Genomic DNA, 111,380 nt, shown 5'->3' with positions numbered 1-111,380 from the left:
TAGCCTCTTTTAGCCTATTCCCTTTAGTAGATCTAATTATTAATCTTAATTACCTAATCTATTAGTTCCCTTAGGGTGTCCGCATCTTCTATTAGGATAATTACGTCCTAGACTTTAGCCTTAAGTCCCTATTTATACTGTGCTATAAGCGCCCTATTATTCCACTCTACTTATATTATTAGTGTCTAGAACTATATTATATACTTAATTACTAAAGTTTATTACATAAGGTTCTAAAGTTTTCTTTCCGCTGTAGTTTTTTCTTCCGGGTCTCTAAATATCTATATAAGTCGTTCTATAAATTCTTTCTAACTTAAGAATATAAATCGCACGTCTTAATTAGTGGTCGTTATTTTATTTACCTATATCTCTATAAGGTAAAATTTAAACCACTTAAGTACTTTTCTTAATAAGAATAGTCCTATATAGGCTATCTGATCTACAGGTATAGATAACTTTACTCCCTCTTATAAGACCTTAAAGTATATCTATATAAGGAATCCTTTAAGCTTTAACCTCTCTCCTATAAATCTCTTAATTAATAGTAGCTTAATCTTTACTACTCCTATTCTATTAAGTCTTTCTTCCAATACTATATTATTAGCTATTAGCTAGTTAACTATTTCCTATAGCTGTTTAACCGTTATAGGTTGCTATAAGTTAGTATCTGCCATACTAGTATCACCTCCTATCCTTAAAGTAGTTATTACTGTTAATGGCGTTATAGTGGCTGCTTTTGGTGGTATATTATTTAACTTCTTATATTAATACTATAATTAGGTAGTAATTATATAACGGAACCTTGTAGTAAGAACTACAATAGGCTCGTTATTAGGCTAGGTATATAGGAAATGTAAGTATAAAAGTTAATAACGTAATAATAACTGGTGGAGTGGTTGCCTAATAGATTAACTTTAATTATATTCTGAGAATTACTATAAGGAAGGAACTATTTAGGTAGGGACTAAGGGTCCTTAAATATATAACTATACTTCTATAAAATCCTTCTTATACGTAATATATATCTTATTTATATTAAACGTGGCGTCCCTTACGTTTAATATAGCTAATACGTTCAATTATTATATAACTCGCTTACCATTCCTTATTACATAGTTCCACGGGTTTTATCTTAGACTGTGCTTATATTAACTAACTAGCTTCTTTTAACTCCTCTCTAAGTAGTCATAATATTGTACTTAAAGCGTCTATAATAAGGCGGCTTAATAATAGGTTGCCTTATTAATTATATATAGTACTAGGCTGCCGTTAATGTATATAATATCTATATATACTAAGTAGTTAAAGTTAAGATCCTTATAAAGGGTGAACTTAAATTGGCCTAGGGAACGTCCGTATTTCTAGTAAAAGGAGCAGTATTTAGTTAGGTAGTTAATTACCTTTCTATTAACGTTGTCGTATCTAGAGCGTTTAAGGACTCTATATAGCTTTTCGGCTAACAGGTGGCCGAAATAGCGGTATAGGCGGTAGATCTTAGTACTAGTAAGGTAGTACGGGTTATAGTTAAAAGATTCCTAAATATAGGTCTATAAAGTTTCTCCCTATATAAGGAATGGGTGTCTAAATTATTGTGTAATTGGTAGGGTAATATGCTTGCTTTCTAGGGCAGTTATAGGGCCAATTAGGGTGTCCGTAACATTGTTATAGTAGACCTATAGTCTATCTATATCCGTAAGGCAGAGTAGGAAAGAGGTATCCGCTTTTACTATATAGAAGTTAACTAGGCCAATTAGAGTCTTGACTTTAACTAATCTAATTAATGCGGTTAAGTTAATGCTAAATTGGACGTTTACGGCCCCAGTTTGTATAGTATTAATGTCCGTATTATTATTTACGGTGGTCTTATATATAAGGTATTATCTATAACCTATAGTAGATTTCTTAAAGGCACCTATATTAATTATAACGCCGTAAAATTCTTTAGGGGTATAGCGTTCTGTAGTAATATATGCAAATAGGTCCTATTCGCGGTCTGTAACGTCTATAATAGGTCTAATAAGTATACTTATAGGCTGGTTTTTGGGTATAATTAAGTGTATAAAGGAACGGTTGGCTAATACGGTCGTAATATTAAAGGCTTAGTTGTCCGTAAAAGGTCTATAAGTAGTTAGGAACGTCTTTAAGATCTCCTATTCCTAAGTATCTAAGTTAAAGTTAATTATAAGGGCTTCTATTAACTCGTTAAGAGACTCCTCCGCTTCCTCTCTTTTATAGTCTAAGATAAACTAGTTAATCCGATTGTTAAATCTCTTCTTAGACTTATTATATTCTTCCTAGGTATACCTTATAGACTAATATCCTTCCTTACTGTATATAAAGCACTTCTAGCTAGTTTGTCTATAGGGGTATACTTTTATACGGGAGTTATTATAGGGGTTGCGGGTAGGGCCTAGTTGATACGGGTACTACTAGCGGTAGCGGCGGTCTATAAAGTAGACGTCTAAGTCTATTTATAGATATTAAATATCCGTAATAAAGGCTTAAGTGCTGCCTGGTAGGTTTAAGACTTTATATATTGTAATAAAGGAGCGTAGATCATTAATAAGGCTAGCTAAAGTGTCTATAGGCTTATAATAGGCGTATTTATAGGGCTCTACTTCCTAATAGGCTGTAATAAGTTTATTATGCAGGAAGTCATCTATTTAAAGCTTAGCGTTAAGGCCGTGCTATAGGTGCCGGAGATCTTTAATAAGAATTTATAGGCACTCTATAGTTGATTTTTTAGTGTTCTTATTAATTATGGTCCATAGCTTAGTCGTATTCTATTAGGTAAGGATATTACGCCTATATTCCGTATTACGGACGCTTTAAGTATAATATTACAACTACTTAGAGAGGAGTCGGAAGAAGCTAGTTAGTTAATACAAGTACGGTCTAGGATGGAACCTATAAAACTATATAACGAGGAATAGTAAGCGAGTTATATAATAATTGAACATATTGGCTGCGTTAAACGTAAGGGACGCCACGTTTAATATAGATAAGACGTATATTACGTATAAGAAGGATTTTATAGGAGTACGGTTGTATATTTAAGGACCCTTAATCCCTACCTAGATAGTTCCTTTCTTATAGTAATTCTTAGAATATAATTAGAGTTAATTTATTAGGCAACTACTCCACTAGTTATTATTACGTTATTAACTTTTATACTTATATTTCCTATATACCTAGCCTAATAATAAGCCTATTATAGTTTTTGCTATAAAGTTCCGTTATATAATTATTACCTAGTTATAATATTAATATAAGAAGTTAAATAATATACCACTAAAAGCAGCTACCACGACGCCATTAACGGTAGCAACTACTTTAAGGATAGGAGGTAATACTAGTATAGTAGATACTAACTTATAGCAACCTATGACGGTTGGACAGCTATAGGAAATAGTTAATTAGCTAATAGCTAATAATATAGTGTTGGAAGAAAGACTTAACGGAATAGGAGCAGCAAAGATTAAGCTATTATTAATTAAGAGATTTATAGGAGAGAGGTTAAAGCTTAAAGAATTCCTTATATAGATGCACTTTAAGGTCTTATAAGAGGGAGTAAAGTTACTTATACCTATGGATTGGATAGCCTACGTAGGACTATTCTTATTAGAAAAAGCACTTAAGTAGTTTAAACCTTACCTTATAAAGATATAGGCAAACGAAATAACAACTACTAATTAAGACGTGTGATTTATATTCTTAAGTTAGGAAGGATTTATAAAATGACTTACGCAGATATTTAGAGACCTAGAAAAAAAAACTATAGTAAAAAGAAAACTCTAGAACCTTATATAACGAACTTTAGTAATTAAGTATATAATATAGTTCTAGATACTAGTAATATAAGTAGAGTGGAATAATAGGGCGCTTATAGCATAGTATAAATAGGGACTTAAGGCTAAAGTCTAGGACGTAATTATCCTAATGGAAGATGCGGATACCCTAAGGGAACTAATAGATTAGGTAATTAAGATTAACAATTAGATCTACTAAAGGGAATAGGCTAAGAAAGGCTAGGATAGAGTTCTATAGTTATATAAGGCGCAGAGTACGCAATAATAAAAGCTAAGTTAAAAACTATAGTATGGCGTAAAGCTAATGGACCTAAGTAGTACTAAAGAAGCCTATAAGAGATAGAGCAAATTATAGAAACCTAGAGGATAAGGATTAAGTAATTAAAGAACTAAGGAGCAAAGGCTAAATTAGGGATCTTAATAGTAAAAGATATTTAGGCGGACTCTATAATAAGAGAAATAGTTTAAAAAAGGAGCTTATATAAATTACGGAAAATAGGGTTATTATATTAGAGACTATAGAAGTAGGTAGAGTTACTATATAGTAAAGGGCATAAGACTAGCAGACGATATATATATATAAAGGGACGACAATATACTGCAAGGAACAAAAGAATGTTTAATTAGAAGTTTTGCGTTTTATTATAATAACGTATACTAAATTTATAAGGACGCTAAGTATGGCGCAAGCTATTAGTTATAAGAGCCAGCACCTATAGGATATAAAGGAACTAATAAACTAGTTTATAGATTGGACATTAAGGACAATAAATTTAACATAGGTAAAATATTTCGTGATAATAAGGTAATAAGGGCCGCTTACTAGGAGTAAGTAGACCTTAAAGATATTATACTAGAGGTAGAGGATAATTCCACTATAGAATAGGGAATATTAGTAGGGATTAAAACCCTACTAGATATAATGTCTATCGCTTTATAAGATATAAGAGAAGTAGAATAGTAAACCACTTCGGCACTTAATAAAGGCAAAAGGCTAAAGGCTTAAGATTCTTAAGACGAGATAAGAGATAACTAAGATTTTTAAGACGAGATAAGGTATACCTAAGGACCTATAACAGACAAAAACCAATAAAGTAGGGCAGCAGCTTAGTTTAAAGACATATAAATAAGCTTAGGATAAGAATTCCTAACAGTATAAGACTCTTAAGATAAGATAAGTAAGATTTAAAACTCTTAAGACGAGATAAGAATACTATGGATACCTAATTGGACTAAGGCGGGAGCTAAGCTTAAGTTAAAAGTAAGCTTAGGATTAAAGAATCTAAGGGACCAAGATTTCGGAGTATAAATAAGGACACCTATAGGTAAGAGGCAAGGAGCTTTTTTATAGATTAGAGAATCTATAATATAAATAGTAGTTAAATTAGGAGACAGATATATAGACCTAGAAGACTTACTAGGGGAATGCAGTATTTAGCCTAAAGATCGAAAGTTTAATACTAGGATTAAGAAGTAAGACGACTTTAAGGATTAGAGCGTAAGGTATAAACTAAAAGAAACTATAGAAGAGTTTAGGTAAAAAATTATTGTATAGCAAGAACAAAAACTAAATAAAAGATTTAGTATATTAAGACATATAAAGGACAGGGCACTAGTATAAAAAATTACTAATAGGCCAAGAATAGGCACACTAAGAGCTAAGTGGCTTACTAAATTGGAAGATAAAGAGGATTTAGGGATTTTAACTAGGTTTAAAGAACAATATATAAAGGGCTGTCACGACATAGTAATAAGAAGATACTTCCTTATAGATAGACTATATATACTCCAGCAGCTATACTAAAAGTGGTATAGGCAAAGGCATAATAATAAGTAGGAAGATTTTTATATATAGTTAGATAAAAAAGTTATCTAGGACCATTTAATTATAAAAAAGGCTATAACGTATATTAAAGGAGCCTTAATTATAATATTAAAGGATCTAGAGGAACGTTTAAAGGACTAGAGAAGTAAGAGACGTATCTTAGTACCTATAAATAAAGTTATAACGTTTAAATTAATATAATAAAGGTTTAAACTTAGGGATAAAGACGAGCTAAGAGTTAACCTAAAGCACCTAGCATACTATATAATATTATGGATTACGTGCGTAGATAATATATACGAAATATATAAGAATCTAAAGGAAAAGAATTAGAAATACCCTATAAGGATATACTAGATAATAGATAAGTAATAGTATAGAAATGCTAAATATATATATAGATGGCATCCAGTAGAGATCTAAGAGGAAAGAAGTTTAGTACTTTAACTAGGAAGATTCCTTACAAAAGAATGCTTAAATAGACGATAGTAGTAGGAATGCCTAGAAAATATGTGTCTATAGTATATTAAAGATAAAAAGCAAACTAGGTATTAGCTAAAAAGCGAGCTAAGCGCACTAGGATTAAGCAGCTAATAGTTAGAAAAAGTAGAGGCCTACGGGACTAAAGGGAGCTAGTAGTAGAGCCTTAGACCCTTAAAGGAATTTAAGGATAATACCTAAATTTATAAGTTAATTAGTAAGATTAGCAGTTTAAAGCGCTAATAGATAGTAAAGCAACACGAAACTATATCTTACTAGCAGTAGTTAAGAGAATAGGACTACCTTACAGATAAAGGGAATAACCTTACCTATTAGTTACGATTTTAGGAGATCTAATAACCTATAGAGGAGGGATTATTAATTTTAAAACAGGACCTATTTAGATAACTATTAAAGGAAGACAAATTAAGATATCTTTTAATATCCTACTATTAGGACAAGATAAGGCAGTATTAGGCATACCTTAGTTATAGGAATATAATCTAAGAATCGATTAGATTATAGGTTAGGTTAATATTAGAGATACTTAACGCCATAAGATGTAATAATAAGCTAAGTTAGTATAGTACTAAGTAGGAGCAACCTATAAAGAAATAGGAAAAGGACCAAGTTATATACTAAAAAGATACTATAAGTATAGTAAGAAACTATAGTCACTAGAAAGTAAAAAGTTATTAAAGTATATAGTATAGGACTATAAAATAGAGTTAGAACTAGAAATAAGTCTAAAGTTCTTTCTAATCTATAAGCTTACTAAAGAAGAAGGTAAAGCGTTAAAAGAGTTTATTTAGGAAAATCTATAAAAGGGATATATTAGACCATCGTAATTATCAGCGGGTTATCCAGTACTATTTATACTAAAGAAAAATAGCAAACTAAGGCTATATATTAACTATAGATAGTTAAATAGCATTACTAAAAAGAATAGGTATTCTTTACCCTTAATTAGCGAAATCCAAGATAGGATAGGTAATGCGTAAATCTTTATAAAGATAGATCTAAGATAGGCATACTATTAGATTAGAATTAAGGAAGGTAATAAATAGAAAGCAGCCTTTAGGTTAAAGGAAGGACTATATAAACTATTAGTTATATAATTTAGGCTTATAAACGTACTAGTAACGTTTTAAAAGCGTATTAACAATATATTAGGAGAATACTTAGATAAATTTATTATAGTATATCTTAATAATATTATTATCTACTTAATAACTAAGGAAGAATACGGGGAATACGTTAAATAGGTCTTAAAGAGACTATAAGAGGAATAGATACTAGTAGCAATTAAGAAATATAAGTTCTTTACTAGGAAGACTAATTTTATTAGATTTATTATTAAACTAGGCTAACTTAGTATAGATCTAAAGAAGATTAAGGCTATAGTAAATTAGTAGGAACTAGAGAACGTTATATAGTTAAAATCATTTTTAGGGTTTTATAATTACTGCAAAAGGTTTATAGTATAGTAGTTAAAGAATACTAAACCATTTATAAAGTTAATAAAGAAAGAAGAACTATGGGTATAGGGAGAGGAGTAAAGAGAACTCTTTAAGAAAGTTAAAAAGTTATTTACCTAGGAGCCAGTTCTTAAGATCTATTAACTAGGACTAGAGATAGTTATAGAGATAGATATATTAGACTATATACTAGGGGCGTGCTTTATATAAAGGTATTAAAATAGATAGCATCTAGTAGTATACTATAGTCGGAAGATAATACTACTAGAGTTAAACTATAATATCTATAATAAGGAGTTATTAAGTATAGTTATAGCATTAAAGAAATAGAGAGCATTCTTATAAGGTATAGAAAAACTATTTATAGTTAAGATAAATTATAAAAACCTAATAGGATTCCTAATAATAAAGGAACTTAACTAAAAATAGGTTAGATAGGCAAAGATACTTACGGAATACTATTTTAAGATTTAGTATACTAAAGGTATAGACAATACGCAGGTAGATGCTCTAAGCCGTAAAGCTAAACTATAAAATAAGGAGAAGCCATTAGGGGCTTTATTGCGAAAAAATATAAACGGATTAATTAGGTATAATTATCTAAAAATTATAGTAACTTAAGAAGATAATAAACTAGAGAAAGTTTATAAGATACTAGAAAGCTTTTAGGTATAAAAAATTCTAAAAGTATAGCTAGAAGATCTATAGTCGGATATATATAAAAACTAAAAAGCGAAGTATATCCTAAAAAGCATAGTAGAGCAATTTATAGAGGACTTTTATAAGGGACTAACTTAAGGATATAATAGAGTAACAAGCTTAGTATTAAGACTCTAGGAGGAATATATTATTAACGGAATTTAAAAGATAGCTAGAAGGGTTACTAAAGAGTATCTAGATTACTAAAGGAATAAACTAATAAGGTATAAGCTATATAGAGGGCTATAACCTATTAAAATACTAGAGAGACCATAGGAGGTTATATTATAGGACTTTATTATTAAGTTACTAAAGTTAAGAGATCTTATTACTAGATAAGATTATAACGTAATCTTAGTAATAGTAGATAAGCTTATAAAGTGGGGATACTTTATAGCATATATAGAAGAAATCTTAACAGAAGATATCGCTAGAATCTATATTAAAAAAGTGTTTATAAGATATAGAGTACTAAGTAAAATTATATTGGATAGAGATCTAAGATTTATAGTAGTATTCTAGGAAGTGTTCTTAGCGGAGTAAGGAGTTTAAGTAGCAACTTCTACTATATATTATCTATAGATAGATAGTTAAACGGAAAGATTAAATTAGACGCTAGAGCAGTATTTAAGGCATTATATCAATTATATACAGAATAATTAGGTATTACTGTTACTAGTTATATAGTTTGCATATAATATAACACCTTAAGAAGGAATAGGTATATTACCATTTAAGGCAAATTACGGATATAAGCTAAGAATATCGTTATCACTATAGTAAGTAAAGAAAATAAGTAGTACAGCTAAAGAAAGAATAAAGACGTTAATAAATCTTTATATAGACCTTATAGAATTAATAAAGAAAGTATAAGAGAGAATAAAAAAGTACTATAATGCTAAGAGATCTAAGGGACTAGATCTTAAGGAGGGAGATAAAGTATAGCTACTATATAAAAATTTTAAGAGTTAATAACCAAGCAAGAAGTTAGACTACGTTAGACTAGGACCTTTTAAAATTATATAAAGGATTTCACCGGTTATATTTAAGTTAAACCTACTAGGAAAATAAAGATCTACCCTATATAGTACATCGCAATGCTAGAGCTAGTATATAGGAATATTAAGCCACCAGTCTATAAAGCAAACACGTATAGAGGGTAAGAGAAAGATAAATAGTAAGTTTTAAAGATCGTTAGTTATAAGGACATAGATAATAAAATATAGTATAAAGTAAAGTAAATAGGCTATAATAAGACTACTTAGGAGCTACTAGAAAATCTAAAGAATGCTATAGGAAAGGTATAGAAGTATTAGAAGAGAAAAGGTTAGGCAGTATTAATAAAGAAGGATCACTAAAGAATAAGTTACCTAAGGGGGACCTAAGAAGAGTAGTTGCCGAACTACTTAGATCTATTTCCTTCTCTATTAGAAGAGAATCCGTTCTTTTATTACCTAGTTCCTAGAGGCCTTATTAAATAAGTTTCTACTCCTTTAAATAAACTTTCTTATAGACATGTTTTAAACGCTAAAGACGAGTATAAGCTAGACGTTAAGCTTTAAGGACACGCATAGACTCTTCTAAGGTACGCTAAACCTTAAGCAGTATAGAGGCTAGCTTACTATTAAGTTTTATAGCAGTAGATTAAATATAAAATCCTAAAACAAATTAATTAGGGAACTAGACGACTATTAAGAGTAATAGGTTACGTATATTTAGTATTAGATATAGAACAAACGTTATATAATAAACGTATATTAGTATAAATACATTTAGAATAAGAGGAAGGTTAGCGACTAGAAGGACTCGCGATTATAATATAACTTAACCCCTTTTTCGTATAATAAGAGTAAGGGATTGCTATTACTTTACCTAGTAATAGTATTAAGGAGACGGTATAAAGGCAACGCTTAACCTAAAAGAGAGAAGAAATTACTTTAAGTATAATAAGTAATAATATTAACTAAGTTAATTAGATAGATATTATACCTCTAGTAAACAACTTAGAGATGCTAGGTATCTTTAAGGATAAAGATAAAGAGGAGGGGGATGGTATTACGGACGCTTTAAGTATAATGTTATAACTACTTAGAGAGGAATTAAAAGAAGCTAGTTAGTTAATATAAGTATAGTCTAAGATAGAACCTGTAAAACTATATAATAAGGAATAGTAAGCGAGTTATATAATAATTAAATGTATTAGCTGCGTTAAATATAAGGGACGCCACGTTTAATATAAATAAGACGTATATTATATATAAGAAGGATTTTATAGGAGTACGGTTGTGTATTTAAGGACCCTTAGTCCCTACCTAGATAGTTCCTTCCTTATAGTAATTCTTAGAATATAATTAGAGTTAATCTATTAGGCAACCACTCCACCAGTTATTATTACGTTATTGACTTTTATACTTGCATTTCCTACACACCTAGCCCAATAACGAGCCTATCGTAGTTCTTGCTATAAGGTTCCATTACATTCCAGTCCTTTAAAGTAGTTATAGGTAGCTTTATATAGCTTATTAAAGGGAATACCAAGGGGTTTACTCTTAAGGTTAGTGTAGTAGTAGTTAAGTACTAGGCCGCGCAGCATAGTAGAGTAGGCTTGGCTAAACTCTTATTTAGGAATATTAGCCTTTTAGCAAAGGTCCGTAAAGATAATTAGTTTAAAGTTAAAATTGTTGTTTTTACCGCTATACTTAGATTCGTTAGTATAGAGCTTAGCTAGGTTTACTAGCTCCTTACTATAAAACTTTACTTAGGTGGGTTATAGATTTATAACTTACGGATATATAGCTTATAGATATATAGTTTACGGATATATAGCTTACGGATCTATAACTTAAATAATAAAAGGGGTTTGGTCCGTATTTTGGGTTATAGGGGTATTACAGTCCGTAACTTAAGTACTAGGTATACTTTAGCCAGTAAGATTAATTCTAAGACTGCTTAGGTTTATAGGACGAATTTGGTTAAGTAGGTTAGGTATCCCTTGCATAGATAAGTGACGTGCAAATGTGGCCCGTGCGCATTAAACAAGAACATCAACTTCCTTAACACCAGTAGCAACTATATAGCTTTATTAATTAAATAAACCACCAATATAGTCAGAAATCGTGCAACTAACGATGAGGACTTTATTCTGCCCACTCAATACCTTAAACTGTCGCGTTGGATAAAGAAAAATCCACTACGTACGCCTAAACCACCGCCTTACTTCGAACCTCTGCCTATCCACAATAAACACCTATAGCACCCCAAAGCTTCCACACTACATTAATTATGGCGATCCCGATCAAATATTTAAGCTGTTTTAGACTGACGAGCTGCTAGATAAGCTTATAAAGTATATAAATAGAAACGCAGAGCTGTACCCGCCTCTTAAAGAGAAGGCGCCGGAGAACTAGCCACGCCTATAGAGCCGACATCTAGGCTAGAGCTTTATGCGTACTTGGTAGTGCTTACATATATATGCTTATATATTGAACCTACTATTAAGGATTACTGGCATAAAGACTTTAGCCATAGTATAATGCATATTATTGGACAATACATAGGATGCGACCGGTGGCAGCAAATTAATTGCTACTTTTACTGCACCTCAGAGGACTGCTAGGACTAAATTTAGGTATAAACTCTATCGAATACCGCTCTGTAAATTAGGGTCTTGCTAGCAGGAATATATTAATCAAATTAATATCAAAGATCGACTGTAGATAGATAATATTTATATATATTTTGAAGTTCCATGCGAACCTTAGGTGCACGGCAGAATGCCTTACCGCCAACGAACGCAGCTGTTTAATTGGTTAAGCTCGGGCCACCGTTTTACGGACGAATCTATCTATGCAAGGGATAAGGCTAGCGATTACATTAAGTTTAGAAGAAGTAAAAAGTTCCTTAGTTTCTTAAAACTGGTCTAGGATTTCCTCTTTAGTCTATTCCGTTTGGTTCTTCTTATATATTATATTATATAAGGACTATATAATAGTAACTCGTTTATTCCTTTTAACCTATACACCTTAGTTACGTAAGAGGGTCCGTAGGTTATAAATGGTAGTAGGGTTATATACTTTAAAGATAGTTTCCATAAAGTCCGTAAAGTCTTCTTAGTATTGCTCCTATAGGTTAACGTTTATAAGCTTAAAATATTTATATTTAAGAACTTTAAATTTAATATAGTTATTAACGTTAGGTATAGACGTAAAGTTAGCTCCCTATCTCTACTTTTCCTAGCCTTTATTAACTTACTTCCTTAGGTCTGCCATAGTATAGTATAGTACGCAGTAGGTGGAAGAGGTCTTATAGTGGTCCGTAAAGGCGGTTAATATCTATAGCGGTTTATAGAAGGGTAAGGGTATCCGTAAGGGGTCTTAGCAGGTCTATAGTAGTTTACAGAGGGGTAGATCTCTATAACGGTCCGTAAGGGTAATTAATGAGTCCGTAACGGTTCGTAGAAGGGTAGGGGGTCTCTGTAAGGGGTCTAAAAAGACGTTGGAGGTATTAAAAGAGGGTATAGTAGGGATAGGGGTTTAAGGTTTAAGGGTAGGGGGTTCCGTATAGGTCTATATTTGCGTCTATTATACTTCCGGTAAACTGTACTAAGACTTAAATAAGTATATAGAGTTGGTAATGGTCCGTAATCCCTAACTTCCGACCTTCTAGTAGGTCGTACTAGGAGTCTAAACGGGTAGTCGCTGTTGAGTATTACTCGGGGGAGGTATTGAGTAATTACTGATCTGTGCGCGCTTACTAATCAGTGTTCGTACCAATTTAATAGCACGAGTGAGTTAGATCCAGGGGCATGAAATACGTATAGTATTATATACTCTTTTAGATAATGGTGACTGTTGATTGTATAAAGCAGACTACGTGGTCTATATACTGATGCACCTCCCCCCTGATTAGTTAGTGCTTCATAAGTGCACCAGACGCGTAAGCGGGTGGTTGGTGCACCGAACGCGTAATCGCGTACTTGGTGCACTGAACGCATAGGCACGCGGTTGGTGCAACAGGTGCTGTAATTATACAGGTATAAAATCTACGCATTTTGATTAGCGTGATCAACACGCGCTTTCAACCGGATGCGCCAGGGTGGTGTACACTCGTGTATCGCTTTGATCGGCTTGATTGCGGATTCCGGATTGCTTGCCTCATTCCGGAAAAGATCTTATATAAAGACACTAGAATAAAGCATAAGAAGGCTCTATTATATATAATAACCAAGATCTCTACCTACGTTAAAATTAAGACTTGATTTTACGATTATTGTGGCCAGATTTTGATTAATTGCGCGAAGCCCCTGAGCTATGCTAAATTAGGGTAATTATAGGGGGCCAGGCCGCCTCATGAGTCAAGATCTGTACCACGAGTTCCCATGCGCCATTAAGGTAGTAAAGTTGCCAACCTTTTAGCGTGTCTTTTGGGAGGTAAAAGGAACATTAAAAAATTCTATGGCTAAGTTGTGATTCGGAAGAGTTTAACCGAACAATCGCCTCATAATCATATTTGAGCTCCATATAGGTTAAATATGGAGCCTCCATATTGAATATGAAGTTGCAACCGAACAACCCCTGAGTTATCCAGCAGTTTGAAATATGGAGCTCTTCTGCCTTTCAGGACTAGTCAGGTCCGATGGTTACCAAAGTGCCGCAAAGACAGCATTTAGCGTGAAAATATAAAACGGCTATCCAAGGAAAGAGCGGAAGTTCACATCTCCGCACGCCTTAGCCGTCGATCAGCGGGGAAGGGCATAACGGAATTGGTCCGCTACGAAGCATTGGCAACCAGTTAAGGCAGTAAGGCATAAATTGCCAATCAGGCCTGTACCATTAAAACACAAACAAAATTAATTAGGAAAAGTCGTGAATATAATAGGCAGAGACCTTACTTTAGCCTTCTATAATATATAACAATAAAAGGTCTTTATTGTGGATATATGGATGGCAATTCAGATTTAATGGGTGCGGCGAGGCGGAGGGTGTGTGCGAATTTCTCCACCACCACGGAACCACCCCGGTTACCCCCCTGCTCCTGCCTTAAAGCTACCACCTCCGCGGGAGAAATTTCTCCATGGGACTCGGAAACTCGGGCTGGTCACAGCACGCACTCGGCGCCCAAGGAAGACGGCAATGGACATGTTTCGGGGGGAAGCACGCTACGTTACAAATATAATAAGTTCCTTACATGCCATCACCGTGATTCCTCTGTCAATTAATTCAAGCGCTTTTGCTGAAGCTCCTTCAAATACCCCGGCGAACTCCAGCTTCTCTCTCCTTAGCCTTAACAGAGAGCTTCATCATGACCGTCCAAGTAATCGCTTTGGCCGTTATCTCGGTCGTTTACTTCGTGATTCGATACTTGAACCGCACCGACGTCCCAAAGATCAAAAATCTACCAGAGATACCTGGAGTACCTATATTCGGCAACCTATTGCAGCTGGGAAGCCACCATGCAAAAGTAGCTCAGAAGTGGGCGAAGCAGTACGGGCCCGTCTTCCAAGTTCGAATGGGTAACAGGGTAAGAGCTCGAACGTGTTCAATTCGCCGTTTCAGAAAACTCTGAAAGAAGCTGACATGATATCAGAGGATTGTCTTCGCCAACTCATTCGACTCTGTGAAGCAGCTGTGGATCACCAACCAATCCGCGCTGATCTCACGGCCCACTCTGCACACATTCCACACGGTCGTCTCCAGCTCTCAGGGCTACACCATTGGCACATCGCCGTGGGATGAGTCTTGCAAGCAGCGTCGGAAAGCTGCCGCGACGGCGCTGAACAGGCCAGCCACGCAGTCTTACATGCCCATAATCGACCTCGAATCCAACGTCAGCATCAAAGAATTGCTGCAAGATAGCAAGTACGGCCAAGTCGACATTGACCCGAATCCATACTTCCAGCGATTCGCCCTAAATACCTCACTGACCTTGAACTATGGCATCCGCATCGATGGCGACAAGGACGACGAGCTGTTGAGGGAAATCGTCCATGTAGAACGCGAGGTATCGAACTTTAGGAGCACGAGCAACAATTGGCAAGACTACATTCCTCTTCTCAGGCTTTGGCCTAGCCGCAATAGTGTGGCCGCCGAGTACCGAGCGCGGCGGGATGTCTACCTTACTAAACTTCTTAACATGCTCAAGGAACAGATTGCTGAAGGCACTGACAAGCCTTGCATTGCTGGAAACGTTCTCAAAGACCCCGAGGCCAAGTTGAACGAAGGTGAGTCCATGCCCACCGCCTACTTTCCAATCCACCTAGCCCCTTATTAATCTACTTCCCAGCCGAAATCAAGTCAATCTGCCTGACCATGGTCTCCGCCGGCCTCGACACAGTCCCAGGCACCCTCATCATGGGCATCGGCTACCTCTCATCCCCCCACGGCCAAGAGATCCAAAAGCGCGCCTATGCTGAAATCCTCTCCGTTTACCCCAACAACGATGCGTGGGAGAAGTGCCTGCATGAGGAAAAAATACCCTACATCACCGCGCTCGTCAAGGAGACCCTGCGCTTCTCTACCGTCATCCCCATCTGCCTGCCGCGCGTGTCCGTCAAGCCCATCACCTGGAACGGCGCCACCTTCCCCGCGGGCACGACCTTCTACATGAACACCTACGCCGCCAACTACGACGACGCCCACTTCAAAGACCCTTGCTCCTTCGTCCCCGAGCGCTATCTCGACGTCGCCGACGGCGCCGGCACCCCGCACTACTCGTACGGCGCCGGCAGCCGCATGTGCGTCGGCAGCCACCTCGCGAACCGCGAGCTCTACACCGCGTTTGTGCGCCTCATCAGCGCGTTTGAGATCGTGTCGCCGGAGCGCGACGAGGATCGCCCCACCCTGGATTGCTTGGAGGCGAATGCGATTCCGACATCGCTGACGATGGAGCCGAAGAAGTTCAAGTGCGGCTTCAAGGTCAGGGACCGTGCGGCGTTGGAGAAGTGGATTGCGGAGAGTGATGGGCGGACGAAGGATTTGTCAGAGCGTACGTGATGGGAAAAGTGGACGTGGGTTGCTCGATTCGGCGGAAAGAGGTGGATGCAAAAGAGAATTGCGGTTTTGGTGAACTTACATACTTGTATATACTTTGAGTGCGTCTTATCATATTCAAGCATTGTGGAAGGGTGCCCAGAAGAGCAATAACAAACTGATATTCGTCTACAACCACATCAATCCTCTTCCTTCAAAGTGACCTGATTTCCGGGTTCGTGTATGGTACGTCCGAGAAGGCTAAAAACGCCCAAGCTTTAATGAACAGGGGTCAGATTCTCTTTTGTCTAACCGATACATTTGCTACACCTACAAGGTTCAACAATTGGTCACATAAGTCCGCTGCAATGACACAATCAATGGAGCCCGAATTCACTATTTAACGAGTATGTAACTCTTTCGGATGCGCTGAAAGCATACAAAGATACAAAGAGTTAACGCAGTGTACCGAACAAATCAGCAAATAAGTGACGACAGAAGTGAACGCAAATGACAGTAAACGCGACCCGCTGCCTTCAGCTCCATCACTATCGCATCTACGAACGCTCCCTTCTACCGTTCAACCATGAACCTATCTAACTGATAGGCTGCATCATATTCCTGAGTGATTCAATCCAAGCCGGGTTGACTATGCCCTGCTGCACTAGCCATTGAACCAAATGGATAGTCCAGCCCTGGCAATTCTCGACGACCTGGGCCTGAGAATCAGCTTGAGGAGGTGCAAGTTGGTGGGCGGCAGTCCAGATCTGATTGCGTTGTGTTTCGGTGACTATCCCAAGGTCGAATTGATCTTTAAAAGAGTCGGAGCCAAATATATTGATGTCCTGAGCGTGCAGGTGGTGCATGTGGACGACATCACCTTTAACTTGCATGACCATGCCTGTGCTAACACCTTCTTTATAGATAAAGAGCGACCAGTGCAGCGGTTCGCCGTCTGCTTGCTTTTGTCGAACCAAGCAGATCCTATACACATCTTCGGCAGCGGGCGTTGCTTCCATCGCCTCCCATGCCTCGGTCCCTTTTCTGCGTTTGTGCGTTGGTGTTTGGCCGTACATAAGATACTGCCAATTCCTGCGATCGACAATATGCTGTTGTGAAGACATCTAGAGCAAACACTAATGTTAGCACCGCTTCTCAGGGTTAAGTGATCTCACGTACCGTTGAGTAGAGTGTGCAATCGGACTTGTATATTTGGTGCTGTCTGGTATATTCTGACTGTTCATCGTTTTTGGTCGCGTTTAGGAATGTATTGCTGTGTTCAGTGTTATAAGTATTTGGAAGTTAGTGGTTGCCTACACATGTTATATCTATGGAACCTTTCAAAAAATTTAAACATAGACTTCAGGAGTTCCATGTAGTGTTATAAGCTTTGCGTTATTAGGTAGTTAACGTGATGTTAAGTTTAGCTAGCAAACTTAACCGGATTTAACTTTAATACTTTCCTATAGCTATTCAACTGAATTTTCAGCGCCAAGACCTAGAATAAGACCCGCCTTGCCGCGTTGATGCCTGAACGATCCCATTTCCGTGGGGCAGTACGATCCATCCAGGTCTGCCAGTCATCATCTATCGAGGGCTTCCAAATGTTGATATACTCCCAGTAGTCAGGATACCATCCAGCCCTTTCCCAGTCCAAGATACCCGTGATGCGATGGGTTTGGTCGACCATGATGTTTCTCGGAGCTATATCGCCATGCGTAAAAACAGAGAGATTAGAACGTGGAAGCATAGCAGGCAAATCCTCTGCATGCAGTCGGCCATTATGGTAGAGATAGCGCTGGTAGATGCGGGCTCGAACGGCAGTATCATCTTTAAGAGGTGTAGGTGTGAAAATTATTGAGCCATCGGCCGCAACGTCAAACACATGGCTCATGTCAGGGAATCGCTGACATATGCGCGCTTTCATTGTGGCGTCTTTAAGGAGGACGTCTGGAGGAGTTGAAATTTTGGAATTCCTGAGGTCATTAAGGAGGGGATCGAAGGTAGTGGACGTTCCATCGGCAGAGCATTGGAAAAGATGACTGAATTCTGGCTGTTTGGGGATTATTCGTATCTTCGCAATAAGGTTCCAGATATCGATGCACACGCGCTCTTTTATGTGTTCGTCCAGTCTATCCCAAGAAGCATTAAGCGGGGAGCCCGATATTCGCGACATTGCCAAGATGCCGACTGAAGTAAAGTACGCTGAATCTTCAGGAAAGACTTTAGGGAGCGGCAAATCAGTGTATTTGGCCACGAGTTTCATGGCAACCTCTTCGTTCTCGCGCACTCGGGTGCCATATTTGAAGACAGTGCCCCAATCATCAGCATATCTGTAGACTTCTGTGCCCTGTTGTCGCGAAATGTAGATTTTCTGAGGGACTTCTGCGCTTATCAGTGACTACTACTAAATAGATAGACCCTGTTTTTACTGACGAGCAGATGACATGGGAAGATGCTAATCGCAGAGCACACTTTCCCAGCGGACTGTAGTGATATACGACTGGCTTGTCTAGCAAAAGCACGAGGTTGAGGAGATACAGGTGCAAAGTAGTGTTCTCTAAGGGAGAATGTTTAGATGATCGCGCGAGGCTTGATCGCTACTCACGTGAGACATGTCGCTTGTAAGCGCACAACTTAAAAAGGGCTTAACGTAGCTGACCGGGAAGCGAGCCACCCCACGAAGCGAGCCACATCCCTTTGTGTGGCAAGATTTCAAGGACTTTTCGTATATGCACGCCTCACAAGCCAATCTAGGGGCTCTATACCGTATAGAGTTGGTGTTGAAGCCTCTGGTCAGTGCGGTTACTCGGCAGCAAGGGTGTTGGCGCCTCATTAACGCCGCTAATTGAACCGTTTAACTACAGGGCAAAACTGCTTAATACGATACCGGGTATATAACGATACATTTGCTGGCCATCCAGATAAACTTGCCAAGCTGTGGCATCTTCGCAAACAGATAAACCGTAAGTTACCTGTATGGGTTTGTACTTTTATTAAAGCTAATATGTGGTTTTTAGGAGATATATTGATATCTTTGCTTCAGTTTTATGAGCTCGGCTGAACAGAAGAGCGCCACTCCGCCAAAATAAGGTACTAACCGCTGTCTTCGTATAGCAGCATAAATCTCCTTCAAAACAAGCAAAAATCGTATTGACTCGTTGTCGCGTGGGGAATAGAAGACCATTTCTCTTTTAGTGAGTGGCACTGGTAAAATCTGCTCTGTAAGTAGTGTTCTATTTTCCAAGGTAAATTAGGAGAAGAGTTTGTCAGAGTATTTTCTTAAACAGAGTTTAAGTAATTTCCTAGCCTTACGGTTCGCGAAGTATCTACTCAGATGGATTATCCGCAAGCTTCTTACATGTCCACCTTTCCTGTAGGGCCTCACGCTTATCTTAAGTGGACTTATAAGTTTGGAGATAGTACAGAGTGCATCGGATAGCCGGAAGGAATATGTACATCTCGTTTGAGGAAGCGAATATCGATCTTAAAGGGCTGAGATGGAATCATTGTCCTGGCTGGATGCAAATACAGGTTGCGGATGAAATCTGGCTGAATCGAAGGTTGTAATAGCAAAGAGAACAAATCTGTCGAACGAAAAAGTCACTCATAAGAACTCTTGTAGATCACCCCTCACGCAGAGTCGGGCTTTGAACTTTGTCAGATATCCGTCGGCGTCTGTCTTGTAGGTGAACACCCAGGTGATAGACTCCATCTATCAAAACGGTGCCTATCACCTGGGTGTTCACCTACAAGACAGACACCGACGGATATCTGACAAAGTTCAAAGCCCGACTCTGCGTGAGGGGTGATCTACAAGAGTTCTTATGATTGATTTGTCCGTTCGACAGTTATGAGCCCGGGCCATCTGCTGCGTTGTCTTTGATTTGAAGTCTTGATCACCTTATCATCAACCGCATTGTAGAAGCCTCAAGTATGTCCCGAAACGCTTATTACCACCCACGCTGTAATCCTCGCAGGCCCGAAAGATTCGGATCGGTGGATTGGGGCAGTGATGGCAATAACTATATAACCATAATCAGACCCATGATTTCGATTATTATATAATCAAAGAAAGTGATTCTGATTTGGTTATGTAGTTATATTGATTACGTCTTTTAGGCACGGACCTCCATGTAATGTTATCTACACGTGATAACTCACGTGTAGATAACACACTTGCTTACCAGAGCTCCCCCTTGAAGCTCTACCTCTCCCTCTTTTTATTTCCGCTATTTCCGCAGTTGATTATATAGTTATATCTACATAACATAATCAGCAGGTGCGATTATGATTAGGTTGGTTATGTTCCTATATAATACAACATAATCGTAACTAACTAACTGATTATTGCCATCACTGGATTGGGGTCATCAAATATAGAGCCGACGGTGAGAATGTATGGGAATACATCGATCCGAGCGTCAGGAAGCAGGATCTACCGACACAGAGCCTCGTCAGAGCCATCACCATCAGTCGTTAATCCTCAAAAGACTACGTTTTCAGTACTCGATGACGGCGAAAAGGAAGAGCTTCGAGCTCTACGAAAATACTACGACCGTGTTTACAAGCAATATGAGAAAGGAGGAAGCAGCCCTCAGATTTCTACGTACCTATATCATCAGCACGACCTCTCGCGACTATATTGACTACGCCTTCGATGGTAATACTGTCTACGATATCCTTGTTTCGCTTAAGCAGGCGATTGCTCCGACCGACGACGCCCGGAAGGTTGACCTGGCTACCCAATATTCGAAGATGAGGAAGGCTCCGAAGAGTCAGAATATCGAGAAGTGGCTCCGCGAATGGGAGAAGGTGTACAAGGATTACAGGAAGGTTAATTTACCCGAGGTAGATGGCGATCGACCAGTCAAAGACTTCGTGTATGCCGTCGAATCTGTCTCATCAAGTTGGTCAGAATACTAGAGGAACGAACTACAGAGGCTTGAGTGGAAGAAGGAGCGTCTACCTACCCTTCACGACATTATCGAGGTCTACCGAAATCACCGTCGCCTAGACTCTGTTCAGAAGGTAAGGAGCCAGCACGGATCCTATGCAGCCAGCTTTAAAGGAGAGCTAATTAATAAGCCTAGGTCGGAAGATAAGTCGGAAACTAAACCGGAAGCAGATTCTTTAAGAAGAACAGATAAGGAATGGACAAAGCCGTACCTATGCGGAATGCCACACCCGTACAGGAACTGCTACTACCTCATTGAGTTAATTCGACCGTCAGGATGAAAACCAAACGATTTAAAAATGCAGTCAGTAGAGCAGAAGCTTGCTGATCCTTCACCCGAATTTAAGGCCTTGATCGACCGATTGAGGAGCCAACCCTTATCCGATAAGAAGCCAGATGATGCATAGCAGATGAGCTCACCCAGCAACCCATATGGAAGCTTCGCGGTCTATCAAACCGGAGCTTATAATGTCGCATCTGATTACGCTCTCCGCGACAGTGCAATCCTTGACTCTGCGACGACCGTACATGTCATCAACGACCGAGCAAGATTTATAGGTAATGTCGAACGGACAAGTCACTCATAAGAACTCTGTCGATTGAAGCTGGCTCTAGAAGCTCTTTATATACATAGGATAGGTGGCAAAAGACTGACGACGACCCTGACGACGATATGTAACTGTTTCAATTGCCACCAGGCCGATATTGCCACCTAGTCGGTGATAGGTAATGAATAGGTAATAGAAATGGGTAGTAAGACATACGATGGCAAGAAACAGGGTGTGAGTCATAAGGTGGTACCTAACAGTGACCTCGACGGTCGACAAAATCTGACTGGAGAATGTTAGCCGGATAGTATAGGACTGGCTTACGTATGTATGTATGTATGTATATGTGTATGTTCTATTATGGCCATGCACCATCTAGGGTATGGGCCGTTACAGAGCGCTAACTAGATATTTCCTGCCATCAACATGCATACTCCAGTTCAGAAGCCAACTATAAGAACTATATATCCATTACCTAACTCTATACTCAACCAAGGAAATAAAGGAAAGTAATGTGTTACTATTAGAAGAAAGTTAGAGTTTAGAGGCGAGCCCAAGTAAGTAGTTTTCGACGCCTCGTGTCCGTAGGGCTATTCCAGCGTTATGCGCTTCTTAATCGGCGGCGCACCAGTAGAGGCACGTATAGAGGAGGCTCGCGGTATATTCGGTTAGATGCTTAGAGGGGAATTCTTAAGAGTCTTCGCTTATTAACGTCGGCTTCTGTACTCTCTATATCTTATACACTTAAGTGCAAATGTAGGACTGGCTTACGTATATATGTATATATATATATTCTATTATAGCTATACACTATCTAGGGTATAGGCCGTTATAGAGCGCTAACTAAATACTTCCTACCATTAACATGCATGCTCTAGTTTAGAAGCCAACTATAAGAACTATATATCTATTACCTAACACTATACTTAACCAAGGAAAAAATAAAGGAAAGTAATGTATTACTATTAGAAGAAAGTCAGAGTTTAGAGGCAAGCCTAGGTAAGTAGTTTTTAACGCCTTATATTTATAGGGCTATTCTAGCGTTATACGCTTCTTAATCGGCGACGTACTAGTAGAGGTACGTATAGAGGAGGCTTATGGTATATTTAGTTAGATAATTAAAGGAGGGATTCTTAAGAGTCTTTACTTATTAATATTAGCTTCTATACTCTCTATATCTTATATACTTAAGTATAAATATCTAGTCTCTTTTATAAATTTAATTATAGCTTTAACTACGCTAATATCTAGCTTCTAGCGCTTAATTAGGCCGTTAATATTCCTGCCTCCTTTTTATTTACGTAAGTAGCCTCCTAATATATATAATAGATCCCTAAATTAATCTCTATACTACTCTCTTAGTTTAAACCTTTACTATATCCACCTCCTATAAAAGAAGAGGAAGTGCTATATTAATTCTATAAGCCTATAGTTATATAACGCCATCTCTAATATATTAATTTTATAGAGATATTTTTTTAGAAATAACTTGCCAGTCTATAGCTGCGTAAGGATAGTAGCTTCTAAGCTAATTAGCTGCTAGTATAATCCTACAGCCTTTCTAAGGTAAAGTACTGCGTTAATCTTCCTTATAAACTTACCTATATTAGATCTTCCTAATAGAAGCGGTCCTATTATTATCTTAGCTTTTTTTAAGGCTTATATTATAAGGTACTATAGGAGGCCGTCTCTCTATAGTGGCTTCTCGCTCTCTAGTCTTATTACTACTTTAGTAAGCTTATCGGCCTTCTTATTTCCTATAAACCCTAAATAGCCTAAAATCTAGTATAGCGTAATATTATTTAGCTAAAGCTTTTTTAAGATCTCTATAACTATTTCCTAGCAGGCTCTAGCCCTCTAGCTTTATATTAATAGTAACGCTAATTATAAGTTAGAGAATATTCTTATACTAAAAGTAGGTATTAGAAAACCTACTTAGTTAATAGCTATGCACGTAGGGTTTTATAGCTAGTTAGCTGCTTTACTAATTACTAGAAGCTCTATAAGGTAAGCGTTAGCCTAATTAAAGCTTACTACCATTTTTAAGAGCGTTGCTTTAAATAGCGTAGCATATATACTAACTCCTACCTTACTATTACGTACTAATATATTAACGTATATATTAACCTACCCTAGCTTATAGTCTTTAATAATAGCTTAAGTATACTTTTTATCCTTATATATTACTATATTAGGCTTAGCCACTTATAGCGGGTATATATACGGTTTAACCTCTAGTACCCTATTTACCTAGATATCCTTATACATCTCTACTATCCTCTAGAGTGGTAATTGGTGCTATTTATAAAGCCTTTATCTTCAAATTATCTAATAAGGGTGTAATTTGCCTAGTTTATAGATTAATACCTAAAACGCGATAGCCTAATTGCGTAGCCTTTATTTAAGAGGGAGCAAGCTAGTTTCTACCTCCGCTATTAATAGAGCAACGGTGCGGAACCCCCTAATAATAGCTTATACCATAATCCTTTACGCCTACTAAAGGAGCTATATTAATTTTTATATTATAAGCGGGTACTATATCGGCAATATATAGTCTACTACTAGTAGAACTAAGCTCTTAGCTAGCTACTTAACGCTCTTAAACTACAGTCCCTTTAATTTACGCAACGCTAGCGCTACCTTAGTAGCCTTACCTGCCTTATCTACTAGATATACCTTAAACTATAACTCCTTATTAAGAATTACCCTAAGGATTTTAACTTTCTGTATTAGGGGGATTCCTTTTCCTTTAAATTAGAGCGGCGTGGTAGTATCCCTACCCGCTTCTTTATATTTAGTAAGGTAGATAAATAACGTTTTCTTCGCTTTAAATTAAGCTCTACTAGTCCTTTCCTATTTCTTAAGCATTGGTATAATCTTACCCTAGATAATCTACGTGTTTTCCTCCGCCGTAGGGCCTATAACCTATACTAAGTAGTTGTTAATAAAGGCCATAGAGCTGCCATTTCTGGGTGCGCTTTATATAAGATCCATATTAAAGAATAGAAAGAGTATTAGGGCTAGTGCTAATCCCTATAGAAGACCTACCTATAGAAGCGCCTATACCTCTAATATATATCCATTAACTAGGATATAGGCTTAACGGTTTATATAGAAGTCCTATACCTATTATATAATCGTCTAAGGTATNTAACGCTNCNNTAGTCTCCTNATTTCCNGCTCTATAGCNANATTATTATANNCACCCTTAACATTAAATAATACTAGAGATAGCGTCTTCTTTTCTCTCTATGCTCTAAATACGTCCTTATAAAGATATAATAGCGTATATATTATTAACCTTTACTTCCTAGCTCTAAAGTATGTCTTAAATAGTAGGCTATATTCCTCCACTAGGTATGCTATTCTCTCTACTACTAGTAATTTAAGTGCTTTTCCTAGCGTTAGGAGGAGGAAGATCGGCCTATAGTTATTTGCTACTATATAGTCCCCCTACTTCGGCTTCTATAGCGGTATAATCTTTACTACCTTCTATTTCTATAGTACTTTCCCTATCTTAAGTAATTTAGTAAAGAGAGTAGTAATCTTACTACTTAGTACGGGCTATAACTCTCGCTATACCCTAGCTAGTAGGCCGTCCCTTCTAGAAGCCTTATCTAGGCTAGCCCTAAATACAGCTACTTTAACCTTATATTTAGCGATAGGCTCCTACAGTAATTAATTATAGCTAGCTATAGCGTCCTCCTCTTATTCGCACGGCGGCGGGACCAGAAAGAATGCCTAGAGTAGTTCTCTTACAATATTATAGTTCTCTATAATAACCTCTCCCTATCCTCTAGCCTTCTTAATTAGCGGTATTCTAGCGAACGCGGATATAGCCTACGGATTAAGGTATTTTAACGCTTTCTATATATTGTTACTATTACTAAGGAATTCGTCCTAGTAGAGCTTTCTATATCGCCGAATAGTTCTATAAAAGAGCTTCTTCGCTCTTACTGCAACATTATATAGTTTAAGGTCGTCCCTTCTTTATTTTCGCATTACACTATTCCTATTCCTCTAGTATATATATAACTTCCTCAGCGTTATAAGGTCTTTATTCCACCATCTTTTTATATATAGTAATAGCTTAGCCCACTAGCAGTATACTTTAAGGGCTTTATTAACCCACCTATTAAGGTAGTTAACTATTTTATTTATATCTTCTATAGGGAATCCCATCTCTTTCTATTACTCTATATCTTTTTAAATCTTATCTTAGTTTGTATTTTTAATAAGTAGCCTCTCCTGGCTCTTCTATATATCTATATTAACCTAAAAGCTAGTATAGATAGCTCTATAGTCTGACCCGTACTTATATTCCTAGATAGCGTACTTTACTAGTTTACTTACTAGGCCTAGGGTTGTAAGTATAAGGTCGATTATTAATATCCGCCCCGCGTTACTCTTAAATATAAGTACTCCTACTAAAAGTAGGCTCTAAAGTGACCAGTCTACTATAAAGTTAATAATTGGCGCGCTTTTTTCCTACGTTAATATAGTACTAATATAACTTCCTCCCTATAGTAGATTATGCCGATTAAAGTTGCTTATAATTACCACCTTAGTGTATAGGTTACGTAATAGTTTACCCTAAATTAAACCATTAATTATTTTTAGCCTACTAGAGAGCTTCTCTAGGTTCTCTTCCTTGGTTCTCCTTAAATATCTATCTAAAATATATACCGATATAATTATAAGTCTTCTTTAGCCAATATACACCACTACCGCCGTAATATCTGCTAAATTTATCTACAGCTATATAGCTGCTAGCTCTTTAGACGCCTAGATATATAACCTAACTAGGAAATACTACTACTACCTACCTATTAGGATAAACCTTATCTACTAGGGGTTTAAGCTAGCTAGCACTACTTCCTTATTTAAGAGAAAGTAGTAAGGCTTTTAGCCTAGAATAAAGTGGAAGTCTACTAGCGCTTTATTGTTATATAGCGCATGCTACACTTCCCTATACTTCTTTATATTTGCCTAAAAAATCTAAAGTTCTCTATTTATAACGCTATTATATAAAAATCCTATCTATTTCTTTCCTATATACTAGGCATTTATAATATAAGGCTTAGTAAGGACCCTAACAGTTTACGCAGTGTAGATTAACCGTCTTATACTAGAGATAGCCTTCCTACCTATATATTTCGCATATATTAGGTTATATATAGTCTCTAGCCCTATATCTAAACCTTCTACATTTATAGCATGCTATAGGGGTGCGTCGTTCCTTAAATAGCGATATAATAATTGCTAACACGTTGTCCGACGTAAGCAGCTTCTCTATATCCTCTTTTGTTGCCACTTTAATAATTACTAATATATACTGGCCACGCGGCCTTAGTTGTCTAAGCTATCTTATTATATATACCTCTACCCTATTCTCTACCCTAAAGCGCTCTATAGCTAACTTACTTACTTTTTTACTATTAATATTTATTACTAAAGGTACTTTAACCTAGTCCGCCTTAATTATATACTACTTAGGTCCAATAAGCCTCGCCCTAGGAATATGCGGTTTAAGCTATTAGGCAGTTATCTGCCTAAATATAGCTTCTTTATCTTTTTCCACTAAGAATCTAATAATGCTTATACTGTCTTTTGTTCGCTATACGCGGAAGTCCTTAAGTATAGCTCCCGTAAGCCTATTAATATCCTTTATACCTTATATAATAGTTTACTTTACTACTTTAGTAATAGCTACCTTCTCTATTATCTCCTTACCCGCTTAGCTAACGTCTATTACTAGCTGCTAATTAGGTTCTTTAGAGTTTTTAGCGTTTATTATTTATAGCTAAGTTACTTCTACCCCTACTATGCCTCTATTGGCCGCTACTAACGCCTATAATTATATTAAAGCTAAGGGAGTGTTTAGTTACGCTTATAAGGACTAAATAGCCTTTTAGAGTTTANNNTTTTACTTTTTAAGGCTTTACTATTCNNATTTAATNTCTANNAGGTTATTTCTAATACTCTTAATAATACTATTCTAGTTTATAATAATGTTGCTCTGCTATACTATAGTTTCTTTAAGGCTTTTAATAAGTTAATAAAATTTATTATAATTAATACCTCCTCTTTTATATTTGGGTAAGGTAGAGGCTCTTACTATAGGGAATAGGGGCAGTATATACTATATAGCTTATAGTCCAGTTTATAGTGCGGTTGTCTGCTATTTAAACTATACTAATCTTTAGGATTATGTCCTTAGCGACTACTAGGCCTCTTACACCTTTACGCTCGGTTTCTTTATACGTCTTAGTGGAACTACTGGCGGTTCCAGAGGTAGTATTGCTGATATATATTTAGGGGTTAATGCAGCCATCGGGGCTCCGGGGCTTCATTTAGTAGGCCATAGGGGCCGCCTTATAGCAGGAACTAGCTAAACAAAAGACCAGAATTCGATTAAAAGAATGTCCGAGATGAATATCCTCCTCTTTCAAAAGTTACTCTCTTGTCCGCTACGCCACCTTAATAAGGGTAGGACTAGCTTACAAGGGTATAGCTAGAGCGGGTCATCCACTCTCCCTACTAGCACAGGCAAAGTGTAGAGAGGTTCTACAATCCGTGTTCTAAAAAAGTTAAAGCGCGAATTAATCTGGCCGGTGCCTTATCACACAGGCAACTAAGCCTTTTATTAATAATCACGCCTTAGTTGCCGTCTAAGGGCCTTAGTGCAAAAACATAGGAGGGTCGACTTAAGCCCTCGGAGCCTCGCCTAGGCACGCAAAATATCACAAAACGTCGTAAAATCTACCTAAATCTTACCTAGCTAACAGCTTTATATTTTAATTAAAATCTAATCGACTATAGAAGAGACTAAAATAACTTACTTTATTAACTTATTAGATTAAATTAACGTTATTAAGTAGTTAAGAAAGGTCTCTCACCGGTATCCCAACACAGCGGATTATTGCTATTAAAATTGTACTTTTGCGAAACGCACAAGGCACCTAGACCCTCGCGTTCGTCATGATCCTTACCATCACATGCCACTCGGTAATAATGGGAGTTTTATCTCCGGTCCAATCAACCCTCTTCTGATCATTTCAGCGGTCGTGCCGTATATCTTTATAAAGTCCTCACCAATGCAACATATAACATCATCCTTCTTCCTAATCTTTCCTCTTCCTCCCAAGAAGGTACATTTGCTCCTAAGTTTTTAACAAGAATAGGGTAACCATACTAACTAACACGGCTTAAGGGCTAAGAAATGTCAATATAAATCCCTTAATGGCCAATCCGCCTATTTTTAGCGAACTCGATCCTTTATATCCTATACCAAGTCCCTACATCTTACAGCAAGACGAACTCTATAGTAGCCACTTAGCGCTCAATAGTTCGGCTTTAGAGACCCTCCACATAGATAGGCAGGTTACGACCGGACAAAGCCACGCATCGCATTTATTCGATCCATCTCCGGCACCTCACGTCAGTAGGCCCCATAACGCGGAATCTTTCAACGACACCCGGGCGATACCCGCAGTTCCTATGGGTCCGCTCACCAAGCTACAAAAGAGAAAGGCTCCAACACTGCGGGCCGATACTTAGGAGCCGTATAAAGCTCGAATCGTAGAGCTCCATATTACGCAGAGGCTACCGCTTCAAGAAGTTAAGGAAACAATTGAGAGGGACTTTAAATTTACCGCTAAGTATGTCTCTTTTAAAGAAACGTGTAACGCGGACATGCCAATATGCTTAGAAGCTCACTATTAAAAGTCTACGGCAGTACAGAACACGCATTAGTGGATGGGGTCTAGACAAGAATATTAAGCCACATAAAATAAAAGCAATTGTTAGGAAACGACAACAAAGAAAACTCGTTAAGGATGGCGAAAGCGAGCTTATTTTCACAGTTAGAGGCAACAAAGTAGAGCCGCAGAAGATCGACCGATGGGTGAAGAGGAATGGGGTTCCCGAAAGCCTCTTGTATGCCCTGAGTCCCGCTATATATAAGTCAGCGTGGCCACGGATATTGCCTACATACAAACACTGACATACCGAAGCCACTCTATCTGATGTGGGTTGTCAAACAGTCTCCGAACGCGGTTCTCCGGTTCCAAGTCCCACATACTCAATAGGAGCTCCAAACTTCTCACCAGCAGCCCAAAGTCCCCAAATTTTCTCTCCCGCCCTCTTAGTCTCGGGTATAGTTCGGCCTCAAGGCAGCACTTTTACTAGGCAAAGTCCGGCTCCTATCTATCAACCACTTCCAAATTTCATTCCGGGCTCTCCCCCCGCTCTAAATGCCTTCCAAGACCAATCGGAATTAGTATAGCCGGATCTCCCTAGATATACGCTACCGTTAGAAATAAGACATATTGTAGTAGATTCTATACAGTATCGGTATAGATAAATAGATAAAGAGTGTCTGCGGGAAAAACTATCTAAAATGGAAACTCTATACGGGATTAGCCACTCTAAGGCTTTATATATATTATTTAAATTGGGTAATATACTTATAGACCAAAGAAGATACAGGTCGGCGAAGGGAGTTATTTATAGATTAGTGGAAGGCCGCCAAATTATAAATAGTAACGACGACGTTAATACGCTTAAGGCCTTAGAACTTCTTAGACAAGTATTAGGCCTTTAAGGACTTTATCCTAAGGCTAAAAAACTATACCGAAAAATATTTAAGTCCAGAAGGGTTATACTAGAAGACAAGCATCTAAATACGCTGACTAGCATAGCTAGTCTAGCGTCAACGTTTTAGAATCAAGGGCGGTGGAAGAAAGCTGAAGAGCTAGACGTGTAAGTAATGGAGACAAGAAAAAGGGTGCTTAGGGCAGAGCATCCTTTTATACTAACCAGTATAGCTAACCTAGCGTCAACGTATAGAAATTAAGGGTAGTAGAAGGAGGCCGAAAAGCTAGAGGTACAAGTAATAGAGATAAGTTTAAGGGTATTTAGGGCGGAACATCCCTCTATACTAACCAGCATAAATAACCTAGCGTCGACGTATAGGAATTAAAGGCGGTAGAAAGAGGCTAAAGAGCTAGACGTATAAGTAATAGAGATAAGTTTAAGGGTGCTTAGGGCGGAGCATCTAAACACACTTACTAGCATAGGTAACCTGGCGTCAACGTATAGGAATTAAGGGCGGTGGAAAGAGGCCGAAGAGCTAGACGTATAAGTAATGGAAACGAGTTTAAGGGTGCTTAGGGCAGAGCATCTAGACATACTTACCAGTATAGGAAACCTAGCGTCAATATACAGGAATTAAGGGCAGTAGAAGGAGGCTAAAGAGCTAAACGTATAAGTAATAGAGATAAGTTTAAGGGTACTTAGGGCGGAGTATCCCTCTATACTAACTAGCATAGCTAACCTAGCGTTAACGTATAGGAGTTAGGGGCGGTAAAAGGAGGCTGAAGAGCTAGACGTATAAGTAATAGAGACAAGTTTAAGGGTACTTAGGGCGGAACATCTAGATATATTAACTAGCATAGCCAACCTAGCGTTAACGTTTTAAAATTAAGGGCGGTGGAAGGATACTAAAGAGCTAGACGTATAAGTAATAGAGATAAGTTTAAGGGTACTTAGGGCGAAGCATCTAGACACGTTAACTAGTATAGCCAACCTAGCGTTAACATATAGGGATTAAGGGCGGTAGAAGGAGGCTAAAAAGCTATTTATATAAGTAACGGAGATAAGTTTAAAGGTGCTTAGGGCGGAGCATCTAGATACGCTAACTAGTATAGCCAACCTAGCGTCAACGTATAGAAATTAAGGGCGGTGGAATAAGGCTAAAGAGCTAGATATGCAAGTAATGGAGATAAGAAAGAGGGTACTTAGGGTAGAGTATCCCTCTATACTAATTAGTATGGCTAATCTAGCGTTAACGTACAGGAATTAAGGGCGGTAGAAAGAGGCTAAAGAGCTAAATATATAAGTAATAGAGATAAGTTTAAAGGTACTTAGGGCGGAGTATCTAGATACGCTAACTAGTATAGCTAACCTAGCGTTAACATTTTAGAATTAAGGGCGGTAGAAAGAGGCTAAAGAGCTAGATGTATAAGTAACGGAGACAAAAAAGAGGGTACTTAGGGTAAAGCATCTAGATACACTAACTAGTATAGCTAACCTAGCGTTAATATATAGGGAACAAGGGCGGTAGAAGGAAGCCGAAGAGCTAGATATATAAGTAATAGAGACGAGTTTAAGGGTACTTAAGGCAGAACATTTAAACATACTAACTAGTATAGATAACCTAGCGTCAATGCATAGAAATTAAGGGCGGTTAAAGGAGGCTAAAGAGCTATTTATGCAAATAATAGAGATAAGAAAAAGGGTACTTAGGGCAGAGCATCCTTTTACGCTAACTAGCATAGCTAACCTAGCGTCAACGTTTTAGAATTAAGGGCGGTAGAAGGAGGCTAAAGAGCTAAACGTATAAGTAATGGAGACAAGAAAAAGGGTGCTTGGGGTGGAGCATCATTCTACACTAACCAGTATAGCTAACCTAGCGTCAATATATAGGAATTAAGGGCGGTAGAAGGAGGCCAAAGAGCTAGAGGTATAAGAGATAAAGATAAGTTCAAGGGTACTTAGGGTGGAGCATCCCTCCACACTAACCAGTATAGCCAACCTGGCGTTAACGTACAAAAATCAAAGGCGGGAGGCTAAAGAGCTAGAGGTGTAAGTAATAGAGACGAGTTTAAGGGTACTTAGGGCGGAGCATCTATCTACGTTAACTAGCATAAATAACCTTGCATTTACGTTAAAGTCCCAAAGCTATACTAAAGAGGCTATTTCACTAATAGAAAAATGCTTCCAGATATAGAAACAGATCTTTAGCCCTTAGCATCCTTATATAGAGACATCACTTAAAGCTCTAAATAAGTAGTAGATAGAGAATATAATAATAGGACTTTAAAGCGACTTTATATTATAGGTCACCGTAACTCTCCTTAATATAGCTAAGAAGAAATTATTAATAAAATAGGGTTAGTAAAGACCTAAAAAACCTATTATTCTTTATATGTTGTCTAGAGCAACAAATTTAGACTATAACACTAAAATACAAATATAAAACGATTAATCTGCGTAAGCATGCTTATAAGTAATATTTAACAGTAATTAAAGTAACTTAACACTAGATGTCGCCACTATAGGTAGGGAGGGCGGCCGACCCGCACCAGCCACACCCTTATAGGTGGATTTTATTAACGAAACTTTTGAAAAAGGAGGATATTTATCTCGGACATTCTTTTAATCAAATCCTAGTCTTTTGTTTAGCTAGTTCCCGCTATAAGGCGGCCCCTACGGCCTACTAAACAAAGCCCCGGAGCCCTAATGGCTGCTTTAACCCCTAAACGCGTATTAGCAACACCACCTCTAGACCCGCCAGCAGCTCTATTAAGACGTATAAAGAAACTAAGCGCGAAGGTGTAAGAGGCCTAGTAGTTGCTAAGGACACGAGCCTAAATATTAGTATAGTTTAAATAGTAGACAACCGCACTATAAACCGGACTATAAGCTATATAGCATATACTACCTCTATTCCCTATAGTAAGAGTCTCTACCTTACCCAAATATAAAGGAGGAGGTATTAATTATAACGAATTTTATCGACTTATTGAAAGCCTTAAAGAAACTATAGTATAGCAAAGCAATATTATTATAAACCAGAATAGCATTATTAAGAGCATTAAAAATAACCTTATAGACATTAAATTAAAATAGTAAAGCCTTAAAAAGCAAAACGCTAAACTCTAAAAGGCTATCTAGTCCTTATAAGCGCAACTAAACACTCCCTTAGCTCTAATACAATTATAGGCATTAATAGCGGCTAGTAGAGGCATAGTAGGGTTAGAGATAACCTTGCTATAAATAACAAGCGCTAGAAACCCTAAGGAACCTAATTAGTAGCTAGTAATAGACGTTAGCTAAGCGGGTTTAAAAACAATAGAGAGGGTAGCTACTACTAAAGTAGTAAAGTAAACTATTGCGTAAGGTATAAAGGATATTAAGGGGCTTACGGGAGCTATACTTAAGGACTTCCGCGTATAGCGAATAAGCGACAGCACAAGCATTATTAGATTCTTAGTAGAAAAAGATAAAGAAGCTGCATTTAGGCAGATAACTGCTTAATAGCTTAAACCGTATATCCCTAGGGCGAGGCTTATTAGACCTAAGTGGTATATAGTTAAGGCGGACTAGGTTAAAGTACCTTTAGCAATAGATATTGACAGCGGAAAAGTAAGTAAGTTAGTTATAGAGCGCTTTAGGGTAGAGAATAGGGTAGAGGTATATATAATAAGATAGCTAGGACAACTAAGGCCGCGCGGCCAGCACGCGTCGGTGATTATTAAAGTGGCAGTAAAGGAGGATATAGAGAAGCTGCTTATGTTAAACAACGTATTATTTAGGGGAGGCGCGATTATTATATCACCATTTAAGGAGCGACGCACCCCTATAGTATACTATAAATGCAAAAGGTTTAGACATAGGGCTAAAGACTATATATGACCTAATACGTGCGAAATATATAGGCGGGAAGGCTATCTCCGGTGTAAGACAGTAAATCTACACTATATAAACTACTAGGGTCCTTACTAAGCCTTATACCGTAAATGCCTAGCATATAGGAAAGAGATAGACAGGATTCTTATATAATAGCGCTATAAATAGAGAACTCTAGATCCTTTAGGCGAATATAAAAAAGTATAGGGAGGCGCAGCATACGCTATATAATGACGAAGCGCTAGCGGACTTCTACTTTATTCTAGGCCAAGAGCCTTACTACTTTCTCTTAGATAGGGAAGTAGTGCTAGCTAGCTCAAATCCCTAGTAGATAAGGTTCGTCCCAATAGGCAGGCAGCAGCGGTATCCCCTAGTTAGGTTATATATCTAGGCATCTAGAGAGCTAGCAGCTACACAGCTATAGGTAAATTTAGCAGATATTACAGCGGTAGTAGCGCACGTTGGCTAAAGGAGACTTATAATTATATTGGTATATATTTTAGATAGATATTTAAGGAGAACCAAGGAAGAGAACCTAGAGGAGCTCTTTAGTAGACTAGAGATAATTAATAGGCTAATCTAAGGTAAACTATTACGCGACCTACACACTAAGGTAGTAATTATAGGTGATTTTAATCGGCACAATCCGCTATAGGGAGGAAGTTATATTAGTACTACATTAACGTAGGAAGAAAGCGCGCCAATTATTAACTTTATAGCGGACCGGTCACTCTAGAGCCTACTTTTAGTAGGAATACCTATGTTTAAAAGCGACGCGGGGTGAATATTAACAATTAACCTTATGCTTACAACCCTGGGCCTAGTAAGTAAACTAGTAAAGTACGCTATTTAGGAGTATAAGTACGGATTAGATTATAGAGCTATTTATACTAGCTTCTGGGTTAATATAGACATATAGGAGAGCTAAGAGAGGCTGCTTATTAAGAATGTAAACTAGGATAAGATATAAGAAGATATAGAGCAACAGAAAGAGATGGGATTCCCTATAGAAGATGTAGACGAAATAGTTAACTGCCTTAATAGGTAGGTTAATAAAGCCCTTAAAGCATACTGCTAATAGGCCAGACTATTACCGTATATAAAAAGATAGTGGAACGAAAACCTTATAACGCTAAGGAAGTTATATATATACTAGAGGAACAGGAATAGCGTAATATAGAGGTAAGAAAGGGACGACCCTAAGCTATATAATATTGCAGTAAGAGTAAAGAAGCTCTTTTATAGGACTATTTAGCGACACAGAAAGCTTTATTAGGACGAATTCCTTAGTAATAATAATAATATATAGAAAGCGTCGAAATACCTTAATCTATAGGCTATATCCGCGTTCGCTAGAATACCGCTAATTAAAAAGAATGGAGGATAGGGAGAGGTTGTTATAAAGAACTATAATATTACAAGAAAACTACTCTAGGTATTCTTTCTAGTCCTACCGCTATATAAATAAGAGGAGAAAGCTATAACTAGCTATAACTAATTACTATAGGAGCCCATCGCCAAATATAAGGTTAAGGCAGCTGTATTTAGGGCTAGCCTAGATAAGGCTCCTAGAAGGGACGGCCTACTAGCTAAGGTATAGCAAGAGCTGTGGCCCATACTAAGTAGTAAGATTACTACTCTCTTTACTAAATTACTTAAGATAGGAAAGGTACCCTAGGAATAGAAGGTAGTAAAGATTATACCACTATAGAAGCCAAAGTAGGGGGATTATACGGTAGCAAATAACTATAGGCCAATCTCCCTCCTCCTAACGCTGGAAAAAGTACTTAAATTGCTAGTGGCGGAGAGGATAGTATACCTAGTAGAGGAATATAGCCTACTACCTAAGACGCACTTTAGAGCTAGGAAGTAAAGGTTAACGATATATACGCTATTATATCTCTATAAGGACGTATTTAAAGTATAAAGAGGAAAAAAGACGCTATTTCTAGTATTATTTAATATTAAGGGTGCGTATAATAATATGGCTATAGAGCCGGAAATTAGGAGATTACGGTAGCGTTAAATACCTTAGACGATTATATAATAGGTATAGGACTTTTATATAAACCGTTAAGCCTATATCCTAGTTAATAAATATATATTAGAGGTACAGGCGCTCTTATAGGCGGGTCTCCCATAGGGATTAGCACTAGCCCTAATACTCTTTCTATTCTTTAACGCGGATCTTATATAAAGCGCACCCAGAAATAGCAGCTCTATAGCCTTTATTAACAACTACTTAGTATAGATTACAGGCCCTATAGTAGAGAAAAACACGCAGATTATCTAGGGCGAGATTATACCGATACTTAAGAAATAGGAAAGGACTAGTGGAGCCTAATTTAAAGTAAAGAAAATGTTATTTATTTACCTTACTAGATATAAAGAAGTAGGTAGGGATATTACCACGCCGCTCCAATTTAAAGGAAAAGGGATCCCCCTAACTTAGAAAGTTAAAATCCTTAGGGTGATCCTTAATAAGGAGCTATAGTTTAAGGTATACCTAGTAAATAAGGCAGGCAAAGCCACTAAGGTGGTGCTAGCGTTGCGTAGATTAAAGGGACTATAGTTTAAAAGCGTTAAGCAGCTAGCTAAGAGCTCAGTCCTACTAGTAGTAGACTACGCGTCACTAATATAGTACCTGCTTGCGATATAAAAGTTAATATAGCTCCTTTAGTAGGCGTAGAGGATTATAGCACAAGCTATTATTAGGGGGTTCTACTCCGTTACCCTACTAATAACGGAAGTAGAAGCTAGCTTACTCCCTCTTAAGCAAAGGCTGCGTAACCAGGCTATTGCGTTTTAGGTGTTAATCTATAAACTAGGCAAATTATATCTTTATTAGATAATTTAAAGACAGAGGCTCTATAAATAGCACTAATCGCCGCTTTAAAGGACAGTAGAAATATATAAGGATGTCTAGGTAAATAGGGTGCTAGAGGTCAAACCATATATATGCCCGCCGTAGGTAGCTAAGCCTAATATAGTAATATATAAGGACGAAGATTATACTTAAGCTATTATTAAAGACTATAAGCTAGGGTAGGTTAATATATACGTTAATGTATTAGTACGCAATAGTAGGGCAGAAGTTGGTGTATATGCTACGCCATCTAAAGTAACGCTTTTGAAAACGGTGGCGAGCTCCAATTAGGCCGACGCCTACCTTATAAAGCTTTTAGCAATTAGCGAGGCAGCTAACTAGCTATAGGACCCTACGTGCACGGCTATTAACTAAGTAGGTTTTCCAATACCTATATCTAGTATAAGAATATTCTCTAACTTATAATTAGCGTTGCTATTAGTATAGAGCTAGAGGGCTAGAGCCTACTAGGAAATAATTACAAAGATCTTAAAAAAGCTTTAGCTAAATAATATTACGCTATACTAGATTCTAGGCTATTTAGGATTTATAGGAAATAAGAAGGCTAATAAGCTTGCTAAAGTAGTAATAAGATTAGAGAGCGAGGAGCTACTATAAAGAGACGGCCTCCTATAGTACCTTATAACGCAGGCATTAAAAAAAGCCAAGATAATAATAGAACCGCTTTTATTAGGAAGATCTAATACGGGCAAGTTTATAAGGAAGATTAACGCAGCACTTTACCTTAAAAAGGCTGTAGAATTATACCAGCAGCTAATTAGCTTAAAAGCTACTATTCTTATGCAGCTATAGACCAGCAAGTTATTTCTAAAGGAATATCTCCATAAAATTAATATATTAGAGACGGCGTTATATAATTACGGGCTTATAGAGTTAATATAGCACTTCCTCTTCTCTTATAGGAGGTAGGCGTAGTAAAGGATTAAACTAAGAGAGTAATATAAAGATTAATTTAGGGATCTATTATATACATTAGGAGGCTACTTATATAGATAAAAAAAAGGTAGGAATATTAACGGCCTAATTAAGCGCTAGAAGCCAGATATTAGCGTAGTTAAAGCTATAATTAAATTTATAAAGAAGACCGAATGTTTATACCTAAGCGTATAAGATATAAAGAGTATAAAAGCCGATATTAATAAGCAAAGACTCTTAAGAATTTCTCCTCTAATTATCTAACCGAATATACCGCGAGCCTTCTCTATATATGCCTCCACTGGTATGTCGCCAATTAAGAAGCGCATAATATTGGAATAGCCCTACGGATATAAGGCATCAAAAACTACTTACTTAGGCTTGCCTCTAAACTCTAACTTTCTTTAATAGTAATACATTACTTTCCTTTATTTATTCCTTAGTTAAGTATAGCGTTAGGTAATAGATATATAGTTCTTATAGTTGGCTTCTAAACTAGAGCAAGCATATTAATAGTAAGAAGTATTTAGTTAGCGCTCTGTAACGGCCTATACCCTAAATAGTGTATAGCTATAATAGAATATTATTAAACGGACGATTAGGAATAAGAACTCTATTTTATTAAAGAGGGCTCTAGAAGCTCTCTTATATATATTAGGTAGATCCCAAATACAATAACAATAACGTCGTTATATAGTAGGTCATAGTTAAGAGAAATAGGTAATAAGACGTTTAATAAGACATACGAGCTTAAGATACGAGACAACTAAGACATAGTTCGTATAGACGATCTAGGTTGTCAGACAGTATTACAATAGTAGTAAGGAACTTCAATTTAGGTCAACATACCCCCCTAGCTATATAGAGCCTTCTAGGCTGCTATAGAAAATACTAAAAAGTTATAATAGCAATTTAGTATTAAGTTAAAGGAAATCCTTTATATATTTATCTTACCTAAATATCATTCAAATCGAATTAAATTAGATCCTTAATATTAACGAGGTTCAATTGCTGAATGAACGTCTTGTACTTTTGACAAGGTAGAGCCTTTATTAGGCCGTCTGCTGTTATATCCGCAGTAGGCACCTATTTAATATTAATGCTTCCTTTATAAACTTCCTGGCGGAGCTAGTAGTGATAGATATTAACGTGTTAAAGCTTAGTATTAAGCTCCGCGTCGCTTTTAGTAAGTAGTTAAATTATCTATAGGTTATCGCAATATATCGTTTGCTTCTTATCGGGGTTAAATCTGATTTCTTTAAAGAATCGCTACTACTAAATTAACTTAGTAGCTGCATGCGATAGGGCTAAAAGCTCTGCTTCTATGCTCGATTTTATTACTAACTTCTGCTTTATAGATCGCCAGTTAATTAGCCCTCTAAATAAGGTAAATAGATAACCTTCTGTGCTCTTTCTGCTTACTAGGTTATCGCTAAACGATACGTCACTAGCCCTTATAAAGATCTAGTTTATTATATTCTCCTTTAAGTACTTAATCGCAAGAGTCTTGGTTTAATTAAGGTAGGTAATTACCCTTATAGTAGCTGCGTCGTGAATTGGTGACGGATTTTATAAGAATTCTAATAGCTTGCTTGCTGTTCTCGCTATATCTAGATAAGTGATATTAGCTGCATAGAGCATAGATCCGACTTTCCTCTAATAGGCGTAGGTATCCTACTTAGAGGCTTGCTCCGGATTAGGCTTAAGTTCCTTAATACCCATTAGTGTATATATCTTGCGATAATCTTTAACTTTAAAGCTTATCGTAATTTTATTAATATAGGAATCCTAGCTAAGCTAGAGCTTCCTATTCTTTCTATTACGGATAATTTAAATTCCTAAGAACCAGGTAAGGTCACCTAGGTCCTTTATCTCGTACTTTCTTATAAGGTGCTCCTTAAAGGTTTAGAGCTTAAGTAGGTCTTTCTTCCTAAATATAGCTGTGATATTGTCAACGTAGAAGAAGACTATCAGCTAATCGTTGTGATATAGGCAAGGCTCCTCCGCCACTGGCTTTAAGCCTTCCTTTTTTAGCGTTGTTATCAAGTCACCGTGCTATAGTAGAAGTAATCGCCTTAATCCATAGAGGGCTCTTTAGAGAAGTAGGTATTTACCCTTAATTAGAAATCTATCTAGACACTTAATATATATAACCTTATCAATTACGCTATTTATAAATATATTAATAGCGTCGCCTTGCTAGCAGTCCAGGTTAAATATTGCGATAATAGCTATTAAGGCTCTAAACAATCTTACTGCCAAAGTTACGGCATAGGTGTCCTCGTAAACTAACTCTTATAAATTACCTCGTGCGTAAAGACGAGCTTTAAACCTCGTTAGATATCCATTAATATTAGTTTTATATATAAATACCCAGATAATAGGCACTGTTTTAGTATAGATTATCTCGTCAACGACTTAAAACGTTCCTCGATTTTAAAGGTCCGTGTATTCCTTTCGGGCAGCAGCCGCGAACTCTTCCTTATATTAATGTCTTTAAAGCTCCTTCTAATTCCTAGGCAGCAGTAGGAGCTAATCGCGGTACAGCTTTTTATAAAATATAAGCTTTATATTAAAGGCTGATTTTTAAGCTAGAAGGCTCTAGTTAGTGATATTAGCAAAAAAGCCTACGTAGATCTTTAATCGTCCTTTAAGTCTCTTTTCTTTAACCACATTTTACTCTTCTATATTACTATTAATCTTCTTCTTTAGCTTAGCTTCATCGGTCAGAACTAGGATATAGTGCGGCTTCTTTACTAAGGTATTTAAGGATAGTAGTGGAGGCTCTAGTAAGTTAGGTTCTGGTGTCTCATTTAAAGTAGGAAGCCCTAGAGCTAAGTCGTCTTTAGAGCTTAAATCTTGTTACTTACTACTCTTAATATTAGGCTCTTCCTTATTTCCACCAGATTCCACCTATTATCTCCCTTTAGTATTAACTCAAATCTTGTCTTAAGTCTTATCGCTTTTATTAGATAATGATTCCAATTCGTCTTAAAGATCCTGTATTTAATAGACATTAATAACTTCTAACATTTGGTTAGTTCTGACTCGGAGTATATTCGCTAGATTTGGCTGTAAGTTATTATAAAGCAACCACTTATTAAACTTCACGTCTCTAGTTCTTATAACCTTCTTTTGACTAGGAATATAGATTCGGAATATATTCGTTAAATCGTATTCTACTAGATATCCTATATAGGCCCTTGGCGCGAGCTTATTCAGGCGTAGAATATTATACTTAAAAGGGTAGGCCCTACAGCCGTAGACTTATAGGTAGCCTATATTTAGTTTTAGTAGTAATATACCTATAGCTAACTAGATTCTCTTAAACGGTGTCTTTTACCTAAGTCTTCTACTAGGCGTTTAATTAAGTAGATAGGCAGCTGCTTTATAGACTTTAGGATATAGCTCCTCTAATAGATAAGCCTTAATTCTTATATACCGAGCCTTTTGTATAATTACCCCCCCAGATTATTCCGCTAGACCGTTTTGTGATTAAGTATTAGGTGCTAATCTTTTAATATTAATTTCTCGTTTAGCTGCCTATTCCTTAAATTCGCCTATAAGAGACGTCTTTTTATTTATATGGATAATGGCTACCTTAAAGCCATATCGTTGTTCGATAACATTGCAATATTTAATAACAATTTGGGTGAGGGACAACTTCTTAGCTATTGTCTCTACCTTATTTATTTGCGTCACGTTATTAAGGAAGTATACCGCGTACTTATTACTATTAAATGCGACTATTCCGGGTATTAAATTAAGGTGGATTCTATAGAAAGGAACTAGTAACTAAGTCGGAGGTCTTCTAAATACCACCTTATAAGCTTTGCTTACTCTACACGATTTATATTTTACTATCGTTAGGCCTTTTATAATCGCGCCCGTTACTAACTAAGGTAGTTACTTAATCGCGTCTTTTTCTGCATAGCCTATTCGCTGGTGCCATATATGGCCTTCTGCCTGATTTAGCAGAGGCTTTAATAAATGCTTTATTGGCTTTAATTAAGTCGCAAATGAAGCCTTAGGTAAGTTACTTTTTGGCTTATTATATTCGATGGTGTTTTAACCACAGTGGCGGCTATAGTAGGCGTACGTCTCGTCGTCGCCATAGAAGAGAGTATTCTCTTTGTTGTTCCAGTAGACTCCCTTATTATTAAGCTTGTTAAGATATACTAAGTTGGTATAAAAGCCTAATATGAAGGCTACTCCTGAGAGCTATATCTATCTCTTCCCTTTTGGGTTGTCAATTGTAACTATAGCTATACTATAGCCTACAATTTCTTCTATATGCGAGCCTGTGTAGACGCGTTCTAACGTAGGCTTGATATCGCTAATAAACCTAGCTCTATTATTAAAGACATATAGGCTGGTTCCTAAGTTAAGAATCACACTATCGCAAAGCTTGTAATTAGAAGTCGTGTTATTAGATCCTATATAATAAACTGCAAAGTTTCTAGTAGGCCCTTATGAGCTCTAATTACTGCCTTCCTTTAGCTTTTTATTAGCTCGATTGTCCTTATTAGCTTAATTATCCTTTTTAATTTGCTTAATACGAGCCTTAATTTTAGGCGTTATATTAGCAATCTTTTTATCCACCTTCTTCTAAATTTTATTACTTGGTTTAAACCACGATAGGCAAGGAATTGACTCTACGATATACTAGTACTTATTAAAGTAGTAACGTTTTCCGTATAGGCACTCTAGCAGCGGTTGCCTCTCCTTCTTCTGCTTATCTACTAATAATTAAGGCTTTAATTTAGGCTTCGAATTCGGTAAGTCGTCTTTAAAGATAACTCTAAATAATCCTCCTTATGGGGTTTTGCCCTTCTGGGCGAGGTCCGTATAATGGTGGTTTTGGTATATTTTAACCAGTTTAAAGAAGGTAGGAAGCGTCTTCTTCTCCTACTTACGCTTATTAAGCTCGTTCTTCTAATATTCTAACCAGCTTGGTATAATTAATTTAACTATATACGCGAAGTCTTTCACTAAACAATTACTATCTACCTTAGGTAGAGCTTGCTCCTTACACTTAGTGTATACCTTCTCCTACTCTTATAACTAGATCTTAAAGTTCTGGTTCTAAGGTACCTTCTTAAGCCTTATATATTAAGTGGCTATTTAAAGCTTTTGGGTGTGGTTAGTTAGAGTAATTCTCTTCTTAAGAGATACTAAAACGTTATAGGTAGTGGTGCATTTAAACATATAGATGAGGTAGGTATATGAAATGGAGCTTAGGATGTGGCTGCGCAACATATTAAGAGCTAATAACTATTTTCTATATAGCTTTATATTGTCCCTATGGTCGGCTTTAAGCGTACAAAGCTCCTCCTTCTCCTCCTCATCTAGGTCCGCGAGCTTTGTCTTCCCCCGGCTATTGGCATCCTTAGGTAAGGCACAAACAGGTTCTTTAAGCTGTGGCAGATCGGTCTTAGGTATTAATAGGTTAACATACTTCTAGAGACGATTATTATTCGCTTTTAACTTAATAACCTTAATCCATTTGTCCTAATTGTTTGGGCTTATAAGGATAACGGATAATATAATAACGGGAAAGGTTTCTTGTTAAGAAGTCATTATGGGTAGTTGTCTACGATTAAGATAATAATTAAAATTAATGGGAATAAAGGCTTTGGAATTAAAGATAATGCAGTAGACGGCCTAGGCTTATAACTATTAAACGGACGATTAGGAATAAGAACTCTGTTTTATTAAAGAGGGCTCTAGAAGCTCTCTTATATACATNAGGTAGGTCCCAAATACAATNACGACGACGTCGTCATGTAGTAGGTCATAGTTAAGAGAAACAGGTAATGAGACGTTCGATGAGACATACGAGCTCAAGATACGAGACAACTGAGACATAGTTCGTATAGACGATCTAGGTCGTCAGACAGTATTACGATGGTAGTAAGGAACTTCGATTCAGGTCGACAAATATACATACATACATACATACATACGTAGGTGGATTTTAGCGTAGGGGGTTTCAAGCCTATTAATCACTAATCAGGACTTCCATAATTAAGGTTGGAAGGTGTAGTTGAATTTGGAGTAAGAAGCTCGTATTATACATCAATAATCAGGTAGCTGGTAATAGCCACTATATTGGGCCCAGCCACCCGATTTTCAACACACCCTCCCCATTATTTCTCATCTTCCGTTAAAGAATCGAAAGTTCTACATCGGCTTCCGCATTTGCTGAGCTGAAAGGAAGAAGGAAAAAATAAACAATAGTCGAATCTGAATAATAAATCTATGCAGTTTTCTCCCCTGCTCACTCCCCCGCAGTTATCACGGATGCACAGCAAAGAAAAATGAAAAACAAGGCATACCAGCTGCGTCCGTAGACGTTAGCAGACCGCGGGCCTAAACGCCAGACCCCCTCAATGCAAAGATATTAAAGGAACATGACCGACGTGGTTGAAAAGTTACTGCAGGTACCTACAAAACCATTGCCACCAACCCGGCTAACATAGCTCCAGAGCTGACCCACAGTCCTGCGGCTGCCGCATTGGTCGTCGCCATCGGGAGGGATGGCGAGGGTGGGGTAGCTGTTGCTGAGCCGCTAGCGCCGCTGCTGGTAGGGCCAGTTGCGATACCTGAAGCCGTTGCCAGAGTGGCATTGCTGGGGGGCACGGGGACACCAGAGGGGCCTGGGTTAGGGACGGGCGTTTCATAACCGGTGGCTATGGTGGTGAAGTTGGCGCAGGTGATGCGTGTCTTGTTGGCGTAGTGGACGACAACACTACGATTGCCGAAGTAGGCACCGGTACCGATGACGAGCGAGGCGTAGAGGTCTGTGTAGCTGTTCACGAAAGCCGGGTTAGTCGGTTCGATGGTTGAGGTGGTGCTGAGGATTGAACGAGAGGATTTGGACTTACGCGGCGGAGAATGTGGTGCCGTTGATCTTGCCATATTTCCCGCTCAAATCGCCCACTTGACACGTTTGCTTTTGAGTCGGGTCGCAAGGTGGGTCTTCACCGCGCACATACGGGTCTAGGTGGGCGAGTGTGCCCGTGCAATTGCCATCAGGGGGAACTGGAGCAGTGTGAATGTGGTATACTGGGAAGAATACTGTCAGCTCAAGAGCAGAATGTGTTAAGAGGATAGGATTTGACGTACAAAAGGGACCACCTTCAGCAGGAAGTCCGCTGAGGGTAATGTCGAAGTCGACGCCTTTGCCAGTAGGTGATGAGACAACATAGACGGTACCGCGAACAGATTCGCTTTCTTTATTCGGGAGCGTCGCGTAGTAGCTGGCGCCGATGGGATTGTTTGTCACGACCGGGGCATCGCCGAGCTTGCCTGTTTGTGCGCTGACAAGTGCGAGAGTCGACAGAACAGAGAGGACTGCGGAAGAGCGCATGGTGAACGGGAGATAGTATTTACGGCTGGATGCTGGTGATGTGGGCTTGAACAAGTGGTCTGTAGGGTGAAGTGGAAAGAGAGTTGGAAGAGCAGACGAGCGAAGCTTTGTAAATCGGAATTTAGATGATGCAATGGCGAGTTGAGCAATGTGAGTAGCTCAATTTGACTCACTAAGGCTGCCGATTTTTCAAGAGCAGAGACAGGAATGAATTGGGTGTGGGCGGCAAATGAGAAAAATGAGAGCCGACGGGAATTGGGAAATGTGTCAGGTAAAAGAGAGTGTCTTGTGAGAGAGACAGCATACACGCTCACGAGGAGGCAGGAGCAATAAATGGAAGGCAGGGCATTCACTGGTGGCACAGTGGCGGTACGGACTAAGTGCAACGGCCTCATCTACACGCCATCATCCAGCAGGCCGGGTGAAAGTGGATGATTCCATAGTAAAATTCCTGGACAAAGGCGATAGCGGAGCCGGATTAAGGAGGTCGGAAAGTGCAAGATAGGTAATGGGAATGTTTCAAGGGATTGTCCCCCAGAGTGTTGTTTGTTCACATGGTGTCTCACAGCTAAGCTTCAGCATTGACATTTGTGTGCTCGTTTTGAAACCGTTTTATGCAGGGGAATCTCCAATAGCAACCCCATGTGTTCGTGTAACGGAATTCAAGCTTTGCATGGCGCTACTAGCTTGGGAATCAGTTCCATTTTTGCCCCGTTGTATTGGAAACGTCGCGCTTCCAGCAGGGCTGAGCAATCCAGAATCTCAATTCGGTCGCTTGAGTGTCCACAACATACGCGCTGGGAAATCGCAGAGAAAACGTGTCCGGAAAAGAAATGAGCAACGTGACGGCACGGGAGGTGACATGGCTGGTCACATTAAATGACGCACATCAATATCAATAGCGTATTGAAGGACATGGATACTGTTGGTAGGGGGGGGTACTTGGGCAGTCTCCTTGAGCTCGGCGGCGTGTCACGTGACACCACACGGGCCATTCTCGGGCGATCCAGCCCCTTAGATTCTTCCTCATAGAGCATCATATATATCTTTTCCATCAGACCAGTCATCAGTCTAACAGATACCAATTGTTGTAAGTAATGCATGACTTAATTCATCGGAAAGGCTAGTAGCTATATAATACAATATTGAGGAGGCTGGTACCCGGCCTCTTAACGCCACCAGAGGATCGATTCTCAACACCAATTGCACCCATTCCCAGAGAAAAGGTAAATAAAATTTGTCCAAACTTACCTGCTATGGGTGGTGTTAAAAACACCCATGGTATCAAGACAGGGTTCTATCCCTTGTTACAATCTGCATGGGAATGCAATTAATTCCCAACACCAAGCGGCGAGGGGAACATGCACCCCACAATATCCGGCAGCTCATCGTAGGTCGTTCCTAACCTCGTAGTCGACCCTCGCTCTACACCAGCCAATCACCTCAGCCACGCCTTCACGTACAAGGTCATCGCACGCTGCTTCTCATCGCATACCACCCACGTTCCACCATGAACATCCTCTCCGTTCGATCCTCCATGATATTGAGAAGCGGAGTTGGGCTGGAGCAGCACATCCGGGCTTTTGTATTTTTGACTGAGTGATGAGAGCGCCTTTGCCCGGGACATGCTCCGCCCGGCCCCATGGGCGAGTGAGGGGCATTCTTGAAACCCCAAGATGTGGCCTCGGAAAAGACTGGCCGGAGGATGATCGTGGGAGTTCCGCGCGAACCAGGAAGCGGAAGTGTTGACAGGGGAAGGCCAGTGCTGGGGTTGTAGGTTGGCGCGGCACCTTTGCGATGAACATAAGCATAATCTTGCCGTGGCGTTCCGCGATTTACGTCGAGCGAAAGTGATAATGTCTTTTCCTCTAGGCTTGATTCTGCTGTTATAGATGGAGGTGGTCCTGGAGGCCACTTTATTCGCTCTACGTTGTTATGCCAAATGTCAACGACTTACGTTCCTGTATCTTTGCCCTAACTTGGTCGATGATTTTATGGTCAAGGTCTTCCTCAATGGGCGGATTGCGGCCTATTTCCCATGCTTCTTCCCCAGGTTCGAGGCAAGAGAGAAACCGTGGTGAAATTAGATCCCGGTTGAAGTTTACCCACCGGCAAGTTTTATCATGCTCCTTCATGTAATCTTCCAGGCTCACGTGAGACTCCGAAGTGTATTTTTTGAGTACGTATCCACCATAACCTCTTGAACCGGAATGAACCAATAATACCACCTCATTATCGTGGAGACTAAGTCCGTCAACGCTCGTCACGGACGAGGATTCAACAACTTGAATTTCTGCAAAGTGGTTTCTAGCGCCAATTGTTCCTAGACTGCCATCCCACTCGTTGCCCGCCGAGGAGCATCCCTCCCCATCTGTGAGCCACTCTTCGCGGTCTGACTGTTGCCGCCATGGACCCTCTAAACCTCTGAGCTTCTCAGTAACCTTTTTGCCCTTTTCGCCATCCACTTGGTTCCTAGACAGTTTTGTCATGTATCATGCCATCCCACAACCTATATCTCCTCCTATCAACGACGGATGTATCCATCCTTTCGACACGAATACTGCACCGATAGGGAATTTTGTGCCGGGATGCAGGTCAGGCCGAACAACGGCGTGAATGAGACCCGGCAATGTATGGGCCGTCGTCTCGAGTTGGATGATGGAGAGTTGATCTATGGGCGGTTTCTCTGCGAGGACAGAGACTGTGCAATCGAGGTTAGCTTGATCTAAAAGCTTAAATTAGCCATGTTGTCGGTCAGCTGAATCACTGCAATTTTAGTGCGGATAAGAGGTTCACTATCATTACATCCTGAGAGCATAGCCTGATAGACTGCTCCATACCTCAAGACAAACTCGCCGTGGATAGCGCTCTCCTTTCTCAATCCCACATACGCCTCATTCGCAGATGCAAGTAGCGTGATATCGTCACAAGCCGCCTGCTGGCTGGCCGTTACATATTGTTTGAAGCTCGTTGTTTGATACGCCTATACCCGGAGCGTCCTTAGTATATGCCGAAGCCCCTGTACCTTGCTAAGGTTCTACGATTTCGTCCCCGGTTCCGCTATAGATGCTTGTTGCGGGCACATAAGCTGAGTCTCTGCCATCGGAGCGAAGACTGGCAATGAAGTTAGAGTTGTACTCCTGTTGAATGACGGCAGGTAGATAAGGGAGTGTTAGAATTCGGGACAGGTGATGTAGGCCAGGACCGTACCGTGTAAATCTGCGGCTATGTTGATGAAGTCGTTGAAATGACGACCAGTATTTGAGAGCCCATTGGGTGTCGAAGTTTCCTTGAGACCATGCTATTATGCTGACGTTGGCATTCTTGGAAACCGCAGAAATAAAATTGATAGCGTAGGCCACATACTCCTACGAAGTATGATTAATAAATTAATACAGGCGTAATTGGATTAAGAGAGAGCTTTAAAGAATAAATGGTACCTACTCACCGCATTGACTTGCGCATTGACAAGCAGAAACCTAGGAATTTTCAGCCACACTGGATCGGTATAGGATGTTCCCGTGAGTAATTTTATATAGTTCGCACCGTATGTTTAGCCACCCTTGGACCCAATCTTAGGTACCAAGATGGCAGGCGGCTTCTGGCCGTACGTAAATGTGGATCTAGTCGCACATTATTAGTATAACGAGATTTATATTCTAGAAGTGCAGCTGCTCACGGAATATAAATCACTTCTCTGAGTTGAGCTTCGGTTAAGGAGTATGGAGCATCACTTGGGGACTTCTTCGGGTATATTGTCTCGTCAGGAGCAGCAAGGTTGACATTAGTCTCGGAGCTATATCCTGTAGGATATACGCTGGCAATGTCTGCAAGATCACCCGGGGCAAGGCCATTCTCAATCATTTCTACTACATTGTCGAAAAGATTAGTAGGCGTAGCAGAGAATACGTTCGCAGCAACCGAATAGGAGCTAGAGACCACATCACTTAATCTTAAATTGACTCATCGTCGTCTATTTGTTACCTGATATACTAGTGGGTGTTGCAGTTGGAACGACAGCTTCAACCTCACTCAAAATGGCCGCAAAGATTGCAGCAGCATCCGTAGCGTCGGCGACGACCTCGGAGACGACCCCGGAAACGACGCCATTGGCAAGGCTTCCCACTGAATCAAGAAGGCCCCTCTCTTCTGGGCTGATTGGCGTAGGAGCGGCAAAGCTGCCAGGCAAAGAGACCTATCGCAGCAAGGATGATAGCTAGGCAATACATCTTGACAAGAATTTGCGGGGGGCACTTCCACACTGAGCAGGCCCGCTGGGGTTTTATGGTCAGGCATAGTAAGGAGTTCCTCCCCAACCCAGTGGTCAAGCTATTCTCCAATTCCACAAGATGCGCACGCAGGTGTTCTTACTGAAGTGGAGATAGCAAGGTGGAGACGGAGAGCCATGGGAATCTTGTTCACGTATGCTATTCACGATATTTAGCGTGAGTTTTAGGAGAAACTGCATGGAAGGGCTGGCAGCCATGTGAGAAGCTAGTAAGCACTGTTGGCTTGGATGGCTGAGGAGCTGTCGACGATCTGCAACACGAGTTTTGAGAGATATGCTCTAAATAACGAATGAGGTATTGAAGAAGAAAGGATCTGCCGAGGTGATCGGGGCATTGACGAGAAATTCTGACGAAAAGGGATGTGAGTAATGACCTAGCTTATGGACAGCTTCCGCAGTGCTGCCGCCGGGAACACCTTCAGCCGGGTCATCGAATAATCTCAGAGCAGCGCCGCTAAGCACAGATAGATAACGGACTGTAAAGAAAGGGGGTGCCCTCAAAATATTGATATTTGACTGCAACGTCATACACTTACTGCGTCTACGCAAAATTTTCCAATGGAGACAGCGACCTGAAGGTTTACATGTCCTAGCAGAGTGGATGGGATTCATACGTAACAGAGATGGTTGTGAATTTCATGGAGACGAATGCCACAGTGCCCTTCGGCTCGTTGACCACATCCTCGAAACACCAGATACGCCCTGCGTTTGGTGTTTTCATATTAGAATGAGCCCAGGTGCTTTTCCCCATGAGTTTCTAGCCTTGGCTTGGTTGGGAGTTTCTTATTCAAGCGATGCCCGCCTGCATAAATCAAGCTGCAAGCTGCAAGCCGTAAGCCGACGAGCTTATTCCGACTTACCTCGTCTAACGTTGAGTCACAAACGGCCATGGCAGGTAGCAATGCGAAGCTCGCTGTCTTGGACAGAAAAAGAGGGGAACCCGCTTACGAATCAATTAACTCCCAGGGGCTTGGAAATCCATGATGTCAAGCGTTACTCAAGGGCGTGGTGAGGGGTTCAAATGTCATCGGGAGCTGCAAAAGACGCATCGAAACACCTTCGTTCTCATTACGATTCGGAGTCTTCGACAATGGCTGCAACACCTTACACAGTTTCGGTGCCAGACGATGCGATTGAAAAGCTGAAAGCAAGGCTTGAGCTAACAGTCTTCCCAGATGAACTGGACGCCGAAGACCAATGGCCCTATGGCTCTCCTTTAGCCGACGTGAAAAGACTCACGGAATACTGGAAAAATGGATTTAATTGGAAAATACAAGAGGAGAAAATAAATGCATTGCCAAATTTCAGGAAGAAACTCTCAATTGATAATTTTGGTGACATTGATATTCATTTCGTCCACCAAACCAGCTCAAATAAAAACGCAATTCCGCTTCTCTTCTGCCATGGCTGTATGGAATCACCTGCTTCCTCTAACATCACGAATAGACATACTAATGCATATAGGGCCTGGCTCCTTCATTGAGGTTACCAAACTGCTCCCTCTCCTTAAAGGCTCTGACACTACCCCGGCCTTCCACGTTATTGCGCCCTCCCTCCCCAACTTCGGCTTTAGCCAGCGCATCACCCAGCCCGGCTTCGCACTCTCGCAGTACGCCGAAGTATGCCACAAACTGATGCTCGACCTCGGATACCCTCAATACGTGACCCAAGGTGGCGACTGGGGCTTCTACATCACACGTGCCATGGGGCTGCTCTACCCACAACACTGCCTAGCCTCACACATCAATTTCATCCGGGCAAAGCCGCCGACGCTGTCCAAACATCCTGCGCTAGCCATCCAGCACTCATTGACGCCGTACACGGCCGCCGAGAAGGCCGGGGTGGTGCGCAGCGACTGGTTCATGCAGGAAGGCTCTGGCTACCGGCTGCTGCAGTCGACGAAACCGCAGACGTTAGCATATGCTTTCGCTGACAGCCCCGTCGCGCTGCTCGCCTGGATCTACGAGAAGCTGCACGACTGGACCGATGCTTACCCTTGGACCGACGACGAGATCCTCACCTGGGTCAGTATCTACTGGTTCTCGACCGCGGGGCCCGCCGCGCACGTTCGCATCTACTACGAGGCCACGCATAATGCGACGCCGAAGCTACCAAGTAGGGAGAGGGTGACAGAATGGATTCCGAGCGTCAAGTTGGGAATGGCGTTTTTCCCGAGGGAGCTGTCCGTGGTGCCGAGGACGTGGGCAAGGACGTTGGGTAAGATTTTGACAAAAGCCTTGATTGTCAGTAACCATGGACTGAGAGTAATTTAGGACCCGTTGTATACGAGAGCGAAAACAAAAGTGGAGGCCACTTCGCCGCGTGGGAGAATCCGAGAGTGATTGCGTCAGATCTGCAGAATATGTTCAAGAAGAAGGGTCCTTGCTATGGTATCGTAAAAGGAAAGACTGGGTACGATGAAGCCAACTAGCTTTGCATTTTGAGGTAGTCTCATGGCAGCAGTGTACAGGTAAAGCGGATAGTTTGAGAAAATGCATTTGTTGTATGTTATGGCGCTAGAGAACTCGATTCATACCGTACATCCAACCTATAATACAACATCAATATCCTAGCAGTCATGGACCATTCCTATGCACCCAAGAACCTTTCGTTAATAGCCCAATGTGAACACCAAAAATGCCAAGAAGCCTAAGATACTCTAGTAAGTTCCGCCAGAACCATTAGTCTGAGGTCTCTCCGGGGTCATTTTCTTGCTTGGTGGACGCATGATCTGAGGATTAGCACTTGGCGACAAAGACTTGATTGGCGGTAGGACTGGAGTCTCAGAAATGCTATGGCTAGATACTGGCCTGGTACCGTCGTGTTTCTCAGGAGAAATTCCGGATGCCGCAGCGGGGAGGATCTGAGCTGGCGAGGCAGGTCCAGCGATGGGAGATATAGGGACAGGGGATCTTTGAATAGAGGGGGAGCTCTGCTTGGTCGGCGAGTACGACGGGCGTTGTGCGGAACTAGGAGGAAAAGAGGAGTTCGGACTAGCGGCGAACATGAAAGAATTTGGACGACTGTTAGTTTGAGGTGACATTGACAGGGCCCGCTTCACAGGAGATGGGACTCCAATGCTAGGACTTGCGGACGGAGGTCGTTGATGGTTGAAGGAATTGGCGAACGGATCGTGCAAGACGCCGCGCGGGGGTGGATTTGTAGCTGTGTAGGGACCTCCGTTGAATTGAGGATAGGATATGGGATTCTTATTATACCCATAAGGACTTGTACCTTGAGGGATCTGCCATTGTGGAGGAGACGAGGCGGCGACGCCATTTGCCGTAGGCGATCCGCTTGGCTGGCTCGATGAATAGGGCCGTGCTTGTAATATTGGAGGCGTCCCATTAAGTCCGTTTTGATGCAGGCCATACGCAGCTTCAGATCTTTGAATGCCCGGAGGACCTAAAGCTTGACCACGAGGCGAAAAGCTAGGACCGTTCATCAGCGGTAAGGCAGGTCGTGGGGATTGATAAGGGGCCCGGGGTGGGACAGGAATTTGAACTGAATCCAATTGTCGTGGGGCGAACTTCGGGGCTGACAGGGCACCGCCATTCGTATGGTCAACTTCCACGTGGTGGAATCTTTCTGTTTCTCCAGAGTTTGGTGAGGCAGACGAATTAAGGCGGAGCTTGAGAGGTGGAAGCTTGGGCATCTTTGATTCCTCAATGCGCTGCTTGCAGTCCTTGCATAGGAAATGGAAGTCCTCTCTCTCAGCTTCTGCGACTGTGATACCGTGGCATTTGCTGTGCTGCCACACATTGCATTTTTCACACGCAATGCTATGTGAACCGTCGTCCTACCTAACGTTAGTACTCCAAATAAAGGTCATTGGATGAGTATTACCAGATTCTCGCCATGAAGTCCACAGACCGAACAGTCGAAAACCCAGTCTTCTTCCTCTGCGAGCCTTTCAAGTTCCTGCTGGCGCCTCTGCATCTCGGCTTTCAGGTGACGTTCAGACAAGCGGGCCTCATTCTGGTCGAGCTTTTTACTGTCCTCTTCCAGCCTTTTCAGCTCCTCCTCGTGAAGTATCCGCTTCACTTCCCGCTCTTTCAAGCGTTGTTCTCTTGTCATCATGCGAGACTCACGAGCCTAGATCAGGGTGTCAATTTCGGCAAATGGAAAAAGAACTCAGGAATACTCACTTCTTGCATCTTCCGTTGCCTCTCCTGCTCCTTTTTGGCCATGGTGAGGTTAGCTTGCCTCTTTCGTTCAGCCTCGGCAGCTTCCTCAACTTCTTTCTGCTTCTCCATCTTGGCTGAGATTCTACTGGAGCGTTTGGCCGTGGCAAGTTTTTGGAGGACCTCAAGCTCCTTCTGTCTACGGGCTGCTTTGCGTAGCTGCTCTTCGACTTTGCCGGCAATGATCGGAATGACGTCCTTCTCAAGCCGCTGGAACATAGCTTTTTCATTAGGATCCTTGCTACGGCGAATGGTATCCAGAAAAGCCTGGTACTCTTCCATGGTGATACACAAGCACTCCCATTTCATACCTTCTAGGCCGTCGTCTTGGGCTTCTTCATGTTCAACAGTGATATCCTCTTCATCATCGCCGGGGCTATCGGGGGTCGGTGTCGATAACTTCCCCCACTTGTTTCTTCGTCTGGCTTTACCCTTCTTAGGCCTCGCTTTGGACTTCGCTTTTGAGGGGGATGGGAGAAGGGGAGGATCGGTTCTTCGGTACAGTCGATCGTCATCAAACACGAAATAGGTTCGATCTTGGGAGTCCCAGCCAAAAGCTTCCATGCGCTGTAGTGGCAGAATGAGCCTGAGTCTGTAAAGTAAGAATCATAGCCGTCTTACCCAATTTGTCTGTTCAGAATCAGTCTCTACCATCCTCTCCCGAATACGATCGGGATTGTGAAAGGTCCATGTGGACAGTTGCTGTAGTACGCGGATCTTGGTAAAGATGTCAAACTCATCGAACTTGTTTGGAGTTTCATCGATGCCGAAAGGGTTGTGCTGGGGTGCTTTGGCCACGTATTGCCGGCGCGTGTATTCGTCGAAGATTTCTGGACTAGCGTACATCAGTTGAAGAAGCTCATAGGAGCAGACAACATCTACTCACGTCAGGCCTTTATGTGATGATACAAACTTGAGCAGCGCCAACCCAATCTGTGATAACTTCTCCGAGGGCTGGGGCTTCAGACACTCCGACTCTAGCTCCTGTGAAATCATTAGCATTAAATCCACCGTTCGTATCGGCTATAGCGGTTGTGGACATCCAAGCAGGGCGCTGAGGTACCTCGATATCTAGATCCTCATCAATCTTGACAACCTTGCCGAACATGAATATGTACTGCATGAGACTAGCGAACTCCCACATGTTCCGGAGCTTGTCCAACGTGCTAGGCTCTTTTGCAGGTTCTTCCGCCTCCATCTCTTCTCGAGCCCGCTTTCTAGAAACCATTTTCGCGGGAGCGTGCCCTGAGGCGACGCGTGAAGGGGGAGCTTAATTAGGGCTTGAAGGAAGGGTGGAGGGGTTGAGGGAGCGATTCCAAGTGTAGGATGAAGGGACACAAAAAGAAGCCTCTAGATGAAATGGTATAATTTGGGCCTTGGATGGGTGAAGCGGAGAGATTTTTCGTCGTAGTGAATGAACATGTGAGAATCTCGCGTCTGTATTCAAAGGGACTGCCAAACCCGGATTTTCTGTTCGCCAATCGACCCAAATCTGGAGGTCGCTCTCCGGCCAGACTAGCGAAGCACTCCGGAGCTGAACACTTCACAGTATCTGCTTAGTATTCCATTGCTGAGCACTCTTTTAGGTGCTGTTTCTCTAGTGCTGGGAGATAACAGTATATATCAAAATCATCACAGCACTATTTTACGGTCACCCTGTACTCCGAGTTACTCAGGCCTCATCTACATAGTTGCATTTAGGTTCTGATAACATGTTGAAGGATCGGTAAGCTAATTATCTTAAATATTATAAAGATTCTAGATTGTGGTATGAGTCTGTTCGGTCCGAGAGATAGATGAGCGCGTTTGCTTAGCTCTCTATCATCGCAGCCTCTTCTGAGACGCTGAAAAGCACTGAGGATAGCTTGGAAAGGGTGTATTATTTGATGAAGATGAACGACAATGCGTAAGGATCTGTGTAATTCAAAAGGATGGATCATTGTACTTTGCTATAGATCCCTACGACAGCTTCGATAGTATGGCTGTGGTCGTTGTAAAAGATTTCAGGAAAGCTCCGTGCATTTACTGAACCCCACGCTTGAGACAGCCGACGTTGACACTACACGTCCTAAAGAGCGCATAATTGTGACCTGAGTATTTACGTAGTTGTGAAGAATGGCTCGTAATGATCTCCACTTGCATTGTCATCCTGGTGCTAAAAATAACGGGCGAAGCTTCTCAAGTCCCTGAAAGCCAAGACGCCAGTCCTGACGGCATAGCGTACACGACCTAGTGGGACGCGCATATCAGCTCTACAGGATTAAACAAGAAAATCACGAACAGACACCTTTTTCACGCACCTTGGACGCCCGCCGGAACCCGCACTGAGCTCTAATACACCAGCGCAGTTGAAACAGCATTTGCGCTTATGTTTGTTTGGTGTCGCAGCTGAACCCCTTCAGAATCTCCCATCGCGATCCCTGATGAGCTAAACTTTGCGCCCTGATGAAGATCTGCTCGCAGCACTGGAGCGCCGGCAGTTCCAATGGCCTCCCCTGATCGGTACGATCGAAGAAATATAACGACACCCCCGTCGATACCTCTACAAAACCTAAATCGACCGCCGGACGAAGATGATGACCAGAGACAGGGTGGCACAGCACAGCACCGCAGGACACTGAGCGATAGAGGCCGGAACCTACTCAGGAATCGAGAGTCTATACCTTTAAGAGGGCACTGGAATACACAATATGCGCCCATAGCAGAGGGGTCTCCAAGCCCAACGCGGGTTGTCTCCCGTCCACATCTGGATACCTCCCTTGCAACGGGCCGGGGAAGCACTACGCATCGTGAAGATGCAACTTATTCGCCTGTGGAGGATGCGAGTGCCTTTCAAGCCGCAATCGGTTTTGCAGGACTTAGCTTTCAAGGAGAACCATCACAATCTCCAACTGCTCAGACACCCCCATCTACAAGCAGGAATAATCCTCCACCTTTGCTGGTACACAACGACAGCGACCCTTATCTTCCAGGACAGGAATCTGAAGAGCAAGGTTACTTTTCCCCGGTTTACGAAGACACTGCGCGTTTAACGGATGAAAGACATCTTCAACCTATAAGTGGAGTGAATCCCTCTACACCAAATGCGCCACGAGATAGGTCAAGCTTTCAAAGCGTTCGGTTCCTCACGCCAGACGCGGCCTCTCCAGCATCAAGATTAGGTGATGATCTGCATAATGCTGAAGCTGGAATGCGTAGTTCTGGTGGCCTTGGAAGATCTGGATCCCGCAAAAGGTCGCTTTCCCCATCGTCCGCCGAATCTCCACTCCATAGGGCGGGAACGATTATGCGCAATATATCTCAACGTGTTGTAAATATCAGTAATGAATCTGACCCTGCAGAAAGAACGATTCGAAGAAAGTCTTGGCTGAAACAGGCAAGGCTTGAGGAACCCCCTTCATTCCCGGCGATGCCAGAATATCTCCATGATGGTACATCATCTGCTGAATCCCCCATAGAAAAACCACCGTCACCCGTCGGGAGGAGACATGCTGCTACTAATTGGCAACCACAACCAAATCCTCTGCGTGGAAACACCCTCGGAATCTTCCCTCCAGACAATAAACTGAGACTGAAATTTTGTGATTTATTGGTCCACCCTGTCACAGAACCCTTCTTGCTTGTTCTCATCGTCATTCAAACCGTTCTCTTGGCAGTGGATTCCAGTCGGGACGTGTTCATTCAGGGTAGATCAAAACGCTGGGGGACGTCTTGGATTGACTACTGTCTCCTAGGACTTTTCGTGATTTATACGGCCGAGATTGTAGTAAGGGTTATAGTTTCCGGCTTCATTATCAACCCAGTGGAATACAGCACAATTAATCGCCAGATCGGTCTAAAAGAGGCAGTTTTAAGTAAAGGTCGAGCTCTTTTTGCGCCACAGCGACAACCTTCTCTCAAGCGTACCGCTTCTACTTTCGGTCCTCAACAACCGTCCATTCTCCGTTCTTTCACGTCCGGGCCAGATGGATCCGAACAACCTGGCCACTCCCGACAACAGCAACGCATTAGACTAGCACACAGAGCATACCTGCGCCATTCGTTCAACAGGTTGGACTTCTTGGCTGTAGTATCTTTTTGGATTGCTTTCATCATTGGGGTATTTGGAGTTGAATCTAGTAACCACTTGTATGTTTTTCGAATGCTCAGCTGTCTGCGGATTCTCAGGCTCCTCGGCCTTACAAGTGGCACATCGGTAAGTACTGATTTTCAATCCCTCTATCTTACACATCGGTCGCTAATTTGATATGTATAGGTGATCTTACGAAGTCTCAAGAAGGCTACTCCACTCCTAGTGAACGTTGCCTTCTTGATCAGCTTTTTCTGGCTTCTCTTCGCTATCATTGGTGTCCAAAGCTTCAAGTCAAGTCTTAGGCGCAATTGCGTATGGATTGATCCCGCGGGGCAGCAGAACTACACCAACGATAACCAATTTTGTGGTGGTTATTTAGACAATGTCACCGGGCAGCCGATGCCATATCGTACGATCCACAATCAGAATGGGACCGCTCACAAAGGCTTCCTGTGTCCACAAGGTTCAATGTGTATTGAAGGCAAAAATCCATTCAACGGTACCCAAAGCTTCGATAACATTTTCCAGTCTCTAGAACTCGTCTTTGTAGTCATGTCATCCAATACGTACACTGATTTACTCTACAAGGTCGCGGATAGTGATTATCTTGTAGGAGCTTTATGTAAGATCTCACACTCTTTTTTCCGGCCTTCTGTTAACGTTAATAGTTTTTGCTGCTGGGATTGTTATTATGAGTTTGTGGTTAATCAACTTGGTAATACTCAAAAGGGTCTCATTTCCCAAAAAGGTTGCTAATAATTCTAGCTCATTGCCGTCATCACATCCTCTTTTCAAGTCATCAGGGAAGAGAGTAAAGCAAGTGCTTTCACTGGTGAAGATAGGTGTGTTTGAATAAATTATATTTTGGTATTTGACTTCGAGGCAACATTAACAGCGGTTTAGTGAGATGGTTGTTGAAGAAAGCTTGGATACCAAACGCAACCGTCGCAGCAGCAATCTAAAGACCCTCTATGAGGCAACATCCTGGTTCTGGATATTAGTAATTTCATATGGTTTAGTCTGTCAGTCATTGCGAAGTGCCACAATGAGCCCATCCCGGCGGACATTTATTGGTATAATCTAACCCATCCTCTCATCAGCACTGCGATTTAATGCTGACGACTGATTGTTGTTTAGATGTTTCTGAAACCGGAGTCACACTTATACTGCTCATGGAGATTATTATACGTTTTATTGTGGACTGGCGACACTTCTTCAGTGGAAAATGTAATATGGTTGACCTTGGTCTTGCTATAATCACTGCCGTCATCCAGATTCCGGAAATTAAACACTCGGGGGGTGGGCGGCCATATGCGTGGCTAACAATATTTCAAATTCTACGAATCTATCGTGTGGTTTTGGCTGTGCCATTAACCCGCGAACTTATCGTATGTCTCCAACTTTCATATTTAGATTAACATAACTAACGTTATATAGATGATAGTGTTGGGTAACGTCAGCGGTCTACTTAACCTGATCCTCTTTGTGTTTCTCCTCACATTCCTAGCAGCTATTTTTGCTGCTCAGATATTCCGAGGAGAAATCCCCGCTGAGGATTCCAATCAAAACCCCATTCAGGTCACATTTTTCACCATTTATAACTCTTTTCTTGGAATGTATCAGATTCTCTCCAGCGAGAATTGGACCACTATTCTGTATAACGTTACTAATTATGAAGTTGGCTTCAATACTGCCTGGATTGGAGCTGCTTTCTGCATTTTATGGTTCATTCTTGCAAATTGTAAGTGTATCAAACGTCTCCCACATCCTGCTTTAGCTGATACAGCATAGTCATTGTCTTGAACATGTTTATTGCTGTAATCCAGGAAAATTTCGACGTTTCAGAAGATGAAAAGCGCCTTCAACAGGTCAAAGCCTTTCTTCAAAAAAGGGAGCAAGGCGGAGGGTCTTCTTATGGGTAAGCGCTACCCAGTGCTATCTCATCTATACGAGGCTCATAAATATAGTAACCTATCACTTTCCACGATTTTCAAAATCGGACATACCACGGGACGGCGCAAGGACCCATTGGACTTTGGTTCCGCAGCAGCAGAAATGTTGTTAAAAGATGCGGTTGTAAGGGACTTCTTGGACGAACCTGGAGAGTCAGTTACTAGTCCACACCTTGAGGAACCTCAACCGACTCTTAATCGTACCCCTACAATTGTCGGGACTGGTCTGTTAGCTTCGCTATGGGCACGGCTTGTGCGCAGCATAAGCCATCGAGAGCCAAACCCATTCTATTCACCACTGGAGTTTTCGCGGGCTTATGAGGACCTCGATCCGAGACAGATGGCTAAGGAAGTCGTGACCGCTACAGAACGACGGAAAAAGGCGCAGAGAGATTATTTGCGCAAGCACCCCAGCTATAACGTTTCCTTCTTCGTATTTAAGCCTGATAACCCGATTCGACGGTTCTGTCAACGTATCGTCGGCCCTGGCCGTGGTGGAGACCGCATCGAAGGCGTCGCACCCTCTGTTCCTGTATGGTACGCGTTCTCCGCGTTCATCTACGCTGCTATCATTGCAATGGTCCTTTTGGCTTGCGTTACAACCCCTCTCTATCAGAAAGATTACTTTGAGACGCATCAGTTCAGCGTCAGAAACTGGTTTGTCTTTACTGACATGGGCTTTGCCATCCTATTTTCGGTTGAGGCGATTATTAAGGTGATTGCAGACGGATTTTTCTGGACCCCCAATGCGTACTTTCGAGGTTCGTGGGGTTTCATCGACGGGGTCGTGCTTATTACCCTCTGGATCAACGTTGCAACGTCTCTGTACAATGAAGGCCAAATTACCCGGACCGTTGGTGCTTTCAAAGCGCTGAGAGCTCTAAGGTTGCTAAATGTCAGTGATAGCGCTCGGGATCATTTTCACTCTGTCATTGTCCAAGGTGGCTGGAAAGTTCTCTCGGTAAGTTGTTTGATAGATTTAATGCTTCAACACTAGCTGATCTAGTTTAAGGCTGCGTTCGTCTCTTTGAGCCTCTTAATTCCATTCGCTCTATACGGATTGAACCTGTTCTATGGCCAGATGCAGTCTTGCAACGATTCTGGGTCTGGAATATTCAACCTTACCGACTGTGTGAATGAGTATAATAGTACACCGTATAATTGGAACGTACTCGCACCGCGTCAAGCATCAAATTCCTACTTCGACTTTGACAATTTTGGTGATTCTCTATTCATCCTCTTTCAAATTGTATCTCAGGAAGGCTGGATTGATGTCATGTGGGCTGCGGAGGAAATCACAGGTGTCGACACCCAACCTCGACCTTTTGCTTCTCAAGGGAATGCTATTTTCTTCGTCGTCTTCAACTTGCTTGGCGCGGTTTTTGTGTTGACGCTATTTGTCTCCGTTTTCATGCGGAACTACACCGAGCAAACAGGGGTGGCCTTCCTCACAACAGATCAGCGCTCCTGGCTCGAGCTGAGAAAGCTACTTCGGCAAATTTCACCCTCGAAAAGGCCGTCCTCAAGTAAAAAGAGAGAGACTTGGGAAGAGTGGTGCTACCGACGAGCAGTACGAAAGACTGGCCGCTGGCAACGGTTCATCACGTTCATTTTGATCATGCATGTCATTCTTCTGTGTACGGAGTATTATCCGGGCGTTTTCTGGTGGGATCGTGCAAGAGGTATTGTTTATACTCCTTGTCATTATTCCGTACTTGAACTAACTGCTTTAGACTTCATTTTCCTCGCCTTCACATTGCTCTATATTGCTAATGTAATTATTCGTATCATTGGCTTGACATGGCACAGGTTTCGGAAGAGCTCCTGGGACGTGTATTCGGTATTCGCAGTCTCTGGGACGTTCATCACGACAATACTGCTATTCTCGAATTTCCAAGAGAGGGTGTATATGCAACTTCACAAGTTGTGTCTCGTATCCATCGCGCTCCTCCTCATACCCCGAAACAATCAGCTGGACCAGTTGTTCAAGACTGCGGCGGCAAGTCTAACCTCCATCATGAACTTACTCGCAGCCTGGTTTGTTCTTTTCCTCGTCTACGCTATAGCTCTCACGCAAACATTTGGCCTTACGAGATTTGGCGCCAACGAAACGGGAAACCTCAACTTCAGGGACGTCCCGAAGGCTCTCATTCTCCTTTTCCGTACCAGCACCGGAGAAGGTTGGAATCAGATCATGGAAGACTTTGCTTCAGTAGCACCGCCATACTGTGTCGTAGGCGAAAGATACTTTGACGGCGATTGCGGAAGCCCGGAATGGGCACGAGCTCTGTTCATATCCTGGAACATCCTGAGCATGTATATCTTCGTCAACTTGTTCGTCTCGCTCATCTATGAGAGCTTCAGTTACGTGTATCAAAGGAGCAGTGGATTATCCGTCATCAGCAGAGAAGAGATTCGTCGATTTAAACAAGCATGGGCTGAGTTCGACCCTAACGGTACCGGGTTCATATCGAAAGAAGCCTTTCCCAGACTCTTAGGCGTAAGTTCTGTGGATATCCAAAGCAAGTGAGTGCAAGCGAGCTGACGGTTTGCCTAGGAACTCTCTGGCGTGTTTGAGATGAGAATCTACGACGGTGACTTTACTGTTGGAAGACTTATTGAGGATTGCAGTGTTTCTAGAAGACACTCGGAGCTTCCAGTCGAAGGACACGAGCCTGCGCCCGAAATTGACCTGGCTAAACTGAATAGACGATTAGCCGAATTGCCTATTGCAGAGATTCGGCGGAGAAGGGCACGCATGAACATTTTCTACGAAGAGGTCCTGGTCTCAAGCGATCCCGATAAGGGCATCGCATTCAACGCGCTTCTGATGATCCTCGCTCATTACAAAGTCATTAATGACAACAAGAGCTTGAGGTATGAACACAATCCCGCATCTGGCAGTTATAGAACCCGGCTAACGAACTTTCTGTCAGGCTGGAAGAATTCCTGCGGCGTCGAGCACGCCTGCAGCGTGTCGATGAAGCTGTCCGGCGAAACGTCGTTGTGGGCTTCTTCGACACATTGTACTGGGCGCGCATATTCCGCCGGGCTATGGATCACAAGAGTTCGGGACNCATGACGGCAGTGCCTCAATTCACGGTTCCCGAGATCTTTGTGGATGATGAGGATATCACCAACGCAGACCGGGATCGGGCGAATGCTCCTGACGTTAGCCCACTTCTATCTCCTATTGACTTGTCGCCGCTCGACAACGAATGGCGTGCTACGGGGAACGACGCAAGAACATCATCGCCTCCCCCGGAAATGGCACTCCGCAGCCGGGCAAATTCGATTCAGATAACGCCAAATCAGTCCCCGACAAGAGGGACCACTCCACAAACTTCCCCATACGTTGTTCCCGCAGATGGAAGCAGAGATTGGCAGTTCGCGAGTGCGCTCGGCAGACCGCCAAGCCCTCTCGAAGCAGATCCGGGAGCTGCAGGAGCGCGCAGCAGAGCGAACAGCAGTGTTAGTGCACAAGACGTTTTGGAGGTGCTTGATAACTCTGCCTGGGGGGAGAGCATTAGAAGGAGTTTCACGCTGCGACGACCGCCTGGACGGTAGTGCCGGCAGACAGTCTTCTTTTCCTTTGTCGGATCATGCTTTACTGCTGATGCTTGTGACCCTGTGATGATCTACGTAGGAGGAGGTGGATTAATGAGAGGTATGCAGGAGCAAGGGCTACTAGGGCGGGCCTCAGAAAGGAGACCGTGCATCTGTATTGGTCACATTGGTGTCTGACGTGGGGCATTAGGGCCATGAGGGAAAAGGTCGGGGCGTATGAGTGTATTTTATTTCCTTTCTTCACGGGCATGTACAACACAGCACACTGCACGCATTGGAGGCTTGGACGGCACGGTGGGTCTTCAGTGCTTCAGTGCTGAGCGGTGCATAGCGACGGCGTTGCAGCGGTAGATTACTTTCAAATTACTCATAGCTGTAGACCTAGAACGTGTATTTTTACGTAAGCCGGGTGGGCTTTTCTGTGCGTAAAAACGCTCGAGGCCGAAGGTTCGTGTTGCGCGTGTATCGGGGGCTCTCCCAAGGTTCCGTATGCGAATGGTGAAACGTCTCACATTAAATCTGACGCCTTGGCCGCGGCCGGGGGAGTGGGCAAAACGGTTGGCGGCCCCTGGGAGTGGAGCACACACGACACGCAGCACCTCAGAAACCGGCTGCCGCGTCGTTGCAAACGTCCAAACACGCCATCGCGGGACCAGAGCCACCAAAAGGCCGCGCTGCTAACGGGGGTTTGACGGGGGTTTGACGTACTCATTTTGTCAGATGCCAGACTGACTACCAACCTGCTGCAACTTGCTGCGACTTTGCTGCATCCCTTTGACACAGCCATCTCCCCAAGCAAAGGCAAGGCATGTGGCCGTGTGATTATTCTAGGGCCCACGGGAATGCCTCGTCCTTCACGCCGCCTCATATAAGGGTCTGATTACCTTTGTTTCTGCTGGAATTGCACTCCTGCAACCAAAAGTGCCTATTTTCGTCCCGTGGGGCCTAGCTTCCTTTGCAGACTCCATATTATTCTCCGCCCTCTCTCTCCCTCTTGAAGTTTTCTCTTCTCTTTCTGTTCTTGCTTCGAACACTCCTGGATCCTTTTTTGCTTTGCCAAGGAAAACAACTCCCGACTTCTGAGAAGTTCCGTCCGTTGCCGCTGTTGCTGGGTTGATCCATATCAGCGTCCGTTCGCTGTCACACTCGTTGTTTTATATTCTTCCTCGCGGACAGCTGGGCCTGATCGCTTTCCACTCACTCCCCCGCATTAGAAAAAGGAAGGAACCTGCACACCTCTTGCTTTAACCGGGAATTTGGCCGTGTTGTTGTTGCTATCCATCTGATACTCCGACCACAACTCTTCTGTTTACTCAGGACGTCCGACTAATTCCGACCACCTGTACCACTACGATATCTTCCAACAAGATCCGACCAACACAGTCACCATGCACACTTCCCGCTTCCAGTCATTCTCCCCGCTCCGTACTCCCTCTCTCCACCGCCTCAAGACGGCCTTCTCCCCCAGCTCCACCTCCAACTCGCCACTCTCTTCATCCTCCACCAGCACCACCTCGCCACTGACGCGCACCTCGTCTCCGGACTCGCACCACTCGTCGTCGTCCTCGCTGCGCGCTCTGCTCCTCCTACGCCGCAAGCCCAGCTCGCTGGACATCGAGATGGAAGAGGAGCGGCGCAGCTTCGGCGCCGAGCTCGCGATGCTGGAGCCGCGGCCTCAGGCGGGCGTCGTGGCGGGCGGCATCTTCGAGGTGCTTGACGGCCGCGTCTGAGTCCTCGTGTGTGCGAGAGCGTTTCTGGCCAGTGGGCCTTTTTCGGCCGCGAACGGGTAGCGCCGTTTTGTAAACTTTGGAGAGGGAGGCCGCTCTGATGCTACTGTTGCCGCTGCGGCTTTGGTCCACACTCTCTCCGCATGCTTTCCCTATCTTCCCCCCCCCCCCCCCCCCCCCCCCCCCCCCCCCCTTTTCCCCCCCCCCCCCCCCCCCCCCCCCCTCTCCCCACAGCGCACTTTTTACGTTTTCTATGGGACATGGTCTTGTCACGGCGTTTTTTTTTTATACCCCATGCGGTTCGGGTGGTAGTCAGGTGCACCGGTATTGTAATCAGTGGGACTTTTTAGTCTTGGATTGCTGGGCACGTGGAATGGGAACTGGGGGTATTTTGTCTATGGGAGTATGAATGGGATGTGGGACTTTTTCACGGTTTTTTCTTACGGCTTCACGATGTAAGAATTTTAGCCAGAGAACCGGTTTTCTTGTTGTTTTTAACACGAGGAACGTGGGGTAGGAATTTAATAAACCCTTGCCTTGATGCTGGTCCTGCTTTGATCATGTTGTATGACTCGGAAGCTTTATGCTGGATTACTATCTGTGTATGTATGACATGCAATCCCTTGCTATGCTCTGTCATGCCCTGTCATGTCCTGTCATACCCTGCCATGTCCTGTCATACCCTGCCATGCCCTGTTATACCCCGCCATGCCCTGTCATATCCTGCCGTGCCTTCCGTGAACTCATGAAAAGGGTATCATTGACGCCGTGGAGAAGTACCCGTAGACGCCGCCCTAGACTCCGTCATAACACCTGCCCTTCTCCCCTAAACCTAGTGTCTTAACTAAAAACTCCCGCAATGAAAGAAAACGCAATACTCTCCTGAAGCCATCGGACGCGTCTCATCACATCCATCTTAGACGACTGAAAAATCCATCCCCATACACTTCCCCAGTAGCCATCTCCCCATCCCCTCCAACTTGCCGCAGTACCTCTTCTCTCTCCCTCTATACCCTCACCGTCTCCAACACCTCCTGCAAATTCCCTACCTCCACAATCTCCACCGCCCTATACTCCGGCGCCCGCTCATACACCGGCAACGGCTCCCCCTCCCCCTCTCCTTCTCCCTCACCTTCACCCTCACCCCGCAGGCCCAGGCCCACTCCGGCCCCACCCCGCAACACGCCAGCCGCGCGCGGCAAGACTTCAAGCGGCACGGCGCCGCCCACCCGGATCCGCTCGCCCCGCCAGAGAATCCCGATGTCGACAGTAAGAGTATAGGCGCGCGCGACGGTGTATGTCGCGAAGCTAGGGACGCAGGCGCGGGTGTCGAGGAGGCGGAAGGCGCGGACCAGCGGCACTGGGGAGGAGGGGTGGTCGAGCGGGAGCGGGGTCGCGAGAGAATGGCGGGAGACGCAGGTGTTGTGCTGCGTGAGGGTGTCTTGCGGGTGGCTGAGGAGGCGGCCGGTGGTGCTGTGGGTGTGGGTTGAGAGGGTGATGGTGAGGGTGGTGAGGGTGCAGGGTTCGGTGGCTGGGGTTGGGACTGAGGGGTTGGGGGGACGGTGGTGGTGATCGGGCTGGAGGGAGAGCGAGATGGGGATGATTTCGCCCGGGGCGACGGCTGAGGGGGTGTGAAGGGTCGGGACGAAGTGGGTGCCCGGGGGTTTGGCGGGGGAGTTGCGGGTGAAGAGGTGGGAGAGTTTTTGTGTTAGGGTGGGTTTTGACGGAGAGGTGGTTGCTGAGCTGGAGGTTTGTGTGGTGAGGATGTGAGATGTGGTTCTGGGTTCGTGGAGGTGGCGCCTGGAGGGGTTGCTGAATGGCAGGGTGTAGGAAGCTCTCTTGTTGGCTTTGAGACCACCTCGAATGAGCTTGACTTGAACGCTGTATTTGATCGTGGCCTCACCGCCAGGTTCGTTGGTATAGGTGTAGAATGAAGGTGGGAGAGGGTGGATGTCCCGGTTGTAATGTGATCGATGGCCCCATCTTGAGCAACGAATTTGCGTGTTTTCTGGGAATTGGAATTCGAAGGACCAGGAATACTTATTGGCCGCTGCAGTGCACCCAGTCATAAGGACTCTCTCAAGGTTGAAGAGAGGAACCTTCTCTTTATATCCTCGCCGTGACGAAGAGACAGCATAGTTTTCGTTTTCGCCAACATAGAATGGCCTGGTAGTTTTCGTGATGCACGCCCCAGTGAAGTTGAGTTTCAACGACTTGACCTGCTCTTGTTTCTCCGCCACAAAAACAACTCTCCCTGTCACCTTGTCTCCCGGAGCGTAAATGTGTTGCGGATCTCCATCGACTAGGACGCTGAGGGGTGGTGACATGGCGGCCGTTGACGGTTGCAGAAGGGAGAGCGGCAGGGAAGACGGACCAAAGAAATATGCTGGGACCAAAATAATGAATTAAGAGGAGGTGGAAATTCGAAGTTTAACACGATGGCAGAGAGACTCTCAGTATTGCCTAGGTGTCCGGCTAGAGGAGGAAGTTTGCCGAAAAACTCCTTCGCCAAGACAGAGATAGAGCTTACCTCAAGCTCAAGTTCAGATGAGGGCATTTACAGGTGAATGGAAGTGAGAAAGGTGAGATTATGGACGTCATTTGAGCATCAATTGAATCCTAAATATGCAGCGTGCTGATCGGCCTTTGTAAAGGTTCAAGAAAAAGCAGAAGAGAGTTTGAGAAGCCAGAGAAGCCAGAGAAGCTAGAGATCCGTCTAGCTTTATCTGCTCATTGTGAAGCCGGGCAGTTGTAGGCCATGTGCAAAAAAGAAAAAAAGTCGCATGGAGGGCGGGCGGTTCTTGGGTGTCAGTGGAACAACAACCACCGCCACTGGTTGTGACTGTGCTTTTTGCTGTTGGCTCCCCATGGCGTGGAAAACATGCCGATGGGGGCCAAACCTTGTTCGGACGCCCAATCTTGGGCGGGTTGCCTCGTCTCACATAAAACCTGCGTGACGGCAGTTTGGTGACGGTAAAGGAGGGGTTTTTGCGCCGAGCGTAATATGTGCAGTTCGTTGCAGTTTGGTGCAGTTGGTGCAGTCGGTGTCGAGCTGAGGCATTTCGCCAGACTGCCCAGGCACCCCGCCGGGCTCACAGGAATTCCTTGCGGCTCCACAGCTCCGTGCTGCACCTACTTTGTGACAACCACCTCGGAGACGCCCACGGAATTCGCAGTCGGGAGGATTGGTCTTGCAAAACCTCGGATGTTCCAGTCTGTGTGTCTCGACAGCTACTGCATTGACCAATATGACCAGTGTGTAGCGGCGCTCAACATCATGACTTGGCATATCCTTAACCAACCCATGACACTTGACGCTGCCACACGTAGACGCAGGCAGTTCGAGACCCGTCGCCCGTTGATCCGGCTAGCCAAGGAGCCACGCATTGGCCTTATCTTATTACCTAACATGAACCTCGTTTCCCGACTTGGAGGCTTGAAAGGGAGAATCCCGTCACCTGCTACGAGTATGTGGTATGCGCATCGAGTAATACAATTGAACTGTCGAAGCTTATGTGCCATCTACCTGTGATGCTTATCATGCTCATGACACTCATGATGGATTTTGGATGAAGAAAAGTCCTTTACGCGTTCCTCTAAGCACCCATGTACCCACGCACCCACTAGCCCACCATGCTGGCACAACACCAGGAACCGCGTACACTTTTGAGCCTCATTTGCGACCACCTATTCGCTGCATTCCCCACATAACGCCACTACGCCTGAATACTACGCCTTTCAATTGAATACACCCAGCCTCACCCATCGCGCCAATAATGCCAGCTAGGAAAGGCAATACATCCATGGCTTCAGAGGAGGCCGTAGCTCCTCCGCGAGATGGATTAAGCGTTGAGGTATGAAGTCTGGATTGAGGAACTCGAAAATCCTCTGACACTGTTGCAGGACCTAAGCCTGCCGCGAACCATGGTGCAGAGGCTTGCGAAAGGCGTTCTTCCACCCAACACGCAGATACAGAAGGATGCACTACTAGCAATGTCCAAGGGCGCCACCGTCTTCGTAAACTACCTCACCAACACGTACGTGCATTCTTCCATAAAGAACACACTAAATCCGGTCCACGCGCAAGATATGCACTACCTGACCCCAGCCGTATTGATGCCCGTCCAGATCCAACGAGAACGCCGTGCGCGGTGGAAAGAAGACAATACAGCCCCGCGACGTGCTCGACGCCGTAAAAGAACTAGAATTCGAGGCCTTCCTGCCTCGTCTGGAAGCCGAGTTGCAAAGTACGCTCACCCTGCCCCTCAGCAATTTTCCCCAGCAGGGAACTCACGCTTCGCAGAATACAACGCCATACAATGCGAGAAGCGCAACTCCTACCGTAAAAAAGTCCGCGAAGCAGCAAAGGCGAAGGCGAACCCAAACGCCCCCGACGCCTCGGAGGACGCGCTAGCTGCCAACGGGCATTCGCGACGTGGTCCGGGCGGCGATTCTCCCCCTGCGGCGAAGAAGGCTAGGCGGTCGAGTGTTGATGGGGGAGAGCATGCGACTGGGACTGAGGGTGAAGATACCGATGGGGACATGGGTGACAATGGCGAGGGCGATGACGATCAACAGGATCATGAGGACGACGAGGTCGAGGACGAAGAGGAAGGCGATGAGGAGGGTGCTGAGGGGCAGCTGGTTGAAGATCCAATTGAGATGCGCGAGAATGAGGAAGTGGGCGATGATGCTTCTGAGGGTGAGGAAAGTGATTGATGTAATATTTGGACGGCTCCAATGTTAGCGCTTTCGGCATGGCGTTGCATAGGATGGCGTTTAAGGTGCGGGATTAGTTTATATAGTATTACGATTTGCTGTGCCTATACAATCAAGCGCTTCTAGTGCTCTTTAATACCCAGAGCTTTTTCCTTCATTATGAGTGTTTGGTTGTATTGAACTATAAAAGGGAAGGGAAAGGGGAACGCCCATGAGATTGGCAACTTCGTCTCTGTAATTTCGCAAATTGACGGTAACGGACTCTAGCAGTTTTCAAAGATTTGTAGCCTACTGGTAAGTTTTAGTCTTAGGCGATAGTGCTGTCCCATGCGCTCAAATATAGGACCTCAAACTGTGCACATGCTCCCAAACGCCCGGGACTTCGCAGCCGATGATCCGCAGTCCCAATGCTCCACCATAGCCATGCGCCATTATTTCAACCGTCCAACCCTGCATATGACCTCATTTCTTTGCTAGAACCTTTGGGTCCAGTGGATCGCCGTATTTTGCTATTGTCTATGAGCACACTCCTGGAAGTCTCAGGGACCTTGAGCTACTCACTCTTAATCATCGCTCCCTTATCCACAATCTGCTCCATCGCCCTTGCATATTCCTCTTGCATCCTCTTATTCAACCATGCATATCCCGGCTCATCCTCAGGTTTATCCCACGTATATCCACTCGCCTTGTGCACATATTGTCCCGTCCCCACAGCTGCTGACGCTGGCATACCGGCTGCAGTTGTTGGATGCACTCTCTTTCCATTTGCATTTAGAGTGGATGGACTGCCAGCGAAGGTAGCAAATAAATCCTCGCGAGCACCCATGTTGGAGGGGCCTTGGGAGTTTGGAGGTGAGAGCTCAGAAGCGGGGGGAATGGAGAATGCTGCGACGTTGGTGGGAGTGCTAGGTCCTTCCGCTTCATCAGGGAACATCTCATCATCGTTGAGCTCGGGGGAGGAGTGCATGGTGGAATCTCCGTCAACATCTACTCGGGGATTAGTCTGAAGCTCGTTTCTTTGTATAGGTGGACGGATGCCTAAGTACCTGACATTGTGCTATTCAGGATCTAGAGCTTTTTGTATTGGTACCGGGAGTGAGTAGATTTAATAAATACTTGGTCTTCCAGAAGAGTAACTAGTCAGAAGCACTTCGATGTGGTGGATGCGAGGTAACGGTAAGGGAGCATGGCGGGATGCATCAATTAGTGTTTCGGTAAGGCTGAGGCTTGTCTCTCGGCTCGACCCTGTGCAGATCGGTTCTAGCCCCTTGTCGATGCTGGACCAACTTCAACCTTAACCGGCGACCAGAGTCCCCCCCTTCTGACAATATAGTTACAGCTGTCAGAATACCATATACAAAATCACTGCAATGAGCAAGAAAGCTGCTGTACCTGACGCATGGGACGATGATTGGGAGGCCACCGTCGATGTGAGTAGCAATATGTGCTTCAAATGTTAACTTAACGACCAGATGCTAATGCGCACGTAGAAACAGGACGACGCATTACAAGAAGAAAAACTGCCCGAAGAAGTCAAGGTTTCGAAAGCCGAACGCAGAGCCAAGCATGCTGAACTGAACAAGCAACTATGGGACTCAGCGTACGATCCCTGGACGCCACATTTCAATACAACTGGCGAAGCACCAGCTAACACAATATGTAACAAGTGAAAATCCCGAGAGGCTGCACTTCCTCGAAGCCCGAGACGTCCCTCTGAAATCCACGTTTAAACCCGGTGTTACGGTTCTGAGTCGCAAGCCCCCGCCAAAAGTCCTCTCGCGTGACGGCGCAACGTCTGGAATGGCTGGATTAAGATTAGACGATGACGAAGATAGCGAAGAGGAGGCAAGAAAGAAAAGTGAGCTGGCTTTCGCAGAGCGTCAAGCCAAGGCTCAGCGCGAACGGGAAGAGAAGCAGCGCAAATACAAGGAGGTCCGGGAAAAATTGTTCGGCGCCTCCCCGTCCGATGAGACTCAAGGTCGTGCTTCTCCAACCAGGCCGTCAAGAGGCAAAGGCAAGGGGAGGGGAGGGCGTGACAGTCAGCCATCCAGTAGTAACGATCAGTCACCCGCAAGAGGGGGAAATCAAAGGAGGCAGCTTTATGATCCTGAATACTCAGTCAAGCCAAATTCCACGTATATCCAGAAAAAGGAGGCTACAGACAGTCGACCGGAAACTCCAAACGAAGGGCAACCAATACGAGAGCCTCGCGGACCCAACGTGAGCGGAAGAGGTGGTAACGGGTTCGCCCCGAGAGGAAATCACACAGGACCCGTCGTTTAAGTCTTCCCCATTGGAGCAATCGGCAGCCTTTAAGTTGGCCTTGCCTCATGACTAATTAGAGCGGATATCCCAAGTAGGCCCCCGCGAACGCCAATCGCTGGCGATCCCATACTTGATGAGCACATTCCGCTGAGGAATTCGCATCGTAATTTAACTTACGTTGCAATAGCTCACGGAAATCTTAAAGGTTGTTGGAACACAGAGAGTCGCCGGAGAAAAACCGTCAGAGGAGGGGTCCATTTCAGCGATAGTTTTCTCCGCCTTTGAACCCGCCGACATACAACTCAGAAGGGTGATGAGAACTTCATCATTTAGGTGCACCGCAAAAGATCCCATGAAACTACATACCCAATTAGAATAGTTTTAGTCAATGACTCCTCATTACTATACTATTCGTCAGCTTGGCAGACTTGATGTATGTTTCAAGCAAGGGGCTACCAACCGGTATATATCCATGCCGCATGGTCGGGGAATGAAGCTTTTTACTACTCTACACGCACGCTGCTGATATCTCCGTTGTCCTTGGAGCTCGTGGTCTTTGGAATGCTCGCATTTCGAAACTCTCCTTCCAACGCGGATTCCTTACATTTGCCAAACCTCCTCGAAGAATGCTCCGGATGCTATTTCATACTCAACCACCTACTTTAGTGATTATGTTGCATCGCGGACACGTCTTGGCCATAGTACTTATTCTCGCGATATCGTCGAGCTTTCCTGGTAGAATGTCTTGAGACAGTACCGTCTTTTCAATGAATATCAGATTGACATTACAATCAAAACGCTCGTTCATTGATATCTTTGGAATCCTTCCAGAACCATCCATCATGGATGCCAAAAAGCCCTTCTGTATCTTGCAGCCTTAAATCCTCGGGCACTCGCAGCTGTTGTCCCAGCGCTCCCCGCTCTGTCGGTCCTCCCTCTCACAGTGGCCACCTCCGTTGCCGCTACTACCGGTATCGTTGCTGCGTCTACTGCCGGTGGTCTTGTCATTGCTAGCCTAAATGCGATTGGGTTAAAATATAATTCTCCCTCCTCTAGGCGTGCCTCTTAACACACCTTCTGCTACCGGCCCAACCTCGCCTCTTCCCACTCTAATAGTCATGCCTCCACTTATTCCGATATTACCGTCTCTAGTCTCCCGGCCGCTCCCTCTCTTCCTATCGCAGTATCATCTATCCCTATCGCGATACCATCTGATCCTCTTGCTATACCATCTATACCTGTCGCGATACCGCCTGTCGTGATACCGTCTGTGCCCGTGGCGATACCACCAGTTGCGATACCATCTCTTCCTAGTCTCCCTAGCATTGTGCCTTCTATTGGTCCACCGTCCGTTGCTATACCATCCATCGCTCCACCATCTATCCCCTTACCATCTCTGCCCTCAGTTGCCGTGCCGGCCGTACCATCTATCAGCCTACCAGCTATACCTGCTGTTAGCCTGTTCTCTATTCCTCTACCTCTGGTGTTTTACCTAGCGGCTTGCCCGGCGGTTTGCCCAGCGGTTTACCCGGAGGCCTGCCACCAATTTCTCTGCCTGCCTTACCAGGAATCCCCGCGATTTCTGTGTCGCAGTTGGCAGTTACTTTCCCAACAGTAGTAGTTCCTGTCCCTGTAGTCTCACTCGTGGGCATACCTGGCATTTCCGCACTGAGCCTCCGCACCGACCTACCCAGCGCACCAGCTGTCTCAATCCCAACAACGCTCATCCCGTCAATCACCGTGCCAACTGCCCCAAGCGTCTCCCTCCTAGCTTTCACCGACATCACTCTCCCCCTCAACCCCCCCGGCCTCCCCAGCATCTTCAGCACCGTCTTCAGCCCCGGCGTTTCCCTCCTCTCCGCATCCTATCACTGCTCTACCGCGGCGCCGCAGACATCTCGGGCGTCTCAGCCGCCGCGCCCACAGCCAGCCTCGTGCGCCGAGACGTCACCATCGCCGCCGCCGGCGCTCTCCCGCTCCCGCCCCTGCCTAACATCCTCCCGGGCCTTCCCGCCGTCCCGTCCGCCCTGGGCGGCGTGCTGGCAGGCCAGCCGGCCCTACCCGGCGCGAGCCTCAAACCCGGCGCCGGAATGCCGAATCTGCTGCCCGGCCTGCCCATCCCGGGCGTCTCGGTGCCCAGCATCCTCAACGCGCTGCCGACCGGTGCCGTGGCCGGGATTCCTGTCGTCGGTGGGCTTCTCGGTGGAGGAGCTACCCCCGCCGCCGGCTTGGTGGGCGGCCTCCCGCTCGTGGGCGGGGCGGCTGCGGCCGACTTGCCGCTTCCTACTGCGGCACTGGGCTCGCTGAGGTGGTGGTGCGGGTGGCCTTGGTAGTCTGCTTCCTACCAGCGCTCTAACGTACCTCACAAATGGTCTCCCGGAGCTATTCTCTGCAATCGCAGCCACAATAGTTGCGATTTTGCTGAGCCTTTTCAGATTAGATCTCACTAGCCTCCTTAGCTCTTCAGCACCAATCCCCGGCCTTGTAGCTCAGGATCTCCCGAGCCTCCTCCCTGCGCTTCCCACAGGCGGCTTGCCCGTCTCTGCGCCATCCTCACCCATCCCAACTGGCGGTCAACATGGTGTTAGCAGCCTCCCTAGCACTAGTGGCCTCTCTGTTGTTGGCAGTCTTCCCCTTGGCAGTCTTCCAGGTGCTGGAGCTCTCCCTGTTGGAGCTCTCCCCGGCGTTGGTAGTCTTCCTAGTACTAGCGGTCTTCCTGTCGTTGATAGTATCTCCGCTGGTAGTCTTCCGGGCCCCGGGGCTCTTCCAGGCGTCGGAAGTCTTCCTAGCACAAACGGCCTCCCCATTGTTGGCGGCCTCCCAGGCGCCTGGGCTCTGACAGGTGCTGGAAGTCTTCCCGTGGTCGGAAGTCTTCCCAATACTAGTGGTCTACCGGTTGTTGGCAGCCTTCCAGGTGTTGGGGCTCTCCGGGGCGCTAGAAGTCTTCCCAGTACTAGCGGCCTTCCTATTGTTGAAAGTCCCTCAGGCGCTGGAGGTCTCCCAGGCCTCGAGAGTCTTCCTAGAACTGGTGGCCTTCTCGTTGTTGGCGGCCTCGCTAGAATTGGTAGCCTTCCTGGTCTTGGCTCTCTCCCACTCCCTGGCGCTGCCACATCTCCATCTCCATCGGACCTAACAGGGCTACTATCATCCATTACACATAACCTCTCTATTCCCTTCACCATCGGCTCTGTCATATCTAGCATCACCTCTATCCTCCCCGGCGTCGTCCCGAGCTTCCTCTTCCAGCTCCCCGTGGTGCAACATGCAGGGCCAATGTTAGCAGCCCTGGAGCTTTTGCCATCCTTGGATCCGTCCAAGTTCGGCAGCATCGCTGATCTAGGATCAATTTCTGCGCTTCAATCCACAGCCTCTGGTGTCTCACCGTCGGACGTGAGTCTTATCAAGCCGCTCGCCCAATCCAACAAATTTGGTCATTACAGCCTTGACGATGGCCGAGAACTTACTAACCTTACCCGGCGCTACGTCAACCCTCAAGGCTTCAGCTGCGGCTATAGCGTTAAACTCTCTAGGCATAAATATCCCAAATATTACGCTGCCGTAAGCAGGCATTATGAAATTGTTCACAAACGAAGGAAAAGAATGTAGGCGCAGAAAAGCGTAGCTGGTTTGTAGAAGATGAATAATAGAAGTAGGCGTTTTTATTCATTCTAGGAAATGGGAAAATGGACCAAATTGCATCACGGTAGATTTTCTTTTCGCTTTCCCGGCCTTTGGGATTCAAGACCGGTGTTTGGAAAATATGATTTAGGTAGTTTAGTCCAACAACGAAATATGAAAATTTCTGCTTGCCCAAATTCCTTTACTGCCTTTATGAGAAGTCGGTTCAATTGGGGAGTTGTTGCTGATGATAGAAACCTACCTAGCGAATGCTCAAGAGCAGCTCCATTTCATCGCTAAAACATAATAGAAAAGGAGCCTTGGCGCGCAGGATAGTGATGTCCAACCAACTCCGTAGGGATTCCGCTTATACTTGTCGATACCATTCCTATCATCTAGTGCTTGTCTATACAAAGCTGTGATGCCCCAGTAGCTCTGCAATTGTCCTAACAAACGCAGAGCCATGGTGCCTCAGCCTGCATCCTCCCACCAACAAAGCAGCAAATGCATGGGTGGGCGGTGGCTGAGCCTACAGGGACTTCCCAATGCTTCGATTTTGGGGCCAGCCTGACGGCGAGGCTTTCATCCTATATTTCCTTTATATAAGTCTCGTCGCTGCAGACTTACAGCTAAACCTCCCGCAATCCTCCATAATATGGATCCAGCAATCCCTGCCGTAGCGGTCGACGCGACGACGCTGAACGCAGCAGCGCCCGCCAATGTTCTTCCAGCAACTTTTGATGGGAGCCGGCTTCATCCATTGTCTTCCATGAAACGTGGAAGAGATGAAATCAGTAATGATTTGCCTCACGGATTCCCGAAAACAGTAGGAGCAAGTCAGGAAGCAAATCGTGGAAAACGCAGCAAGCGTAATTTCAGAACGGACTCGTTAAACCTCCCTCCGCGACATGTCATTGTACATCAAGTCTCGTGCTTTGGAGGCGACAATCACACCCAGCACTCATCTCAGTCGCAGTATCTTGATGTTCCTAGATTATTTGCAGGAGACAGCAAGGCAAATGCCCTTAGAGGCAAAAGACATTTTCCGAACCTCGAAGACTATCTAGAGAGTAACCCAGACATCAGCTTCATTGTTTACAGATCCTACAGCTGCAATGAGTATCATGAAGCAGTAAAAGGTGATTTTGACCGCCTTCAAATTCCACAGATCGATCCCGCCGTCATATCACAGCTTAGAGCGTACTTCTTTGCTCTAAAACGGGACGGCAAGGCTGCCTCACCGAACGTCGAAGAAATACGGATCGTCTCCAAAGACCTTCAAGATGCCATGGGCACAATGGAGTCCCTTCACCCGGATCAATTTGGGACTTGGGATCCCCAAAGGGACATGAGAGCCCCATACCTCCAGCTATATCATTGTCGGTCGCTCATGGACGATTATGCCACCCTGCCCTCTGGTGACCTGAGCCAGACACACCAGGACCACATCCGTACGTTATTTAACTACGTAATAGCCTCATACGGAGAAGAATATCAAGAAGCGGATGATCTTTTTGAGAGTGGGCTTGTAAACCAGTATCATTTTCCGAAACTATTTGGCCCAAACGAGATCGTGGTCACGGTGGCTAATAACCAACCCTCAGCTTATATCTCCGAGATCTGTCCTGACCTAGAGGATGAACACCTCGAGTTGAATTGCTGGTCTTGGGATTTCGACGGACTCTTCCGAAAGGAGAAGAGCAACCTTTCTGTGCAATGGCCTCGAGATTCTGATACTGTTCCAATCTCCTCGTTAAGGGTGTATCCCCTAAGATATGATCGGTCCGGTCTGGAAGAGAGGCTAAGGGACCGTGGTAAGCAATTTTGGGCGTGCCGAAAGCGAAACTTCGTCAGTTATAAATCTCCGAATCCAACTTTCGAAGTACAAGCCGTAAGACTTGCTGCTCTCATACATCAAATTAAGCTAACGCTAGGATTTTCAAGACAAATCCAAGATACATGGTAGATATAGCGACGTATCGGACGATGCATTCCGACGATTCTTTACAACGTAATGATCTCGGAGAACACTTGATGGATCTCGACGATCCGCCGGAAGACCCATTTGTCCTATTGCTTCCTGCAAATATCCGTGGATATGGATTCCATGATAAGAAATGGAGTAAGTTCTTACCTCAAGGCTCAAAATTCATTCTAATAAATCATTTAGAAAACTTATCCGTTGAGCATATGCGTCCAATTCAGTGGAACATAGACGCGTTCGAACGTCGCCTCGTCCTGAAACCACAGAAGAAAGAACTGATCAAAGCACTGATCACCGTTCATATTGCTACTAGCAGTACCACAACGACGGACATCATCGAAGGAAAGGGTAAAGGCCTCATTATCCTTTTACACGGGGGACCGGGAACAGGTAAGACGCTCACAGCCGAGAGCGTGGCCGAACTTGCACAGAGGCCTCTTTACAGAGTCACCTGCGGCGACATTGGGACCGACCCAGAGGGTGTAGAGAAGTATTTGGAATCGGTACTCTACATTGGGACCATCTGGGGCTGTGTGGTCCTCCTCGATGAAGCCGATGTCTTCCTCGAGGAGCGCACACAAACAGATTTGCAACGTAATGCATTGGTATCCGTATTTCTCCGTGTTTTAGAATACTATGAAGGCATCCTTATCCTTACATCCAATCGCGTCGGCACATTCGATGAAGCGTTCAAGTCTCGAGTACAGCTCGCAATTCATTATCCATCATTGGATGAGAAAGGGCGATGGGAGGTTTGGAGGAACTTTATAAACTCCCTCAAAGTAGAAGGCGAAGATATCAATCATGAAGAATTGAAGGAGAAAACTGACGTGTTGGCTCACCACAAATTGAATGGAAGACAAATCAGAAACACGGTCAATACAGCCAGGCAGTTGGCTCGATTTAGAAAAGAGACTGTTTCTTACGCCCACTTCGACCAGGCTATTGATGTAGCGAACGAATTTGAGGAATATGTTGTCAAAACCCATGGGCATACCGACGAGGAGTGGAATAGGGAGCAGAGGACCAGGTACTAAAAATGTTGTACTTGCACTATTCTAAACGGAGAGTTTCGGTTCAACGAGGGACAGAATCGAGATTACAGCATCTCAACGTTTCACTAATTTTCTAGACTACGCTAGGGATGCAGCAGTTAACATTTATTCTTCTCTAAGTATTACTGCTTTATTACATCAAGCCTACCGGTGGACTGTCAATATCTTTTACTTTTGCAAGGACTACAGTCGCGGAGAATAATCACCGGTTAAGGCCCGAGCTCCCCACAAAAGAAGCCATTCAGTGTATTAACCTTCACAACTATTTGCATTTAAGGTTGTAGCCTTGGGCCGAGATTTTAGTACTCTTGATACTTAGAAATTGAAGACTCTTCTTTCCTGCTATTAAGTAGCCTAGCTCTCAGCGTCTAGAGATCCATGCTAGTAGGATAGCAGTTCCCACCGGTAGCAGTCTGAGCCTGCCCTGTTGGTGGTAGCCTTGCATTTCTTCGCCCATCTAACTAGGCTAATAGATTTGGACGAGACTACAATAACAGTTAGCTGGCACACTATATCAGGATACAGCGTGGGTAGAGCAGATCCGGTTGGCTGGGTCGCCTCTCGCATACCCGTTTCACGCCTCGAGTCTCCTCATAATGTTGGCATCATCGGAATGGGAGAGCTTGTTTCCCATATCGTGAGCATGTCTCTCTTCGAAATGCTGGAGAAGGTCGTGTAAGGAGTCGAGCGTGAGACTACAGCATGTGAAGTCCTTCATGAAATTCGCCTCCAGGTAGGAGGATGAGTAGTACGAGACTGACAGACTGAATGCAAGAAATGTTCCTGCCATCACGATGCTATTATACGCGGCGTGCATATCTGAAGCCCTACATGTACTTAGCTCAACTCTCATACGCCATTCCATCATGTGACGTACGGATCGCGGTTATCCGATAAGGCCTTCTTGGAGATCCTCACGAGATGACACAAATAAACCTGATCTATCTTTAAGTAGCAACGTCGCATGGTTACGGTATGCTCCTATGCTAGTTCAGCCGTGTGCAAAGCCTAATACACTCGATCTTTTACTCCCTAAAATCCTTGGTCGATCTGCAATTGCGCTGAGACGAGCCTTGTTTCGGGCTCGCTCATCCTTAGTCATATCCTCGGAGATTGTGTATTTTATGTACAATACTGGCTTTGTCTCCTTGAATATCCCGGCAGCGCCTGTTTCGTAAGTTCCGCTTGGAAGGTGCTGGCGGATGGGCGTGAAAGGTTTAATCTGCCGGTGAATAATCTTATGCGCCCGGACGTTGCCACGCTGAGCAAAAGCCTTGCCACAGATGTCGCAGTTGTATGGTCGCCCTCTAGTATGTCTTCGTTCATGTGTCTGGATGAAATGAGATAAAGTGATAAGAGTTAACGCATACACGACTGACCTTTAGGTTACCAAACTGCAAAAATCGTTGGCCGCATGATGGCTCTTTACATAGCTAAACCATAATATTAACCGTTTTCGTCCTAAGCAGAGGGTTTTGATTAACTCACAAAAGGTTTTACTCCGGTGTGTGCACGTGTATGAATCTCGAGGTGTGTCTTTTGGTAGAAACTCTTATAGCAGTCTGGCATATTACACTGGTATCTTCTCTTTAATTTATGGCTCCCTTTTGTATTCTCTGGGGCGTTTCTGCTTGTCTTTACCATTTCGTAAGCAATAGGTGCTTTATATCCAATAACAGGTTGTTGCTGGGGCAGTACCTTACTGGGTTGCTGCTGTCGTTGCTGAGCTGGTTTTGGTTTGGCCCGGATGGCCTTTACCAAGGTGTCCACATCTGTTAAAGAGATGATGCCACTATTGGATTCTCCGGAGCTAGATTGCTTATAGTCCTCTAGGTAATTCAAGTTGTTAAATATTTGGCTTAGTTGGACACGCGAGTTCGCTTCAGCCTTTACTGGTGGATTCCTCTCCATTATGGGAAATCTGTTACGGGTCCCTCTCACAGTTAACAAGTTACCAACTTCCAGAAGTCTATCAGCCTCTGCGCCATGGTTGACATATCCTGAGCCATTATCATAATACCCCTCTCTATCGCCACCAAGATCTGTTATGATATTACGGGACGGCACTACAGGGACACCTAACGGATTTTTGGAAACACTCAGTCGAATTTCGCCTTTGATACTGTTATGAAGCGGAGAACCATAAATCTCAGATAAGGCCTTGGTCGCAAATGGCTTCTGGAAGTCGTCGTTCTTAGATCTTTTCCCAGGATTGAGCAGTACTCTATCATCTTTATACGAACGGTTACCCAAGACTCGGGCTAGGCTGGTAAGGTCAATACAACGATTCTTTCTCTTGTGCTCATCTCTTGCTAAGGCAAACCCAACGTCCACCTCTGAAGTTCTTTTGCGCTGCAATTGGTGCTGAGAAGCGGATGGTAAAACATCTAAACGAGTACGGACTATTACGGAAAAGCTAGACTCGGCTTTTTGTGCTCCTCGAACCGGATTAAGTGACTCCAGGGCTGCATCGACATCCTTCACATCATATGCATTAGAAGAGCGTCTTCTGGGCATGATCATTTCGCGCTGCGGCTGGGTACCACGTGGTCAAGTAGTCTTGGTAGCCTCTGAAGCGGCTGGATGTCTTTCGGTACCTGCCGAACCAAGTTCCGCGGTCTTGAACAGTTGTAGATCGTAAATGCTCATGAATGGAGCGGCGGTCACCGCGTTGCGAGTACGGATCGTGAAACAAACACCTCCCTTGGGTGATATAGGGCGGCACCAAAGCGCATGAGATTGTTTGATAGAGGTGACGATGTGAGTTGTGTTGGAATTGCGACACAGCCCCCGCCGACTGATGCCCTGCTCAGCCACTACACATCATGTCGTGGTGTGATAGCCCTACCTCTGCAGCTCGCTTAGGTACTCAACATACCGGTTCGAGACACTAGCAGAAACGCTCGAGCAAGGTATTCTGGTACGATTCAGAACAGCTATTGAGGCCTTTTAAATGTTTTTAACCCTTCATCGCTCTATCCAATTGCTGTAGAGCGCTTGGAAGAAGGACAGTATAGAATACAACCCTTGAATGAAATATCAAGACTTTGAGGTCGTTCGCATCATTTATATCATTAATACTAAAACATATCCAAGATGTCAGGAATTCGTTTTAATCCGAGGAAGACCTGGCCAGATTGGAATCGAGAAATTAAACAGAATCATCCTAAATCTCTGACCCCCAGCCATAGTTGTGTTCTGATTTACCATATATTTGTTCTAAAGAACCATGTTTCTCGCGGCTAGCATAAGAGGCCGATCTTGAATAGTGCAGAGGCGGGACTTCATGTAAGTCTCCTCATCTTTTGTTATATCTTGCGAGATCGTGTATGTGATGCACAACTTGGAAGACTGGGGAAATTTTGTGTGCTCCAAACGCCTCGAGACGAACTGAAGGCTTCTCTGAAGCGAACCCCGACCCTTCAGCTTGTGCCTGGTAATACTTCTTTCGCTGCCGCGAATCATGGCTACGCAGAGATCAGTAAACTGAGACTACAAAGCTAAAGACCAAAGAGATTGACGTACGTAACTTGCTCATTTCTAAGGTGTTTCCGCTGCTGACGCTGCCTGATCTCATTATCATTTGTGGAAGGTTGGATAAGCACATCAATGGGGCTTGTCTCTAGTGATATATGGAATTGAGCATTCCTCTTTTTTACACTACCATGTTGCATGCCCTGTAACACCTGTGGCTCACTTCGAGCTTGCATCTGTGTCAGAGGAACAGTTTGCGAAACCATTCGAGCTTGCGGAGCTTGTCCTCCAGGTTGAGCATTGGGAGCCGCGCCAGCGTTGTTAGATTGCGGTGGGATCCTCTGGCCATTCATGTTCTGCTGTTGGAGCAGGAGGTCCTGTGCATGCATGGCTTGGGGTAACAGCAACTCGCCAGTATCGATATTCGGTGCTAGTGCAGGGTTCCGACTGGTCCATTCTTTGAGCTGTACCCATGTCTTTACTCCTTCTTGAAGCGCTGCTTGAGCTGTGCCAACCAGGTCCAGGCTGGCCAGGTTAGGACCGGCCTGAAGCATAGAATCCGATGTAGCTGGCTCGCTCTCCCTCTCCTCCCTCTCCTCGTCGTCCGCCTCGGAACCGGAGTCTGAATTTAATGCTCTTTCGCTGACAAGTCTTGCAATATCAGGTCGGTTTGGGTGTGGGAGTGATGGAGGAGGCGTCGCATGATCGAAACCCTCAATACCGGGGAGTCGAGTAGTTTGATTTGCAGCAGGTTGAGAGGAAAATGATAGATAAGGAGCATCTTGTGTCTCATAATAACTTAGACTACTCGTAGCTGGCCGAGGACCAAGGCTGGTGTAAGTTCCGGGATGCCAGGTGCGACGTCTCCAATCAGCCTCGGCCGCATTTGAGTCTCTTCGTGATTCAGTGAAGATGGAACTTGTTGGACTGGCGAAGAGACTGTTATTTTGAGAAAATATGGACGACGTAGATGACGGCAAAGGACTAATATATGGTTGTGGGAATGTGCTAGGTCCTTGAGGTCCTTGGAACGGGTTGTCACCTGATGGCACCGAGAGTCGCCGTCCAGGTGTCCTGCTTCCCCATGTCAAAGATCGTGGTACAGTGGAGATGGGCGACTGCAGGCCAGATGGGAGTCTGGGGCTGCCTGTGCCAGCGGAGATTGTGGCCGAAGCCGGCGCCGTAATGCCACTTGGAGATTTATTCCCATAAGTCTGGTATGACGGCCCTAGACTGCCCATTAGTGGGAGGGATGTACGTGACATACGGATTGAAGTGATCCGATAAGGCCTTCTTTTGGAGATCCTTACGAGATGACACAGAGAAACCTGATCTATCTTTAAGCAGCAACGCCCCATAGTTACGGTGTGCTTCTATGCTAGTTCGGCCGTGTGCAAAGCCTAATACACTCGATCTTTTACCCCCTAAAACCCTTGGTTGATCTGCAATAGCGCTGAGAAGAGCCTTGTTTCGGGCTTGCTCGCCCTTTGTCATATCCTCGGAGATTGTGTATTTTATACACAATACTTTTACGGCGCCGTTGATGGAGGGACGGCGGATGGAGGAGGCGCGGGAGTTGTTTGTGGTGGGAGCGGCAGAGCGAGCGTAAAGTTCTTCCTCATGCTTGATACGTGCAGCTTCCTCGTCCCATTCTTTCCGGCTTTTTAGTAATTTCGACTCGAATTTCCTTTCATTATCAGGTCGGTTTGGGTTCATAAAATTGATCAGGACAATGTCGCCTGGGTTAGGTCGGGTGTTGCGCCGATTAGGTTTCTTTCGTTTCTTCAAGGAGTGGGGACTGACGTTCTCAGGGCTCGCTATAATTTGCTGTGGAATGAATGGCGGAGGCGACGGGGAGGGGGTTGCATTTACACGTACAGCTTTGAGGCCAGGCGAATGAGGATAAGTGTCGTCCGACTCGTAATTAGACATCCGCCGGCTTGCTGTGAGAGGTGAGGCAAGCCTAGCCTCTGTATATACAGGCAAGTTAGGCCAAAGCCGTCGGCCGCCAGGAAAGAGTCCCGAAGTATTTGCTTGAGTGAGCGGAGCCTGCACAAAACTCAAGTCGCTAGAAATCTGGGTAAGGCCCGTTTGAAAACCTTGCGGATTCATTGGCGTGCCAGACCGGCCCATTTGTGGTTGGTTTCCGGGAAAACCAGGAGTTTGATTGGCATTATCTGCGCATTACAGCGCGGAACTGTTCGTCAAAAACATTCGTCAGTTGCTGTTGCGACAAATTTATGACTAGCACTTGGCATTCGCACACCTAGATGGACCTTGCTTGACTGGCTAAGCTTTTTTGACAACGAGTTTTACCAGTGCAAGGAATAAGAAAGTTCCAAAAGTATACACAAAGCAGTGTGTTTGAATCAACGAATTTTAGCTGGCCGTGGAATGGGTCTTTGTCTCGTCACTATAAGGTGGCTGTGCAGTTCGGTGGCCAACGCCCCTCGAATTTCAGATGCCAATTGATCCAACCAAAATCTCTCGAGCTCTCTGGCAAGGCGGATTTTTGTACAGCCCCAATTATGTATTCCTCTCTAGGGCCTTCATACAAGGGGGCAACCTGAGCGGGCCAACCGCGCTCCCTGCTAGTTTTAGTGGCGTTATAGCCGTGTGTACACTATTTTCATAGGATATCATTATAATGCCACTAAAACTAGCAGGGAGCGCAGTTGGCCCGCTCAGGTAGCCCCCTTGTAGTACTCATTAGCTCATGTCGAATACTCCACGCTGAGTAGCCTCGGCTCCATAGTTTCCTAGGCGCTTTTTGAAGTTGCAGACATAGTTCACTTTGAAGAAGGTAATCAAGGAACCTCCACGCTAGACCTCAACCCATTCCTCATGGACTCTTCATTCGATTTAAAGGGGGCATCTATTTCTTAGATTTTATTGTTCCATGAGTGTTGGTTGAGCTATGAGCACCAATACAAAATCTATAGACGGAATACCCGCTCTCGTATTACAGGGCAGCATTACTGCAAGTTATAGACCAGTTTCTGGGCCAGGGTACGATACGTTGAGCTTGAAACGTCAGGCACACTAGGTTTGCTGTTAACTGCATTCAGGCCGAGAGATATCGCACAAGAAGCCTACGATGATGCAATTGAGTACCTCAAGAAGGAGCTCCGAGGAAATGACAAGGCGCACCAATTACTCCAGGCCGGCACCTCTATCCATGATGTCCGCGACATAGTTGAGAAAGCGGAAGTGAAATACAGGGAATCACCAAATAAAGGGAAAGGTGTGCGATGTTGGCTCCGAAGATTCTCGGCAACAACCATGTACTATGGAAAGGTTTTAGACATGCTGGCCCAGCATCATCCCGAATATGTAGCATTGGCTTGGGGGACCGTCAAGCTTGTTCTCACAGTAAGGCCGGTATCATTTCTTTGCTATTTTATTTTACAAGAGCTGATATCTCTTGATGCAGGGAATCCTCAATCATGCCACCCTCGTCTCTCAGCTCTCCCAAGCTCTCGCCAAAATCGGCGAGGCCTTACAGCAAACAAAGTTAAGCGCTGAGCTGTATCAGACAGATAACATGAGAGAGGCAATAGCAAGGCTATACGCGCACATTCTGTTGTTCTTCCAGCAAGCTGTTAGGTGGTACACCATGGGCCCCGCTGGAAGGGCATTCTCCTCTATTTTCAAGCCATTTGATCTCGATTACAAAGACACTGTTGAACAAATTAGGCTTTGTTCACAGACTATCAACGATATATCGAATGCTGGTAGTCGAGCTGAGATTCGGGATATCCACATTACCATCCAGATGCAGAATCGGCAATTGCAAGAAAGGGATAAGAAGCTTCATGGGATGCAGCTGCAGTTGAAAGAGATACAGAACAAGATCGACAGCTCTGCTAGCCAAGTCCTACAAGTTGCCACAAGTAAGCCGCCTACCAATAGAGTACCAAGGCCACAAAGGTCGTTTGCCAATTGTTGGTTTTGTCAAGCCAAGTAGAATATATGTTGGGCACCTTTATCGAAGACCCTCATTGAGCAATACGCTCTACTTGAAATGCCAAAACCATCTCAGGTCTGACGGCTTTTGGTGCTACACTAGCTCTCCTTTCTCGAAATCTTGGACTGGCATGCTAAACATTACGTAGGTCATAAAGCCATTACGGAAAGCATTCACATAGATGTTAGCGACATGAAGCCGCGCATCTGCGACATCCAATTCTCCAAAATATTAGATGTTTTGACACCGAAGCGATGCCCAGAAGAAATGTTGCAAAGAGCCCAATCACTAGCCAAACGAGGTCGCTCATTGAGCACTCCAATCAAAGATTCAGCAAGTCTCCTCCGCAGTCTCAGCTGCTGGGTATCAGGAGAAGGATCATCTCTTTTTGTTGTTAGAGTCGGGCCACGTGCCGAAGCAAAGGCTAAAGGGTTTGCGGCAGATGTCATCGACCTACTTCTGCCAACCCCGTACGGCGTTATCTGGAGCCTCTCCCAACTCAGGTCTCATAATAGCACGACCTCAATGAAAGATCTTCTCAAGTCCCTTATCTTCCAGGCTCTCCGGTACGATCAAAGCCTACTTTCCAATCACCTAGATCAGATGAACATTGCCAAGTTTCAGACCGACCACACAGAGTCTGAGTGGGCTTGTCTGCTCTCTATGATCTTCTCAAAGCTATCGAAATGCTTTATTGTTATCGAAACAGAAGACCTTTTCCAGATGCACCGACGTGATATAGAATGGGCTAGAAGTTTCCTCGAGCTTTTCCAAAGGCTTGTCGACCATGCCGAAAGCTCTGGAAGCATGCTTAAGATCCTCGTCATAAGCTATGGCACCACTCTCCCAGAATTGCGGAGTACGTCGACAAAGCAGAATCGGATTGTATCTTCGCTCCGGCGGCCACCGCCAGTTCCACCGCGCCTGAGACGACCGATGACTCGTACTAGAGGGAAACGTCCAGGGTGGCAGCACCTGCAACCGAAATTTTGACACCATCTTGCGGTTATGTCCGCATTGAATTCTGTGTGAACGGCGCTATGGTAAAGGACAAAGTCTTGGAGTGACATCCAGGCCCTTAGATTTCGGAGCCGCGCATTCCTGAAGGTTTATCTCTGGAAGCTAGACTAAACTATTGTACATCACGCTTTGTTGGTATGGAAGTTTTCGCGGTCACGAAAGCTGGGTAACATTGCAAGCATATCTAGGGGATATGCTAATATGGCAATCCAATGTTGGTATTGTGGGCACGTACTCTCTTGCAGCTGATGGACTGACCTATTTTATTCCTAGTTGCTCTAGAAGTAATCTATTATTCCACTCTGGAAAACGTAACTTCAAAGCGGCAGAGCGGTACATTGCTAATACCGAGGATATTTTCTTCGGTCGGAAGAGTTGTACCGAGTTCCTAGGCCAGGACACTTGCTATATCCATTCTCGCGCATCTGTAGGGAGGGTGGATGTAGAGACGAGGCACCACAAAGCTGTTCCAGCATGCGGAAAGGGGATAGATTGCCTCGACGCCTGACCTGGTCGAGCCATGGCTTAAGATAGAACTGGATGAGGGCTAGTTCAAGTTTAATGGAGACGCATATCTGAGTACTAGAAGAATAATGCAGATTTCGTGAGGTTATCTATTACACAATCCGATAGTTGAGAATTCCTCTTATATTGACTCCCGCAATGCTTCTAGAAACCTCTCTTGAGAATAGACTCCTAGAACAGATCCTCTTCCTTCACGTTCTCTCCTCTCCTTCCCGCTAGATATATTCTCTCGCTTTCGTACACCCCTAGATATAACCCACTCCCCAACATCGTCCACACTCCCCTCAATGCGCCGCCCCGCCACAGTCCCTTAACGCCTTTTTCAGCAACGATCTCACGCCCGATCGCGATTGCGCTCTTCCTCCATTTCTTCCCAAATGACGCCAGCGGGCTCAGTGCGGTAGCCGCACTCGCCACACCCTCCTTCCCGCTCTTGACAGTCTTCCCAAACGCATCGACTAAACCATTCGACCCGCTTTTCTCAGGCTTGCTGGCGCTCGCCTCCGAAGCGGCATTCTCAGCCGCTGCGAGCATGACCCGCGTTTTCACCATATCCGCAGGCGTCGCTGTGACGGTGGCGATGGCGCCAGCGGTGCTGGCACTCGCCACCGTAACCAGCCCGCTTTTCTGCCAACGTCCCTGTTCTCACGCCTCCCCTCTCCCGGTGTGTCTTTGTGGCTTCTTTCAGCCGCTTGAATATCGGGACTGCAGTGCTGTGAAGGGTAGGTTACGTCCCGCGAGTGCGGTGTAGCCGCGCCAGAGGGCGGACGGGTTGGAGCGGAATTTGGCGAGGGTTTGCAGGGTCGCATTGGTCTCTGGGGCGAGTGTGGATGATGTGGAGGAGGGGGTGGTGTCGACCATTTGCGCATTTTGTTTGATTACCTCAGCTGGGGTGAGGATGGCGCAGGAGACCAGTTCGGCGGTTGAAGAGGCCGCGGCATGAAGGATGGGGAGAGGTATGAGGCCATTGGGTGACGAAGAGGTGGCTGGATTGATGTGGGTAAGGAGCGACTTGGTCCGTTCGTATGTAGTGAAGAATACTCCTGCTGGGGTGATTAGGATTGGGCCGGATATATGAATAGAGTATGGGGTATACATGATGGTAACGTCGCTATTATGGCGCTGCCCACGCCTTGATAGAGGCCACGGAATAGCGCGGGCTTGTTGACTGCTTTTGTTGCGGCATTGGTATATGGGCGCGTGTAGTCTGGAGATTGAATGCGCGTCTTGAGAGTATCAAGAGGGTATGCTAGGAGGTCGACGGTGAATGTTGCGATGGCGCCGGCCTGCGAGTTTGATTTAGCGCAATTGGTCTGTTATTGAGGAATTAAGGACCTACTAGAAGGATGTCGGTATTTGTGTTGCCCGACATAGGGGACAAACGTGAACGAGGGGTGATAGTTTCATGTGCAGGTTCGGGTGTTAGAAAGTGTAATCAATAAGGGACGTAACGTCATAGCTCATGGGTCTGTCAACACCCCACGTGCACGGGCAGTTTTGGGGCAGGGTTTGGAGACGTACATCTAACAATAAGGTGACAGGAGAGTACTCCCAAGAGCGAATAGAGCTCCTACACTGCCTTGGCATCCTGTTCTCCTACAGGAGCTTTGGCTTATTGGACAATGTGCAATACTTGTGACTTTCAATTGGATCTTGGGCAGATTGCTTCGTCATCATTTCAACACGTCAAATCGATGAGTTGGCACAATCAATCAGGGGATCCCGGCAACGGGAGTGGGATGGGTTGAAATCTGGCCGCAGAGCAGAGTGGACAGGTGGGATAACAGGTTGACATTGGATTGTTTGCACGTGTTCGAAAATGTGTCTAGAAGACTGAACACTTCTTCGAGAAGCAGTGGTCAGCGGAGAGGATTGACCGGATCCTTACCGGCAGCCAATAACGGTTGAGTCACTGATGGGGCTGTCGAGGCGGAGTCCCCTCAGCTCGCACGGCTAAGTGAACTGTGGCACGGCACGCGGGGCTTACGGCGGGAGCTGCGACAGACGAGGAAGAGAAAGAGAGCGTCATACGTCAGGGGTTGGATTTTCACCGCTAGACCGTCTATTCTGGTACCTATCATTCGCTCCTCGAGTTTGGCATAATTCAGAGGAGCACCTCGCATGCTTGCTTGCCAACTTGCGCATGACATCACCCCAGCAGACACGCCCCGCAAAACTCAAGGCCCTCCTCGTTGCCTTTCCGGCAACCACCACTTCTAAACGCACTTACTCACCAGCCTCATAGCTGTGCCGAGTTCTCCCTATTCACCGGTGTCAGCCTCTTTCCTGCACTGATTAAATACCCTCTCGTGTCCTCTACCAGCCCTCCACATCCCCCCTTTTATCACTTCGTTTCGTCTTTCGCTCCACCATCATTCTTCGTTGACCTACCCACTTCGTCAGCGCGCGAAGCTACTCCGCCCTACCTCATCGAATAAACCGTATGTTTTAATTTTTGTGCTATTCGATCTACTGACCTCAACATGATGCTAACCATCGTAATTTTATTTAGATCGAGCGAATCCGACTGCCCCGAAACTACCTCGAATTACTACCTCTTTCACCCGTCACCAGGGCTAAACCACAATCATGTCTGAATACGGCTACGATGACCGCCCTCGACGACACGGGTCGCGTCGCACCCGTGAGAGAGAGCCCGAATATGTTGCAGAGACCACGTATGTCGAGCGCGGAACCAAGGGCGCGCCTGTCCGTGACTTAGTCTACCGTACGCGCGAAGACAGCATCGAAGACATTCCTCGAGATTTCCCACCTCCCGGTGCAGAGTATCGTCAAACCAGATACCGCGAGGCCTATCAGCCAAAACGTGCCCGCTCAGTCGGTCGTCGCGATTACGACGATCGGTCTGATTACGCCTATGCTCGCTCTGACCGTGAACGTGGCCGTTATGACGATCGCGGTGGCTACCATTCTGATGACTTCGACAAGTCTCGCCACCGCCGCAAGTCCGTCGTTGATTCTCTAAAGGACTTGGGCGAAGGCCTTGGTCTTGGAAGCGTTATCGGAGCTGTCGCCGGTCGTCGTTCCCGAAGCAGGAGCCGCGATAGGTCACGTCACCGCAGAGGCAGCGATCGGTACGACCGCCGCTACAGTTCAGACGAGCACGACCGGAGCAGGAGCCGTGGCGGTGGTCGCCACAAAACAGAAAAGAAATGGGAACAAGCTGCAAAGGCAGCAATTGTTGCCGGAGCCGTCGAAGCTTTCCGTAGCCGCAAAGAACCCGGTCCCTGGACTGGCGAAAAAGGCCAACGCATTGCAACTGCTGCCCTGGGTGCCGCTGGTATCGACAGTATTGTAGACAGGGATCCTAGTCGCAAGTCAAAGCGTCATGTTGCCGAATCCGCCATTGGTGGCCTGATCGCCACCCGTCTCGCGAATGGAGCTCGCTCACAATCTCGAGGCCGAGACGGATCTCGATCTCGATCCCGATCCCGATCTCGAAGTGGTCGCTCACGATCCGGATCTATCTTTGGCCGCAAACGCTCTCAGTCCCGTGGGCGTGGAGGCGGAGGCAATACTCTTAGAGATGTTGCTGGCGCTGGCGCCGTACTTGCAGCCGGTAAAGCCATTTACGACCGCGTTCGCTCAAAGTCACGATCCAAGCGCGATCGCTCTCGTAGTGTCTCAAGCGAAGATAGTTATGTGCCCTCACGTGGACGCAACTACACTAAGAATCGAAGTGGTGACGACTACAACGATGGACCACGAGGCGGTAGGAACCGCAGTGGAGACAAGAAGAGGGATAGCAGTATAGACTCGGAATCAACGACGGATATGGAAAATAGGCGCAAGAAGTTACGAGGTAAGGAACTCATTACTGCCGGGTTGGCTACTGTTGCGACCATTCACGCCGCGCACGGTGTCTATTCGTCTATGGTAGCGTCGGAAAAGAGGCGTAGGCTTGTAGGAGAGGGTGAGATGTCGCCCGAGGAAGCGCGTAAGCGCAAGTCGAAGAATATGCTTCAGGACGCGGCAGCCGTTGGCATCGCCGCGCTAGGCATCAAGAGCGCGTTCTCTGAGTGGAAAGAAATGAACGAGCAGCGTCATGTTGTCCATGAATTAGAAGCGAAGCGACGAAAACGTAGAAAGCAACGCGAAAGGCGCGAGAGAGAGGCCCGGCAGAATGCTTTTGGAATGAATGGCTTGGCTAACCAGTATTCTGCGTACCATGTAGCTCAACCGTATCCTACATATGCGGACGCGAACCCTTACTCGGCCGGCGTTCCCCCGCCGCCAATTGGGGCCCCCCCAGCAAGATATTAAACTGTTTTGTTTGATATCTGGCTCTTGGTGCGCACTTTGTCGTTCCATTTATCAGATTCAGGAGTTGATATGATGCCTGCTTGGTTAGTTATACCTCAAGCTGGATACTAACGGATCCACTTGTGGCACGCTTATATTTGAGAGGACTGTTTTTTTTGTTGACTCTTCTTCCCTTTGTAAGGTTTTACGACGAGTTGGAGCGGTTATGAGAGTCGGCAACTGATCAAGGACTGTTGTAGCAGCGAACCCATGTGTTTCTCTAAGAGCTTTTGGTTATGGCGATTATAATAAACTCAAAGTGCTAAACGACTTTTGCATGGAAAGTGAGGGGGTGGGATGAGGAAATTGGGCTCTGTTTTATTTATTTCTTCTACTAAACTTAATGAATTGACGAGGTTATGAATAGAATGTTTCTCTTAGCAACCATTCCTTAACTCTCCATTCTTATGATTCTGATGTAAGGATGTCGATGACAAGTACATGATGGTTGTAACTCTGAATTTGGTAACCTAACGTCACTGCCAGCTAGGCTGGATTAGGAGCAGACCCACCACTTATATTACAGTAAGTGACAACCCAGGTATAGTTTGGCCATATATGTTCGGAACCCCTGGTAGCAGAATGATATTACTATTTCAGTACGACGGGCCAGTTGTTTCAATGAGGTCCACTACAGCAGCTAGGCAGTCAATATCATTTACTTTCGAAGGTATTCCGCTACGCCAAAAGCTAACTATATATATTGATGATAAAGTGTGTAAAAACTACAGTTTTGTAAGACCATGTCATGCAAACCATGGCTACCTTACACACCCCTCTTCACGTGACGAGGCTGATGGCTGATAGGGACGTCGAGGCTGGAATCGTCTCAACTTTCACTACGACGCAGAGTGCCAGATACTCTGGCTATCGTTTCCTCACTGCGCCCCGTTATTATTTATTGGTATTTCGAATATTAGCGTTATCAACAATTCCTCGTTACTCTTAACTTACCGCTATGGGTCGTTTTGTTCAATCTTCTCAAGTGATCTTATATTGTCGCAATCATTCATCCAAACACCAGAATCAGTCTCGATGGAACCACAGGAATTGATCGTATCCAAAGATGTGCCGGCTGGACAGACCCACGAAATCTACACCGACCTCGACAGTGGGCGACGTGAAACCCGACTGATTTCTATTTTGCCAGGGAATTGGAACGATGAAATAAGTTGCAAACTTACAGTTGCAGCTCTTGACAGTTGACCAAAGTACTACGCTCTTTCGTACGCGTGGGGTGATCCAAACCTCACGGGACCGATTATCATCAATGGCGTTAGGAGACAGGCGATTATCTCCCTGGAGTCTGCCCTCCGCCGCCTTAGGGAGATTGTTGAACCGGCATCATGATATGGATTGATGCTCTTTGCACCAACCAAGAAGATGGTGTGGAGCGATCCCAGCAGGTTGGTATGATGGGTGACATATACCGCTTGACTCAGGAGGCGCTGATCTAGATCGGTAAAGAGGAAGCGGAACTGCGATTTCACGGACTATTATATTACCAAGATGCAGAATATCTCAAGTAGGCCGGATCGCCTAGGCTAGGTTGGCCTTGAGAAATTGGACGTATTTCTGGAAGAAAATAGACTTCCATTTCCCTCGACTTTCCCTATGCCTCTGTCCCAGAATTCTAGAGCGAACGGCCTATCTAGAGCATGCGAGGCACTTCATATGTTGGCAGACGATCGGTATCTGTATGAATTGCCCTTTTACCAAGTCGGCTCAGACTCAAAACTGGAGTTCTCGCCATCCTGGCATGCTGTCCTCCAAAGGTAGGTTAACCACTTGTGCCAACCTTGGTGGAAGAGAATGTGGACGCTTTAGGAAGCAGTCCTGGCGCCAAAAGCAACGGTAATGTGCGGAGCTTTTCTGGAGCCTCTCGAGACTTATTTGAGGGCCGCCTTCACGTTCAAACGTCATTACAGTCGCTTGCCCTGCTGCATAAAGTAGTTCAAGTATTTCACTAGAGAAATCTACGCTCTGCGTGAAATTTCCGACTTTGCATGCGTTATTTTCACTCTCCGTCCGGATTACGTTTGTGATGGCGAATTTAAGCCTACTCATTTGTGGGACGTCCTATACCAAGCAAGATTCCGAGAAACTAGTGAGCTTCCTGATAGGATATATGGCGTTCTAGGTTTAGTGAATAGCTGGGCCGGCGCGAATCCAATAGTTCCGGATTACTCCCTGCCAGTTGCTGAGGTGTTTTGCCGGGCCGCGCTGGTAATCATCCAGAACACAGGAACATTGGATCCGCTATATCTGAAGACTGAGAGTCCAGGCACGCCGGCTCAAGAGCACCCATCACGGATTCCTTACATGTCCAAGGCATCGGACTTCAAATATAACAGACATTTGTGGGTTTTTTTTGCGGCTTCTAAACACTCTGAGCTCAACGTGATGCGATGCAAAAATGGAGTACTCACAGTCACTGGATTCAAGGTAGATATTATTGTCTCCACTGGCGAGAAGCTTGAAGAGGGGGACGAGCTTTTCAAGATTGCAAAATCCGCTCGTCTTGCACATCGAGAAATTGATTCAGAAGACCTTTAGTACACTTTAACGATGGGCGCCCTGGTCGACCAAAGGCTACGTCGTGCCCGTCCTGATAATATTGCAGGGCTTAGATCCGCCATTATCCTATACTCTGACTATCCGGAAATTTGTCAAGCAGGCAAACATTCTGATGATCAGCCAAGCCACTTCAAGTTTAGGTTGGAAAACTTTTACCGCTATAGTCATAAAATTACAGCAATTCGTAAGACCCAATTTTTTGTCACTGACGAAGGTGATGGGAATGGGTCCTTTGACGACCCGTCCTGGTGATTTGGTATTTATGCTCCGTGGAGGTTCAATACCGTTCGTACTTCGTCACTTAGGTCAGCGACCTGAGGTATACCTCCTGAAGAATTCGGCAGCGATTTGCTACTCTTGTCGGGTGTTGCTGTATTCACGGCATTATGAACGGCGAGATCATGGATCGACACGATATCGATGAGCAGATAGTGCGCCTTCTTTGATCGATGCGTGTGAAATGTATTTTCCCCTTCCTGTCATTTTCTCTTATTTATGATTTGGAAATCATTGCATAGCTGTTTTACACTATGAACACCATGATAGAAGTGTAGCGTTTCTGTTCCGCTTAGGCAGAAGAATTCACGGGTCCCGGTGGAACGCAACGGCAGCGACCTAGAGAGAGTCACATTTGCAATATCCTATGAGTTGCCTTCCCCAGAATACCATCTCGAGCTGATCAAACGCCGGCGCAATGCTCCTCTTATAATCGATCCGTTGTCTTTAACACCTGATCTAATGCAAATGCAAAGGCCATACCTCAGAAACACCAACAAAGCTCATGAAATATCGTCGGTATCATCCCATCCTAATGCATCATAAATCGATTTTTCCTCCCTTTTTCCTTGCGAGTCGTCCGAAGTAGAAGTTATCAGCGTTGCAGTGACAGTAGTTGCTCCTGTACTAGCCGGTTTAACTAGCGTAGTGAATATATTGGCTCCAGGAGATTTGGCGCCAATTGTGAAAGTTGAGGTAGTAACAGAAGCGGTAGCTTTGACACGAGTATCAAAAATAGGGGGAGATTTGACACCAGTAATGGCTGCTACAACTGTAGAGGTCCCCATCTTTACTGGTGTTGCAAAGATAGTAGAAGATTTGATGCCCTGTGTATCTGTATCTAACCTACGAGCTCGCGGTTTCGAAGGTGTTTGGAAGATTGTTGTATCCGCACTGGTTTCTTCAGAAAGTGACGAGCAGGTACTACGGCCTAAGAGAGAAAAGTGGCGATGCGTGCCGGCTTCCGTGAGTTTCTCTAGCTGACCAGCGTCTGTACAAAAGGAAGCAGTCTTCCCAGATCCTCTAGATGGGGTTTCTGCCACGCCTTGACCATTTCTTAGCCGTGAGGTACTGCAAGGGTCGGTTCCTGGAACAAAAGACGGTGGAGGCTGGACAGCTGAAGACGGGACACGGAAGTTGCTGGACGGTGGCACGAGGTCTCCCTGTCCTGCTCTAATGAAAGGAGTGTAATGATGGATAGGTGTTTCCTGTCCAATATCTTTTGACCTTCTTACGCGCTTGGGAGTTGCAGTCACTTGGACAGTCTGTAAAGCCTTGCGATTGGGGTTTGCTGTTTCTGTAGATTTACGTTGAAGATTAGTGTCGCGTACCGTTCATTGTAGGGTATTAACTTACTTTTCAATCGACCAACTATCCCTAAGCCCCTTCTCTCGACTTCATCAACATACCCACCAACCGCTGCTCCGCGATTGGGCTTTTTCAATGTTGAGATAGCCTCCTTCAATTCATCCTCGACTCTCTTTTTCCGCTTGAGCTTGGCTTCAGTAGCCGCTGATTTTGTACTAAAATCAACCTCTCGCTGGCTTAAGCGTTTAAACTGCGATAGAGCCTGCCTGTTAGAGGCTGTGGATGGACTGCGCTGGAATGGAATTGCTGAAAGAGGCACCTCACTGCCTTCGCGCTTTAAGCCAGGGATGAGAGCTGGGTCGGTAGCAGAGCGGTGAAATGAAGGCGTGGGTTGTTGAGAAGTCTGCTTTGTTGTGTCGGTAGAAGTCCTTCCCAAAGTTCGACGGGATTTCTTGGAATCGGGTTCTCCTGGCTCCCCTGATTTTCGGGAGGCTATGGGGGGTTTAGTCACTTTCCGCTTTGCAGGCGATGTAGCGACGGGGCCACCAAGCTTTTTGTTGATCGAAGCAGCTTGTTCTGGGAGCCTGCTCATGTAGCTATAAATTTGTAAGCATCTGCAGGCTACTTAGAGAGAAAGAGCTTACAAGGGAATGATCACTTCTATACAAAAGTTCCGTAGCCGATCGCCGTTAGCCGCTTTAGTTGAGTTGGTGTCTAGCGCTTCGCCATGATTTGATGGCTTCGCTTGAAAGAAAACACTTTCATCTTGTTCCACCGACTGCCAAATACACAACTTGTCCAGCAGTAAGTCAATAAGTAGCTTTATATCCTGGAGCTTCTTTGGTTTCCTCTTCTTAGATTTTGCTTCAGGATCTTTCCGCGCCTGGCTCTCATCATGCTTTCCATCATGCTCCGGCTGAGGTACCTTGTACGCTGGCAAAGCTTCCAACGCCAATATCTCTAGCATAAGAATGAGCTGCGCCAGCGTTTCGCGTATTCGCAAGTCGCCAATTCGCCTTTTGAGGCGCTCTTCGCCTGTCTCTTCTCCGTACCTTTGGGGAATTGAGATGTCCGATAGCCACCATTTCCTTACATACTGTTCCTCATAAGGATACATCCCATCTTTACTAAGCTTTATCTTTCTCGCTTTCCCTTTCTTTGTTTTTGCGGAGCTAATCTTGTCACAGACCTCATCATCTGACATGGACCTCGGTGGTACAGCTTTAACTATTTTAGGGAGCTTCTCTCTGTATTTTTTGTCCATGGATGAGTGAGCAAGTAGTATGGATCGAAGGAAGGAAGTAAGCTCGTATACTGAAAGGCAAGTTGTCTCAGTGTATTTAAAAGCAGCACGAACTCGAGATATAGGACCTTTAGCGAAGTATGCTAGTGAAGTTTTGGATAAATACAGCGCCTCGAGATACTGGTTGACGAGATTTTCGCAGATTTGCGGTCCTGAGAGCGGTTCTTCGGCGGGTATTGGTGCATGTTCCCTAGGGATATCTTGCGTTTCCTCTGGCAAAGTTCCTGTGCTGGGATGCTCCTGATCTACGGACAGTGTAGGAACTGATTGGACATTTGTAGGGCGCAACATTGATACTCGAAGACGTTTCGGCGGCTGTTTATCCGGCTCTGGAATTCCATTACCGTCTAACGCTGCCTGGTGCCACCATTCTCTGGCATTTTGAGAGACGAGATTTCGCTGAAGGGTCGTAACAGTATAGTTTTGAGAGGACATATACAAATTAGAGATATCTCTTTCTTTCAGCCAGCTTGCAAGCTTGCATAATCCATATATGTCTTTCTGAACGCGTTCAACGGCGTACATAGACTTATCAGTCTCATATCGTGCAACGAGCACTTTCGGTGACTCAGCTCCGTTTTCAGGTCCATTGTCTCGCTCTAGTATTTCGATATGTGCAGAAAAGAGGCGGCTGGACGGAAAATCTGACGAGCTTGCAGTGAGGTCAAGATATGTTAGAGGTAATTGGGATCGTGGGATTAGGTGGATAGGCGTGAATGTGGAGGGTTTCTCGTAAAGAGATTTGGGGCAAGGCTGGCTTGGAGATTAGCAATTGTCTACTAATACGCATCTCAATTTAGCTTACTCGTATCACGAACGGTTTTGGGAACGATTGTGGGTCGATTGTAGTGTCTCTTTTTCGCTTGAGTATTGGAGGTTTCGGACTCTCGTAGGTATTATCGCGCTTTAAAGGCAGTCCCAAGGGTTTAGACAAATTGACAAGTCTAGAATTGGACATAGTAGCTTAACATATAAAGGAAAAGGAGATGTTGAGCTCTCATGGTTTATGGGGGGTCCTGATGCGTGTTTCGACGCGTTCGGTGTCATTATCTCATAAATCAGCAGAGCTGGCACCGATACGAACCATTACGAACCGATAAGATATCGGTTATCGGCAATATATCGGCAATATAATATTGCCAATATTGGGTCAAAATTCAAAATAACCAGCCCTACGCAGCCTTATATTATAATAGAGCCTTATTACTTTATAGAAAAAGCTTTTTATCAAATAAAAAATTAAAAAATTAAAAAAAAATCCTATTATACGATTAGGGTGGCGGAAAATCCAATTAATATTATATTATCTCCTTTGTGCCCTTTCTTCTCATATAACTACTCCTTAAAATTTCTCCTATTCTAAGCTGCATCCTTTCCTATAATATCATATAACGTCCTCCTAAAAATTATCTTAAAGTAGGTCTTCCTTTTTCTAATCTCTTCCGCATTCTAATTACTCTAATATTACTACCATTATTAACGTCTTATTCTAAGTAACCGTATAATAACCTCCTAAAAAGATTCTTTCTAGCTTATTACTTATTAATGGGATTAATAGAATCTTAATTGCCTAGCGCGAAAGCTGTGGCTATTATTTTTACTATATATCCTATAACCACTACTCTAATATAGGCATCTTAATGTTGTATAACGCTGCTTTATTATAGTAATTATTAAATTTATCTTAACTTTAAGGTCGCGTGTGTTTCTACTTTATATTTTAATAAAGTTTCTTAAACTAATTTAGAGGCTAGGCCTAATTACTTAAAAAATTAGCTGGTTTCTAAAGGCTATTATATAATTAAGAGAAGAATTAATTCTCTTAGTGGAATTTCTCCTAAAGGCTCTAGACTTTAAGTTTATAGGCGATATATAGATTAATAGGATTATTATCTATATCCTTAAGCCAGGTTATATAATATTCTAAATAAAGAATATAAGCCGCAGTATAGTAAGGTAATTAATCTAGCTTTAAAGTATAGAAGTTAAACTTAGCCTTTATATATTTAATTTAATTTTTAAGCTATTAGTTTTCTTTCTGCTTAAATTAGTAAAAGCAATTAATATTATTATACGATATACTAAAGAGATTTTAAGATATTCCCTAATAATCTTAATAACTTTAAGAACCCGTTTAATTATTACTTATTAACCTTTAAGAAATAGAGTCGCACTCTTAAAAATAAAGAGAAATTGCTCTATTATACGACAGAGAGTAATATTAGAAGGAGTAAGCTTATTTCTTTTATTAATCGTACCCTTATAAATATGCGCTTTAGTATAGTTCTAAAGCGCATTAAGAACTTCCGTCTTAAGTGTAATATAAAGTATACGGAACTAGCTATTCCATCTTATATAATTACCTAAGGGGATTAACTTTCTAGAAAGTGCTTTAAACTTATTTATATGATTAGGTAAGGCATAGATATAGACGATAAGATTATAGATCTTTTCCATAATACCTATCTTCGCTCTTATTAAATTTGCTCTCTCTTTTTAGCGTTTATTATTTAACTCTTCTCCTAATTTATCTTCTCTATTGTATAATTCTATAAGTTGCTCTTCGCTATTATTAGTAAAAAGAAAAGCTTTAGTAATAAGATTAAGGATATAGCCTATACAGCGGAGCCGTTAGAAGGTCTAATTCTAGTTAATTTAATTCTCTATACTAAGATAAGTTACTATTATATAATAAAGCGTATTATTTATAGTGGAATTATTGCTAATAAGGACGCTAATATTTCCTATAATTCTATAATCTTTAAGGACGGGGCGAAGGGTTTCCTATTAATTTAAACTACTATAGCCATATACCGTATAAAGGGCAATTAAGATATTTTAAAAGCGATCCTAGGCATTAATAAAGCTGGCGTAAATTATAAGTAAAAGGTTATAACTTAGTAAGGTCTAGATATTAACAGTAAGATAGATACTTATTTATAATAATTAAAGCCTTTTTTATATAATATCTTTTACTTATGGAAACTAAGCCCCCACCCTCTACTTAATTGTGTTATAAGATATTGGCATAAATATACAGCCCTACGGATTTATTACTTAAATAAAGGCATGCTATTCTGGCCATTCCATATATAAAAATGGAAGCCGTTATACGATAATTAGATTTAGAAGGATTTAGTTAATAACCTATTAATTAACCGTACGCCAAAGAATCTCTTAATTAAGGTCGTCTTTACTATTACTAAGCTAAAGAAGAAGCTTAGTATATAACGCTTTAATAGTTTCAGAAGCTGTTATATAAATGCTAGAGTTAGATACCTTACTAACGGTAATTTTATAAACACTCTCTAGATGCTGTCTTATATTTATTATACTTTAAGCCATATATTTTAAATAATATTTATGCTAAATCTATTTTTATTCTAGCTTTTCTAATATTTTTTCCGGCGTTGGCGTATAATAATACTCATAGATTAGAGAGGTCTTCTGTGACTTTTTTGTTAAAGGAATTAAGTCTATAGTTTCCTTAATGGTATTAGAAGTAAGAGATAATCTAAAATCTTTAATTTCTTAAATTCTAGAAGATATATTATACGATATTATATAGATAGAAGGTAACCTTAGGTGGCGGTAAAAATTTTTGGTGTGCTAAGAAATATTGCGATATTATCCGAATATTGGCAATATTGGCAATACCGATATTTTATTGGTTCGTATTGGATAAGATTTTATTGGTGCCAGCACTGTTAAATCAGATACTTGGGGCGCACGGACGTTCGTACTGCTCTTTATCCAACGAATTTTCCAGAGGGTATGGGCGTCAAAACAAATTACTGCCAAACCTTACCACCTTTTCTAATTACTTTAAAAATACTACAAGGTAAAAGCTCTTAAGCTTCTCTATCTACTCAATATAACGTTTCCCTAAATAAGACGGCGAAAACAGCTCCCCCCAAACCCTGGCCATTGCCCGAATTTAAACCTCTCCATATTAATGATTAGGACGACCATGGCTCACTAAACCTCCCTTCTAACGTTAATATATAATCCTTTCAAGTTATTTAGACTATCTTTTACGGATGAGATTATAGATAAACTTATAGAATAGATAAACAAGCAGGCAGAGCTCTATCCGCAAGATAAGGAAGTAGAATACCCACGTACATGGCAGCTAATATGCAGACAGGAACTCTACGCGTACTTCGGAGTACCTATTCATATAGGAATTACTATAGAGCCGGCTATCAAAGACTACTGGAAGGCTTTAAACACACATGGTAGCCTCATATTCCTGAGTACGGGCACCAAATTTAGCTGATCTGATTGGTTAATCCTTATCGATAAACTGAGGATCCGAAGTGACGTGTTAGGGGATAAAGCGAAGCAGGTATGATATGCTAAAAGCTGAAGACTAAATATCCTCTATATAAATAAAGTTGGTTAAATTCACGGTCCATCCTCAAGCTCGTCAATAGCATCAGAAAAATCGTCATCCGGCGAAAGACAGCATATCCCGCAGAAGCTTGCACTCTCTTCGCTATCCTTACTAGCAAGAGTAATAGATGCTATTAGAGAGGCCGCAGTAGGACGCAGCTGTCGCTCTATCAGGAGCATATGCTGAATCCAGACCAGGGCTTTATTGTCAGATGTAGTCCCTTTCTCTTCGAGCTCTGCAATAAGCTCATACAGGGCGTCAGGATTTGTGCGGACAAAAGCTTGCTGCGATCCGTGCTCGTTAAAAAACTTGTTCAAGTACCCAGCCGTCTCGCCCTTGAGGATAACGATCATCTCGAGGAAGACAACACCCATACTCCAAATATCTGAGGAGGTATTCCGAGGTTCCTGCATCGCAACTTCTGGCGCGCAGTATCTCGGGGTCATCCCGTTCACCATGCTTGCAGTTGTGCTGCCGTCTGCATCTGTAAAGTCGTGGGATAGGCCGAAATCGGTGAAGAGGACGCTTCCGCGATCGACTAGGATGTTGCCAGGTTTGATGTCCTTGTGCCGGATGTTCTGCTCATGGAGAAACTCGAGTGCCCTAGCCAAGCAGCCGAAAAAAGTGCGCAGCTCTGGGTACTTTGATCTGTTAATTCGCGCCAGGTACGTGGAGAGGTCCATTTCAGCCACTGGTGATATAATTAGGCCAATATATCTGGAGTCCGTATAGCTCCCAACAAATTCCACCACATGGCGATGCTTCAGGCGTTTGAGAATCTCAATCTCTGCAATAAAAAGCTTCATATCTTGCATCCTTCGCCTACTGAATGCGGAACTTCGAGGCACTTGCTTCCTTGCGTACTCTTTAAAGCTAATTAAGCTAAGAACCCTGTCGACTTGGCCGAACCCTCCAGAACCCAAGACCTCTTTCCTCTCAAACGGAGGAGCTTCATTTCGCTGAAAATAGCAATGTTGACCCTTTTCACCCCTCTCTGGATCCATAGACTTGGTTAATACGAGGTTCTGGGTATTGACAAACTTCGAGCGAAGACTCGGACTTAGACGATGTGGTAGGGTCCTTTCAGTGACTGGGAACCAATGATCGGAGAAACCAAGGTCGATAAAGTTATCAAGAAGGTTTAGGCGGCCGATTATCCGAAGGATAGTGTATGTTCGCGGAACCTGGCCCCACCGCGGATTCGAGTACTTTAGCAAAGATGATATCTGGTTGATCTCTAAGTCGTTGTATGGATCCCGAAGTTCTTCTCCTACGAGAAAGAAGTCGCCTAAACGCTGAACTGGGGTGTTCGTAGTGTTATTAACTATAGCTCGTGGGCAAATAGCGAGTGTTTTCTGTAACCAGAGTTTGCTCTTAAGCGTGTCCGCGTGCTCCTTGCCTAGCACCTTCTCTTGTCCTTGTACTACTTGTCTGTATAGCCCTTCTGCCTCTTGGTACTTCTGCTGCTCGTAAAGCGAGTTTGCTAGCCGGTACTTGCTCCTAAGCGTGTCCGCGTGCTCCTTGCCTAGTACCTTCTCTTGCCCTTGTACTACTTGTCGGCATAGCTCTTCTGCCTCTTGGTACTTCCGCTGCTGGTAAAGCGAGTTTGCTAGCTGGTACTTGCTCTTAAGCGCGTACTCCTTACCTAGCACCTTCTCCCGTCCTTGTACCACTTGTCGGTATAGCCCTTCTGCCTCTTTGTAAGCTTTTGCAGTGTGGGTATTGAACGAGCAACTTGATTGTAAATCTATGGAAATCAAGTGGTATATATACATGAAATGGTGGCAAGAAGACTGCGCTTACAGTCGGCAATAGGTAATGGAAACAGGTAGTGAGACATAGGTAGTGAGACATACGAGGTGGTGAGTCACGACGTGATGCGAGCCTCGGTAGTCGGTTACACTCTTGGTACTTCTGCTGCCAGCAAAGCGTCTCTGCTAACCAGTACTTGCTCTCAAGCGTGTCCGCGTGCTCCTTGCCTAGCACCTTCTCCCGTCCTTGTACTACTTGTCTGTATAGCCCTTCTGCCTCTTGGTACTTCTGCAGCCCGTAAAGTTTTACTCCTAATATATGCTCCTTCTTATACTTTCTTCTAATACTTCGAGACATTTGTCGCAACTAGTGCTGTAATTACAGCCGTCGTTGCAGTAGGTAATATGCAACGTTTATAGGTATTGTGGAACAGCTGATGATGGTGAGCTGAGTATTAATACGGATCTTTGGTTCTTGAGGAATATACAGGGTCCGGGAGGTTCCCCCCCCGCGCGCAGCGGCGATGGCATCTAATTTCGCTTAAGCCTCGCCTAAATTAGTATGTAGAGCTAGCAGAATTAGATGTAGTGGCTGCTAGGAGGAGGGTTGCCTCCTTGCACTTGAAGCTATTTGTAACTTCTCTTCCTTACCAATATTATAATCTTTGTTCTAGATTGTGGTATAACTCTTGTTATTGCCTCCGTTGAATATGGCGCCCTATATGCGCGAATAGTAATACGTCTTCCTGGAAATTCTTATTAACGCCAGCGCCACCAATCGACAGTATAGGATTTAATTTAAGTGCTCTCGCAGAGCTATTTAATAAATTTAATGGAAACTAGAGAGATACGGAAGGACAAGGCTTAGTTATATACACTTTGGCCTAAGGAGGACGCTAAACCCTTAGATAATTGTTGTATTACTCTACTAACTTAATAAGGCACCAAATCTATACCTGGATGAGATGGCTTGGCATATATATAATAGTTTTAAAGTTATAATAAGCCTATAGACGATTGCTATAGAGCTAAGAGTTACTGGCTGGAGTAGGAAGCTGGTAAGCTATATTCTGAATATATAGATAAGGAAATAACTTACTTATATAAGGCTTGTTGTATCGCTTTAAAGCGAAGTTAGGAGGACCGCAATTAATACTAGGCTAATATCTTATAGTTTACTGTTAAGCAACTTGTCTTTATAGACGAATTTAGTACTAATTTAAAGATGGGTATACGAAAGTCGGCTTAGGCACTAGTAGGTACGACGCCAATCCTATATACTCTATATAATCCCAGTGAGCAGCGGCTTAATATTCTACCTATATATACTATTAATGGTGTACTAGTATCGTTAATATATAGCGGCTTAATAAACGCGGAAGGATATAATTACTAAATTAAATACTACCTTCTACCTTGCTATAATCCTTATTTAGCTCTAAGGTTAGTTATTACGGACGCTTTAAGTACAATATTACGACTACTTGGAGAAAAGTTGGAAGAAGCTAGTTGGTTAATATAGGCACGGTCCAGAATGGAACCCGTGGAACTATGTGATAAGGAATAGTAAGCAGAGTTACGTAATATGATCTGTATAATCTATATAATCTATAAAATCTACAACAGAGCGAATAGAGTAGACGGAGCAGATAGAGTAACGACTTTCTTAGGAGTATGGTTATGTATTTAAGGACCCTTAGTCCCTACCTAGATAGTTCCTTCCTCGTAGTAATTCTTAGAATATAATTGGAGTTAATCTATTAGGCAACTACTCTACTAGTTGTTATTACGTTATTTGACTTATCTATTCCTATATACCTAGCCTATTAATAGGACCCACCGTAGTATAAGCTATAAGGTTCCGTTACACAATTACTACCTAGTTACGGTTAATAAGTTAAACAACATGCCACCAAAAGCAGCCACTATAACGCTATTGACGGTAGCAACTACTTTGAGATTAGCCAACGACACTAGTATGGCGGATATTAATTTATAACAACCCGTAATGGTAGGGCAACTATAAGAGATAGTTAACTAGTTAATAGAAAACAATATAACACTCAAAAATAGGATTAATGGGATAGGAGCAGCAAAAATTAAGCTACTATTAATTAAGCGATCTATAGGAGAAAGACCAAAGCTTAAAGGATTCCTTATATAGATGTACTTCAAGGTTTTACAAGAAGGAGCTAAGCTACTAACACCTATGGATTAAGTAGCGTACGCAGAATTGTTCTTATTAGAAAGGGTATTTAAATGGTTTAAGCCTTACCTTATAAAGATACAAGTAAATGGAATAATAACTACGAACTAAGAAGTACGGTTTATATTCTTAAGCTGGGGCGGATTTATAAAGCAACTAACGCAAATGTTTAGGGACCCGGAAGTAATAATAATAGCGAAAAAAAAGCTTTAGGACCTAACGCAACGAACTTTAGTAATTAAGTATACGACATAATTCCAAACGTTGGCTATGTAAGTTAAGTGGAATAATAAGGCACTTATAGCATAGTATAAATAAGGACTTAAGGCTAAAGTCTAGGACGTAATTATNNTAATNNAAGATNCGGNNACCCTNAGGGAANTAATAGATTANGNGATTAAGATTAANAATNNNATCTNNTAAAGGGAATAGGCTAAGAGAGGCTAGGATAGAGTTCTATAGTTATATAAGATATAGAGTACGCAATAACTAAAGCCAAATTAGAAACTATGGTATAGCGTAGAGCCAATAGACCTAAGTGGTACTAAAGAAACCTATAAGAAATGGGGAAAATAACTATGGAAACCTAGAAGTTAAGGATTAAGTAATTAAAGGACTAAGGAGTATAGGCTAAACTAAGGATCTTAGTAGTAGAAGACATTTAAGCGGACTCTATAGCAAAAATAATAGTTTAAAGACGGAGCTTATATAAATTATAGAAAATAGGGATATTTCGCTAGAGACTATAGAAGCGGTTAGAGTTATTATATAGTAAAAGGAACTAGACTAGTAGTATATAATATACACGTATAGAGGAATAATAGTGTACTATGAGGAACAAAAGAATGTTTAATCCGAAGTTTTGCGTTTTGTTACAATAACGCATGCCGAATTTATAAAGACGCTAAGTATAGCGCAAGCTATTGGCTATAGAAGCCAGAGTTAAAGGAACTTAAAGGAACTATAGAGTTAGATAAAGAATAAGATTAACTTTATAAGCTGGATTAAGATATTACAGTAACGTATAAATAAAGATCGGTAAATATAATAATGGAGTCGGAGTACTTATTAATTAATAGTAATAAGGTAAAGAAGGAAACTAACTAGGGGTGTCTAAACCTTAATAACGCAATTAAAGTAAAGACTAAGACCGCTATAGAGCAAGGTTCAGTAACGGGTATTATAATACCGTTAGATATGGCATCCATCGCTTTATAAGACGGAAGGAGTAATATCTATAGGCGATTAAGTAAGTAGACGACTGCTAGTACTAGCTTACTACTTAATAAAGGCAAAAGGCCAGAGGCTTAAGATTCTTAAGATAAGATAAGAGACGACTAAGATTCTTAAGTAGAAATAAGGCACGCTTAAGAACCTATAACGGACGATAACTAATAGAGTAGAGCAATAGCTTAGTTTAGCGATATATAAATGAGTTTAGGACGAAGTTTCCTAAAGGTATAAGACTCTTAAGACGAGATAAGTGAGATTTAAGACTCTTAAGATGAGATAAGAATACTAGCAAAGCCTAGTTAGACTAAGGCTAGAGCGCAGCTTAAAAAAGAAGCGAGCTTAGAATTAAAGAATTTAAGAAACTAAAAATTTAAAGTATAAATAAGGACACCCGTAGGCATAAAGCAAGTAACTTCGCTATAGATTAGAGAATCTGTAATATAAATAGTAGTTAAACTAGGAGACAGATATATAGACCTAGAAGACTTACTAGGGGAACATAGTATTTAGCCTAAAGATTAAAAAGTTAATACTATAATTAAGAAGTAAGAGAACTTTAAGGATCTAGCTATAAGACGCAGATACTAAGAAACCAAAGAAGAATTTAGAGTAAGAATCTTCGTATAATATAAATAAGGACTAGATATAAGATCTAGTATATTAGGTTATATATAAAATAGAGCACTAGTATAAAGAATTACTAATAGGCTAAGAGTAGGCACGCTAAGGGCTAAGTAGTTTATTAAATTGGAGGATAAAGAGGACCTAGGGATCCTAACTAGGTTTAAGAAACAGTATATAAAGGGCTATTACAACACAGTAATAAGAAGATACTTCCTTACGGATAGACCGTATACGCTCTAGCAGCTGTATTAAAGATAGTATAGGCAAAGGTATAATGATAAGTAGGAAGATTTCTATATATAGTTAGACGAGAAAGTTATTCAAGACCACCTAATTACGGAAAAAGTAATAAATTATATTAAGGGAGCCTTAATTATAATATTAAAGGATCTAGAGGAACGATTGGAGGATTAGAGAAGCGAAAGACATATCTTAGTACCCATGGATAAAGTTATAACGTTTAGATTAATATAATAAAGGTTTAAACTTAAGGATAAAGATAAACCGAGAGTTGATCTAAAGTACGCAGCATACTATACGCTATCGTGGATTGTATATATAGACAATATATACAAGATACACAAAAATCTAAAAAAAAAGAATTAGAAATACCTTATAAGGATATATTAGGCGCCAGATAAGTAATAGTATAGGAATGCTAAGTGTCGGGAATGAGGCAAGTTGCCGCCACGTACGGCAAACTGCCGTCACGTAATAGCAAGTTGCCATCACGTGTCGCCGCGGTACTAGCGTGGCGAGGAGCCTTAAGTTCCTCGCCCTCCCTCATTCCAATTAATAAGCTTTATCAACCAACATCACTATAACCCTACTTAAGTAGTCGTTATTAGTGAGTCACCCTATATAACTAACACTAATTAGTAGTTAAATATACAGTTAACTACAGAGCAGCTAGGTTTTCGAATAGAAGAGATAGTCTTATATAGGGGTGCTATATGCGCTTATATAGAATGGATTCTAGCGATACTATACTACCTTAGACTTGCGGAAAACTAGTAACAGAAGTATCACTAAGTACTAGGAGATACCAAGTTGCGTCTATTACGTAGAACAACCGCGTTTATAAAGATTTAGTTAAGTACTTTAGGTTAGAAGTATTACTAAACCTAGGGTCCTAAGTTAACGTCTAAAACGCGTTAAACGACGTCTAAAACGCGTTAAACAACATCTCAAATTGCCTACCTCTTGACAGCAAACCTACGAGATCCTATAAAACCGAAAATTCTACCTACCTTTGACGTACGACACCCTGTTAATTCTATACCTACTATAGCGTTAACCTACCCAAAGAAGTATAAGGAAGATATTAACCTAAAGATATAGAATAAAGCCATAATTAACCTTGTAAACGCTAATAAATAAGACTTAAATGGATTTTTATTATACCGTATAGCATATTACAAAGATAGTGAATACAATAATACCGCGCTATAGGAATGTATAAAGGAGGACTTTATTAGATAAATAAAGGAAATATAGGCCCTAATAAATAAGGATATTATACGGGACTTCCGTAACTTCCTTTAGAAGAATAGAGTATTTATCCCTAAGGATAGGGGTACTATTAAAGACAACATTTAGGAGCAGGTTATTAACGCAAAAGAAGAGCATAAATAGACTCTATAAGAGATTAAGCACTAACTACGCACTATAAGGAAGCTTAACTTACAATAAAACCTAAGTAATATACCTCTAAAGATAAACCTACCTCTACCTTTAACTCCTTTATATCCAATTTAACCCGTAACCTTAACGTCGGATACTATACCCTAATAAGAGCAGGCATAGGATCCTATTACTTTACGATTTAACGACCTTTGGACTCCACTAACTAGACCTACGTCCCCACTACAGCCTATAATATAACTCCTACCTCCTCTACCTTAATCTTAAATTAAAGGTAGTTTAAAACTGCTTATAGAGCTTATAAAGCTCTACTCGGATTAGGAAAAGAAGTTTAGCAAAGAATTATATAATGTTCTCAATTTAAAACTATATATCTTCTATAACTATTACTAGAAGGTAAAAATAAAGTCTAATTAATACTATAATGCCTATTCTATTATGCTTAAGGGCCAAGCTAGTACCTTTTATTATAATCGTTTAGCAGGAAAAGGATACAATTTTAACCGTATAATATATATATTAAGATACCACTTTAAAATAAAAGAGAATAAGTAGTAGTATATATTAGAATAGAGAGAGACTACCTTCTTAAGGATCATTACTATAAACCCAGGTATCCCTCGGCTTAATTATCTTTAAAAGCTCTTTAATTAACTTTAAATAATTTAGCGTAGTTTATCCGAATTATATTAAGAGGATTTTAGCCTATGTGATTAAGTCATTAGTGTATACTAAGGCGTTAAAGAATATAACCTTGCTCTCTTTAATCCTGTAAATACTTACAAAGGAGTATATACTTAATTAAGATCTTCTATTAGCACCGCTCTACGCTCTTAAAAAGTATAACAATTTAACACCTAACTCTAACCTACTTTAATCGACCCGCCTAGCCAATATAATTACAATTGGACTAATTAAATATATAGTAGCCGTAGTGGGCAATACGGTAGAGGGTATAATTAACAACTATAAGGTAAAGGTGGAGGTCCTTATAGAGGTTTATTTCGAAGTAATCGCTAAAAAAAGTGCTATATTTATAAGAAACCGAATTGCTAGTTAACTAGGCATTCTCTTAATAAGTAAAAGGAGGTATATAATAAGTTTCGCTAGAGTATAAGAAATGTTAGAAATTATAAGGCTACTACAGCTTACTTTTAAAGCTTTCTGGTTTAATACAAAGGCGTAAAAGATCTTAAGGGTAAGGTTAATAAGGCCGAATAGCTCCTTATAGATATAGAAATTAAGGACTACTCTCCTAACTAATACTTCACTAAGTATAGTAAGGTAAATAGTATATAAACCGTTACTATTCTTAATAACCAATCTACACTCTATTCTATTATAAAGTTAGATATCTTTAATAAGCTAAGGGAGAGTTTTACGTTCTCCTTTAATAACAGATACTCGGCAAACGTCTTTTATAGTATTATGCCAGATATTAGAGCCGCAGGAGTATCTATAGTAGGAGAACCTTAAGTTTAAGCCCTTTAGCAGCTTAATAGCTCTATCTAGATTAACTATTTAACGGCAGGCCAACACACGATTTGTTTTGGCAAGGGTACTGCAATCTCTCTTAGCATAATTAGGGTCCAAACCCCCCTAGGGTATATTACTTTCTATATTATCCCTACAAACACCCCATTTCTATTTTACATTAGAGATATAGATAAATTAGGCGTTAAGCTTAATAACCTTAAAAATGTACTTATTTAGGGAGATAATTAGGTGCCTATTATGCGCAAGTAGGGTTACCCCTAGTTGCTCCTTTATTAACTAGAAAAGAGTGTTACTTAAAGCCACCTAACTAAGTCAGAATTACGTCAACTACACCATCGTTTTAGTTACCTATCCGTTTATTAATTGCTTAGGGTTCTTTAGCAAGCAGGCTATAAAGTTAAGGTTAAGGCAATT

The 111,380-nt window shown here is 43.3% G+C and overlaps 26 protein-coding genes across 26 annotated transcripts; 13 read left to right on the top strand and 13 right to left on the bottom strand.

Annotated features, from left to right (window-relative positions):
• Positions 1-14,377: 14,377 nt before the first annotated feature.
• K441DRAFT_694141 (cytochrome P450) lies at positions 14,378-16,456 on the top strand. The gene is made up of 3 exons (XM_067652702.1): positions 14,378-14,810; positions 14,877-15,510; positions 15,573-16,456. Exons 1-3 carry the CDS (start codon positions 14,592-14,594, stop codon positions 16,280-16,282), a joined length of 1,563 nt encoding a protein of 520 aa, XP_067507081.1. The 5' UTR covers positions 14,378-14,591; the 3' UTR covers positions 16,283-16,456.
• A 141-nt stretch (positions 16,457-16,597) lies between these two features.
• On the bottom strand, positions 16,598-17,596 carry K441DRAFT_365311 (uncharacterized protein). The gene is made up of 2 exons (XM_067641415.1): positions 17,438-17,596; positions 16,598-17,382 (listed from the first exon to the last, which is right to left on the bottom strand). The coding sequence occupies exon 2, from the start codon at positions 17,380-17,382 to the stop codon at positions 16,855-16,857; it is 528 nt and encodes a 175-aa protein (XP_067507080.1). The 5' UTR covers positions 17,438-17,596; the 3' UTR covers positions 16,598-16,854.
• On the bottom strand, positions 17,570-18,851 carry K441DRAFT_365327 (uncharacterized protein). The gene is made up of 2 exons (XM_067641416.1): positions 18,695-18,851; positions 17,570-18,640 (listed from the first exon to the last, which is right to left on the bottom strand). The coding sequence occupies exons 1-2, from the start codon at positions 18,705-18,707 to the stop codon at positions 17,757-17,759; spliced, it is 897 nt and encodes a 298-aa protein (XP_067507079.1). The 5' UTR covers positions 18,708-18,851; the 3' UTR covers positions 17,570-17,756.
• A 1,919-nt stretch (positions 18,852-20,770) lies between these two features.
• K441DRAFT_547678 (uncharacterized protein) lies at positions 20,771-21,184 on the top strand (the record flags this gene model as incomplete). The annotated part of the gene is made up of 1 exon (XM_067642925.1): positions 20,771-21,184. The coding sequence occupies one exon, from the start codon at positions 20,771-20,773 to the stop codon at positions 21,182-21,184; it is 414 nt and encodes a 137-aa protein (XP_067507078.1).
• A 7,813-nt stretch (positions 21,185-28,997) lies between these two features.
• Positions 28,998-29,735, top strand: K441DRAFT_743142 (uncharacterized protein). Its single transcript, XM_067654399.1, has 2 exons — positions 28,998-29,424; positions 29,492-29,735. Exon 1 carries the CDS (start codon positions 29,006-29,008, stop codon positions 29,321-29,323), a length of 318 nt encoding a protein of 105 aa, XP_067507077.1. The 5' UTR covers positions 28,998-29,005; the 3' UTR covers positions 29,324-29,424; positions 29,492-29,735.
• A 753-nt stretch (positions 29,736-30,488) lies between these two features.
• Positions 30,489-32,414, top strand: K441DRAFT_547654 (uncharacterized protein; the record flags this gene model as incomplete). The annotated part of the gene is made up of 2 exons (XM_067642923.1): positions 30,489-30,524; positions 32,298-32,414. Coding segments are annotated over 2 exons (153 nt in total), but the record flags the coding sequence as incomplete, so codon positions are not given.
• Positions 32,415-44,486: 12,072 nt separating this feature from the next.
• On the bottom strand, positions 44,487-45,411 carry K441DRAFT_685270 (Cu,Zn superoxide dismutase-like protein; the record flags this gene model as incomplete). The annotated part of the gene is made up of 3 exons (XM_067651863.1): positions 44,487-44,850; positions 44,927-45,107; positions 45,168-45,411. 3 exons carry the CDS (start codon positions 45,409-45,411, stop codon positions 44,487-44,489), a joined length of 789 nt encoding a protein of 262 aa, XP_067507075.1.
• A 1,385-nt stretch (positions 45,412-46,796) lies between these two features.
• Positions 46,797-49,275, bottom strand: K441DRAFT_685269 (uncharacterized protein; the record flags this gene model as incomplete). Its single annotated transcript, XM_067651862.1, has 7 exons — positions 46,797-46,888; positions 46,921-47,023; positions 47,107-47,336; positions 47,369-47,875; positions 47,918-48,143; positions 48,260-48,353; positions 49,091-49,275. The coding sequence occupies 7 exons, from the start codon at positions 49,273-49,275 to the stop codon at positions 46,797-46,799; spliced, it is 1,437 nt and encodes a 478-aa protein (XP_067507074.1).
• A 1,514-nt stretch (positions 49,276-50,789) lies between these two features.
• Positions 50,790-52,130, top strand: K441DRAFT_546372 (alpha/beta-hydrolase; the record flags this gene model as incomplete). Its single annotated transcript, XM_067642859.1, has 3 exons — positions 50,790-51,108; positions 51,164-51,916; positions 51,973-52,130. The coding sequence occupies 3 exons, from the start codon at positions 50,790-50,792 to the stop codon at positions 52,128-52,130; spliced, it is 1,230 nt and encodes a 409-aa protein (XP_067507073.1).
• Positions 52,131-52,358: 228 nt separating this feature from the next.
• On the bottom strand, positions 52,359-55,111 carry K441DRAFT_546781 (uncharacterized protein; the record flags this gene model as incomplete). Its single annotated transcript, XM_067642884.1, has 6 exons — positions 52,359-53,498; positions 53,546-53,794; positions 53,848-54,450; positions 54,505-54,718; positions 54,770-54,867; positions 54,947-55,111. The coding sequence occupies 6 exons, from the start codon at positions 55,109-55,111 to the stop codon at positions 52,359-52,361; spliced, it is 2,469 nt and encodes an 822-aa protein (XP_067507072.1).
• A 1,257-nt stretch (positions 55,112-56,368) lies between these two features.
• Positions 56,369-63,933, top strand: K441DRAFT_694136 (calcium channel-like protein subunit Cch1; the record flags this gene model as incomplete). The annotated part of the gene is made up of 14 exons (XM_067652701.1): positions 56,369-58,011; positions 58,051-58,078; positions 58,139-58,577; positions 58,624-58,670; positions 58,721-58,797; positions 58,859-59,028; positions 59,093-59,343; positions 59,393-59,696; positions 59,747-59,873; positions 59,923-60,868; positions 60,920-61,589; positions 61,641-62,407; positions 62,465-62,784; positions 62,844-63,933. 14 exons carry the CDS (start codon positions 56,369-56,371, stop codon positions 63,472-63,474), a joined length of 6,420 nt encoding a protein of 2,139 aa, XP_067507071.1. The 3' UTR covers positions 63,475-63,933.
• Positions 63,934-64,602: 669 nt separating this feature from the next.
• Positions 64,603-65,254, top strand: K441DRAFT_365104 (uncharacterized protein). Its single transcript, XM_067641413.1, has one exon. The coding sequence runs from the start codon at positions 64,863-64,865 to the stop codon at positions 65,202-65,204; it is 342 nt and encodes a 113-aa protein (XP_067507070.1). The 5' UTR covers positions 64,603-64,862; the 3' UTR covers positions 65,205-65,254.
• A 1,137-nt stretch (positions 65,255-66,391) lies between these two features.
• Positions 66,392-67,525, bottom strand: K441DRAFT_426994 (uncharacterized protein; the record flags this gene model as incomplete). The annotated part of the gene is made up of 1 exon (XM_067641589.1): positions 66,392-67,525. A coding segment is annotated over one exon (1,134 nt), but the record flags the coding sequence as incomplete, so codon positions are not given.
• A 1,208-nt stretch (positions 67,526-68,733) lies between these two features.
• K441DRAFT_630594 (histone-fold-containing protein) lies at positions 68,734-70,066 on the top strand. The gene is made up of 4 exons (XM_067646282.1): positions 68,734-69,055; positions 69,105-69,238; positions 69,330-69,448; positions 69,505-70,066. Exons 1-4 carry the CDS (start codon positions 68,978-68,980, stop codon positions 69,918-69,920), a joined length of 747 nt encoding a protein of 248 aa, XP_067507068.1. The 5' UTR covers positions 68,734-68,977; the 3' UTR covers positions 69,921-70,066.
• A 316-nt stretch (positions 70,067-70,382) lies between these two features.
• K441DRAFT_685264 (uncharacterized protein) lies at positions 70,383-70,973 on the bottom strand (the record flags this gene model as incomplete). The annotated part of the gene is made up of 3 exons (XM_067651861.1): positions 70,383-70,429; positions 70,482-70,907; positions 70,967-70,973. 3 exons carry the CDS (start codon positions 70,971-70,973, stop codon positions 70,383-70,385), a joined length of 480 nt encoding a protein of 159 aa, XP_067507067.1.
• A 317-nt stretch (positions 70,974-71,290) lies between these two features.
• Positions 71,291-72,203, top strand: K441DRAFT_685263 (uncharacterized protein; the record flags this gene model as incomplete). Its single annotated transcript, XM_067651860.1, has 3 exons — positions 71,291-71,350; positions 71,411-71,520; positions 71,588-72,203. The coding sequence occupies 3 exons, from the start codon at positions 71,291-71,293 to the stop codon at positions 72,201-72,203; spliced, it is 786 nt and encodes a 261-aa protein (XP_067507066.1).
• A 2,236-nt stretch (positions 72,204-74,439) lies between these two features.
• K441DRAFT_365061 (uncharacterized protein) lies at positions 74,440-75,612 on the bottom strand. The gene has a single exon (XM_067641412.1). The coding sequence runs from the start codon at positions 75,512-75,514 to the stop codon at positions 74,759-74,761; it is 756 nt and encodes a 251-aa protein (XP_067507065.1). The 5' UTR covers positions 75,515-75,612; the 3' UTR covers positions 74,440-74,758.
• Positions 75,613-76,863: 1,251 nt separating this feature from the next.
• Positions 76,864-77,697, top strand: K441DRAFT_440577 (uncharacterized protein; the record flags this gene model as incomplete). The annotated part of the gene is made up of 1 exon (XM_067641670.1): positions 76,864-77,697. A coding segment is annotated over one exon (834 nt), but the record flags the coding sequence as incomplete, so codon positions are not given.
• Positions 77,698-77,744: 47 nt separating this feature from the next.
• K441DRAFT_743112 (P-loop containing nucleoside triphosphate hydrolase protein) lies at positions 77,745-79,261 on the top strand. Its single transcript, XM_067654398.1, has 2 exons — positions 77,745-77,925; positions 77,974-79,261. The coding sequence occupies exons 1-2, from the start codon at positions 77,763-77,765 to the stop codon at positions 78,822-78,824; spliced, it is 1,014 nt and encodes a 337-aa protein (XP_067507063.1). The 5' UTR covers positions 77,745-77,762; the 3' UTR covers positions 78,825-79,261.
• A 572-nt stretch (positions 79,262-79,833) lies between these two features.
• On the bottom strand, positions 79,834-80,486 carry K441DRAFT_546672 (uncharacterized protein; the record flags this gene model as incomplete). Its single annotated transcript, XM_067642877.1, has 3 exons — positions 79,834-80,172; positions 80,222-80,275; positions 80,331-80,486. The coding sequence occupies 3 exons, from the start codon at positions 80,484-80,486 to the stop codon at positions 79,834-79,836; spliced, it is 549 nt and encodes a 182-aa protein (XP_067507062.1).
• Positions 80,487-81,752: 1,266 nt separating this feature from the next.
• On the bottom strand, positions 81,753-83,877 carry K441DRAFT_365005 (uncharacterized protein). The gene is made up of 2 exons (XM_067641411.1): positions 82,368-83,877; positions 81,753-82,309 (listed from the first exon to the last, which is right to left on the bottom strand). The coding sequence occupies exons 1-2, from the start codon at positions 83,672-83,674 to the stop codon at positions 82,141-82,143; spliced, it is 1,476 nt and encodes a 491-aa protein (XP_067507061.1). The 5' UTR covers positions 83,675-83,877; the 3' UTR covers positions 81,753-82,140.
• Positions 83,878-85,233: 1,356 nt separating this feature from the next.
• Positions 85,234-87,637, top strand: K441DRAFT_703775 (uncharacterized protein; the record flags this gene model as incomplete). The annotated part of the gene is made up of 4 exons (XM_067653496.1): positions 85,234-85,325; positions 85,385-85,688; positions 85,750-86,209; positions 86,432-87,637. The coding sequence occupies 4 exons, from the start codon at positions 85,234-85,236 to the stop codon at positions 87,274-87,276; spliced, it is 1,701 nt and encodes a 566-aa protein (XP_067507060.1). The 3' UTR covers positions 87,277-87,637.
• A 362-nt stretch (positions 87,638-87,999) lies between these two features.
• Positions 88,000-89,447, bottom strand: K441DRAFT_703774 (mitochondrial carrier; the record flags this gene model as incomplete). Its single annotated transcript, XM_067653495.1, has 4 exons — positions 89,168-89,447; positions 88,925-89,114; positions 88,535-88,874; positions 88,000-88,450 (listed from the first exon to the last, which is right to left on the bottom strand). The coding sequence occupies exons 1-4, from the start codon at positions 89,198-89,200 to the stop codon at positions 88,000-88,002; spliced, it is 1,014 nt and encodes a 337-aa protein (XP_067507059.1). The 5' UTR covers positions 89,201-89,447.
• Positions 89,448-90,210: 763 nt separating this feature from the next.
• On the top strand, positions 90,211-92,474 carry K441DRAFT_364913 (uncharacterized protein). The gene is made up of 4 exons (XM_067641410.1): positions 90,211-90,269; positions 90,341-92,139; positions 92,201-92,288; positions 92,355-92,474. The coding sequence occupies exon 2, from the start codon at positions 90,418-90,420 to the stop codon at positions 92,110-92,112; it is 1,695 nt and encodes a 564-aa protein (XP_067507058.1). The 5' UTR covers positions 90,211-90,269; positions 90,341-90,417; the 3' UTR covers positions 92,113-92,139; positions 92,201-92,288; positions 92,355-92,474.
• Positions 92,475-95,162: 2,688 nt separating this feature from the next.
• K441DRAFT_694122 (uncharacterized protein) lies at positions 95,163-98,649 on the bottom strand. The gene is made up of 4 exons (XM_067652700.1): positions 98,421-98,649; positions 96,957-98,368; positions 96,361-96,908; positions 95,163-96,301 (listed from the first exon to the last, which is right to left on the bottom strand). Exons 1-4 carry the CDS (start codon positions 98,571-98,573, stop codon positions 95,508-95,510), a joined length of 2,907 nt encoding a protein of 968 aa, XP_067507057.1. The 5' UTR covers positions 98,574-98,649; the 3' UTR covers positions 95,163-95,507.
• A 2,951-nt stretch (positions 98,650-101,600) lies between these two features.
• On the bottom strand, positions 101,601-103,791 carry K441DRAFT_655409 (kinase-like protein). The gene has a single exon (XM_067647846.1). It carries the CDS (start codon positions 103,784-103,786, stop codon positions 102,023-102,025), a length of 1,764 nt encoding a protein of 587 aa, XP_067507056.1. The 5' UTR covers positions 103,787-103,791; the 3' UTR covers positions 101,601-102,022.
• Between the last annotated feature and the right edge of the window lie 7,589 nt (positions 103,792-111,380).

The sequence above is a fragment of the Cenococcum geophilum genome, assembly GCF_001692895.1.
Source record: "Cenococcum geophilum 1.58 unplaced genomic scaffold K441scaffold_9, whole genome shotgun sequence".
Classification (NCBI taxonomy): Eukaryota; Fungi; Ascomycota; class Dothideomycetes; order Gloniales; family Gloniaceae; genus Cenococcum; species Cenococcum geophilum.
The sequence above is the reverse complement of the archived record's forward strand: the minus strand, read 5'-3'. Positions and strand labels throughout refer to the sequence as shown.

What these genes read in the sequence shown, in the direction of transcription:
- K441DRAFT_694141 (XM_067652702.1), top strand. Translation starts at nt 14,592, where the DNA reads ATGACCGTCCAAGTAATCGCTTTGGCCGTTATCTCGGTCGTTTACTTC. An exon ending in AAGTTCGAATGGGTAACAGG is followed by an intron (nt 14,811 to 14,876) that starts GTAAGAGCTCGA and finishes ACATGATATCAG; the next exon opens with AGGATTGTCTTCGCCAACTC. An exon ending in CGAGGCCAAGTTGAACGAAG is followed by an intron (nt 15,511 to 15,572) that starts GTGAGTCCATGC and finishes TCTACTTCCCAG; the next exon opens with CCGAAATCAAGTCAATCTGC.
- K441DRAFT_365311 (XM_067641415.1), bottom strand. Translation starts at nt 17,382, where the DNA reads ATGTCTTCACAACAGCATATTGTCGATCGCAGGAATTGGCAGTATCTT.
- K441DRAFT_743142 (XM_067654399.1), top strand. Translation starts at nt 29,006, where the DNA reads ATGGCCAATCCGCCTATTTTTAGCGAACTCGATCCTTTATATCCTATA.
- K441DRAFT_365104 (XM_067641413.1), top strand. Translation starts at nt 64,863, where the DNA reads ATGCACACTTCCCGCTTCCAGTCATTCTCCCCGCTCCGTACTCCCTCT.
- K441DRAFT_630594 (XM_067646282.1), top strand. Translation starts at nt 68,978, where the DNA reads ATGCCAGCTAGGAAAGGCAATACATCCATGGCTTCAGAGGAGGCCGTA. An exon ending in GTAAACTACCTCACCAACAC is followed by an intron (nt 69,239 to 69,329) that starts GTACGTGCATTC and finishes ATGCCCGTCCAG; the next exon opens with ATCCAACGAGAACGCCGTGC. An exon ending in TCTGGAAGCCGAGTTGCAAA is followed by an intron (nt 69,449 to 69,504) that starts GTACGCTCACCC and finishes CACGCTTCGCAG; the next exon opens with AATACAACGCCATACAATGC.
- K441DRAFT_365061 (XM_067641412.1), bottom strand. Translation starts at nt 75,514, where the DNA reads ATGCTGCCGAACTTGGACGGATCCAAGGATGGCAAAAGCTCCAGGGCT.
- K441DRAFT_743112 (XM_067654398.1), top strand. Translation starts at nt 77,763, where the DNA reads ATGGTAGATATAGCGACGTATCGGACGATGCATTCCGACGATTCTTTA. An exon ending in ATTCCATGATAAGAAATGGA is followed by an intron (nt 77,926 to 77,973) that starts GTAAGTTCTTAC and finishes TAAATCATTTAG; the next exon opens with AAAACTTATCCGTTGAGCAT.
- K441DRAFT_365005 (XM_067641411.1), bottom strand. Translation starts at nt 83,674, where the DNA reads ATGGGGCGTTGCTGCTTAAAGATAGATCAGGTTTCTCTGTGTCATCTC. An exon ending in CTTAGAAATGAGCAAGTTAC is followed by an intron (nt 82,310 to 82,367) that starts GTACGTCAATCT and finishes ATCTCTGCGTAG; the next exon opens with CCATGATTCGCGGCAGCGAA.
- K441DRAFT_364913 (XM_067641410.1), top strand. Translation starts at nt 90,418, where the DNA reads ATGTCTGAATACGGCTACGATGACCGCCCTCGACGACACGGGTCGCGT.
- K441DRAFT_694122 (XM_067652700.1), bottom strand. Translation starts at nt 98,573, where the DNA reads ATGTCCAATTCTAGACTTGTCAATTTGTCTAAACCCTTGGGACTGCCT. An exon ending in CAAAACCGTTCGTGATACGA is followed by an intron (nt 98,369 to 98,420) that starts GTAAGCTAAATT and finishes TCTCCAAGCCAG; the next exon opens with CCTTGCCCCAAATCTCTTTA. An exon ending in GATAGTTGGTCGATTGAAAA is followed by an intron (nt 96,302 to 96,360) that starts GTAAGTTAATAC and finishes GTAAATCTACAG; the next exon opens with AAACAGCAAACCCCAATCGC.
- K441DRAFT_655409 (XM_067647846.1), bottom strand. Translation starts at nt 103,786, where the DNA reads ATGTATATATACCACTTGATTTCCATAGATTTACAATCAAGTTGCTCG.